Below are 144,179 nucleotides of genomic sequence, written 5' to 3' on the forward strand. Positions count from 1 at the left end.
TCCTTGAGGGTGTCAGCCTGTTTTTGACTGCTTGTTTTAAGATTTTCCATGTTCTCTTTAAAATCATCCATCTTCAAAGACAACTCCTGCAGGGTAGATGCCATCTGTTGTAGTTCCTTCTTTAAGGCAGCATCTTGGTGAGAATTCTTTGAGTTGATCATTTTAACAAGTGAATATATCTCCAAGATTTTTGACATGAAATTATTTGTAAAACTTCACCAAAGTTTCTAATTATGTAAATTAGTCCTTTATCTATAAGATTTTATACTTTGAAGAAAAAAAAATATTTTTTCCTGTCTTATTTAACTAGTTATATGGAGCTCTAAAATACTGCTGTTTTCAGTTAGCCATACAGGCTGCGCCCCTCACTTTTGTCAAAATCTGATGCTATATTAAGAACAGATTCAGTACTTACCATCTTTCCTGTACATTTCTGAACATTTTAGTTACATTAGGAACAAATGTCTATCTAGTGCTTTATATAAACATGTATTGACTCATACCAGTGCAAAGTTTCAGTTTAAAATTATTGATGCCATCAGGGGTGATAATATTAATAAATTTGGATGGCACGATATGCTGCTCAACAGCAAAGAAAAGGCTTGGATTATTAGACTAGGGGGGTTATTTAACCCAGGTCTTAATAGGTTCATAGGTTCATACTAGGCTATCTGCCCGAGGGCATTTATAAGCCTAGCCCATAGTTTTGTGGCTTACGCCACCCCTTTAGTTTGGAGAAACTATGCCCATTATTTTGCTGTGCCTCTGTTGAGCAGTGACACTGAGGTAACCCCTGGGGTGTATCTGCGATCTCCCATCCATTGGTCAAGATTCCTCTTGAACAAGGCCAGCGAGGTGCTCTGCCTCACATAAACCGGGATTTTGTTCCACAGCATAGGGAGTCTTTGGGTGATGAATCTATCCCTCCAGCACGTCCTATTAATAACAGTGTTGAGGTTTAAGTCTCCTGCCCTTGTGGCTCTGAGGGATCTAGATTTTTTGAGATGAAGCATGTTCATCAAATCTGGGTTTGACATGGCCTTGTATGTCAGGCATAGGTCACCTCTGAGCAAGCAGTAAGCAACTGAATATAACTGGAGTTCTTTCAGTCGGGCAGCATAAGACAGATTTTTGAGACCCTTTATCCTTTTGGTGAGGAACTTTTGTGGCCTCTCCAGCTGCTGCAAGTGTCGGGTCAGATACATTCGAATGGGGCATTGTACTCGATCATTGGTCTGATGAGTGATGAGTATAGGAGACTATGACTTCCCTTGATCTAGATGTGAATCCCTTCATGATAAGGTGGGCAATGTAGAAGGTCTTCCTAACTACTTTAGCAATATGAGTGTCGAATGAAAGGCTACTGTCAACCTGGGTTCCCAGGTCCCTAATAACTTCTTCTGTGTTCAGGGATTGCCACCTATATGGTAGCTAGGGGTAACCTTATTTTTCCCGAAGGGTATGACTATGCATTTCTTGGCATTTAACTTTAGGCCATGGCTCTGGCACCAGTTATCCGTTTCTGTGAGACCCTTCTGAAGGATATCTGTGTCGGATGTGTTTTCAACTACGGCGCCCAGTTTGCAGTCATCTGCAAACTTTGTCAGCCATAACCCTCCTGTGTTTGCTTGTACTTCAGAAAAGTAGATGCCAAACAAGAGTGGGCCCAGGACTGAGCCCTGTGGGACACCACTTGTGACAGGCTTTGAGTCTGACATGGCGCCAGCAACTCTGACCCTGTGGGTTCTGTCACTCAGCCAGTTAATGATCATTTATAAGATTATATATACATATAAGTTGTTCAATCAGGCTAGCTTGTTTTTGCAGTGTAAATATTAAGATATAGGGAGGGTGGCCTAATGGTTAAGGTGTTTGCCTTACAAACACAAGGTACGGGGTTTGAGTCTTACAAGGGATAACTGTCTAGGCTTAAAAATGGCTTGCAAGGGCAGTAAGTCTAGTACGAACCTATATTAAGATATGATACATTTTCTGCTTTCAGTATGTTTACATAAAACATTTTGATTTTTATGTTCATTTTTATTCTTTGGTATGATATCTTTAAATGTATAATTGCCCTTACTTATTTACTTATTAGCCAATTATCTTATGGCTATATTAAGTCAGTTGATGGAGTGTCATGCTATCATTGAAGAAGGCTTTGTGCCGAAACCGGTCTGTTTGTTTGGGTCAGAACAAATGAATATTGAAAACATTCATTCTGGGTGCTGGCTGCCTTTTTGACTTTGAGCTATCTATTTTGGCCATGCACCTGCCTATCGTACGAGTTCTTTTTTGGATTGCGCATGTAGACAACAACCCAAAAATTGATACTGAACAAATTAAGGTTTGCATTGTGTGCATTCGCATACACTCCATTGCACAATTTGTAAAAGTTTTAACATACATTGTGACATTTGCAACTAAATAAGTGGGCATATTATTAACTGAAGTACAATTCTATTTCATGGAAAATGGTGTGAGTTAAATACATTTTCTATTTCCAACACCAATTTTGAAGTGAATGGTAAAGCTTGTACTGTATCATCTAAGAAGTTGATTTGGTGTGTCAGATATTTAGTTTCCACTCAGCCATGACAAATAACTGCTTATAAAAATCAATGTTCAAAATACATTGTGCAACAAAACATAAATCATTTGTTTCATATATCATGCAATGTCTGCTGGTATGCGTTACTTTATACAGTAAAAATGGGTAATGGTATTTAGAGATATTGGTGTTTATTGTGTATTGGGTGAATACGACAAAAAATACAGTACATGACACTATGCAGGAAGTACTCAGAGGAAAGACTATGTTCTGGTACAAACCTAATAAAATAACCTGAGTTGCACTCTTTAAAAATTATGTCTGTTATAGTCAGCCCTACCACTCTAAGCAACAGTATATATCAAGTACTAGATGCATGTTGTGTTGTGCAATACATGACTTCAGTCATGTCCAGATGGTAATATATAATCTGTGGGACACCCTTTTTTACAATAATAGAATATGGATATTATTTTGTTACCTGGAATTAGTGGCAAACCATGCAGTGAATATAGAGTAAGTATTGTCATGTAACCCTACAGTTAAGTAGTGCCTGAGGTACATGAATGCCTACATCAAGAAACAAATGCAAAAACTGTAACTACAAGCCTGCAGGGAATCATTCACTTTAAACTATTAAGCAAATGTCATGATATAATATGTATTATGGTATATTTCTTAGACATAAATAACCATGCTACACATCTATTTTATGTAAGACGTATATTAATATAAAAATACGCACAAACCAAACATCATACAATTAAACTGCAAATGTGTGTAATGCAGGGTTTAACCGCAGCTTATATACGTTGAGCTTTGGTAAACCTGCACTGCCGTGCACAAACATGATATATTGCTACTACACATTGACATTATTTAAAAAAAATTAATTTCTTAGCTTTTTATATAATGTCATTGAATTACAGAATGTCATTTGTGTTCTGTCCCTTTTCACTGGCCTTACTTTGCCCATAAGTTTGTGATTGGACTAACATACAAGGTATATCAGAAGCAATACATACACTGCCAATTAGTTATTTTAAGGGAGTTGGCATTAGACATTCACCAAGCTGTTTATGGCAGGATGCTTGAGAAGTAAATAGTGTGGGAAGAAATAGCCAGGGAATTGTTATGGCTAGGCTTGCATAGGCCATAGGGCTGATAGCCTAGTACCAATCTATGAACCTATGAACTCTTAACAACCTGGGGTCTTTTTTCCCAGCATTTTTTAGAATAACTTTTCTTTCTCTTTTGAGGTCATTAATGAGTCAGGGAAAATGCAATTCCTTTAAAAGTTGTTGTTTGTTGATTTTTGTTTCTCTCTTAGTGGCACAAAGAAACTGTAGTACTTTTTTGGTATCTCAGTGTGTTTTGTTTTGGATATGGATTTCTTCCTGAAACAGTACATGATTTACCATGAACATATATGGATGAAAAAAACAATCATTTCACGTTTTGGATATAAATATTGTCACTGTAAAATAAAAATTATATATACACAAGGCAAAATATCCATTTCTTCCAAACAGCATGTAAAACATTTTATGATAAAACTGGTCTCTGTGGTGCAGTGTCCTCCTCATCTGAATGCTATTCAGAGGTTTCAGAAGGAGCATAGTATGCAGGGTTGGACAATGCCTTCACATACTATACAGCAGCTTCCAATATGAAAGTAGCACAAGTCTGAGTTATAATATATGAGAAGAATCGTGCATGTCAGAAGAGGCTCACACATACCCATTTACTTCTGACAGTCAACCACCTGCAAAAAAAAAAAAAACTCACTTGCTAAAATAAAGAGCATCCTGACGAAGGTGCAGCCTGACCATAGCACTTCCTAGCAAATCCTAACAGTACCTTAAGCTGTTTACCTACGCTCCACTTTTTAAAATTGGAGGGACTCCTTTTCCCTGCCATCCCACCTGTGCTCTAGCCAGTGAATCAGAGAGATTTTGAGGTTATATGATACATTGTGTAGATTATAAGTGAAATAGAAGAGATATGCTGGATACTGAATGGGCAGAAGGACAGTGCTTCACCTATAGGAAACTAAAACCGTGGCTGCTATGAACAGGGGCACCTCCGTAGCAGTCTTTTACATAAAATAAATAAATAAATAACTAAATAACTACTTTCAAATGGAGAGCCCTATCCTGAATAGTACCCTAGGTGCCTGCCTAGTTCTTTTATGCATAAAATTGCCATAGGTGCAATTCTTATCTGTCTGCTGAGGAGAACAGAAGCATCATCTTAAATTGTTTTCTCCTTAATTACTATGGCATCTTCAATTAGTTGTTTGCTCAAAAAAGAATCTACCCTTCCAAGAGATACCCTTTTAGCATTGTGGTGGCCATGTCAGTATAAGTACCACCTCAGGGCTCCCCTGAAAAGAGGCCACTATCCTACTGAGACTAAAATTGTCAACAAAAGCAAATAAAATAAAATAAATATAACTTTGTAAGAATATAGGTGATACTGAAAATGGCCTCTGATAATACTGTGACTAAAGAAAGAGCAATCATCTCCTAAATATAGCAATATACCTCTTATTTTATCACTCTTCAGAGGTTACCTCTATGACTTTCAGGGTTACTTGTACTCCATCAATAAAATGATTCCCTCTCAGCAGTAACAGATAAACTGGCAACAAAAAAGGCGTAGCCTTGAGCATCAGAAATACAAAAAGCTAATAGTGTTGACAATGATAGTCTGATAACATGAGAAAGCAGGTGAGGGATGAACTATCCTTCACAGGTCAAAATGGAAACAGGTATGATGCACATTAATGACCAAGTAGTGGCCATCTCTTTTTACAGCTATACCTAGTGGTGGATTATTGTCCACTAGTTACACCATTCAGTAATCAAACATGAAAGTACCTGAGATCCTCTGATCTCAAACCTTCCAGACCAAACCAGAACTGTGTTGTAATGTGTCAGTCTCCTGGCAGATATCACAATTGTAGGTAGGCATCTTTTACTTCAAACAGTTGCCACACCAACCTCAACCAGCAGTCCCACCTTTCAAGTTAAATCAAATAATGATTCCAGAAGAAAAAAAATGAAGCAAACAAAATTGGTCTACAACAATGTGAACTGCTCCACTCCCAATTCATGTTACATGATGACTATTCATCAAAATAATTGCTGTCTCTCTAAAAAAAAAAAAAAAAAAAAAATCCAAAATCAAAAATAGGCTGTGTGTAGTGAGGCCACCTGTAGTGTCTTACTATCATTCAGACCTCTCGGCTGTGTGTAGTGAGGCCACCTGTAGTGTCTTACTATCATTCAGACCTCTCATTCCAGTAGGAGCATTCCTTCTCTGTTCTGGCTCTTTAGAGTAATAGGCAAGTACTGCTGGGTCTATGTTTAACCGTCGAATGACATTTGCATTGAACGGCTAAAGATCAATCCTATCCATCAAATGTTCATTCAGTGAATGCTCATTTCAGTAAATGGGAAAGTAACTAGTTGGCCAACACTTCCCTGTCTGTCCTTTTTCGCAATGTAGTGCAGTCTCAGAGTTGGTTTTTACAGCTGGGGGTGTAGGTGGCAAAATCCCCCATCTAGGTAGGTTTTAAATACTGCTATGTGTTTGACAGGGAAATGATGGTTAACTAGTTACTTTCCCTGTCGAAAAAATGAATGTTCATTGAATGAATGTTCAATGGATAGGGTTCGATATTTAGCCATTCGATGCAATTGTCATTCGATGGTTAATCATAGACACAGTACTCTCATCTGGTGACAATGTTCTCATTCTGCTGCATAAAGTCCATCCTCTTTGTTCAATGCAAAGTTTCTTTCTCTCCCAAACAGATTATAGTTTCATCCAAATTATCAAAAGATGTACTGCCTTCCAAACAATAGACATTAAGATTGACTAAATGTAACATGTTGGCCTCATTTTTTTGTCTAAGGATGTTGAATAAGGTAATTACTTAATAAAGTAAAGTTGAAACAAAACAGTTTTATGCAATCTTTATGTAGTGTGATCAAATTAAATATCTCCATCTCGATATACCATGAGATGTTGGTACAAACCCTTTGCTTGAGCCTAATTTTTGATTTTGGGTTTTTTTTTCTTTATTTGGAAAATGAGACATTTCAGAGAGGGGCTTGATACCTCTGGTTTGTATTCTCTCACCTACTAGGTATTGCAACTTGAATCCTGCTGCCATGGTGGCTAAGTGGGTCTCAGTCTCTGGGAAGTTTTAAGATATTCCCAAAGATTTCTTTTTCTGAAATGGATTTTTTTTTATCAGATGATAACTTCATATACTAGTATACTCATGTTACATTATAATAACGTTTTTCACACTTTAATCTAGAGAACTTTTATTTGGTATTAATTTATTTACGGATTTTATGTTTCTGCACCTGTTTTACTGTTCTCTGCTTTGTTGCATTAAACATGTAATAAATATGAATTTGAATGCAATCACTTCAATTTTTTTTCAGATCGATTGCCCTCTAGATTACTCCTTACATGCAAAAGCTTACAGTTAGGTCTGATTAGCCCATTGTAATGTATAGCAACCGAATGATTAAACAAGATTCTATTTGTATATAACATGAATAGAAAGTGCTTTCTTGATGTTGATTTTATCTCTTATTTCACTTATTAAAAATTACATCAGAAAAAAAGAGTAATAACCATATATCTGTATGCTGTCCTTGTACATAAACCTTAAAATGCGCATATTGTTTTCATGGGCAAGCCTTCAGAGTCAGAGAGACCAAAACTGAATGGAAATTAGTAAAAAAGCAGTTAAAACTGAATGTAATATGATCAGACAATAAACAGCAATAGGAAACATATTGTTGTCCGGAACCTGTTTGAATTATTTCATAAGATCTATTATAGGGTTTTGTTTTTTGATCGTATGCTATAAATCTTTTTAAAGTGATATGAGAGTATGAATAAAACAGTTCAGACAATGATATTTTTTTGAAGAAATGTTTTTGTTTAACAAAAGGAAGCAGCATTTTTCTTTACTGTTTAATATCAAGGCATATTGTTTGCATTAGTGACAGAAATGGTGATGGTGAAATTAATCTTTACTGCCAAGAAAAGGCTAAAGTCCCTTATATTTTATATAGTAGTTGTACATTTGAATATGTTTTAGAAACTGTTTTTCTCTCTGATTTAGAATGTCTGAAATTTTTTCAGTCTGTGATAAGCCATTAATGCAGACTTTTCCTTAGTTTAAGGATACCATGTGTTTTTAGCACTGCCATTTGACCAATGTTATAATCAAAGTGTATCCTGTTTACTGCTTCTCCATATGGTTGCAATGGAAGTATGATCTCATCCAGGGAGCTGAAGATTACCGCATGACATATTGGTTGTTACATTGTCCTACTTACACATCTATTCAGATGGTCTTATGTCAACTAAAATTCACTTAAATGATTGCACACTGAACATTTACTGAATATTTAATGGCTTTAAAACTTCAGAATATATTTTAAATGAAACATTTATTACAATCTTAATTAAATAAAAGCATTATAAGCCTTTTAAATTGAGCAATTATGTTCATTTAAGTATTTTAAATGAAATATCATTTATATACTAATTGAAGTGCATAATGAAAAACACATGGAAAGAAAATTTTCCTCAAAACAAATCCAAAAAACAGTTTAAAAATGCTAACAACATCAGACTTTTTTATTTGTATGAAAGACATCATAAGTTACAAACTATGTTGAGAAATCATGACATTTAAGTAAGCATATTATTTTTGTGCTGATTGGCCACCCTCAAATACCAGATGCCTAACCCTTTAAACATCAAAGTCATTGCTTGGCTGAAAGTTCCAAACCATGACAAACTGGCTTCCAGCCAACATCTGACAGCATGGCCCGAGGCCTACACATTGGTTTAAAGCCTGTATTGTAAGGTCCTGATGAATGTGTTGTGGTCTTCCCGGGTATTCTAAGGGATACTTGATGTTCAGTTATGTGAAAATTCAGAGGAAACTCATAACAACATTAACACAAGGCAATGTGCCTATTTGTCTAAGAACATAACTGTTCACACCTAAAGGTCATACTGCCTGTAGTATAGTAGCTTTGCATAATCTTAGCAGCTTATGAATCTGTAAAATTATGTTATCACAGTGCAGTTACAGCAGCTTATTTGTCTTCTGATAGAATATATACATTATTGTAGTAAAAAGTGAGAAAGGGGCTTAAGAAATAGAAAAGCATGTGTCCTCTCCATATGGAATTGCTGAAATTTATTTTTGAGTATTGTATGCAGCTGTGGATATCTTAACTCTTGAAAGGTCTAGTTTCCATGCAGGAACCCCAGAAAAGTGAAATAAAATGGACTATAGTCTACATAAAATACTAAGTAAATAAATTTTACCCGAATGTGACTCCCCATATTTTAGACTATTATACCCTTAATAGTAATCATTGTTAGCAATTTGTTTTTTGACATTTATAAAGGACTTCATTTTCAAAACAATTTGCATATTTGGATTACATTTCCAGGGATTATTTCTCACAAAATCATCTTCGGCTGCCTTCTGAAAGAACAGACACATTTCTATCATAAAATTTAATGATAAAATTACAATCTATGTAATTTGTTAAACAACAAAATTTAAAAACAAGTTAGAAAGCACTATTGTGTAGAAATATAAAGTTTTTGTATTTGATTTTGACCAATAAATATATTTATGCTTTCGCAGTTTCTGATTTGTGCTCTGTCTAAGCTGAGAGCTTCAGAAATGCTTTAGTTTGGCAAATTTTAATAATATTTTGAATTAAATTTCACCATGCATATAAATAAATATGAAACATTTTGATGTTTTTGTATAAATGTTCATGCTACTATTCATAGTCAGCTTTAGACATTGTTCATAGTCAACTTTCATGGTATGTAGCTCACTGTTATGCAGGAAGTGGCCAAGCTTAGGCAGGTTGTGGTTCATAGTACCAGTTACCATTAAGCAGCAGTGAAGAAAACAGAGCAGCAGCTGGTATTTGCAAATGACTGTATAATGACATGCAAATGAATGATCTCAGTTTAATGAATGCACAACATACTAAAAATGAGTGTTCTTGAAAGCAGGCCATGATACTTTGTCATTAGGTGCACTAGATATTCAGCATGCTGCCATCAGAATCAGAGCAAAAAGCACACTGGAACTTTTGAAGTTGCAGGAATCAATGATGCTTGGATCAGCAGCAGCATTCATAAACCAGAACTTAAGTGCCCTCACCTTGTATTTGGTCGCAGAATACAATGACAAGTGGCATGAATGAAGATGGCAGTGCCAATAGATTACATATCACTAGCTAACTGACTAGTAACTGTTAGACCATTTCTATGGATCAGAAGTGTTATGTAGGGGTTGAATGATATGCATCAATGGCATGATATGTATCAATGGCATGATATGCATCAATGGTATGGTATGCATCAATGGCATGATATGCATCAATGGCATGATATGCATCAATGGTATGGTATGCATCAATGGCATGATATGCATCAATGGTATGATATGCATCAATGGCATGATATGCATCAATGGTATAATATGCATCAATGGCATGATATGCATCAATGGTATGATATGCATCAATGGCATGATATGCATCAATGGTATAATATGCATCAATGGCATGATATGCATCAATGGTATGATATGCATCAATGGTATGATATGCATCAATGGCATGATATGCATCAATTGTATGATATGCATCAATGGCATGGTACGCATCAATGGCATAATATGCATCAATGGTATGATGTGCATCAATGGCATGATATGTATCAATGGTATGGAAAAATATGCAGAAGCACTAAAGTCCAATAAACTCTTCTTGACTGGAACAAATTCGTCTCAGTTAAAGAACAAATTCTTTTATTACGTTACCACAGCAGTAAAAGTTGCACGAACAGACATACAAGTTGGAAACACAATATAAATCCAAGTAGAAACCAAAGTAAATCAAGCGCTTTCATCCATAGCTGTGACGGGCTTTTTCAAGATGAACCACCAGTGAAAGGCTATGTGCTTATAAGCAAGCATCAGTATCAATTATGCAATTAAAGTAATTAAAGAAATTAGATTAAAAACAATTCAAATGCAATATACTACATTTTGCAAATCTAATTTAAAGCAACATCCAATTACAAATGTTTTTCAGTGCACGGAATTAGTATGTGCAGTAGAATTTCTTTGAAAGATAAAACAACAAAACCATGTATTAAAATGTGTTGCGTTTTTTGTTGTTCGGTTGTTAAAATTGTGCTCTAAAATCTAAAACAAACCAATGGGTTCTGCATTCAAAAAATTCTTAATGTTAAATTATATGCATGAATAAGTTGTTTGAATATTGCGTGCATCGCAGTTTCCATGAATGTTAAACATTTACTTTGTGAAAATAACTGCTGAGGATTGGTACAACGTGCTGAATAAAACAATAAAAATATATGAATGTTAAAGTGCCGAGGTGCTTAAAAGAGCAATGTTAAGTACGTATTACATTGCATCACCAATTCCTACAGATTGCAGAGTGTTTTATGCATTTCCGTTGTTTCCACTTCGTTGAAAAAAGTGTATTCCAATACATTTACAGGACTGCTAAAATGATTCATGGTAGTACATAACCGAAATGTAATAAAAATATATATGAATATAAAATTAATTGTTAATGTACTTAACGTAAATATTGTGTGGTAATAATAATTGATAATAAATATTATAAATTGTTAACTTGTTAAATAAATAAATGAATTATATGTACAATTGAATTGAATAAAAATATATGAATATTAAAGTGCCAAGGTGCATAAAAGTGCAATGTTAAGTACGTATTACATTGCATCACCAAATCCTACAAATTGCAGAGTATTTTATACGTTTCTGTTATTTTCACTTCAGTAAAAGGAGTAATTCAATACACTTACAGGACTGCAAAATGGTTCATGGTGGTATATAACCAAAATATAATAAAATATATGGGAATTTAAAATTAATTATTATTGTACTTGATGTACATATTGTATAATAATAGTTGATAATAAATATTGTAAGTTGTTGACTTATTAAATAAGTAAATGAATTGTACGTACAATTGAATATAAAAAACTTTCAAATATGCTGAAATATATGGACATTAAATAATTAAAAATATATATTTAACAATTAAAAAAATACTTTCTATGTTATAAGTGAAAAAGTACATATACATTAAATGATATGAGTGAACAATAAACAACATCTGAGTGGACACCGTTTAAAATAATCTTGTGCAACCAAGTAACTTAACCAGTTAGCAATGAAAGGCCAAAGCTGAAAATTCACTGCTTCACTATAATTTAAACATACCACTTGAGAAATAACAAGATATTGTCACAATAAAAACCAACCTAACAAGATACTTACAGGTTCTTGTTAAACCTGTTAAATAGTATCAGTTGTTTTTGATGTTTAGATCATTGCCAAGTTAATGTGCACTAGTTATATGTTGAAATTCTTAATACATAATCTTATTCATAACTTTGCCCTTCTTAATTTGAGGAGACTGGTAATACTAATGGCTTCATTTAAACCCGGGGGCTTAGATGCGTTCAATCTTAACTGCCAGTTCAACTCCTTGAATTCTATAGAAGATGTATCAATGGTATGATATGCATCAATGGCATGATATGCATCAATGGCATGATATGCATCAATGGTATGATATGCATCAATGGCATGATATGTGTCAATTGTATGATATGCATCAATGGCATGATATGCATCAATGGTATGATATGCATCAATGGCATGATATGCATCAATTGTATGATATGCATCAATGGCATGATATGCATCAATGGTATGAACCATCAGCAAATAAGATGAGTAAGAAGCCAAAGACATCCTGTACTGATGAACAAAAACCACATGCACTCTTACAGTATTTGCAAAGGGGACTTTCCATAGACATATATGGGACATATTGGGCAGATTGCAAACATCAGACTTCATTATTGCTAGTTGCACAATAGGTACCACACTCACCTTTGGTGCAAAAGATCATAAGTTCTATTCCCACTCCATGCAGATTGAGTGCTGACACAGCTATGCAGCATAAGTTGCTGTTTCATTCTTGAGTATGCCATCCTTCAGGTTAAATATTAAACAGAGGCCCTTTCTGTTTGAGTTGGTGATACACCAAGTAGGTGTAAAAGATTCCATGGCAGCTATCAGAAAGAGCTGGAGTCCTTTATTTAATACAACATAAAAAACATTATTTGCATATTTACAAAATACATATATTTACAGGCACATATATATACAAATGTCTATTTTTTACTATTTATCATTTTCCTTACACCCTCATTTTTCTTATATTTTCATTTTACTCTTCCATAATTGAACCTCACCTCTTCTACAATCATAATCTATTTTTTGCTATATATCTGCCAAAGTCCATTTCCCTTTAAACAAAATTTCATTCAGGCTTTTATTACAAATAATCCATATTACATAAAATAAATTCTTATCTACCCCTCTCACATGTTCTTTCTTCTTGTTCTTATAATATCCATATACATTCATATTCATATTAATTTTGTTTATACCATTAATATTCTCAAAACATTTCTTCACACATTTCCAGAGTTTAACGATTCTTTTACATTTAAAAAAAAACATGCTTTGTTGTCTCTTCCTCACCACAAAATAAGCACACTCTTTCAACTTTCATTTTACATAGCATATTACCCTTTACTGATAACTTATTTATTATCATTCTCCATAGGAAGTCTTGAAATTCTATTCTCTTGACATGCCACCTTTTCCTTACTTTAATAACTGTAATCACTTCTTCTGGTAAAGTTTCCAATATTGTTTTATCACATTATTATAACACATCCTTCTATCTTTCTTTATATCATCAATTTTTTTTCCATGTTAGTATTTTTCCTTGATATTTTTTTAATTTCATGATTTACTTATTCTTTTTCTGTTTTTCTTATTCACATCATCTTCCAGAACTTTCCTACATATATTTAGACATTTTCACTATTAAACTCTAATTCTCATCCTTCATCCACTTTAATATTCTATACAAGTTTCAAGAAGCAAAATAAGTAAATGGATTTAGAGACCATAACCCCCCTTCATCTTCACTCATACATAACACACCTGTTTTCACTGGGCTTAATCTTGAACCCCATATGAAAGAAACACCATTTGCACAATTTTCTTTTTATATTTTTCTAGTATCATATAAAGATCTGACATGCATGCTGTTTTTCTCATTAGTACAGAATTCACCAGATAAACCTTTTTCCTGAATGTCAATCTATACGTCTTACACAGAAGACACATTTCTTCCACTTCTTTTATCATATCTATTCATTTCATCATAACAACATAGTTTTCCCAAATTTTATCCCAAACAAAGACACTTCTGTGATGTCCCCTCTCTGGGCCAGTAATCAAGGAGTCTGAATCCTCACCATTGACACTGGATAAGAACATTCACTTGGAAAAAAAAAACTATCTGTAGATATGTGGTTATATGTTTATACCAGAGTGAAGTAGAAATACCAGACAATATTGGCACTGTCAAAAGAAAAAGACCTTGGAGCATGGAGGAAGAGCAGTGACATTTATTAGTTTGTTTGGGAAAGAGATGATGAGGTCGAACATATATAACTGTACTCCAATCACTGCTGATATTGCTGTAGTGAAGGTTGTATATGAGCATACAGTCTGTCATGGCTGTCCTTGTCAAGTAGTTAAGAATGTCTTGAATCCACTGGATGAAGAGGTGGTATTTATACTGCCTTCTAGAAGTGCTTTGTGGCAGACAACGAAATGTGAGAGATAGAAGGACAGAGGTCACTGAATGCCATTTTTAAAATGATAAATGTTAATCTGTTGGACTGGACAGTAAAGGATGCACCTTTTCTGTTTAAGCTTGATGCTTATGCAGGTATTACTGCTTCTATATCAGTCAAACCAGATCACGCACTGAATAAAGTCTGCTAAAAACACTGCATGCATCACAACTACCATTTTGCTCCATACATATTATGGTCAATAATTGCTGACCAGATGCTGCTGCCTTGCCAATACTGCAGTTAATTGTATCCCTTTTTTGCTGCCTAAGGAATCTTGCTGACCATACCACACTTGCTGCTGCTGCTGGATGATGTAGCACAGCCATGATATTGATCCTGTATCTGTAATATCACATTTTGATACATGGTGAGGAATCCCCCATTCTGGAATTATAGCTAAACTCACTAAACTAGGTATAAATCCCTACGTCACAAGATAGGTTGCCAACTGGATCACTGACAGAACCCACACTGTAAACGCTGCAGACTCGAAATCTGACCTCAAGGCAGTGACAAGTGGAGTGCCACAGGGTTCCGTCCTGGGACCTCTCCTGTTTGCTATCTATTTCTCTGAAGTACAGGCTAACACAGAAGGCCTCTGGATGACAAAGTTCACAGATGACTGCAAACTAGGAGCCATAGTCAAGTTCCCAAATGATGTGGACATCCTACAGAAGGGCCTCACTGAGACAGATGCCTGGTGTCAGAGCCATGGCCTCAAGCTCAATGCCAAAAAGTGCAGTGTCATCCCCTTTGGTAAAAACTCTGTACCCATGAACTACCACATAGGCAGCAATCTACTTAACACCAAATGTGTGATAAGAGAGCTTGGGACCCAGGTGGACAGTAGTCTCTCCTTTGATAGTCACATCGCCACAGTAGTCAGGAAGTCCTTCTACATGGCACACCTCATCATAAAAGGGTTCTCATCCAGGAAAAAAGAGGTCATTGTTCCCCTCTACTCATCGCTCATTAGACCCATTATAGAGTACAACGCCCCTTTTGGAATGTACCTCTCAAGACATCTGCAGCAGGCTAGTTAGGCTGATGGGGCTATAATTTCCCAGATCGGTGGACGCTCCACCTTTGTGTAAAGGGATGACAATGGCTGTCCTCCATTCAGCTGGGACAAAGCTGGTACTCAGGATTTAGTTGAATAGTGTGCCTAATGGTGCTGCAAGTTCCTGCCTGAGTTAATGTAGGATGCAGCCTGAAATGTTATCGGGTCTCATGGATGCTATATTTTTTGCCTTTGAGAGAGCAGTGATGACCTGACCCTAGATATAAGGGGTAGGGGGTAGGTAATGAGAATGTCCTGATTTACTGATGGGGGGACAGAGGGGTGAAATTTTCACTGAATCTGTCAACCAGCAAGTTTGCTATATCTACGCATTTGTATATGTGGTGTCCTTGACCACCATTTCTGTACAGATCTGGATGCTACCTTTGAGATTACGGACATATGTGAAGAAGGCCTTATGATTGTCTTTATTAGATGGGGCCAATTTGGGCTCAAAGTTTATTTATTTATTTATTTATATTTGTTGACCGGGAGTGTCTGACTGGACGTAGGTCCATTTTCAGCGGAGGCCCACGGAGAAAAGCTCCACAGTTAAAATAAACAGACAGTAGTTACATTGGATTACATAGCGATTAACAATTTGCATAGCAATTACTTACAACATATTTACAGATGAAGAACATAGTACATCAGTAGACAACTAGAATCTTTATCTGTGAAGTACATAACAGACATTAACAAATGTTACAAGAAGAAGTTCCTGCTTTATAATAAGTACTGGCTTATAAGCATCTGAGTTTGCTATAATCAAGGTAGTTAGTGGAGTGGAAAGAAAGGTAGTGGTTGGATGGGGAGGGTGATATTAGAGTAGGAGTTGCAAGGGCATAGCCAGCATGTTTTTAGGCGTGCTTTTAGTAAAGTTTTGAAGTGGGTGCATGATGGTAAGGAGGTAATTGTGGGTGGGAGGGAGTTCCATAATTTGGCTATGGTGCAAGAGAATAGTGCTTCACCAGCAGAGTTATTGGCTTTAGTGATCTGCAAGTGATTTTTGTTGCTGGATCTTAGTGGTCTGGTGGTGCGATAGGGTTGGAGTAGATTCTGGAGGGTTGGGACATTTAGTGGATGATTTACTAGTTTGTGGGCAAGTGAGAGTTGATACCATTGAAGGAGATGAGGGAGTTCAAGCCAGCCCAGTTCAGCATGTGAGAGACAGTGGTTACTATGGTAGGATGCCCCTGTGGCGAATTTGGCGATTTTGTTGTAGCAGGTCTCTAGCTTGTTTAAATCGCATTGCCTTCGGTTGGTATATATTGGACAGGCATAAAGTAGGGTGGAGATAAGGTGGGAATTTGCTATTGAAATCTTTGCTGCTTTGATGAGAAGTTGCTTATTTCTGTATAGAGCTCCTAGTTTATTGTGGACTTTTTTCATGGTCAAGGATATGTGAATGTCAAATTTTAGTTTATTGTCTATTTCCACTCCTAGCAATTTGGTGTGTTCAGTTGGGTATATAGTGGTGTTGTCTTTTGCTGTGATGTTAAAGTGAGAGTTGTTTTGAGTATGTTTGGCGAGTTGAAGATGAGTAGTTTAGTTTTGTTTGGGTTGAGTATTAATTGGGCATCGGATAACCAAGTTTCAACAAAGGAAAAGGCTTCCTGTGTGACTTTTTGCAGTTTGGGTAGGGACTGGGCTGAGCAGATGATGGTTGAGTCATCTGCGTATTGTATGAGTGTGTCATGTTTGGTGGCAGAGGCTAGATTATTGGTGAAAACAGAGAAGAGTAGGGGTCCAAGGATGGATCCTTGGGGAACCCCTATGGAGACAGGTAGTTGGGGAGATATGTCATTCTGCCATACAATGGATTGTTGGCGGTCAGACAGGTAACTCTGAAACCAGTTGGTGACCGATTGTGAGAAGGATAGGTTATTGAGGACAGAGATAAGTTGTTTGTGTGGGACCATGTCAAATGCTTTAGATAGGTCTAGGAAAGTAGCAGAGGAGAGATAGCCATTGTTTTCATGCTGAAGGATAGTGTTAGTAAAGGAGAGTAAGGCAGTGGTGGTGCTATGGTTTGGTCGGAAACCATGCTGAGTATTGGAAAGGAGGTTGTTAGTAAGGAGGTAGTCTGAGACCTGAGAGTGTATGCATCTCTCTAGTATTTTGTAGAGTGGAGAGAGAATAGCTATGGAGCGGTAATTGGTTAGTTCTGTGGTGGGTCCGCCTTTGTGGAGGGGAATTATATGTGATACTTTCCACAGTGTGGGAACGTAACTTTCTGACAGAGATTGGTTAATCAAGATGGATACTGGGTAGGCCAGAGCATCAGCTGCAATTTGTAGGTATTCACTTGGGAGGTTGTCTGCTGCTAATCTGGTGGTCTTAAGTTTAGTTAAGAGTTTTTTTATGTTGGAGGTAGGTACAGGAGAAAAAGAGAAGGCAGTGGGGAGATTACTAGTTGAAGGTGTGGGTTGGAGGGGAGGGGGGTTGTGTTGTTTAGCTAGTGATAGTATGGTTTGTGTGAAGTGTATGTTGAATGAGGTAGCAATATTTTCTGAGGAGTGAGGGATGTTAGGAGGAAGGGTACTGACTTTACCTGGGTGGAGGATGGAGTTTATGGAGGACCAGAATTGTTTGGGGCTGGGTTGAGAGGAGTCTATGGCAGACTGGTAGTATTGGAATTTGTCCTGTTTTATTAGCTTTTTGACTCTACTGCATAGTTCTAGGAATTTCTGTCTAGTTGAGGGGGTTTTGGTTTTGCACCAGTGCTTTATCCCTGTTTTTCATTTCTGACTTAGTGGTTTTCTGTAGCCATGGGGAGGGTTGTGCTTTGATTCTGGAAAGTCTTATGGGGGCATGGTAATTAAGGATGCTCAGGAAGGTAGTATTAAAAAATTCAACTGCGTCATCAAGGCTGAGGTACTTTAGAGGATGCCAGTTACATTCTTTGAGGGATGAGATGAATGTGAGTGGGTTAAAGTTTAGTTTTTTACGTATTTGATGGTAGATGACAGGTTTAGTTTGGTATAGGTATTCTTTGAGTAGGAATGTTGGGGAGTGATCACTGAGGCTATCTGATAAGCAGCCTGTTATATATGACTGGGGGCTCTTACTGACTAGTATCCAGTCCAGGGTAGTGTGCTTGCTGGAGTTTTTATTTATCCTGGTTGGCGACAGGACTAGTTGGGTGAAGACATAAAGGTTTACATGATGGGTTGGATGGTTGCCAGAACAGGATTGCCAGTCAATATTGAAATCACCTAAAATGGGGGAGATGGTGTGTAGACCAGCTGAGGAGGTTTTCTAGTGGAGGGATGTTTTGGCCAGGTGGGAAGTAGCAGCCAATTATGTTGATGGTTTTGCTTTGGTTTATTTTGAGGTTGGTATATATTATTTCTTCGTTGTCTATTTGTGGAGCTGATGATTTTAAGATCTGGATGTGTAGATGCTGTTTAAATCTTATAGCTACACCGCCTCCTTTTTTGTTTAGCTGGTCTACTCTTAGTATGCCATAACCTGTGGGGAGTATTTGGGGAGTATTTTCTCACTGGTAATGTGAGGTTTTAGCCAGGTTTCTGTCAGGATGACTATATCTGGGGAGTACAAGTCTATGGTGGCATGGAGTTCATGGACTTTGTTGGATATAGTTCTAATATTTAGGCTTAGTAGAAGGAAGTCACTTGACTTTCTATTGGCTGTAATATGGGAGAAGTTGTGGTTTCTAGTCTGATTATGAGGATTGGGGTTGGAGATGGTAGGGCCAGGGTTGGGGTGGATATCTCCACTTAGGGCTAGTTTAGATATGCATGAGGTTATTAGTTTTCTCAGTTTTTGAATGTGTTTGTTTATAAGGGAAACTTTATGATTGTGCTCTTTGGGTAATAGGTATGGTGGGAGGGTTACTGTGTAAAGTTGTAGGGATGCTTTATGCTTGAGTAATATAGTTGGTAGAATATGTGGGGGTGCATAGGGATGTTTCTTGAGTTGGTGGGAGGGGAGCTGAGTGAGGGTGAGACATGAGTGGTGGTGTGAGTAGTAGTACAGTGGTAGTGGTTGAGTGGGGAATGATGGAGCTTTGGTAGGATGTAAGATATGCAAGGAGAGTGCATGCTGTGAGCATAGGTAAGGTATGCTTGTACATGTTAGTTGAGGAGGTGTGATAGTAGTGGGAAGATGGAGGAGGTAGTGTTGGGTTGGTGCTGTGGTTGGCTACTGGAAAGATGGGAGGGGTTTGTGAGTGTAATAAAGGTGGGACCATGGGGGGCATTTGCTTTGGAAGATTTCACTAGTGCTCTTATTTGCTTGTTTAGGCTATTGTTTAGGCTATGAAAAGATTGCTTCCAATTGGGCACCTGCTCCTTCTTGGTCCTGGACAGCATTTTTTTTTCTTTTGTTATAGAGTTTATTTATTGCAGATGCCCACCAGACAGGTTTACTCTTCCTTGCAGAGGATGATTTAGTCCTGTCAGGTATTCTTGATTCCATGCATCTATATAAATGTTTGTATAGTAAGTTGGTATAATTTTGGTTACTGGTGCCAGTTCCTAGAGAGGGGGACAGGACTGTGAAGCTGCTTATACCATCCCTCAGGAGGCTGTAATCAGCTTTGGAAATTTTTTTTTTGTTTGACCATAGCTAGAGGTGGGTAGGGGGAGATGGTGACTTCGAATGTAACCGCTTTATGGTCTGATCTTATAAGGGAGGATGATACTGCAGGTATGCTGCTGTGATTACTCATGTTGGTTAATACCAAGTCCAAGATATCATAACCTCTTGTGGGGCTATCGACTAGCTGTTTCAAAACATTTGCATTGACAAAATTGAGAAATCTCTGGGCATTTGTGTTTTGGATTGAGTAGTTCTTCCAGTCTGTGTTTGGGTAGTTAAAGTCACCCAGGATCAGGGTAAAGAGCTGAATCTTGATAGATTTGAAGAGGTCTAGATAGGCAATTGGAGCATCTTGGGTCAGATTTGGGGGCTAGCCATTATTTATACAGGGGGTTTGTCAATGGTTAACTGTACCTGGAGTGTCTCCTGTATGTCTTACTGTTTGATCAGCCTGGAGGTGTGTATATCTTTAATATATATTTAAACTCCACCTCCTTTGGCTTTACTAACCACAGTTTGAGGTCTGAATGTATGATAGGATGAGTAATCAGGTATGGCTGGGGTGCTTTCCACAGGTTTGAACCAGGTTTATGTGACTGCGCAGATGTCAGCATTTTCAAGGGTTAAGAATGCTTGCAATGAGTGTAGTTTCATGTTTAAACTCCTAGCATTTAGCAGCATGACCTTTAATTTGGATTTCATTGAAATTCTTATGTTGGTAATTTTAACCTCATCACTTTTTCTACAAAAGGCACTATGGGGGAAGCAAGTGCCTTTGCCAGAAGCCTGAAGCCCAAGTGAGACAGATGCAGGCCATCTCTGGCAAAGCATTGTGGTCTGTCGGTCATATCTTCCCAGGCTGTCAGGTACTAGATACCCCTGGAATGATTCCAGAATCTTAGCCAATTGTTAGTCAATCATTTTCTGTTTGTATTGAAGCATCATTCTGGGTGATAGTCTGGGACACATATTCAGTGAGTTCAATCTTGTCTCTCATATAGTCCAGGGTTGTACATCTCATGTCATACATTTATAGGCACTCAATTGCAATTTCTATCATCCAGTACCTCAGGGAAGTGTGAATGTTATAGATGCCATACACAGAGTTGGGTTTGTCCTCTGCAGAAAAATATGTTGGGTATCCATCAAGAATATCGAGAAATACCTAGTGGTTCCCCAAGATAATCACTGAAAGGTTCCTGTAGATAAGATGGTGAAAGCTACATATACCATAATATCCACAGATAAAGGAAGAAAATGCATTCCCTGTGATTCAACACATAAGCAAAATTTGTAGAACAAGCACTAGAAAATATTGCAATCCATTCAATAATGCTACACTAACTTGTAATGAAAGGTCAGTTGCTTACAAGTTCTAGTCATGTGATACTACAACCCAAACAGCATTGCAGTGCTGATCAACACATACTGCTACAAATGCAATCATAAAATCATGGGATCATAGGAGATTACAGGGCACTCGACCCGGAGGTCAATCTAAGCCAAGCTGTTTCAACCCAATGTCATACTGTAGCTGTACTAGTCAATACCCAAGATTGCTTTTAGTGATGACTGCCCATGTCCAGGAGGGATGGGGACACTATCTCTAGTAAGAATTTACGGTGCCCCATCCACTCATCCAGATTCATCTTGAACAGTGTCATACAGGTGCTCTGTTTCGCATGAATTACTAGCCTGTTCTAAAGATGTGGCACTCACTGAGAGACAAATCTGTCCTACAGGCCATATTTAAGTTCCTGGAATAGGTAGCCCTAGACCCATTTGATTTGCGGATATGCAGCAAGTTAATTAGGTTTGGGTCTTGGGATGCTCTGTAGGTCAGGCATAAGTCTCCTTTAAGAAGTCTATATGATATGGAGTATACTGACAGTGACTCTACTCAGTCCATGTAAGGCACATGCTGGAGGCCCTTGATCTTCTTTGGTTGAAACCTCTGAAGTCTATGTAATTGCTGTAGATGCTTAGTATGGCTCATACCAAATGGGGCATTATACTCAATTATGGGCCGGATAAGTACCGAGCATAGTGGAGGTTATAATATCTTTTGCTCTCGAGGTGATGCCTTTACTAATCAAGTGAGCTATGTGGAAAGCTTTACTTACAATGGTAGACAAGTGGTGGTCGAAGTTAAGGTTGTGGTCAACCTGTGATCTCGGGTCCCTTACCACTTCATGGGTACTTAGGGTATTATTATTGATCTGATAGTGTGAAAGGACATTGTTTGTGCTGAAGGGAATGATTATGCATTTATTTGCATTAAGTTTGAGATCATGACTAATACATCAGTTGTTGGTCAGTGTGAGAACTTCCTGGAGTATACTGACATCATTTGGGGATAAAATTTTTGCACCTAGTTTGCAGTCGTCTGCAAACTTGGTCAGCCACAACCATTTAGTTTTGACCTGAACTTCTGAGAATTATGTAGCAAACAGTAGGGGGTGCAGCTCTGCCCTCTGTGGCACCCCACTGGTAACAGATCTGCTGGTTGATGTAGAGTCGACCACTTTGATAGTGTGAATTCGGTTTGTGAGCCAGCTGGCAACCCATCTTACAACAAAGGGGTTTGCATTCAATTTGCTAAGTTTATCAGTAATGCTTGAATGTGTGATTGTGTTGAAAGCTTTTGCCAAGTAGCGGTATGCTGTGTGCACACATTTGCCCTCATCAGTGGCCTTGATCACACTTTCAAAGAAATCCACCAGATTTAACAGGCATGATCTGCCCTTCAAGTAGCAGAATTGGGTAATATCCAGGGTTTTGAGGTCACTTATGTCTTTATTTATAGGTCCATAATGAGGCGTTCCTTCGTTGAAGGTTGTGCGTTAGGCCTGGCAAGCCAGCACGTAAAAACCTACTGCCAATCATTAGCGGACCGGAGTCTATGCTTGAAAAGGGTAATTAGTGGTGATGCTAGTTCATGTTTTATCCTGTTTAGAAGACAGCCTGGGATGTCATCTGTTCCCATAGAGGCCATGCTCTTTGCCTTGGATGGGGCTTTGAGGACCTGCTCTTCAGATATGTAAGGTGGGGGGAGGAATTTGGGGAGTTTGTTATAAGTTAGGAGAGGATAAGGGAGTGAAATTTTCACCAAACCTATCCGCTAGCAGGTTTACTATCTCTGAAGGGTCAGTGTGTGTCCTACCCTTTAGGTTATGTACATAGCTGTAAAAGGCCTTCTGGTTATCCTTGGCAGTACATGCTAGGTTTCTCTCAAAGGAGCTCTTGGAGGATTTGATAAGTTGTCTTATTTGCCTGTTAAGGCTGAGCAGGGTGTTTTTCCATTGTTGTGTCCTTGTCTTTGTTTTCTTGGACAGCAAGTTTTTGCATTTATTGTAGAATTTGTTGATGTAGGAAGTCCACCATGGCAGCTTGATTTATTTGGGACTCTGGCTTCGATTATATCTCGTACAGCTGAGTTTATACACTTATGCAAGTGATTGTACAGGGCTTTAGTGTAAGCTTTGGCATAGTTACCAATTTCAGCTTTTGGGGTGAGGCTTGGAATGTGTTTATACCTTCACCCAGGAGGATATAGTTTGCCTTGGTAAAGTGTTTTTAGTCTACTTTCACCCTTTGTAAGTTCTGGTGTTAGTGTCAGTTTGAAGATGACTGATTTGTGGTTGATTCTAACTAATGAAGGTCTAACAGTTGCAGCAGTGCACCTGTTTAACATGTTGGTGAAGACCAGATCTAGAATGCTTGTTTGTCTTGCCAGGCTATGGGCAATTTGCTCCAGGGCATTTGAATTCACAAAATCAAGGAACCTGTCTGCTTGCTGTTACTCTAGTATCTTCAGCATGCATTCAATGGCATGCAATCAACTTACATAATGTCTGCATAACAATTACAAATTGTGCCTTTTTCATTCTGTTCATTTACCTCTTATGCACTTATATCCTCATGTGTTAATATTTTATTTCTATATATGCATCCATTTTGTAAGTGCTGCATGTCAGTCTGAGTGAGCTTTTGTGGAGCTGCCCAAATAAAATCTATAAAATGGAAATGCAATGTGTGCTGCAAAGAAACTTGCAAAAGTCCATTGCATACTATGCAGTATTTATAAATTCCAGCCATCTGAGTTGTACTAATGTAGAAGTTGTGCCCATGAGAATTTAGTATACATATGTAAGGGGCATACCTCTCAACCTCTTAGTGCAAGAAATCTGCACAAAGCCTGACAAAATGGGGGAAAAGGCCCAAAAATAGGGACACATTTTAAATATTGCTCTTATAAACTTAGGAAGTTAATAGAATAACAAGGTTTGTGTTAACATACATTTTTTCTGAAGGATATAAAGTCTGAAACTCAAATATATATCATTATTTAGTGACTTCAATCCTCATATCATACCAGTGACTTGGCAAAAGCACAAATTTTTACGAGGAATAAACCAAAAATATGAGACAAAAGTTTGGACATTCTGTCAAAATCTGGACAATTAAGACGTATGGCAAGGGGTGTAGGGGGTTGAAAACACATTATCTCCTGACATGGGAGTGAACACTTGTTTGTGTTCCTTTTCATTAGTGCTCTCTGACATCTTGTTGGCATTTTATCTAGACCCATAACAGTTAATGAGAAACTGTGTTATATATGGTCTGCTTATAGCTGAAAACAGTCCAGTCCCAATAAATATGTGGAGAGGCATTTACATGGTAATACTCTTACTAGGTATTCTTGTACAGTTTTGGAGTATCTTCTTTCTGTTTTGGTCATCATTATAGAACAGAAAACACTGGCTTGGATTTGCCCTCATTGTAGTACACACAGCATAGCTGCTAGTATGTTTTTGACATCAAAGTATGAAAAGTAAGCATTTACACTGAGGTCTGGGTCAGTGCTTGAGGGCTGACATAAAGGCTAACATGTTTACCTTTCAAGCACAATGTACTAGGTTTGATTCTCACCTTCGGGAAGCATGACTATGCTTAAAAAGCCCCCTGGAGTTACTAGCCTAGTAATCATCATGTTAGGGGTTGGTATAATGGTTAAAGTGTTTACCTGTGTATGTAATTAACCCTTATGAAGGGCTATTAGCAATCTCCACATGCCTAGCCAACTTTGTTTCCCAACAGGTCTGTCGTAGGATATAACACTGACATGCCTAGCAAATATCTGCCTAATAACTTTAATTGTTGGAGTTCCATCACGCTGGTAGGACTGCAATTCTTTAACGGTCTTAACATTGCTTGCATATAGTCTCATGCTGTCATCAATTATACAATATCCAAACTATGGTAGTTCATTTCTGCCAAAGCAACACTTCTCTTTCTTTATTTTGAGCCTTGATTTCTCGACAGTTGCTAGAATATTGACTAGACTCTTACCATAAATTTGCTTATTATACCAAAATACTTGAATATCACCCATTATGACCATGGCAACCTCTTCTTAAAAGGTTTGCCAGTTTGTATTACAAAATATCATCCAACACAAATGTGTTCCCAAAGAGTGTCTCTCTGAAATATTATATCTCCTTTTGAGTGATAAATGTTATCAGCTTCCTGTTTGCTTGGGCCTTAGGAGATTTAGCCAGGATCTAAATCAACTCATCAATAGACATTACCTCAAGAACTGATACTGTGAAGCATAAAACCTCAACTGCAAAGTGTTCATTAAACCTATCAAAACAATTACAACAAAGTGAAAATCACCAGAGAAAGAAGTGCTTTTGCATGGGGCAGTCCCCTCCTGTACCACCCACACCTCTTGAGACTTAGATATACCATCTCAGAGACTTCACAGCAGTGGGTAAAATGAAAAGATATCTTATTGCACTCACTGACAATCTCAGCAAAACCACACATTACATGCATGCAATCAGTGTAAGTGTTGGAATGCATCCATTCACTTACACTAATAACATATTTTAGCCTGCACCTAGCTGAACACGTTTCAGCATTCCACAAAATAATTTTCAATATAATACTGCAGAGTGACTTTCTATCAAAGCAGGATCAATTTAGTTAATAGAACTATTTGACAAAACCCATAGGATGCATTTAATACTGAAAACTCCTTTCCTCTAACTTCAGCATTATGTCTTCCAAAGAAGGCAAGATAAATTGTTCCATTTTAATGCATCATTTAGTTTGTTTAGATCAACATGGGTTCTGACTTTGCCAGCTTTATTCCTTACTGGCACCAGTGATACTCATCAATATGTAGGATCAGTAATCTTTTTATTTACAAACATATGCATGCTCTTTTGCTGACTTTTTACTTTGGAAAATAATATGGAATAGTATGGTCCAGCTATCGCAAGAGCATATGGGACAGCACCTAACTAACTTTTAACTTTATTTAATCTTGGTCATGATCAAGGAGTCCATCACCAAACACATCCACATTTAGTTCATCAGTTCTAACAATCAAACTCAGTTCACAGGCCACAGTTTTACTCAGTATTTATTTACCTATGGACCCATGACCACAGTCTCATAATTCATATCGGTGCCCTTTCCACACAGTTATTGCAAGGAATTTTCCCTTATATATCAGAGTTTCCTGTGTATGTATTTCCTTTTCTTCTTTAAGCAACTCTACACATTTGAAGATGATGCTATATGCACCATGTGATACTGACCAGGTGTCAGTTTTAAACTTCATTCTTCTATTGATAGGGAGTTTTACATGTCATTTTTCCCTTTCTCTTTAGATATGAACCTCCTCCAAAAAAAGCAAGTTGTCCAATTGTTTACACTTTTTGTGCCACTTATTTTGTGCTAAACTTCACTCAGGCACAGCATGCGGATTGTTGCATGTGTACATTTTTGCAGCTTGCATTCATTCTTTTCATTGCTCGCACTTTTGTTTCACCTCATGGTTTTTAACATGTTTACCAGTCACAAGAATATCAACACTCTGCATTTTAATAACCCCAAACTGTTGAACTATCTGTAGAGCCCTTAGGACTGCTACATTGGGCTCTAACTACAGTTTTGCAAAACTTCACTGTATGCAATGGCTTTAACACTCATTTGTCTGATTTGGTCATTCTTAGGATACTCAAATTTAAAATGCTCAGCAGTTCATAAAAATGTCTCATAAATGCTTCAAGAGCTACACTACCTTCTTCTACACACTTGTGAAAGCCTGCCCTTTAAAGAAAAAAATATATATTTGGCACAAAATGCTTATCCAATTTAGCTATAACAGGCTTGTCCCACAGTAAATTTAAATGCTTTACAAATTGTCTCATTCTCTTCGCTCATACCATACAATAAAAGGTTTACCTGGATTTCTTGTTTCTGTATACCTAGCTTAGATGCTGTTATAATGTGTGCCAACCTGTGCTTCCATATTATCAGGGCATATGGCTGCATAAAAGTGAGGGGTTCAAGTGGGTTAAATTTCATCGTTTTATCGATTGTTTGACTCTTTCGTTTGGTTGTCAGCTGGGCACATGAAAGGCTACTACCATGCTAAAATTATTTCTTGGTGGCATTTTCAGCTGTTTTGTGCAGTGTCTGCTTCTGTGAGGCATTTCCTGGGTGTTTTATGGTATTGGTGACATTCAGTTGGCCTGTTCCCATCCAAAAATCTGTCTGCTGATACTGTGTCACAATAGCCTGCATTCTTTAAGTGTATAACTAAGTGCTCAAAGCAGAAGATGCAGGAAAAAGTACATTGTACTTATTTAGTAGTCACAGGGAGAGCATGGCAGCACACTACACAAACATACTCACATAGCTTCTTCATGTTCAGACTCTGTAGCTCCACATGCTTTATGGGTAAAGGAGATTCTCCTTCTAGTTAGATAGACACGATTATTAGCCTTCCGCTGATCACACAGACCCATACCTCTCAACTGTACGGATTTTCACAGAATGTCCAGATTTTTTTGACTCATATTTTTGGTCCATTTTTCATAAAATTGTGGATTTCTGGCAAAATATTGGCAAGTCATTAAAGACTGAAGTCAGAAAATATGTCAGACATTTGAGTTTTAGACTTCATACCCTTCAGAAAATTCATGCTAATGTAAAACCTGTTATTCTATCAACTTTCTACATTTGTATGAGTAATATTTAAATATTATCCCTATTTTTGGGCCTTTGTCCCTCCATTATTTATGGCTTTGTCCAGATTTCTTGCTTTGAGAGGTTAAGAGGTATGCAGACCATTATGGTGATTTGGCATCATGACATTTAATTTAACCAAGTCTAAATCTATATTTGTGATCTTGAAAATTTTATGCATACATGCTCTATCAGCCTCCAAAAGCTTCTTTAAGTTCTTGCAAATTCATACTCATTGCTTCAATAAGGCATCTGAGCTGCTGACACATCCTTCTTTTTACCCTTGAGTTTCCTATCATAATTGCCTTCTCAAGTGAATCCTATATTCCCTTTTGCAGCTAAAGTATGTGAGCTTCAGTTTTACTATCAAACTTTCTACGCAACAGTCTGAAATTGATTCCTAATGCATTAGCTTTTTTTTTGTTTTGACATCTATGTAATTCTCAAAGGTTTTTCACCAGTACAACAAATAAAAATTGTTCATTTTACCAGTGTACAGCCTTACTTCTGGTGCAGCTCTTGCAGCCATGTGTTATTGCAGGGAAAGCATAGCTTTAATAACACATACCTTTATCTTTAAAATCTACAGAAGATTTGCCATAGTTTTCCTTCAAAGAAGTGTCTTCTTAACTCATTCCCGCCTGTGCAGCTGTTTTGAGTGTGTACTATTAACTCCCAGTGGTTGTGGCTTGAGCCTTTTAAAAAAAAATGAAGCTATCATCTTATAGTTAAAACAATTATTCATATCACTGGAACCATAAGTTTTACCAGAAAGCTGTACATGGCAAACTATTCAGGATAAATTAATCTTTATATAAGTGGCATTCATTCAGTTTGATCCTTTAAACTGGATCTTATAAGCAAAAAATAAAGGCAGTGAATATTAATTTTTAAATGTTGTATAAACAGCTTATGATATCTCAGTAAACATTCAAGCATGACACATACTGCCAGCAGGATTTTCTTTATACAGCTATGAGCCTTCATATGAGACTACACAGTTCTGTTTAATTTGCCTCACTGCTGAGATATTTAGAGAAATATTAACATTATTACAATACAAATAAACAGTATGGAAATAATATTTAATATCTCTTTAGCGGCATTAAACAGAGGTCAAGTATCAATGAAGTTGTGTTTGCCATAGTGTATACTTTAAGATGATGTCTTCTGATGCCTTGTATATAGCTTTGTTGATGTAAGTATGAACAAGCAATATTTGACATCTAGAGGCATTAGTAGGAGGTAATTGCAGAAATGCCAGGAGGTGGACTCAGCAGTAATGAGTTAAATTTATGACTGCAATTGCCATTTTGGGAGGGTGGCCTAATGGTTAAGGTGTTTGCCTTACAAACACAAGGTGCAGGGTTTGAGTCTCACAAAGGATAATTGGCCAGGCTTAAAATGGCCCACAAGGGCAGTTAGCCTAGTACTAATCTATGAACAGGAAAAAATCTATCTATGAACAAAGATCTTTGATCCTTGGAAAATTAAATATGTTACTGTCTCTACCTCTTCTTAATCTATTTGCATGGAATTGATAGGCAGTATGACATAATTTTATTTTATTTTTAATGTTGAGCAGCAAGCCAGCTTTTAGTGCTTTCTGCTTTCATCTTCATATATAGACTCTTCAACTCTTCCTCACTTTCAGCAATCAGAGTACTATAATCTGTAACACTGATACTGTTAATATTTCCCTAGAAAGTTTGATTTCAGCATTTGATTCATCTAACCCATCATTTTGCATGATGCAAAAAGACATATTGTATTAGGAGGACAGGAGGCTGGGTAACAACAAAATCTGTCTCTGATGCTGAATTTAAATTTTTTATTTTATTTATTTTTATTTTACATTTGTTGACCGGGATAGTCTGACTGGATGCATGTCCATTTTCAGCGGTGGCCCGGGGAGAAAAGCTCCAAGGGTAAGCAGATACAGCATTACATAATACCAGCATTACATATTACAAGCAGACTATTTACAGAGATTACATAAGTAAGCAAGTTAAACAAGTTCCACAGGTTACAGTTAGTTCTGAGCACAAGTCAGGATTAAATTAAATTACACAGTAAACTGGTTAACAGATTTTTACACATTTGAGTTAGCCTGGCTTGATACATTGACATAGCCAGTTAAGTGACAAATGTTGTTTGAGTCTAGTTTTAAATTGACCTAAGGTGGAAAGTAAGGTAATATCAGCTGGAAGAGAGTTCCAGGATCTACTTACAGAGTTTGCAAAGAGAGAATCACCGGCTGTGTTATTAATTTTGCTAGTCTGAATTAATAGTTTGTTAGAGGATCGAAGCGGTCTAGGATTGTTATAGGGGTGATAATATTTTTAAGTGCAGGAGTATTGTCCGGATTATAGAGGATTTTATAGGCCATAATCAGTTGGTTATACTGGATTAGGCTAGGTAGTTCAAGCCAACCAAGCTGATTTAGATTGATGCAATGATGTGTCCTAAAAGGCAGCCCAGTGGCAAACCTGGCAATGTGGTTGTAGCAAATTGAGAGTTTGTTAAGGACAGTCTTGTTCAAATTCGAGAGTAGAGGGGATGCATACAGAAGGGTTGAAAGAAGGTGAGAGCGAGCTATGGCAATTTTAGCTGGAGGGGTTAGGAAGGCTTTTATTCTGTAAAGTGACCCTAGTTTTTTATTGATGGTTTTGACAGTTTGGTTAACATGTAGGTCAAATTTGAAATTATTGTCTATGATGACACCTAATAGTTTTGTAGATGGGTCAGGGGAGATTATTGTGCCATCATTTGATTTTATGGTAAAGGTGAAAGTGGTAGACCTACGTGTTGGTGAAAATAACAGCATTTTAGTTTTTTTGGGATTTAGGATCAGACTATGTTCAGAAAGCCAGTTTTCTATTGTATTAAAGGTGGTCTGGGTAGCTGACCATAACTCTACTGAAGATGTGGCTGAGCAAATCAGAGTAGAGTCATCAGCATATTGGATACAGCTGACTTTTGGGATGACAGTATAAAGGTCGTTAATGAAGATGGAGAACAGCAAGGGCCCTAGTATAGAGCCTTGTGGTACTCTGAGGGTGTTAGGTAGAAGGTTAGAGAGTTTGTTCTGCCAGAGGACAGCCTGCTGTCGACCATTCAGGTAGGATTGAAACCATTGGAGGGCTCCAGTATCTAGACAGAATGTTTGCAGGGTGTGGATTAAAAGTTGGTGATCAACCATATCGAATGCCTTGGAAAGATCCAAAAAGAGGGCTGAGGATATATAATTATTGTTGCGATTATGGTTTATGGTGTTAGTAAAGACTAGGAGGGCTGAAGTAGTGCTGTGATGAGGACGGAAGCCATGCTGAGTGTCTGCCATAAGGCAATTTTGGATTAGGTGGTGCATGAGTTGTCTATGAATACATTTTTCCATAATCTTTGCAAGTGGAGAGAGTATAGCTATTAGCCTATAACTGGAGAATTCAGTAGAGCTGCCTCCTTTGTGAAGTGGGATTACATAGGATATTTTCCAGATGGTGGGAATTTTAGCTTCTACTATGGTTCGATTGATTAGTATTGAGACGGGGTAAGCAATAGCATCAGCTGATTTTTGTAGGTACTCGGCAGGGAGTTGATCAGCAGAAAGTGTAGTGGGTTTTAATTTTATGATCAAGGTACGGATAAGTGAAGTAGCGACTGGTTGGAAGCTGAACGCAAGTAGGTTTCTAGGGGTGCTACTTTCAGGACCAGGGGAGCTAGGAGGTAGTTGGCTAGCTACCTTCAAAGGTAGCTAAATCAATGTTTGTGAATGGAACAAAACTTTTATAAAGTCTAGGAAAGAATACTTCATTTCCAAGCAGGAGTAGTACTGAATGAACACAAAAGGGTTTAGTTGCTAAAGTTATTTTTCTAGGTTTTTTTTTTCAATCTATGGTGAAGGAATAACTAGGTTATCTGCTTTTTAAAAGTATGTTTAATGAAAGCTAACAGTACTTTCCTTGTCAAATAAGGTGAATGACCAGATAAGTTGAATTTCATGAACCTAAGGAAAAAAGCAGTCATTTGCAGCAGCTATACAATTTGTTGGAGATGGACATCTTGACATAACTCGTAAATAAGCAGTAAATCTAATGCTGCATTCTGTATAAAGTTTCTGTCCATTTTCAACATGTCAAAACTGATTAGTTATATGTACCTGGTGGGTCTATGTCATAAACCTTGGTCTTGGACAATATCTGCTTGACTCCAGAGCTATTAATGAATTGTTCAATGGAAATATGTACATAAAAACAGACAGACAAGCATATGGATACATTTTATTATTTATTTTAAAGTGGGGTTGCGCATTCAACCACACAGGGTGTATCATCAGCTGGTTAATACATACATCACATTATAGAATCAAGTCAGTGCTTAAAATGGCCACAGCAAAAAAGGAGACAATAAAATAACTGCAGAAGAAACATTTACTAGAGTACTGTATTTGCTAAATAACTCCTCTGCTGCTGATGGTTAATGGGTATTGACCTCTGACTTCAAAATATAGAGTACTTGACCTTTGACTCCAAGTATCATTTGATACAAACTGACTGGAGAAGTCTTGAAGAACAAATCGGATCTTTATAGACTAAGAAACAATTACTTTCCCAGCACATGAAAAATGCAATGCACATAAAACAAATAAGGAAAATGTGTGAGATAAGGTAACAAAATTAAAAAAAGTAAAGCAAACATAAATGAAATCAATATTTGAAGAGAGGCAAACACAAATTTAAAAAAAAAGTATGCAAATATGGAAAAAAGCAATGACTTCTTCCGTAGCATCAGAAGTTAATAGACAAATCTACAGAATGTAGAATGGGGTAGACAGGTGTTCAAGTCCAGCAATGTGACTATAGTATGTGCGTGTTCATAAAACAACTGATAACGGGCAGGACTGGCATATTCAGCAAATGTGATGTGTACAGATCAAATCAGTAGGAACATTTACAACTTCTCAGTTACTTCAGGAGCATTGTGTGTTAACAGTGCATGGTTCAAATCCCTTCTCTCTTTTGTACTTTCATTGAGATTGGGGATTTGCTTTGCAGAACAAGATACAGGGTTCACTGTCATCTTTGCTCATTGTCTGGTTGTTGGCTAGGTGTATAATAGCTCCCAGACTGAGTTTTTACCTAGTAATATATATTTTTTTACCTATAAAGGCAATAAATAGCAAAACTGAAGAGAGAAAATGTAAAGAAAATGCTGTATATTGATAACCTATGTCTTCAAATATGTCTAATAATTTAATAGTTTGTTCTTGTGTTAAATATTATTTAAACAGCAGAAAAGTATTATGCATGGAGAGTATAGTGTAATACAAAATGTAACAGGAAATCTCTTCAGGATGCCAGAGTAAACGTGTAGAATTAAAGTTAAAGCCTTTTTAAGTAAAGGTGGAGACAAAAGGGAAACTGAGGTCAAGTAACATGTATTTGCCCATGAGGACTGGCTTACACTTATCTCTCCATCATGCCCCACTCCAGTCTGGCTACAGTGATTATATGATCCTTGAAACATCTGACCATTTGAACCACTTCCAACAGCATTTTAACCACTAAATTGATACATATGTTTCATTTTTTACATGGAAGTAGATGACTATGTTCACAAAATTCATTTAATGGTCCTCAGAGGAAACAGTGTACAGGATGGTGGGGTTTCCTTTGACATTGCAGGCATACTTCCTATAGGGAATATCATTCACATTATAATTTATCTGGCAAATAGCTTTCTTCTCTAGTTGACTATCTTTTTACTTTTCTGTCCACCCTACACGTGCTTAATTCACATGGAATGTTTTGCTATAATGTAGCTGACCTTCCAAGCCATCTTCCTCCAAAGCCCAAATGTACTAATGGCTTAAGTACAGAAATAAAGTTCCTTAGTGTCTGCCAAGGACACAGTCATGGGGAATAGAATGCTAAGGACATAATCTGTGTGATAGAATAAAACTGCAAGGCTGTACTTTTACATCTGGTCTTACTTCCAAAAGGTCCGGCATTACAACTTTGAGAGCTTTACTTAAGTTATTTCATCATGTCTTGTTTTCTTCAGGATGGTTGAATGATTTAGCATACTCTGCTGGGGGTGGGTTGAGGGGTGCTGCACTGGATGGTCACGGAACATTTTAAGTGTCAGAACTACAGACAGATTACTTTATATGAAAACAGTGTACTTCCTTTAATATAATTCTTTCGATAGCATATGTTTTGCAAAGATACTCACAAGAAATAATAAAACTTATTTTTTCCATGCTACATTCGTTGTGTTCAATATATTAAATGCAAATGACATGAGAATTCAAGCTGCTTTGAAGAAACACAGGAGTTAAATTTTTATTCCACCCCACCCTACAGTTGTCCGTTGAAGAAATATTACTGTCAGAGGAATTTTTTTCCATTCCATGACTTCATTAATCATAATTAGACAGATATCTCTATATATAAATGAAGTAAAGAATTGGAATGGGAAAACACATCAAATAAATAAGCAGAGCAACAGTCACAGCCTTTCCATTCCCACAACAACAACAACAATACCCCTAATGGACACTGCAGAAACTGTCCTATGGGCAGCTAAGTGTTTCAAAGTGATAAAACTATGAGTTTAGAGCAGAGGCTATAAAGATGCTTAGACCATTACTCAGCTTCTCTAAAGAATAAAGAGTAGACCAGAAACTTTAGAAAAGTATAGACCCACAACAGGATGAGAATTATGATTACTCTGTGAAGAGTTAATAGCCTGGAAATTAATGAGCTGGTGAGCAATATGTGCCTATGAACTTATTGTATGCATGTGTGTCTGTGTTTGTGTCCGCATGTCTGTGTGGTGGTGAGTGGCATAGTTAATGGACAGCACAACCAGTGAAAATGGAATCTCCAAAAATTACCATAAAATACCTGAAGTCTGTAACCGAAGTCATTGGAGTTATTTCTTGAGAAACTGCTACTCATCCAAAGTATATATATTTGTTTTTCTTCAGCTGTAAGCAGCCACATTCATATAACTGTAAGAGATGAAATTATTGATTACCGCATCACTGCTTCTTGTGCTGACAGTAACTGGTAAGTACAATTTGTATTAATAAATAAAGAACATGATTGCTTAAAAATATAAAATATCTCTGTCTCCATTGCTCTACAAAGTGTCATATTAGTTATTTTTCTTACTGTTAGTATGGATCTGGATATACCATTCTATACCATTATATTTTCATGTTTTATTAGTATAGCCTCTGTTAGCAGTATAAGGGCAAGCAGACACAAAAACAAGTTTTTAGGATTGTGAGGAAGCCTATTCAGCCTAAACATGAATTGGGACCCACACAGTATAAAACGGTAGAGTGTCAAAATCAAATGCAAGTGTGTAGCACAAAGGATTGTTTACAATCTAGTATGTTAACCAATTATATTAAAGATTTAAATAGCAGAGAGGCTGGAGCTGTTTAATTGGGAAAGTACAGTTGCATGTTAGAATGATCACTGCTACAATAGCCTAAGTTATATGAGTTATACTCTGCATAGGATATAAGTATTAGCCAACTTTCAAATCTTCAGGGCACCTTCCACACGCCCAAACTGTTACTTAGCTTGAGATGAGTTGACTGAAAAGATAGGCTTGGGAACCATGTCCTTCAGAGCTTTCATGCCAAACGACACAGGAAGGTTGAACCTTGAGAGTACATTGCTAGAAACAACAAAAAACAAATGTCCACACTATGGACACACAAAAAGATAAGGAGGCGAAAGGAGGGAGGGAAGGAGGGTCTACTGCAGCAGTGATCATTCAAACATCTACTGTTATGGTAAGTTTACTTATACAGCTGTACTGTGTAGTTCAAATTGATCACTGTTGCAGTTACGTAAGCTATATGGTAGATTACCATAGGTTAGGTGAAAGGAGGAGCATCTAGAAGTCTCAATAGAATGGTCTTAACAAAGCCTGACCTAGACATGAAGAAAGAATCTAGCTTGTATTGCTTTGTAAAGGATGCACAGAGGACCAAGTTGCTGCTTCTAGAATATTTCTAGAGTCCAAAGTTTTCCAAAGTGTCACAGATGAATTATTGTAAGTCTTCCTCAAATTATTATAGGTCTTCCTCAAAAATCTGTACTTTCTGAAATATATACTAGTCTTGAATGTGTATAATACCGTATACTCTTTAATGTACAAATTTTGTAAAATTGCTAATGTGTCATCTTTTTTGGTTATTTTTGTTATGCAATATGTAGTTTCATTGATGACCTGTACTCTGTTATTTTTCTTGTTGTATAATGTTTATTTTTTATATTGTTGGAGCTTTTCTCCCCGGCCCTCTGCTGAAAATGGACCTGTGTCCAGTCAGACTTTCCTGGTAAACAAATGTTAAATAAATAAAATGAAGCCAAAACCCTGGTAGAATGCACCTTGACCATGTTTGGAATAGTTTTGTTGTGGTGTCAATAACAAAAGGTAATAGCCTAATACAACCATTTGGAAAAAGTCTGTTTGCACACAGGTTGTCCCTTTTCCTTGCCTTCACAAAAAAAGGACAACTGATCAAAAGTTCTTAAAGATTTTGTTCTGTCAAAATAGTACCAGAGTTGTCTATGGACATCCAAAGAATGAAGTATACTTTGTCTCTCATTTGGGGGTTCAGGGAAAACACAGGGAGATGGGTAGTTTGACTTAACGTAAACTTGGATACTACCTTAGGCATAAAAGGATTAGTTCTCAGGGAAATCTTGCTTCTGTGGAAAATAAGATAAGGTTGACAAACCATATCAGAACAGCTGAAGAAGCTAGAAGTGATGGAAATGAAGTGCCTGAGAAGGGTGGTAGGATGCACACTGTGGGACAGACAAAGAAATGAGGACATAAGAGCAGAAGCCAAAGTAGCTCCAATTGCAGAAAAGATCAAAGAGAACAGATTACAGTGGTTTGGACACATGTGCAGAAAAGCAGAAGACAATCTGGTGAGGAAGACTTGGGACAGAAAGGAAGAAGGTAAGAGGAAGTGAGGACATGCAGCAAAGAGGTGGCTGGATTGTGTCAAAGAAGATCTATGACAGCTGGACATGAGTGTTGAAGAAGGCAGGAGTGTGGCACTGAATCGAGAGAGTTGGCGACAGTTAACATGATACCCCAACCCCATGTAGACAAAATGGGAAAAAGGGGGCTGATGATGATGATGATGATGACAAACCATAAGAGCTTGCAACTCAGATACTCTTCTTGCCGAGGTCACAGAAACCATTAAAATTGCTTTCCATGTTAAGAACCTCAAGTCAGACAGATGAGCTGGTTCAAATGGAGCAAGTGTTAGCTTTTCTGATACAAAATTATGATCACAAGGAGGAGCCTCTGGTTTCGTTGGAAGTCTCTTTTGCAATACCCCTTTCACATACACTTTGACAAATGAATGCCTTGAAAAGAAAGAGAATCATTGACAAGGAAATTCATATAAAATACTGTCCTCTTTGTCTGAATCACAAATCTGGTGAGAAAAAAACATATCTGTACCACCACATTCCTCTCCAAATTCATTTTCTTGAATGTCTTTAAGTAAAGAATAATCCATTTTCCTTTTATCAAAAAAACACCTGGTAAGAATAGTCAATAGCTTGCACAAGACTCTGAGCCAGACTTAATAAATTACTCCAGTCCAGTGAAACTGGAGGAGAAGAAGATGCATATTTAGTTTTCTGTTACTTTTTGACAGGAGAGTTAGGATACACAAGGTTATTAATGGCAGCAACATTTCCCCAGAGATGGGCACAACATTCTGGCTAAGCAGTGGCACCTTCCCTTCCCCTTCTCCCAACACCAACAAAATTGGCTCTCCCTTGTCCACTAATGAGGGGGCCCCAACAACCACAGAGGACATGGATAACCCATATTCCAAAGTGGCTCTATGGGCAACACCAGAGGGATCCGGGGAAAAAAGATTATTGGTCTGAGGAGCCAGCTTTGCCACTGCAGACTCACCCATGTGTAGCTGAGGCAAATTGCTAGCCTGTTGTGGTAGCAAAGGATGTTCAGTTATGTTTATCTTTTTCCAGCTGGAAGAAGGGCCATCCATGGGACTAGTAGTATATTCCATGGTCAAGCCAAAAATGGTGTTTCTTTCCCTGGGTAAGTAGCATAATGCAGTAAAATGTTAAAAGTAGCATAAAGCCACTCCCCCAAAGAAAAACACAGTAAAAAGCACACATTTTCTGCATAAAGAAATTATTTTAGAATATTTAAATCTTCTGATCTGTCAAATACACAAGTGTGTTCCCATTTAAAAGTGCAGCAAAATCACATCTTAGTCAATAAAAAACACTTATTCCTAGCTTAAAACATTATTTCTTCAACAGGAAAGTAAATTTAAACATTAAAAATAACATCTGGAAAGTTTTGCTCCAAAGGGAACTTATCTGCCAGCAATAGAATAGCACAAGCCGACATTCAATCTTCAAAAGTCCACCGAAGAGCATTTTCTTTGGTGGCAGGAAAGCTCTGAAGGGCTTGGCACTCAAATGAGTCTTTTTATTCTACTCAGCTCAAGCAGACTAATGATTTGGGTGCATGGAAGGTGCCTTGAAGCATTGGAAGTTGACCTGCCAATACATTCTCGGCAGGGTTTAACCCATAATGCTTAGGCTACTGCAGCAGACATCAGCATGAAGAACATTTGGCAGATATCATTGCTTTAAGCAATGTAATCTGTATATGAAATGATGGATGACTTGGTACAGTAGGCCTGTTGTCAAGAATGTCTCAGGGTTATGGTGTCCGACTTCCTAGCTAGTTGTTGTTACCAAGAATTAAATATTTTATTTTCATTAGAAGAATAGTAACAAGTGGAACTTTAGTATCATTCATTACTTTGTTATACCTTTCTTCCTCTTCAGCTTTGTGCTTTTTTCTGCCCTTTACATACATGTAAAGTGTGTATTTATACCCTCATCAGCTTGCTAAATGGATTGATCCTATCTGACCCTTTGTTCAGACATGATCTGGGATGCAAATAAATAGTATTAAGATAAAACAATGCACATCCAGATTACTCAGAAAGTGTAAGCACATGGCTGATTGCAAGCCAAACTAAAGCAAATTAACATAATATGCATGATACTGACTGATTTTGTTACAACATAATAAGACTAAAACTCTCATTTTGGCAGTATTCTTTGATACTTGATCTTTTCCAGAAGGTTTAACCTTAATGCAATCACACCATAAATGAAATAGCCTATAAAACATAAGCATGTGGGTAAGAGTGTGAAACTAGATGTAGAAGAATGTACAAAATATGTTATGTGGCCTGAACCAGCTGCTTCACCGTAGCCATACACATCTATGTCACACAACTTTCAGATAACAGAAAAGCAGGCAAAGAAGAAAGAGAGGGAGGGAGAGAGACAGAGAGAAAATAATATGACAGAATAAAACAACGAGCAAAGGGGGCATGTGTTAAAGATGCAGGGGGGAATCCCATCAAGGATAAGATCAAAAGTATTGAAAGAAACTGGCTTGTTAGGAAAGTATTTAGCAAATTGTTATGATGACAAAAGAAAAAGATGAGTAAACTGAACAAAGGTTGGAAAATATGGTAAAAAATAGAAATTGTTAAGGATATGTGGCAACACAAATTAGGGAAACATTTTTGTTGAGGTGAATTTCTCACTCTATAAGGAGGGACTTCAGAGTTTAACACCAAGCAATAAAATGGTCCTTACACCAGAGGACATTTAATGAGAGGGATAGAGTGAGAACTCTTGAAAATTAAAGAAAATATTGGCATGAACAAGAACAAGAAAAGATAAATGATGATGGAGTTTAGCCTGGATTATAAAAGGGATCTATTTTGCTTTATTAATGGTAGAACAAAAAGATGATCGATCCAGGAAGGAAACTGAGCAGAATCTACAAAAGCATTTCAACAAAACATGTAGGATAGTGGCATTGTTTTCAGGAGTAAAGACAATGAGAAGACCCATGCTAAAGTTGAGGGGTAGAATTCTTTTTTCTCAACTGTCTTTGTCACTGGGAGACAGGAGGCTAATAATGGTCTGCCTTTATTTTACTTTGTGTGTAGGCTAGAACTATGATCTAATAAAATAAGTGTGATCTACTAAGAGATGAAGACACATAAAACATTATGTGGCATCAGTTCTAGTAGATGGGTAGCAATGGATGTGTCAGTAGATGGAGATCCATAGTAGTCTGGAAATGGTACCACAACACACACACACACACACACACGCACACACACACACACACACACACACACACACACGCACACACGCACATACATACACACACACACACACACACACACACACACACACACACACACACACACACACACACACACACACACAAACACACACACATACAAGTTGCAAGGTCAAATATCATGAGGCAAAACATTTTCTCATATTTACTGTCTATGTAAAATCATTTATTTGGAATTGAAAAACATTACCAAGTATTGTATTTCCAGAGAAATAAAAGGTGACAATTATGTGACTTTGTGCATTCCTTTGCTAGTTAAACAAAATTTAATAATATATGCAAACAGAATTCATTTAGTCTGCAAGAGATGGTGCACTGAAGTGATTTATATAACATGCACTACTTATTCTCAGCAAATAAGGAACACAATTAGGGGAAGGGGGGTGGCTTGGAAGGAAGACTTGACAAAGGCAGACAATTTCTGGTCTGCAGTAGTTTAACATTTCTGACAGGATTTATTCACAAAATACAGTGATATCCACCTGAAAACAATAAATCCAAAAACTGGAAAACCTAAGTTTTTTATTGGTATAACTTTCATCTTATAATTCTCATATTTTCCTGTCAACTTTTAAAGGAGAAAAAGTGAAGACACTTCAACTGAAGGAACATGAATTACTCTAAAACCACTCAACAGGACAACTCTATGAAAAAAGAGCTGCAGTCCTCCCTTACAAACATTCAAGTTTTAATGCTGAAATGGATAAACTTGATTTTAAAATGGACAAAATTAAAGAAGACACTACCAAGCAGACTGAATTATTGAACGATGTCTTGAAGCAACAGAAGGCTCAAATTACAGCACTAGAAGAATCAGTGTCTGACATTGACTGCAGACTTATACGTGTGGAAAAAAGTATTGACTTCCTTTTACAGCAAAATAAAAAGAAGTTATGTACTCGCCATAATGTTCCATGTTTGTTGTCCAGTATTGTTGTCCAGTATCTTGCCTTCATTCTTGCTGGTTGGGTTCGGAGCCGAATTCGGCTCCGACTTGGCCATATACTAAAGTTCGAGAGCTTCTACTGGCTGAAGGCTATAACCTATCCCATGGTGCTTAGAAGCTGTTTCCCAGATCTTGTTTGAGGGAAAGAGCTCCCTATGATATGTCTAATATCCAGAAAGTGAAAATATATGAAATATATTGGTCATAAAGGTAAAAAGGAAGGCAAAATGAGAATCAGACCGTATTTTCCAATTTGTAAAAAGGAGATTGCGGCACCAAATGAACAGGTTCCAAGGATGGTGAACGACTCCTTTTTTGGCTCCACAATGGTTACGAAGAGACAGATGGAACCGAGGGAGGACTAAATTTGTTGGAACCGATAACTTTCGAATCCGAGGATGCTGGATCTTTGAAACTGCTTGACAGCTCAAACACAGGAGCCACTGAAGCAGCCTTTTTACACTGATCCAGTTTTGATGTCTGAGTACCTTCTTCAACTTTCAACAAGCCCCTTAAAATGAGCTTATTTTTCCACTCCTGTAAGACCCTTGCACTGAAGCTATGACATATGGAGCAGGAGTCTTGGAAATTGACTGGTCCTAGACAGTAGACACAACTTGTGTGTTTATCTGTTATAGATATTTTCTAAGTGCATGAATTGCACTTTTTAAATCCAACAGTAAATTTTAACTACTGTAAAAAATAGATGAAAAAGGCTTTTGTTTTAACAAGAAAAAATGGAAATGATAGGGAGTGATAGGGAGGAGAAGTCTCTAAACTTAACGACAATCTCCTCCAACCCGAAGAGATGCCTCTAATTTAAACGGTGACTCCTTAAGGGAGAAAGAAAATGAAAGAATCCTCTAACTGAAATGGATTCTTTTAACTAGAGAAGGGGAAGAGAGAAAAATAAGGCCCAAAAGGACAGCCACAAGGAAAATATAGCCAAGAATGCTACAGAAATACAAAAAGGCACAATACTGTAACTGGGAAAGGTAATCTAAGAAGAAGAAGTAAGTTTTAGGAAAATTATCCAAAAAAAGAGAGTATAATTCTAAATTTTACTAGTCCGAGCCAGCAAAAACAATCCTGAAGCTTCAAGCAGCAAATGGGATTTGGGGAACAGACACTAAGCACCATGGGATAGGTTATACCCTTGAGCCAGTTGAAGCTCTCGAGCTTTAGTATATGGCTGAGTCAGAGCCGGTTTTGGCTCCGAACCCAAGCAGCAAGAATGAAGGCGAAAAAGGACAACATAAAATCAAACTTATTAACAAGATTGATGATCTGGAGAATAGGTCTAGATGGAACAACATAAGAATCTATGGTATACAGGAGAGAATGGAAGGAGACATTATGCGCAGATGTTTACCTAGATGGCTCCCAAAATCTTTAATTTACCTGAAGCGTTATCTTTCCGAATTAAGAAAGCCCATAGATCTTTATCTTCAAATACCTGGAATAGCAAAAATATGGATTCCAGATCCATCATTGTTAAATTTATGTCAAGTCAAGATAAAGACCTTATTTTAAAGACTGCTTGGGCTCTTTCTCCTTTGAAAAATATGGGATCAAATTGTTAGAGTGACTACTCTTCTCTTGTTATTTCAAAAATAAAGGCTTGCATTCCCTTTATTAAATCACTGAAAAAGGATGGTATTAAATCTCAACTAATCTTCCCTGCCAGAATAAAACTTTCTCTACTGGAAAGAACTAAAACATGTGAAACACTTGAAGATGCCAGCAACTTTATACAACAAAGAAACTTAATAAATTCAACAGAACATATGGACACCAGTAGTACATTAAAAAGACAAATAATAACAAATTATAAGTGGTCTGTGAAAGAAAAAAATAACCCAGAGACAAATAAATAATTCATAAGCTTATTTGTAATGTACTACAGTGCAGTTGGTTTTAAGTCATTTTGAAATCACACAAACAAGGTAATACATTTTGTTTTGCTTGTTTCCTTTTCCTTCCTCCTTCCCTTTCAAAACTTAAAAAAAATTAATAGTTATAATATATGTGACACAACAAGATTTATTAATGACTTTAGATCAGAAATAATATATATTTTTAAATGTTAAGTAAGTTTTTAATCTCTAGGGAAGAATATGCAGAGGTGATGTATTCATATACTGGTGCTTTTCTAAAGTGACTTTTACAATTATCTTTTACTTCTTTACTGCTTTGGGGGCCATGCTGGGTCTAATAATGTGTGTTTAAGATAATAACAGTTATAGGAAAAATAAGTTTACTATACACTCTCACTTAACTAAAAAATACCTTAGCTTGAAGTTTAGGATGTTAATGTATATCTACTTCACTCATTAATTGAACAGAAGTAGTTAATTTCTTCTTAATTGTATGCTTGCCAGTCAAAAATAAGCATTTAGAGCAAACATGAATGTTTTACATTGCTCGTGGCTTTTCCATGAGCATTTCTATTCTCAAAGCTTCACTCTACAAGCAACAAATTCCTGCCAACTTACTTTAGTTGCTATTTAGAAGGTTTCTGAAGCAGGCTTGAGCTCCTAAAGGGCTGTAAAGGATCCATTTTCATGCAGTCATATCTGAAATGATACACAGGAAGCAATAAACTGCCTTTGACCTTTTTACTTCAAGTTGAAAGTAATGGACCAATCAGATTACAAAACGGATGTTGCCTTGCTTCCTTTTGAATTATTTTTTAATGCTTTTACCTGAAAATGTAATGCAAGTAATTAATCTATTATTTAATAAGCTTAATTTATAAATTAAATAAGTGATATTAAGTTTTGACAGCTTACTGGCCATTTTTAAATAAACGTGGGCATGACTTAAATGATTGATAAGTCAAACAGCTGTGATCTAACAGTTAACTAGACCTGAAACATTCTACAATGCTGAGATGTTGGAAAACTTTTAATAAGTAACTGAAACTTTGGAAAACATCATGTTTCTGGTAAGGGACAGAAAACCTACAACAGAAAAGTATTATAGAAACAAAGTTAAATATAAATGAATGCAATATTAATATTGTTTTACTTAGTAAATATTAGTTAACATGTTTTGTATTTTAAAAAAGAAGTTTCTATTCAGATACTGTTTATAAATGTATTTATATATATAATAAATATGCAATATCAAAAAATGGGGGAATAAGACAGTAAAAAGCAGGAAGGATGGTAGTGAATACTGATTATTGATGATTGCTTATACTTTGTTTACTTGTTATCATCTGCCTGCTTTTTAAAATATTGTATCTTTTGGGATATAGAAAGGTAGACTGTATCATTATGCATCCAAAAGGTTGATATGACAGTGTTAAAAGGTATTATTCAATTTAATGATATATTACTTATAAAAAGTATAATCTGAAGTAAATGATTATCCCATACATTAATTTTCCATTCTGCTTTTTCTTCAGTTTACATGATAACCTAGATGTCATGGTTTGGCAAGATTGTGGCGTGTATGGTGCACATATTAAGCCAGGAATACTGTATTCCATAGAGAAGGTTTTTAATGTTTATATAGTTAAGATTTCTAATTTAGTTGTTTATAATTTGTCCATAACAAATGTTATTTTTACTGCTATAACAAATTTAGGGAATCAATACATATATCTGAATACTGCAAAACCTGTTAAACTATGCCAGCATATAATGTTCTCTCTTTAAATGTAAATGGGCTAAATAATCCCATAAAGAGAGCTAGTATGATCAAATATCTTTCTTTGTATAAAACAGACATTGTCTTTCTTCAAGAAACACATCTATTATCACAAGATTTGAACATATTTTTGTTAAAAGACTATGGTTCCTTCACAATATAAAGAAAAAAAGAAGAGTTTCAATTCTATGGAAGAAAAGCCTATGATTATCAGAGATCATAGACTATTATACAGATAAAAATGCTATGTTAGCTTTAGTAGTAATTAAGGTTGGGAAAAAGCGTTACACCCACATTAACTCATATTGGTTACCACGAATAGGCACAAAAACAGTAAAACAGCATCTTGACACCATAACTTTATATTCTCAGGGAGAGATAATTTTAGCAGGATATTTTAATTGTATTTTATCTTCAACAGACACCATAAATATTAAACCCTTTAAAATATCTCCTCTAGATTATCATTTAAATAACTATGTAAATTCAAGGAATTTAAAAGACATCTATTATATAAAATCACCTTCTTCCCTAAAATTTTCCCATTACTCGTATAGGTTTGGCACACAAACTAACATTGATAAAGTATTACTAATTGGCTCATTGTTATCTAAAATAGAAGAAGCCATGATTTTGTCCTGCCCTTTATCAGATTACAATGCCATCACCTTTAAATTAATGTTTCATACTGATTTTTTAATCTCTTGTCAGAGAATCCCCACCTACATTACAAAAATAAAAAGGCTTTCAAGACTGGTTTCTAACTGAAATAAAACAATTTATTGAAATAAACAATAATGGAGAGAGTCAGACATGAATCTGTGGGATACCTTAAAGGTGGTTCTTTATGGGAAAGTTAAAGGCTGGTACTTATCTAAAATAAAAGAGTGGGATAAAAGGATAGCGCATATACAGAATGAACTAGATAAGTTGAAAGGTAACGTCTAATGATAAAATAGTGTTAGATAATATAAATAAACTGAATAAGGAATATCAGGACATCTTACGCCACAAAAGTTCCATTAATTTAGAAAACATCAAGTTATACGCCTACGCAGTCAACCCTAAAATCTTACATAAAATTGTAGTTAGATCAAAATATCTATATGAAAAAAGTCATATAAAGGAAATCATATATAAAGAAGATAAGCAAATAATAAAAGCATCAGATATGAAGAACATACTAGAAGGCTTCAAAAACATTATGAGCATATAAATAACTCAAATACAACGATAAGAGATAATAGTATCCTAAATACCTTCCTAAAGAAGTACATTCAAAGGAAATTATTACATGAGAATACTACCAGAATTGATAAAGTCTTTACTATGAAAGAATTAAAAGATCAAACAAATAATCTAAACTCAATAAGGCACCAGGGTTGTATGGATTAATCCCTGAATTATATAACATTTTACCAGGCAATATATTAAAAATTCTGTTAAATACATTTCAAGAAGTTAAAAACACATCAAATGTCCCACCTTTGTGGAAATACTCATTAGTGTCACCAATTTTAAAACCAGATAAAGAACCCACTTCTTGTTCATCTTATAGGCCCATTTCTTTATTAAATATAGATTCTAAGACTTTTATGGCTATCTTAGCAAATAGGCTGAACACTATCTTTTCTGACTTAATAGACAATGACCAAACTGGGTTTATAAAAAACAGGAAACTTCAAGACACTATAGTAAGTCCATTGACTATTATAGATGTAGCAAACAAAAAGAAAAATGAATTGTCAATATTAAGCTTTGACACAGACAAAGCTTTTGACTCTCTTAGTTGGACTTACTTATTTAAAGTATTGCAAGTGTATAACTTTTCCTTAGAATTTATAAAGTTAATTAAAAAGCTCTATGTAAACTCTTTTTACTTTGTTAAAATTGACGCTTTCATATCTAGTCCTTTCAAAGTATTGAGAGGTAAAAAACAACATTGCTCTTTGTCCCCTTAAAAATGTTCCCTTACCATAGAGCCATTTGCAAATTATATATGAAATAATAAGAACATTATAGGTTATAAACTTGCAAGTGATATCTCCCCCAAGATCCAACTTTTTGCCAATGATTTGTTACAAACATGTGGAGATACTGAAACCTCACAAGACTAGTTAGTACCCTGGATTTATTTGAAAGCATATCTGGATAAAAAATTTAATCATAAAAAAAAACCAAAAGCTCTTAATAAACAAGGAAGTCACTTTCAAATTAAAAACCTATAAGCACTTCAATGGAGACAATTCACATATTAAGTATTAAGGCATTTCTATTGAATCTAACATTAAAAAAACAGTTTTAGCTAATTATCAGCTTGTAATTAATTCAATTATAAACCTAACAAACAACTGGAACAAAATATATATATTTTTTTCCTTTGAGGACAGACTAACCTTAATCAAATGATAATTTTACCTAAAATTATATTTGTTAGTCAGTCATTAATCATCTCCACATTAAAAAAAAAATGTTAAAAGTATAAACAATATCATCCATAAGTTTCTCTGGTTTCCTAAAAAACCTTGAATATCACTACAATGGCATACTCCAAGTTGGGATGAGGGAGGTATTGCATTTTTCAGCATAGAATTATATATAAATGCAGCTATTATTAACACTGTACTTTCATAGATCAATAATGCATGTATATCTTATTGGAAATCAATGCATACAATTATTTTACTAGACAACAATAAAACACTATTTGAACCTTTTATTTGTATATATAGGGATGTTTTTCTATGACTAATTAAAGCATATTTGCAAAATAATAAACAAAAATTAATAAGCTTTTTCTTATTAACCAAATATTATTGAGTTTTAAAAGATTTATGCATTCCAATCACCTAATCAAGAACTTAATCATATCCATATTTCCAACTGCCTTTACTAGTGAATGTAAAATTTCTTTTGATACTAAGAAAATGTTAGATTTCAAAAGGGTCATTTGTTATACTGGCATCAGTTCTTGTCAACAAATAAAATTCACATAGCTGATTACTTAATAGCTAGATATAGTCTACAGAATTATAAGTGGCTTGATATCCAGACCTGTTCTTTCAACACAGAACTATAATCTCATTAGAAACAATTGAAAAGAACATACCAAAATTCTAGACATAATTTCTACTATTAATAATGGCTCCCTAAAAGGTACTTCATTTATATTCATTATATATAAATCTATCAGAACAGGTTTTACCTTTACAGATGTCTCTTACTAGAACTATTCAACAAAAATAAACAACAGAGAATTTACATTAAGTAATAAAAGGCTTTCTTTGAAATCAGCAGGAAAAACACAGCCCCACAGGTTCTCAAAAGCTTGCACGGAGTGCAAGATGAGTGCAGGAGTCCACGCAGGCAATATGTCTGCTGTGCGATCCAGGAACAGCCTGCAGGGGCATGCACGAGAGCTCCAGCACTAATCCTGCATGGACTAAGCCCTGGTATGCAAATCACCTCATTTGCAGGCAAAATCCATGCAAATGAGGTGATTTTGCAATCCAAGAAGTTTGCAATAGTCTGTGCAAGACTAGTGCTATCTGCAGAAATGTACTCAGTAGCTGAGTACATTTCTACAAATTCCAAAACTGAGCTATGACAGCTCCAAATAAAGGCTGCATATTATTGAGGAAGCATGCCAATGGCCAAGTAGAAGGGCACTGGCATTGCAAACTGTTTAAAAAAAAAATAAAACATTTTTTTTGCTGATCTCGGCTGTTTAAGCATAGGGGCAGTGGCGTGCAAACGGGATCGGGGGGAAAATAATAAAATAAAATGAAAATGAGCATTCTAAAAAAAATCAGTATTCTGCCATGCAAGTCAATGGCAGGCAAAAGACAACTTGGCCAGTGAGTAGTGGTTGCTAAGGGGGGAGGCTCAGTGCGGGACATGTAACTATGCATTAGTAGGCAATCCTATGCAAATGAGAGAAAGGTTAGTGAATCCCAGATATTTACAGGGTGTGAGGCAGGTCCCAAGAGTGTAAGAGTATAAATGGCTGGGTGCAAGACTAGGATATAGGTGACATCATTGGGGGGGGGGGTGTCAGGCATACTGTAAGCAGATTGGAGACCTGTGGATCAGGACTGCTCCAAGCTTAGCACAGCTAAGCTAGAGATGTGTCCAAACTGCCTAGCACTCTTTACAAAGTGTAAGCGGATGTGCGCACCAGCTCTTACAGGAAGAAAAAGGAAGTTAAACCAGGAAATAGCAGCTCTGTTCACATTTGAGCACTCCGTGAGCACACAGGCTTAAACAAGGAGGCAATGGGAAGGGAAAACAGCAGTAGGAAGGTAATCAAGGAGAACTAGCTTAGCTGACAAGTGAAATGTATCAGAAATAGCCAATTACACAGGCAGCAGCCCAGCCCAGCACACCACTATAAACTATACAAACACCTGTCCCCCTTGTTTTTCCCAAAACCTCTGCACCACCGTTTTTTACAGATGGGGAACGAAAGCAAGGGAAAAAATGTTAGAGGCAGCATTTGCTATCATAAACCAGCATGTGCAAGAGGCTGAGGGTGGTGAGGATGTGAATGCTGCTGAGCAACCCACAGTGAGGAGACAGAGAAGAGTGTACAGACCCAGGGTAATCTACCAAGGGCTACATGAACTGGAGATAGTGGAGTACTATAGAGTGGACTGGGACCTCCTAGAGCAAATTGTTGAGCTGTGCCTTCCACGCCTCACACACAGAACTAACAGAGGGAACCCATCCCAGTGGATACCAAGGTATGTGTAGGCCTAAGAATACTAGCTACAGGTACCTTCCAAAGGTCAACTGGGGATATAATGGGGATTTCACATGCATCAGCGTCCAGGGTACTCCACCAGTTCCTGGATGCCATGTCAGCACATGTCGGTGAGCATGTATATATCCTCATCACCCATTAGGCGTTGGCCAGCAATATGCATCACTTCCACTGAATAGCAGAATAACCTGAGGTAGTGGGTGCAATAGACTGCAAGCACATATGCATTAAAGCACCACCAGGTGAGCGGGGTAGGGTCTACATCAACCGCAAGGGCTTCCCTTCCATCAACTGCCAGGTTGTGTGCAATGCCCAGGGCATAATAATGAATGTGTGTGCTGGCTGCCTTGGAAGCTACCAAGGTTCCCACATCTGGCATCTGATGCAGCTGTACCAGACATTTGCCAGTGGGGACATCCCACATGGTCACCTAGTGGGGGATGCTGGATACGCACTGGAGCCATGGCTGATGACACCCATCAGAAATGCACACACACCCGAACAAGAACTCCATAATGAGGCACACGCACAAACATGAATCATAACAGAGCGTGTGTTTGGGATGCTTAAGTCACAGTTCCAGTGCCTGGACACATCTGGTGGAGCCTTGCAGTACTCACCAACTACATGTACCCAAATTTTTATGGTATGTGCCATGCTACACAATATGATCCTGCGGAAACAGCTGCAGCAGGAACAGCATGGGGCAGGGCCACACAGCCCCCCATCAGTGTCAAGGCCTGCACAGGCACAGAGTGACTCAGAGGAGGAACAACCTGAGCCTGCCCCAGTAGGGCAGTTAGGCAGAAGGAGGTGTGCCCAGTATGCCCTGGCCTTGGCAAAGAGGCAATGCATAGCACATGGACTGACACAGTAGGGACCCAGGGAATGACACCTCTCTCTGACTTGCACATACAGTAAAAAGGATGCCAAACATGACACTACCTGTGCTCAACCATGTATAGGGAGTGTACTATGTGCATCCGACATAGGCAGCCTTTCAGCACCACCCTCAATACTGGGACACCCACAAGGCAAGTGACTCACACATGCCAGTTGGGGGGGCACATACCCAACAACAGTCACAGCCAGCAGGATAGGTGTAGACAAACACAAACAAATGCTGTACTATGGCCTCTGAATGAGCCCTCCTCCAGGCCTACACAGACAGACTACAGCAGGCCAGGCAGTTGGATGCAATTTGTGAAGTCTAGGAAGTCAGAAACTAATCTGTAGGTAGTGAAAGCTAAGATCTGTAATACACTGGTAAGCATCTAGCCAGCATGATAAGTAAGTCCACAAACTGAAATAGTGTACCCGACATACCAGTACAGTCCTAGCAAATGAGTAAACGTGTCAGGTGTGCCCCACCATCCTACTTACACTTATAGTAACAGTCAGGTGTGCCCTCCATCCCTGTGTAGAAATGTAGAAACAGTCAGGTGCCCCCCCGCTATGCAGAAATGTAGCAACAGTCAATGCCAAATGACCAATGTATATCCTGCAGACACAGCATGCTACCTGTCAGTGTACAACACAAAGGTCAGCACCACAGTACAAACCTCCTGGACTTGATCCACACATGCAATATAGATGGCCATACTGGGCATGCTCACACACTTAGATGAATGAAGGCAATGTCAGTCAACAACATACAGAAAGGTCATACTGGGCATGCCCACACACTTAAACACATGAAGGCCATGTCTGCAAACACCAGTGGACTAGACATATCTGGCAGTTGCAGTTCTTATTGCAAACACATGTCAGTATGCACCACACCTGCCTTGCACACACAGTGGATGGGAATACAGATATATATGTAAGGACAACAAACTATAATTAGCCAAAGGTAGATGGACATAGATGTGTGGAAGAGGATGACCATGACAAGGAGCCATATGGGCCTGTCCCACCCAGTACACAGCCAAAGGGCTCCAAACACATGAGGTGTAGGTGTCACTCGCTGCAGATACTAGCCACCAGTATCTGTCAGCATGACAGACTATATGGTGCACGTGCGAGCTGTACAACATGACTGTACAAGGAATAGTCACCTAGTAGCTGTATACACATACCTGTGGCATATGACCCTGTGTGTGCCTGCATGTGGCATGACAACCCCTACATGAATGGGTTATGGCCCATGCACACACCGCCTCCTCATAGCAGTATCATGACAAGCCTGCTGAGGTCATCCAATGTGAAATACACCTCTGGGAGAGCTGTAGCTCCATAATCCCCATGGCGTGTCCCATAACTGTGTACTGCTGTAGTGATAAACTAGTTAAGTAGTAGTTCTAACCACAGACTTGGCAACAGTGTGTGTTTGTGTTGGTGTGTGTCTCTCTGTCTCTGACTGTGTAGAGAGAATTGCTTTTTAGGCTACTCGCACTCCGTACAATTCATATACTCACCTTTGGCAAGGCTGCTGATGTCACTCACCTAGCAATACACCTCTGAGAATATCATAGCCCAGTAATCTCCAAGGCACGTCCTGTAACTGCATACTGCTGTAGTGTGATAAAGTAGTTAGGTAGGTGTTCTAACCCCAGACCTAGCAACTGTGTGTGTATGTTGGTATGTGAATCTGTGTGTATGTCTGACTGAGTAGAGAACAATGCTTTTTAGGCCACTCACACTCTGCACAATTCATACACTCAGTTTTGACAAGGCTGCTGATGTCACTCACCTGGAAATACAACTCCTGGAAAGTAATAGCCTAGTAATCCCTGTAGCGTGTCCTGTAACTGCATACAGCTGTCATGTGATAAAATAGGTAGATGTTCTAACCCCAGACTTGGCAACTATAAGTGTGTGTGTGTGTGTGGGGGTGTGTGTGTGTGTGTGTGTGTGTGTGTGTGTGTGTGTGTGTGTGTGTGTGTATATGTGTGTGTGTGTGTGTGTATATATGTGTGTGTGTGTGTGTGTGTGTGTGTGTGTGTGTGTGTGTGTGTGTGTGTGTGTGTGTGTGTGTGTGCGTGTGTGTGCGTGTGTGTGTGTGTGTGTGTGTGTGTGTGTGTGTAGCAATGCTTTTTAGGCTACTCCCACTCCATACAACTCATATACTATACTTTGGCAAGGCTGCTGATGTCACTCACCTAGAAATACACCTCTGTGTAAGTCATAACCCAGTAATCTTCATAGCGCGTCCTGTAACTGTGTACTGCTGTAGTATGATAAATTGATTAGATAGATGTTCCAACCCCAGACTTGGCAACTGTGTGTGTGAATCTGTGTGTGCATGTGTCTATGTCTGTCCTACACTGAGTAGAGTACAATGCTTTTTAGGGTACTCACACTCCTTAGAATTCATATACTCAACTTTGGGAAGACTGCTGATATCACCCACCTAAAAATACACCTCTGGGAAGGCTGTAGCTCAGTAATCTCTGTAGTGCGTCCTGTAACTGCATACAGCTGTAGTGTGATCTGGAACCGTGGTAGGGTTCCATCTCCACCCATGGCAGTTCTGGATGTTTTGTGTGTGTTCCAATGCCTGTGTATGGAGGAATGCATTATAGGCTACACACACTCACAGTACATTTCGAATGCCCTACTTTGGCAATCCTGCTGATGTCATTCATTTTGAAATCCACCTTTGGGGAAGGATTTCTCTAGTAATCCCTGTGGTGTGTCCTATAACAGCTCCATGCTGTAATGTGATATAGACCTTGGTCAGGGGTTCTATACCCACACGTCAGTTGTGGTTGTTTTGTGTGTGTCTCACTGTCTGTGTAGGGAGCAATGCATTTTAGGCTAGTCACTCACAGTACAGTTGAAATGGCCTTCTTTGGTAATCCTGCTGATGACATTCAATGTGAAATACACCTTTGGGGAAGAAGTACTTCAGTAATGTCCATGGTGTGTGCTATAACTGTATAGTGCTGTAGTGTAATAAACTATTTAGGTAGGGGTTCAACTCCCAGACATAACAGGTGTGTGTGTGTTTGTAACTCATATCCTGTGTCAAGATGGTTGTGAGTGTGTGACAGCTGTGGGCAATGTGGAGGGGATTTTGCTTATTTCTTTTATGGAGGCCCTACTATATATATCACGTCAACCATACAGGGATAACAGATGTAAATTAGTTGAGAGGCTGAGGTGCAAAGCCGTACCCATACATGTGACAACAAGGCCAGCCACTTGTTTGGCAGTGGGGGGGATGTCTATTCGTACAAGGCCTCTCAACCCCATTAACGGTGCATGTGGACATATGTGTGTTTGTTAATCTGCCATTGCTATCTACAAATGTATGGCCATATATACCTATATAGAGTTATACATCTGCTAATATATATATATATATATATATATATATATATATATATATATATATATATATATATATATATATAAAACTATGTCCGTATACACCTACATAGATATATATCTGCATACACATATGTAACGTGCTGTGTATATGTAGACATAACATATAGGTGTAGACACATATATGTGTCGATTTAGGTATATGCATGTATATATGTGCATAAATATTGATATATATATGTATATAGTTTTATAAATCAATATATATATATATATATATATATATATATATATATATATACATATATATATATATATATATATATATATATATATATATATATATATATATATATATACATATCTAGATATGTTGTATCTGTTTAGATACTAATGTAGGTACACACATACATCTAGATGTAGGTATACATTCTCTGTACTGTTGCATGACTGGAGTGGATGATATGTTTCTGCAAACATCATATCTCTTTGTATCTGTCATGGCTTAGTGGTAAATCACTTTGTCTGTGGTGTGCAGGGTCCTTGGTTTAAGCCTTCCAAGAGCTGTTTATCTTGTTGCTGGGCAGAACACGGCCCATTGGATACATAGTGATCATGGCACTTTAAAGCAGTTGTAAGCAGGTTTGCACAGGTTTGCGCATAGCTAAGCAATGCCTACACAGATTAAAGAATTCAGCAGCTGAGTATACAAAACTGTAACCAGACTTTAGCAGTGCTAACCTCCGTGCAAACATGCGTAAACCCACATACAACTGCTTTAAAGTGCCTTAATCACTCTGTATCCATCTGCCCTTGTTTTGCCTAGCAACAATATAAACAACATCTGCTAGGTTTAAACCCAGGACCATGCACACCATAGCCCAAGTAATTTACATTTAAGCCATCTCAGATATACATAACCCTGCTGTATTCACAAACATATCATCCAGCCCAGTTATACAACAGTACAGAGAATGTATTCCAACATGTAGATGCATGTGTGTGTGAAAATATATTAATGTCTAAACAGATACAACATATTGATATATGTAAATATATATATATATATATATATATATATATATATATATATATATATAGGTATATATGAACATACATCTGTAGATAAAGTGGGAACATAGCAGAAACATATATGTCTACATGCTCCATTAATGGAGTTGACAGGCACAAACAACATACACCATGCACGAATAGGTATTCCCCACCACAGCCAAACACGTCTGCCCTGCAATACACTACCAACTGTTGCAGATCCCATAACCAGGACCTTACACGGCAAGGGCACAAGATGTTAACAGTACTCCATCCCACCTGTATGATGTCAGGCTGGTATCAGTAACATTTCATGCACTACAGTCAGGCTCATAATGACTCCAATTTTGCAGTTACCTTTGGTAGAGTCCCATACTGTTGGTCTGTACTTCAGGGATGTAGATGCCAAACAACAGTGGTCCAGGACTGAACCCTGAGGTACTCCACTTGTCACTTGTCTGGGGATGGATTTGGAGTCAGTTACACCTACAGTTTGGGTTCTGTCAGTAAGCCATGTGGCAAACCAATGAGTGGCATAGGGATGTATGGCCGGATTAGTATGTCAATCTATGTTTCCAGACTAGGGAATGGTGTTGAAGGGCTTGGCAAGGTCCAAATAGGCTTTGTGGACTGCCTTACCCTCTTCAACAGCTATTCAGACTGAGTCAAAGCAGTCAATCATTTCAGGAGACAAGACTGGCCCTCCATGAGCCCAATCTGTGTGGGGTCCAGTGTTTGAGGGTTGCCAATGTCTGCATTCAAAACATCCCTGATAATGCATTCCATGGCCATGCAGATCAGGCTCATCAGACTGATGTGATGGTAAATCCAAGGATCACAGGTGGATCCCCTCTTGTGGATTGAGGTAACTGCAGCTGTGTGACACTCAGTGGGAGCCAAGCCTGATGTGAAGCTATGATTACACATGACAGTTAGGTGAGTTGCCGTTCCATTTTGTAGTTCATGTAGTACACAGTCCAGGATGTCATCTGATCCCATGGATGTTGTATTCTTAGTTGTGGGTAGTGCATTTCTTGCCTGGTGGCCATGATTACTGGGCAATGGAACCCTTTAAGTATTGACATGGTCATGGGCCCTTTTGGGGGTGTTTGAGGGTGAATGTGGCACTAAATGAATCTGCCAGAATATTGGCACATTCCGTGGGAGCTGTCTATGTAATGCCATTCTGTTGCAGCTCAGAGCACTTCTGAGCATTGCCATTTAGAATTTAGACAACACTATAGAATGCTGTGTGGTTGTCTGTGGAATCTGTGGCTATTTTAGTTACATAATCCGCTTTGGAGGATTCCATGAGGGATCTCAATGTCATACTAGGGCTGGTAAGGGAGTTGTTTGCATCCTTGGATTATCCTTTTTCCTTCAACAGTGTCTACCACCATCTGTTGTATACTCTGTTCATGGCAGAAGACCACCAGACTGGCTTGATTATTTGGGAGGTGAGCGTCGTGGTTCTATGTGGGATGTCAGGAATCATGCACAAGTGGCTGTGCTCATACAGTGCCTTACTGCAGGATTCATCAGTTGAACTGTCAGCTCCTGCCTCCATGGGTGTCATAAACATTGTCACTTCTGCCTTGCGTAGCATGGAGTTGGCCTTGGAGAGGTATTTTATGTTTTACGGACAACTGTATATACATTCCTTTCACGTGTTCAGTTTGATAAGCCTATGGTGGGATTACTTTGGTGGAACCACAGTCCCATGTACTTTTGTGATGGCTGACTGGTTAATTACTGTGACTATAGTGTACAGGGTCCTAGGTTCATGACCTGCAAAGGCAGATTATTTTTGTTCTAGCCAGAACAGCGGTTAATGCGTACAGACTAGTTAGGACAATTTAGGGTAGTCACACTCAATATAATTCAAATGCCCTACTTTGCCAATCCTGCTGATGTCAATCACCATGAAGTACACCTTTGGGGAAAGAGTACTCCAGCAATCTCTGTGGTGCATGCTATAACAGTGTGATGTTGTAGTGCAATATGGAACTCTGGTAGGGGTTCTGTTCTCAAACATGGGAGTTGTGGATGCTTTTGTGTTGTTCCTATGCCTGTGTAGAGGGCAATGCATGTTTGGCTAGTCACACTCAGTACAATTCATTCACTGATGTCAGTCACTGTGAAATAAACCTTTGGGGAAAAAGTATTCCAGTAATCTCTGTGGTGCATTCTGTAATGACAGTGCTGTAGTGTAATAACTAGTTAGGTAGGGGTTCTAATCCGGGATATGACAGGTGTGTGTGTCTTAATGTGCTGATGTATGTCATTTATGTCCTGTGTGGAGGTGGTTGTGAGTGTGTAACAACTGGCCCAATGTTGAGTGTGTTTGTAAATTTTCTTATATGGTGTCCCTAGCATAAATCACAATATCCACCATGCAGAGATAACAGATGTGATATCAGTACATAGTCACGGGTTTGAAACCTGGGACTGGTAGGTGTGTGACACAAGCAGACTCACCTTTTACTCTCCCAACCCACCCTGACTTATCTTTGCCTCTGTCTGCCTCTCTCACTCCCTCTCTGGTGGATGTGGAGACTTACACCTGCTTTGCTTAGGCAGCAGCATGTGTATTGTCAGTAATGCTCATGATCAGCTGATGGCCTCTGCACAGATTACAGCCCTCCTCTAGCTGATTGCATGTAGAACAGCTATGGTAACATTCCCATAGCCAACTGCATGGAAACAGACTCCAATATCTAGTAACATCTTGTTGGTGTTGGGCCTTATCATTCACTGTGAGCAGGAACTAGATCTGTTGTTTAGCAAACAGAATCACAGATGGATTGGGGACTTACCACTGATGACATACACTGTGGAAACAGGCCAACACACAGGAGGGGGATGTGCCTGTCCTGACTACAGACTGTAAGTACTGCTATACTGCTGTTGGGGTACTATTAGTTTAACAGGGAGTGTGTGGATATGGCTGTCCTACATGTTTTAATACTTGTCATGTCAGTGCTATGTTTATGAGGAATCCCCATCTGTAGGGTCATCTGCAGACTGGGCAGTGTGTGGTGCCTTGTATTCCTTGTGTTACCCACAGAGCACCTAACTCTCAACTACAGAAGGTAGTGTGAGGATTGCAGTCAGTAGATAGTGACAGCCGGGAGAGTTACTGATGTCATATGCCTCATAGGACATATGTTGCATCAAACTCTGCTATGACAGGAAATGTATGAGGTCATCACAGTGACATGTCAATATTGGACCTGTGTTTGTGCCTCCAGCCACAACCCTGTCAACCTTTGTACATATGTCATGCAGTAGGGCATGCATATGCACTGTGCACCATATTCAGTGACTGCATATCTGATAAGCCAGTGAGATATCAGTCTGCTACACATGTTATGTATAGTAAAGGTTATATTTGAGGACATAGCCTGGGAATTCTGTAATTGTGTGTACAGTACTGAGGTATGTATAAATCTGGTATATGTTGACAGTATGTTTATAGTGCATATGTACGTTGGCCTGTGTAGAAACTGTGGTAGATGTCATTGTTCTTGGTCCTGTTCTATCTGATGTTACATGCTGCTCCACTGTATGTCACCCTATCAGGTTACATGTTTGTAGGGACAAACACACACATGTCCCAAACTACAGACAGCTATCAGACCACACTGTGTAGCGGCCCAGTATATGTAGGGTTGTTGTGTGAGTGGCTCATATGAGGATGGTGTACATCAGATAGTCCATATACTGTGATAGTAAGCTAGTGTGGCTGTGGCTGTGGCTGTGTTCACATTGGTTGTGGTTATGCACTTTCACACAGGCATTTGTTACTCTGTGATGCAACATGCCTGTAGAGCCTGCTACCTATGCAGGTTCATGTGTATTCCCACATAGGAGATGTAGACCAGTGTTGAGTCACTCTGTCTATAGCCTGCACTGTGCTTTGTTACATGCCTAGCAGCTTAGTGTACTTCTCCAGTGATATGTCATGTCCAGATACTTGCCAAATGTACTGCTGCCTAGCCACCATGACAGTCATGTATGTCAGACAAAGCAGTGGGATGCTGTTCAAATGTATGTCAGTAACTAGTGGATAGTATGTGGCCATGGTATTATGTGTCAGGATAGACAGGGGTGTATGAATGCATAACCTATGGGGGCAAATGTATACCAGTATGTACATGTTATAACCATCTACATGGCTGGTAACATCCACATTGACAGGCCTGGTCCACATGTCTTGCATGAAGGGGTTCTGTGTATACCCCTGGACTGACCCAAGTGTGCCAGACTGTCCACATATATTGTCCATATCGCAGCTGTAGTCCACAGGGGCTTTAATGTGCTAGCAGTGGTACTGTATTATGATGACCGTAGGATGTCTGTAAGTAGCCAATGACACACATGTTAACAGCATATGTGGCCTCCCACACACACCATTTCTGTGAAGACAATCCCTATTACAGTAGCAATAGTCTACAAATATACTGAGAGGTTGGGACGATTGGGGCTGAGGTAGGGCTCCACTCCATGTGCAAGACATATGGTGAACATATATGTATAAATAAGTATACATATATCCATATAGATATGCACACATATACATATCTTGCTTACTGAATGACAACAGTTTTACACATATGTGCATGTGTTCCAGCCTCTGTCCTCCACCTACATACCAGGCTTTGCACAGATGACATGCTGTTAGGAGTTGCTATGTAGTGGGCTGTGTGTATGTCTTGCTGTCATTCCTGCCATCACTCCAATGCTGTTGTATCCCCCACACATACTGGGGGATTGGGGCCATATATGTGTGGGTTTCACCTACACAATACATGTGTGCCCTAATGCACTACAGAGGCCAGTGTATGTTACAGTGCTATATGGCCCAGTATTAGTGAGTGTAAGGGGGTGCACCATGATTAACCTAGGCTGTTACAACATGTGTGAGTATCTGGTATAGGTTGCTTTAAGGTATCTGGATGTACGTTACCATACAATCCACCTTGGTTAAATGCAGGCCTACTGCCTCCTGCCATAGGGGATGTTCTGTTTGTCAGTGTGATTGTGATGGTTTCAGGTATGCTTTGTTATGTAACAGATACATCTCATTGTGTCAACTGGGGTCTGTCCCCCTTATGGATTGTGTACAGAGTGTACCTAGAAGCTGCTGACCTATACATCTGCATTACGTACTGGTGATTGTCTGGTATGCTGTGGCCCAGTCTGTCATTACTAATGCACTGCTTGGAGGCCTCCATCTGGACAGCAACATATGTCAACCTTTCCAGACTACTGTCTTAGTATAAATGATTCACAGTTGTATTTCACTGCTCATATGGATGTCAGTGTCTAAACAGCTATATGACATGGCATATATAACTGTCATAGTACACAAATAAAGCTTTCACATTCATTTATGCACACCTGTATGTTGGTGTTATACCCTTTGATATCTGTATTACTGGGGGGGGGTCACGCTTGGCTGGGGAGTATACCTATATGTACCAGACGTATATTGTGTGGGGCCTCTCAACCCCATTAATGTTGCTAGAGGACATATATGTTTTGTTATTTCCCCATTATCTACAGATGTATGTCCGTATTTACCTATATTTGTATATCTATATATATATGACATAATTAAATAACCTGCCATATATATTTAGACATGTAGATGTGGACATATATATGTCTATAGATGTAGGCATTTGCATGTTTATATGTTCACAAATATTTAAATGTGTCTATATATATATATATATATATATATATATATATATATATATATATATATATATATATATATATATATATATATCAATATGTTGTAACCGTTTAGACATTAATATATTTACTCACACACATACATCTACATGATGGAATACATTCTCTGTACTGTTGAATGACTGGGCTGGATGATATGTTTGTGAATACATCAAAGATGTGCATATCTGAGATGGCTTAGTGGTAAATCATGTTTGCTATGGTGTGCAGAGTACTGGGTTTGATTCTGTCAAAGGCTGCTTATTTTGTTGCTAGCCAGAACAAGGGTCGTTGGATACAGCGTGATTAAGGCACTTTTGAGCAGTTGTAAGTGGGTTTGCAAAGGTAAGCACTACCAACCACTACTTATGTTTTCTTACAGTCAGTTTGCTTCAGATTTCTCAACCTGTGTAGGCATATCTTTCCCTTGGGCAAACCCATGCAAACCTGCTTATCGCTGCTCAACAGTGCTTACTGCTGCTTACCCCCGCGCTAATTCCTTTAAAAGAAAAGAAAACGGGGTTGATAGAAAAGTGGTTAAAAATGGGGCACGAAGAGGGTAAGACAGTAGAGAAAATAGCTAGGCATATGCAGGAAGGGTATAGGAAAGGTCGATAGCTGCCCATTTCTTCTACAGCAACAGCTGTGCATATACACTATATTTGCAGGTACTTTTGGACGCTCAAACCCCTGGGTGAGGGATGAGTACAACTTATATTCATTGTGATGCCAATTAGACCAGATTACATGTGTCTAGTGGACATGTGTGGAAAATGAATAGCTATGTATGGAGCGAGATTTATGTGTGGGAACAGGTTGCACTTTTTTTTTTCAGGTGACAATAGGATGTTGAGGAGGGGTGGTAGGTATATTTGGGGAGGGAGGTTGGGTAGGTTAACAGATAAGACACACAAGACGCATACAGAGCTGGGGTATGACACATGTGGGGGTAAAATCTTTGGACAGGGAGGGGTGTTTGGAAGTCTCAAGCCCATGAGCCCCCAACTGGAAGCAGTGGGACTGAGGTCCCCACCCATGGGCAGTCACCACTGCACCTTCACGGCCCTGAAGGTGGCTGTGCTGGGTGCTGTGTAGGAGGGGCAGGCTCACCCTCTAATAGCGCCACTCTGCCCTCAAGCTGGCATAGACGCTCTCAATACTCCAGATTGAGCTCCCTACGCACCACCTGTTGACAGGTGACAGGTTTCCCTCTGCGCCTGCTCCGAGGCAAGTCCCATCCCCTGCACCTCCTGAAGGTGGTGCAGGGCCCTTGGTGGAGGTGGTTCCAGGCTGGGCCCCAGATGTGCTGGTGCCCGGTGCCATGGCCAGCTGAGGTGGAACAGGTGGGTCCACTGGGACCGGCCTTCCCATACGAGCTGTGTTGTCGCACGTGTATGGCAGATATGGGTTAGTAACAGTCAACAGCATTCAGGATTAGTTATAACAGCATGCAAAGGTATTCCCATTAACCTGACACACCAGATTTAACACAGTTGCGGAGCAAGCAGAACACATGCATATATGGAACAACAGTGGCCATTACAGGAGGATGCGGGTTTCACTGATTGCAACAGGCCACCGATAATGATGTATTTTAACATGGCACATGCATTGAAACAAATGTGAATATTTATTAACCATTAGGACATATGTCTGATGTTACATGCTGCTCCACTGAATGTCACCCTATCAGGTTATATGCTTGTAAGGGCAAACACACACATGTCCCAAACCACAGACAGCCATCGGACCTCACTGTGTAGCGGCCCAGTATATGTAGGGTTGTTGTGTGAGTGGCACATATGAGGATGGTGTACATCAGATAGTCCATATACTGTGATAGGATGCTAGCTTACCATATGTGGCTGTGGCTGTGTTCACATTGGTTGTGGTTATGCACTTTCACACAGGCTTTTGTTACTCTGTGATGCGACATGCTTGTAGAGCCTGCTATCTATGCAGGTACATGTGTATTCCCACATAGGAGATGTAGCCCAATGTTGAGTCAGTCTGCCTGTAGCCTACACTATGCTTTGTTACATGCCTAGCAGCTTACTGTACTTCTCCAGTGAGATGTCATGTCCAGATACTTGCCAAATGTACTGCTGCCTGGCCACCATGACAGTCATGTATATCAAGCAAAGCAGTGGGATGCTGTTCAGATGTATGTCAGTAACTAGTGGGTAGTATGTGGCCATGGCACCTCTGTACCAGCAGTTATTATGTGTCAGGACAGACAGAGGTTATGAATGCATAACCTATGGGGGGAAATGTATACCAGTATGTATGTGCTATACCCATCTACATGACTGGTAACATTCACATTGACAGGCCTGGTTCACATGTCTTGCATGAAGGGGTTCTGTGTATACCCCTGGAATGACCCGAGTGTGTCAGATTGTCCACATATATTGGCCATATCACAGCTGTAGTCCACAGGGGCATTACTATGCTAGCAGTGGTACTGTACTATGATGACTGAAGTATGTCTGTCAGTAGCCAATGGCACAAATTTTAACAGCAGATGTGGCCTCCCACAGACACACCATTTCGGTGAAGACAATCCCTATTACAGTAGCAATAGTCTGCAGATATACTGAGAGGTTGGGACTACTGGGGCTGAGGTAGGGCTCCACTCCATGTGCAGGACATATGGTGAATATATATGTATAAATAAGTATACATATATCCATATAGATATGTACACATATACATATCTTGCTTATTGTATGACAACAGTTTTACACATATGTGCCTGTGTTCCAGCCTCTGACCTCCACCTACATACCAGGCTTTGCACAGATGACATGCTGTCAGGGTTTGATATGTAGTGGGCTGTGTATATGTCATGCTGTCATTCCTGCCATCACTCCACTGCTGTTGTGTCCCCCACACATACTGGGGGGTTGGGGCCATATATGTGTGGGTTTTAGCTACACAATACATGTGTGCCCTAATGCACTCCAGAGGCCAGTGTATGTTACAGTGGTATATGGCCCACTATTAGTGAGTGTAGGGGGGTGCACCATGATGAACCTAGGCTGTTACAACATGTGTGGGTATCTGGGATAGGCTGCCTTAAGGTATCTGGATGTACTTTACTATACAATCCACCTTGGTTAAATGCAGGCCTACTGCCTCCTGCCATGCGGGATGTTCTGTTTGTCAGTGTGATTGTGATGGTTTCAGGTATGCCTTGTTATGTAACATATACATCCCATTGTATCAACTAGAGTCTGTCTTCCCTAGGGATTTTGTACAGAGTATGGATAGAGGCTGCTGACCTATACATCTGCATTGCGTACTGGTGATTATCTGGTATGCTGTGGTCCAGTCTGTCATTACTAATGTACTACTTGGAGGCCTCGGCCTGGACAGCAACATATGTCGACCTTTCCAGACTACTGTCTTAGTATAACTGTTTCACAGTTGCATTACACTGCGCATATGGATGTCATTGTCTAAACAGCTGTATGACATGGCATATATAACTGTCATAGTACACAGCTAAAGCTTTCACATTCATTTATCACACCTGTGTGTGGTGTTGTACCCTTTGATATCTCTGTGGGTATATGTTGCAGGCTATGAATGTCATTCGTATGGGTGGCTCATACAGTTTCCAGTTGGTAAGGTGGTGACTGTAGGAATACTGGTTGCTCCATATTGTGTGCACATACTACATATGTATATTATTGTACAAATCTGTGTGTGTGTGTATGTGTAGTTACATATATGTATATATATATATATATATATATATATATATATATATATATATATATATATATATCTGTATCTGCATATATCTGTCTGTGTATATGTATCTTAGGGATGGCCATGTCATGTCTTGTCCTGGTTATGGGATCTGCAACACTTGGTACTGTATTACAGGGGGTCATACTTGATGGGGGTATACCTATACGTACCAGATGTATATTGTGTGGGGCCTCTCAACCCCAGTAACATTGCATGAGGACATATCTGTTTTGTTATTTCCCCATTATCTGCAGATGTATGTCCGTATATACCCATATATATATATATATATATATATATATATATATATATATATACATATGTATATATATATATATATATATCTGCTGTCATAATTAAATAACCTGCCATATATATTTAGACATGCAGATGTGGACATATATATCTATAGATGTAGGCATTTGCATGTTTATATGTTCAAAAATATTTTTATGGATATATATATATATATATATATATATATATATATATATATATATATATATATACCTATATACACATATATCAATATGCTGTAACAGTTTAGACATTAATATATTCACTCACACACATACATCTACATGTTGGAGTACATTCTCTGTACTGTTGAATGACTGGGCTGGATGATATGTTTGTGAATACATCAAAACGGTGTATATCTGAGATGGCTTAGTGGTAAATCACTTTGGCTGTGGTGTGCAGTGTCCTGGGTTTGATCCTAGAAGAGGCTGCTTATTTTGTTGCTAGGCAGAAGAAGGGCCATTTGATACAGTGTGATTAAGGCGCTTTGAGCAGTTGTAAGTGGATTTGCGCAAGGGTAAGCACTGCCAACCACCTCTTATGTTTTCTTACAGTCAGTTGGCTTCAGATTTCTCAACCTATGTAGGCATAGCTTTCCCTTGCACAACCCCATGCAAACCCACTTACCACTGCTCAACAGTGCTTACTGCCACTTACCACCGTGCTAATTCCTTTAAAAGGAAAGAAAAAGAGGTTGATAGGAAAGTGGCGAAAAATGGAGCATGAAGGGGAAAAGACAGTAGGGAAAATAGCTAGGCATGTGCAGGAAAGGTATAGGGAAGGTCCATAGCTGCCCATTTCTTCTACAGCAACAGCTGTGCATATACACTATATTTGCAGGTACTTTTGGACCCTCAAACCCCTGGGAGAGGGATGAGTACAACTTATATTCATTGTGATGCCAATTAGACCAGATTACATGTGTCCAGTGGACATGTGTGCAAAATGGACAGCTATGTATGGGGTGAGATTTTTTTGTGGGAACAGATTGCCCTTTTTTTTTCAGGTGACAGTGGGATGTTGGGGAGCGGTAGTAGGTATATTTGGGGAGGGAGGTTGAGTAGGTTAACAGTCAAGACACACAAGACGCATACAGGGCCGGTATATGACACATGTGGGGGGTTAACACCTTGGACAGGGAGGGGTGTTTGGAAGTCACAAGCCCATGAGCCCCCAACTGGAAACAGTGGGACTGAGGTCCCCACCCATGTGCAGTCACCACTGGACCTTCATGGCCCCAAAGATGGCTGTGCTGGGGGCTGTGTAGGGGAGGCAGGCTCACTCTCTAATAGCGCCACTCAGCACTCAAGATGGCGTAGATGCTCTCGATACTCCAGATCGAGTTCCCTATGCACCACGGCCTGGACCTGTTGACGGGTGACAGGTTCCCTCCACGCCCACTCCGAGGGGGAGTGAGCCCCATCACCTGCACCTTCCAAAGATGATGCAGGTTCCACAGAGGAGGAGGTCCCAGGCTGGGCCCCACATGTGCTGGTGCCTGGTGCCATGGCCAGCTGAGGTGGGACAGGTGGGTCCTCTGGTACCGGCCTTCCCATACGAGCTGTGTTGTCGCAGGTTTATGGCAGGTATGGGTTAGTAACAGTCAACAGCATTCAGAATTAGTTATAACAGCATGCATAGTATTTCTATTAACCTGACACACCAGATTTAACACAGTTGCAGAGCAAGGAGAACAAATGCATATATATGGAACAACAGTGGCCATTACAGGAGCATGCGGGTTTCATTGATGGCAACAGTCCACCAATATTGGTGTATTTTAACATGGCACATGCATAGAAACAAATGTGAATATTTATTAACCGTTAGGACTTATGTCCCAGAAATGTTTAGAGTGTACACATACCAATTGAGGAGTGTCATTGGGTTATTATGCACACATAGTAGGGGTGAGAGAGAGGATTCAATTAACAACTAATATATCCTTGTAGTTTTCACAACATTCTTAGTCACTGCAGTGATCTTTCCCTTACATGTATTATTACACTGCACAATGGCCTTATATTGTACAGTAGTATGTTTATAGATTATTATATACGTGACCTCTGTCTTAACTACAGGCATGACAGGCTGCAGGTGTTGATGCAACATATGTTGAGAATTACTGTCATACACATTGGGTGAGGTGCTAGAATGACAGGTTTGTTTTCACATACATTCTCTATGTACACTTTTGACTATCAGTTATATGTCATTGACAGCTGCCTACATTTCTTGGATCATCACACTGAATTTTCAGGGGAACAGGGTACCAAGCCGGTGATATGGGCCATTTATTTTAACTGGACATGCTGAACATATTGGAACAGTTGTGGGGTATAAATATGCATACAACTTACAATTTGAACATTCAAATTCAAATGCAAATTCTGTACAGCTGGGTGTAATTATGCATACAGCTTTCTATCTGAACATTGTATCACAGTCTGTACAGTTGTGGGGTATGATTATGCATACAACTTAGTAGCACTCCCAGGAGTCAAACCCCTGCTGTGTGTGACAAAAAATTATTGCTAACATCACAGTACACTGTGCTATCAGGGAATTGATGTACAGCTTTCGACTGTTTTCTAAGTCTCCCTAACTTGTACGATATGATGTGGTCCCTCTCCATAAAGGTGGTGCCTCAACGGATCCTGGAAACTATCGCCCCATAAGCCTGACTAGCTTGGTCTGCAAAGCTATGGAAAGGATCATCATGGACCTCATAAATAAAGATATTGGGGACCTACAAACACTGGATCCTACCCAGTTCGGCTTTGTTAAGGGCAGATCCTGCCTCTTAAACCTGGTTGATTTCTTTGAAACAGTCACCAAGGCCATTGACGAGGGGAAGGTGGTCCACACAGCCTACCTGGACCTCGCAAAAGCCTTCGATACAATACCCCACTTGGGCATTATAGATAAGCTCACCAGCTTAAATATAAACCCCTATGTCACCAGATGGATTGCAAACTGGCTCAAGGACAGAACCCACATGGTTAGAATTGCTGGAGCCATGTCAGACTCCAAACCAGTTACAAGTGGTGTCCCACAAGGCTCAGTCCTGGGACCTCTCTTGTTCGGTATATATTTCTCGGAGGTACAGGCAAACACGGAAGGACTGTGGCTGACCAAGTTCGCAGATGACTGCAAACTGGGCGCCATAATCGACTCTTCAGCCGACACAAGCATCCTCCAAAAGGGCCTCATAGAAACAGACAACTGGTGCCAGAGCCATGGCCTCAAGCTAAATGCCAAAAAGTGTATAGTCATCCCCTTTGGCAAAAACAAAGTGCCCACAAATTACCACATAGGTGGAAATCCATTAAGTACATAAGAAGTAATTAGGGACCTGGGGACCCAAGTTGATAGTAATCTCTCATTTGACAACCACGTGGCCAAAGTGGTTAGAAAAACATTTTATATAGCCCACCTAATCATGAAGGGATTCACATCTAGATCAGGGGAGGTCATCGTGCCTCTTTACTCATCCCTCATCAGGCCCATAATTGAGTACAATGCCCCTTTTGGGATGTACCTTACCAGACACCTGCAGCAACTGGAAAGACCCCAAAAGTACCTCACCAAGAGGATCAAAGGGCTCAAACAGATGCCATATGCTGCCCGAGCATGAAACTCCAGCTCTACTCAGTGGCATACCACCTGTTCAGAGGCGATCTGTGCCTGACGTATAAAGCCACGTCCAACCCGGAATTAATGGACATGCTGCACCTCAGAAAATCCAAATCCCATCGAGCTACGCGCTCGAGAGACTTGAACCTCAGCACTGAAATAAATAGGACATGCTGGAGGGACAGATTCATAACCCAGAGGCTCCCTTCACTCTGGAATAAAATCCCAGTCTAGGTTAGGCAGAGTCCCTCATTGACTCTCTTCAAGAGGAATCTTGATGAGTGGATGGGAGATCGTAGGTTTACCCCGGGTATCACTTCTGTGTCACTGTTAGACAGAGGCACAGTATACTAACCTCGAAAAAGGGCATAGCAAAATAAATTTAAAATGGGTGGCGAAAGCCAAACACATTCTGGCTAGGCTTATAAATGCCCTAGGGCAGATAGCCTAGTATGAACCTATGAACCTATGAACCTATGACTGACCTCTTGGCACTTCCAACATTGTTATGCAGAACTTCATACCCATTTTATCTGCATACCACAGTGTGGGTGACATTGCTTAAGATACAACAGTACTATTTATAGTATGGAAAAGATCGCAATCATATGAGAGAAGAGTAAACAGAAGCACTCCAGGGGTTATACCTTTATTCACAGACTATTAACACATCTATTTCTACTGGTACAGCACTTTCTAAGGCTCTTATAATCTTTATGACAGTACATGCAGACTGATTACTAACTTGCCTCATGACTCAGCCTTTGCAGCCTAGCATCATGGGCTTGCTGGTTCGCAGCCCGCTCATCTGCAGCTGTCAGAGAAATGCATTGATATTTAGCCATACCTACCAATAGTATACAGAAGCTAGGCAATTATTTACTACTTAGTAGAATATGTACTTACTCAGTACTGGGGAATTGGCCATCTGCCGACACTCCTGGATCCACTTTTCTAGGACATCCCCCCACGCTGCTTCAGGTCAGCATGGTGGTGCCTGACCTGCTCACCAGTCCGGGGAATACCTGTGGCACTGGTGAGGTCATAGATGAGACTGTCCCAGGCCTCCATTTTGTACTGCAAACCCTGGTACTGGCCCTGCAGTAGTCTCTGATCATGGTGTGTTACCAGGAGCCATATCATGAATTTTGACTCCTGGATGCCCCAGCGCTGGGCTCTGAATTGAATGCCTTCACCCACACCAACCATTCTGCCTGCAGTGGGAAGCTGCAACCAGTTATGAGATGTATTCCTGCCTGTGGGGTTTAAAAACGGCCATTTTCCCACACTTTGCTGTGATTGGCCAGTTTTGAAAAGGCTAAGCTATGGGCACACCTGCTTACATAAGGTTGGCACTGTTTAAAGAGGTATACCACTATGGAGATTGAATTGGCTCCCCTAGCCACTGCTTACACTTACTAACATGAGCTGTGCTGCGATTAGCATTGCTTCATAGTTGATTATCACTATATTTGCCATTTGGCAATGATTTATTCTTCATTACAGATTATATATGTGTCTGGTATCCGTGATTCATGTGTACATACTCTGTATGGGGTCCTGGGAACTTCAATACTTTATTACCATAACACCTCAAATCTGTGCTTACTGCAGTACTCCAGTTCACATATTTATGTTCTGTGGCAGGTTATCCAACATCACACTGTACATAGATTCAGTTCACATGTTTGGCTTGATTTTCCTGTGGTGAGGATTAGTTTACTGATACCTCATGCATGTATATTGCTATGATGGCTTAGTGGTTAACTACTGTGACTATAGTGTACAGGGTCCTGCATTTCAGCCTTGCAGAGACAGTTTATTTTGTTCCTGGGCAAAACATGGGTCGTTGGATCCAGAGTGATTAAGGCACTTTAAAGCAGTTGTAAGCGGGTATGCGTGGGTTTGCATGACAGTAAGCACTGCTAACCAGCAGTTACAGTTTCTTACACTCAGTTAGCTTCTACTTTCCTTAATCTGTATAGGCAATGCTTACCCCCATGTAAACACACTTAAATACGCTTACTAGTGTTTATTTATGCTTACTACTGCTTATTTGTTCTTAAACTTGCTTACTAGTGCCTTATTCATTATGACACTGACACTTCACATGTACATTTCATGCAGTACTCCAGTTCACATTTAAATGTTATTATGTAGGTTATATGGAAAAAAGATGTAAAATTATGTTCATATATAGATTTCACATGGAAAATGATATGTGCTGCAGTGGGACCTGAACTGGGAATGCCTGTTCATTAGTTGGATGCTCTAACCACTACACTATTGCTGTGCTGCTTCACTTGCATATATATTCCTTGTTATCCTCTTCAGCCTTTTCAGCTGCTTTAACCATAGCTAAGCGATGGGCACACTCGCGCACCTACGATTAGCTGTACTGGGGGTTTTAAAAAAATAAATAAAAGGGTCTCTTCATTTTATTTAAATGTACTGTTGCTGTTGAACACATGGAGACTGTTGGTGTGGATATGCGGACACCCATGAGTGGTCTTGCTCATTTATTTACACTTTCTTCTGTTCTACTTTGCAGGGGCGTGTTTATTCTGAGAGCTCTGCTCTCAGACACGCCCCTTGCACTTGTCCATGCTCCGTGTAGCATTAGGAGTTCAGGAAGCACACCTTCATTAATATGCATTATGCTGCCGTCCTCCTCTTAAACTGCCACTTCTATGCAGGACTAGATTAGTCCTGAACGGAAGTTTAGTATATCTGGGGGAGTGTTTCCCTATTGGGAAATCTATACTTGGAAGTTCCTGCATAGGGACTTTTTAACTCCCAATAAAATTGCCAAAATATATAAAAAGGAAGACATGAAATGTTGGAGATGTAATCAATCTGATGATGACTGGTTGCATATGATTGTAAATTGTAGAACGGTATCTGCTTTTTGGAATGATTTTAGATATTTCTGTAAAGCTACGTGAAATGACGCTTCTAAAATTTCTGACTCTTTCTTATTGTTTAATGGACCTGTTCCAGAAATTATACTCAGAAATCAAATGCATATATTATGGTCAAAACTAGCGATAGTAAGGAAAGTGGTTACAAAAAATTGGAAATCAGAACACACTCTCACGTTTAACAATGAATTTGTTTATTTAGCCAAACTTGTTTGTGATATAGAAATTTCCACTATAAAACTGAGAACAAAAAATCTGACTATAAGCTAATTGCTTGGGAGAAATTGAAATCCTTATTAGAGGAATATTGAATGATTTTCCCTTTACATGTATGCATTGTTATGGACATTGTATATAGTTTATCATATTTGTTTGTACACAGTTTGTATGATCTTTGACTTAAAAAAATAAAAAAACATATCTGAGGCATAGAGATTGCTGAAGAGAATATTGCAAGATCTCACATTTTTTACATGAAGATATTCATCCAGTTTACAGTTTATACACATTCCTCTAACTTGAAAGATTAGTTTATTAGCAGCATAGTACTGACCATTTGTAAGAATGATAAAATTACTAGTTCATAGAAGTGTGTTCTCTGAGTGCAGTACTTGTATATCAGCAAGGAATAAAACAGTAGTGAATAACACACAAAAAAAGAAATCTAGCATAACACTATCCTTTTCTATATGTATCGCAAAACATAATATACATGCAAGTTTGCATCTTCAGTCAATATATTTAAGCTTGCCAAACCAAAAGAGACTTAATGACTTAGTGACATGAATATATCAAGGTGTGTTCCATTAACAAAGCTGGCAAGAGGTGTTTTTTTCTGTGCTTCAATATTTTGAGCTTATTCCTAAATTTTTACTTAACACTTTTACATCCTTTCCCTGTATTCCTGCTTCCTTCCTTTAGGCTTTCTGTTATATGCCAACTCAGTTCCTTGGAGACCTGTGCCTCCTCTGTTGGGTTATTCCCTGACCTATGTCATTCTCATTTTGTTACTTATTTTACTGGAGACTAATCACCTACTCTTGCTCTGCAATTATAAATGTTAACTGACCTGTACTTACCTACCTAGAGATAAACCATACAGACTGTTCAAACATTTATTTTTCATTGCCTTGACTTCTAGTTATGCATGAGTTTGTGCAATTTGTGCAAGAGTGGGATGGTCATTAGAGGCAGGCTATAGTGGCACCTCTCAGTACATACTTGTGGATAGTTTTCAATAAAATACCTCCTGTTCTGAGGGTAAACTATCATAATAAGCAACATTCATCCTTCTCTCACATAATATCTAGGCTCCACTTTCTCAAGGGTAACAGTTAACTGTGTCCTATCCTCCAGTGGCCCTTCTACAGGTCACTGTATGCATTCAGAGGTCCGTCCACAGCAAAATGAGAATTTCCTCACACCTGCAGCACAACATCAATCTCACCTCTAACATGAAAATCTGGCTTGAAGAGATCTCATTTCAAAGTGACAAGTGATATTTTGATAGCCAGAGAACAGAGTTCTTACATTGCTCTCATCTATACACACACACACACACACACTCACACACACACACACACACACACACACACACACACACACACACACACACACACACACAAACACACACACACAAACATGCATGGACGCACGCACGCATGCGGGCACGCGCGTGTGCACACACACACACACACACACACACACACACACACATAATGTGTCATGTATTAGTTCGTTGTTCTGAACATAAAGAGTCATTTACTTGGTTTTCACTAGCTGAGATCTGTATGAATAGGCTTTGTAACTAAATGTTGAAAATAGGTTTTGTTTCCCAACATTAAGATCCTAAAAGAGACTGAGACTGAAGTTAGTACCAGCTTAGACATATACCCATTTGTTGAGGTTTTATGGTTATTCCTGCTTAACAGTACCATTGGGTGTCATAAGCAGGTAGGGGTGTACAAGAGTTAACTGAAATGGACTACTTAGTGTGTCATTTATTAAGCCATGACATAGGATGATAAGGTGTTAAGGTGTGGAGCATCTCACTTACTATAGGGTTTCAGGCCAGCATTGTGGTCCTTGATGAACCAGTGCCATAGCTGATATGGTGTCCTTTTGGACAGGTCATCATATCACCATTGGACCCATATGTCTTCCATTTAAGTCCCTGTGTGTCTCTGTAGCACCCAGGTTATGGAGTTCCACACATTATCATGTAGGACATCTGCTGGTGGGTATGCATCCTACCTTTGTGCTCAAAATACAAATGAAAAACATGTGGAGTCTCCTGGTCTGTCCTATTGGAAGCTCAGATGAACTACAGCCATCTTTCCTCTGACATTTTCTTACTAACTGCCTGATGAAAATGCTGTGATCAAAAGTTTCTTCACTAAGGTGCTTCTTGGTTAGCAGACAGAGGTGGAATAAAGTGGATGACTCAAGGTGTTAGTGTTAAATTTGAAATAAGAAAACACCACACCTTCCATCTAGTAGACAGATTGTGAAATCTAAGCTATCCCATTAGACCTTCCAGAATATAATAGCAATTCCGCCATTTATTTAGGGCTTTCTTCTCCAAATCAAATAAAAATTCATCAGAATACTGTGACTACTATTCCAATTTAATTTAAATAGTAACACAATCATGTGACTGTATATTCTTACAATATTTAAAGCAACAGCACACTAACATACCACAAGATACCAAATTCAACAGTGCTTAAATTAAAAACAATTAATTACACTATAAATTAGAGTTGATGTAAATGATCAAAGATACTAAATAACTAGCAGACAATAACAACCTCTTAAATCTTAAATGCTTACCATTGTAGAAAACACAGTGTAAATGCTTTCATTTAAACATGAATGTGTGCATGCGTCTGTTCTCACCTGCCAAATTAATTCCTTTGCTTACAATTTGTTTTTCCAATCTTCTCTGAATTTATTTGTTTGGATTTTTATCAAATACTAAAAAAATACAAACTTTTTAAAATTAATACATTTTTCTGGATGTTTACTTAATGTATTTCTATCATCATGTTCTTAATACAATGCATGTATATATAAGTGTGTGTGTGTGTGTGTGTGTGTGTGTGTGTGTGTGTGTGTGTGTGTGTGTAAATACATATTTATATATCTGTATATATATATATATATATATATATATATATATATATAGATAGATATATATATATATATATATATATATATATACATATAGATATATATATATATATATATATATATATATATATATATATATATATATATATATATATATATATATATATATATATATATACAGAGGGGGAGAGAGAGAGAGAGAGATTTATAAAGGTCAGAATTAAAAGTCTAGTTTTGGAAAAAAATAAAACAGTTAAGTTTAGTGGGTCCAAGCAAATAAGATCATTTCAATGTAGTAGCTGCCAGGTGTATGGACATAATGATGTGACCCCAGATCAAAATATTACTACATTGTTTGAATGCAAGGGTCTATATTATTTCCTTGAAGAGGCGTTCCATTGAATGCCTCTTCATCGCCTCCTAAACCGTGAACTTTTAAAACACAGAACATCCACATCAGTGATTTCTTTCAATGCCCTACAAATACCAACACATCACCACAAACATTACAAAGTGGGGGTCTTTGCCCCCCACAGCCCCAAACATGGGGGGCTGTGCCTCCCACACACCAACTAAATAAATATACCAACTCAGAGTTCGCATTACAGCGGGGAAAACAGCAAACTGTCGAGGATGGCCAAGCGATTTAAATTGCTGATGTGGCCGTTTACTGTTTTCACAGTTCGCAGTTTAAGGGTCAATGAAGAGGCATTCGATGGAACACCTCTTCAAGGATATATAATAGACCCTGAATACAATATTCCTAAGCAAATTGAAATACTAAGGCAATGGTGTTCATTGCAACATGTACAAGACATTTTTTTTGTATATTGGCAAAACATAAAGTGCATTCAAGGAAAGGATTTCTGAGAATATATGTTGTATTAAAAACATGGTGCTAGAAATGCATTAAGTAAACATGAATTAAAAATGCATTAACTTTAAGAAGTTATTTTTGTGCTGGATAAACTCCAAACAAATAATTTCAGAGGAAGTTGGATAAAGACTATGAAAGTAAAGTTTTTATATGAGAACAGATGTATGCTCACCACTGGAGTTGAACAAAATCATTAACATTAGTTGTTGTTTGCAATGGCAAGCAGATGCAGTTTAAGAGGTTGTTATTGTCTGCTAGTTATTTAGTATCTATGCCCATTTACATCAACTATAATTTATTATGTAATGAAGTTTTTTCAATTAAGTACTTTTAAATGAAGTATTTTCAAATGAAATATTTTGCAATGTGCTAGTATGTTGTTTTAAATATTGTGGGAGTATACCATCACATGATTACTTTACTACTGAAATTAAATCTAACAGTATTTAAAGTTTCCTGTTGAAGTTTGCTTTTATTTGGAGGGTCTGGTGTTTTGTTGGTTCATAGTTTGTGGACTGTACACCAATGGTTTTCTTGGTTTTGTTGGTTATCAGTTTTTAAATTATATTAAGGATGGGTGATGTTTATGGCACTTAACATGTGCGTCCTGTGTAGCTTGATTAACATTGGTAGCTATCCCTGGTATATATTCACCCGGCTGTAGGCAGTTTTATTGAAGTCTTCAAGTTTTTGCCAGCACATGCCAATATGATTTAGAAACATTATGTGCTAATGAGCCTTATTAATTATGTTTTTGCTAAATGTACTTAAACCAGCTGTTAAAAGCGTTTCTTTCCAGGCCACCTTTAGGAGAAGTGAGTTTTCCAGAGGTATGTCTCTTAACTGTGTTTTACATGCTGGTATATTGTTCATATTCATATTGCTCATTAATGTATGCAGAGTGCTTTGAATTATGATAGAAAGCATAGATATGTCAGAATTTAATATAGTTTACAGCGTCTGTAGACATATGCCTTAAATAAAAGTTGTGACATATACCTGTGTGCATGACACTGTATTATGGCTAGTGTTTGAGTAGTCTTCATAAATAATTGCTAAGAAGTTTATTATAGAATAATACTGTTCTTTATTTCTATTCTGATGGTCTGATACAGCTGAGTAAAGTTGCAGATATCTGCAATTAGTCTGCAAAATTTAAAAAGGCATCCTCACATTAAACATATATTCACAGCATATGCAGACAGTATATGAAGTTTGGAACAGACAAAGTTGTCATGGGACATCTTTAATGGAGAGGGGAGGGTGAAGCAGGGAGATTAAGTATAGGAAGCAGGTAGGGCGGTAGTTTAAAGAGTTTGAAAGGGAGTGGGCATGCAAGGGTTAAGCAGGTTGGAGGCTAACAGAGGAAGTGAGGTAAGGTGGCAGGAGGGTCTTGAAGGCTTTTGAGGTGGGATTTGGCTGTTGAGAGTCACATTTGGTGTGATCTTGTTGCCCTCCCATCCCATCCTGTTTAGTTGTTGGATGTTGGAGTTTGGGACGTGGAACTTTTTGATTTGGAGACAGCAGAGAAGACGGGCAGGCTTGCCCCTCTTCTGTTTCCCCTCTGGTGGATAACTGATGGAAGGAGTTTGAAGTGGTGAAAGATTGTTGGTGGAGGTTGTTTGGACTTGGTGTTTTTGGTTTGGAAAGAAGGTATTGAAGGTGAGTGTTGAAACGCTGCCTTGTAAGTGTGAGGATAAGCGAGCAAATGGAGGATGCTGCTTATTCCAATGGTGAGTGGTTACGCTGTTTTTATGGATAGTTATTTTATGCTTTCTCATCCAAGGAATTGAAGTTGTGCTTAAGCTTAATAAAGTTTCATGCATTTTCATTATTATGTTAAACAATAAAGGTTGTCAAAGGTCTTTGGTGTATGAGTGGTTTATTAAAGTGGAATGTGACAAGTGGGTATGCAAACTTTATTTTTAAAGAAGTTGGCTATCATTCCATGTGTGTGTGTGTGTGTGTGTGTGTGTGTGTGTGTGTGTGTGTGTGTGTGTGTGTGTGTGTGTGTGTGTGTGTGCGCGCGCGCGCGCGCGCACACACGCGTGTGCATATTTTCTTTTCTTGCTTTAATTCTAGATTGTGTATTGCCTGAGACTTCTTTCCCTGATGTATGGCATGTGATGGTTGTCTGAGCTGATTCACTTACTTCTGCACAGATTAAAGGTTTGAACCCCCTCATCTGTTACTTGTATGTGAGTGTGTTAGACATATACGGCTGTGAATTTTTGCATGTCCCCATCTTTGAATAGTATTTTATAACGTCATGTGTTTCACTGTACTGGTAAATATCACTAAAGTGAGAGTGCCCTTTCCTTTGAGTACAGTACACAAGCAATGTTGCCTTGAAGTGTCATAAGAATGCATACACCATGCATGCATATTTGACCTATATTAAGCACTGCATAGGTGTACCACAAATGTTCTTCCTATTCATGGCATGCACACTTTTGTGTGTTCTAGATGAGTCTATAGGTTCATAGGTGTTTACTAGGCTAATGACCGCAAGAGCCTTTTTAAGCCTAGCCATGCATCCCAAATCTCTGACAATTATGATACCCTTGATAAATATAAGCATGGGCCTGGGATATGAACCATTTACAGGTTACCTGTTTGCATTAGAGACATAGGTGCCAAACCAGGGATGAATTTCTGGCTTCCCATACAATTGTCCAGATTGCACTTGAATTGCGTTAGGGAGGAACTTATCTTCACATGGATGGGGAACCTTCCATACACAGGGTAGTCACTGGGGTACATACCTATCAATCCAGAAGGTCCTATTTATATCACAGGCAAGGTTTAAGTCTTTAGAATGGGTAATTCTGCTACTGTTTGTTTTGTGGATATGCAGGAGGTCCATCAGAGTGGGGTCTGACAATGCCCTGCATGCCAGGCATAGATCTCCCCTCAAAAGCCTATAGAAGGCAGAATACAGGGATAGGGCCTTGAGGTGGTCTGCATAGGACATATTACTTACACCCTGTATTCTTTTAGTGAGGAACCTCTGTGGACATTCCAGTTGTTGGATATGCCTGGTTAAGTACATACCAAAGGGTGCCTTGTATTCAATGATAGGTGTGATGAATGCCAAATACAGTTGAGCAATTACTTCCTTGGACTTAGATGCCATACTTTTTTTTATAAGTGGTGCAACATAGAATGATTTCCTCACCACTGTAGACACATGATGATCAAAGGCTAGATTACTATCTATGTGTGTTCCTAAGTCTCTGACTACTGGGTTAACTCTAAAGGGTGTGTTGTCAATATGATAGTTACCAGGGATGGATGACTTCCCAAAGGATACTATTATGCATTTCTTGGCATTTGGTTTTAGTCCATGGCTCTGACACCAGTTATTTGTCTGTCTCAGCCACTCGTGGAGAACATTTGTTTCAGTGTGAGATTCAATGACAGCTCCTAATTTGCAATCATCTGCAAATTTAGTCAGCCACAGACCACTGACATTGGTCTTGATTTCTGAGAAGTAAATGCCAAAAAGGAGCAATCCAAGCACTAATACCTGCAGGACTCCACTTGTGAATGGCCGCTTTGTACAGGTGGTCTCCCCAATTCTAACTCCCTGGGTTCTATCTGTGAGCCAGTTGGCTATCCACCGGGTGATATATGGGTTTGTGCCTAACCTCTTGAGTTTGTCAATAATGCGCAAATGGGGTATTGTGTCAAATGCCTTGGCCAGGTCAAGTTAGACAGTGTGAATGATTTGCCCTCCTGCATTGCTTTGGTGACCTTCTCAAAGAAGTCCACAAGGCTGAGTAGGCATGATCTGTCCTTGACTAAACCACACTGGGGTGGGTCCAGCATCTGGAGGTTTACTATATCTCTACTGATCATCTCCATGATAATTCTTTCCATGGCTTTGCATATAAGACTAGTGAGACTTATGGGTCTGTAGTTTCCAGGGTCTGTAGATGGCCCACCTTTGTGCAGAGGGATGACTGTTGCCTTTCTCCATTCATGAGCCACAAAGCCTGTTTGGAGGCTACAGTTAAATAATTATTCCAGAGGCCCTGATATGTCATGTTTTGTGCTATTTAGAAGGCATCCTGGGATATTGTTTGGGCCCATTGATGCAGTGTTCTTGGTCTTAGACAGAGCATTAAGGACCTGTTTCCTGTGATAGTAGGGGTGTTCTATTTGATGATATTTCCTGAAGAAAGGTTGAGGGGGGAGAGAGGAGTAAAGTTGGAGCTGAATTTTTCAGCCAGGAGGTTTGCTATATCTTCTGTCTCAGTATAGGTGGCTCCATTTACAATGAGCTCTGCACATAATTGTATATTGCCTTTGAGGTTGCAGACAGCTAAATAATGCTTTGTGGTTGTCCTTGGCCTGGGAGGCCAAACTTACCTCAAATTTGGCTTTGCTAGACATTATTTGTCCTCACTGTTGTTTGTTTAGTTTGATGAGAATGCTTTTTATCCTTCTTGGTGCTACATCTCTTAATTTTTGCCATGATTTTCTTCCTCCTGTTATACATCCGATTGATTTTGTGAGTCTACCAGAGTAGCTTGTTTTTTTAGTAAGTTCTGTACTTCTTCCTGGTGGGTACAGCTGCATCTATGCAGCTATTAACATGCTTGTACAGGGGTCCGGTGAACAGTTCTGCATAGGCAGAAGTGTTCTCAGGGTTTAAAGGGTCCTGATATGTTGCCAGGTTCTCACCTGATAGCAGGAGATTAGCCTTATAATAGTTTCTGAATATTCCCAGTTGAGCTGGGGGTCCAGGTTTTATCTTTACTTCAAAGAAGACCATTTTGTTGTCTGACCTTACCAGGGAAAGCATTACAGTAGAGGGGTGTGCAGCACTCTCCCTTATTAGTGAGGATCAGATCAAGTATGGTTACACCCCTGGTTGGTGTATTGACTATCTGTTCCAGGGCGTTTGTGTTTACAAAATCCAGGAATCTCTGTCCTTGTACATTTGATGTCATATAGGATTCCCAATTAATAGTGGGGTAATTAAATTGAATATGGTACTGGGTCAGATGGTTAGTGTCTCTAATAAGTTTAAATACATGGTATGGGTTTCCTGGGTCATAGATGGGGACCTATAGCTTGTGAGGAAGTGTTATTGGATTTTACCTGTGGTGGTTTGAACATGGAGCAACTCAAGTGCATTGTCCTGTTTGAACAGCCTTGAAGTATATTTATTTTTTATATAGATAGAGACACTTCCATCTTTAGTCACTGCCTGAAAAGTAGCTGGTCTAAATGTGTAGAAGGCAAATTTAACCTTGCACCTTTGGTGTGCTCTCAAAGACTGCATAGACATCAGCATTCTCTAGGGTAAAGACCTTCCAGGGAGTGGAGTTTTTTGTTTAGACTCCTAGCACTGAGCAGTAATACCTTTAGATTTTTTTGGTTTTGATTTGCTATGTCGGAAGTACTTCCAGCCTGGCATTGCCTTAAAAGGCACTATGGGGGAAGACAATGTTTTAGCTAATATTTGAAAACCTAGAAGGGAGAGATGCAGACCATCCCTAGCAGAGCAGCATGGTATATATATATATATATATATATATATGCCCCAATATATGCAGATCTATTTATGGCTTATGTTGAGAAATACATCATTTATGACTGCAACAATAACACATTCATGGAATATATTGACATTTGGAGACGTTACTTGGACGATGTTTGGCTGGTATGGAAGGGTGATGAAAGCTTATTAATGGATTTTGTTGCATATTTAAATCATAACCCATGGGGGTTACATTTCATGGTACATTATGATTTGAACACAATCACCTTTTTGGATGTACTTATTAATAGATTACCTGATCACACACTAGGTACTGAGGTTTATAGAAAATACCCCCAATACAACACCATTTTACATGCTTCCAGTTTTCACCCACCTCATATTGCTCGGAACATTCCAAAATCACAATTCATACGTACCAAACGTATTTGTTCCGAGGATCATTCCTTTCAAAAACACAAGGGTGATCTAACCATGAGATTCAAATCCAGGGGCTATAAGATGGGCAATGTTATACAGGCTAGTCATCAGGTCAATTCTATGAACAGATCAGATCTCCTTACGTACAGAGACCATTCAGGAACATCGCCACAACCGATTAGGTTCCTGACGACCTATGCCAGAAACTCAGACAGTCTTATATCTAGTGTACACAAACATTGGAACATTTTGCAATGTGACAATGAGCTCACAAACATTATTCCAGATAGATGTTTATTTTCATTTAGGAAAGGGAAAAACCTTAGTTCATTTTTTAATCATTACAAGCATGGGAACAGTGATAGGAACTCACAATTTTTACAAACTACCCTTACGGGTGAACCACTGCATGGTTGTTACCCTTGTGGTCATTGTATCAATTGTCAACATGTCAACAAATCCAAACAATTTTCTAGCAGAAATTGTTCTTCCGTTTATGATCTGCATTTCTTTGCAAATTGCAGTAGTGATTGGTTAATATACTTGGCAACATGCATTTGTGGCTCTTTTTATGTGAGACAAACTTCCCGACCATTAAGATTACGCATATCTGAACACATTAGCAATATCAAAACAAAAAAAGCCCAAAATGCACTATATAAACATCATTTGCTACATTCTACTGCTAAATTTACCTTTACAGTCATTGACATTATACAAGGGAATCGTTTGCAGAAATCAGGTTGGCATTCTATTCTCAATGCCAAAGAAAAGAAATGGATCATCAGATTAGGTGGTTTATTTCCACCAGGACTTAATGAACAATTTTAGTCATCCACCAATGAGCATTGAGTACTATCTATTTAAACAGCAATGTATGTATTTTATGTTTCACACTGAAGAAGGCTGTGACATTGTCTGGCCGAAACCGGTCTGTTTTGCTGTTTATTTTGTTTAAATAAATCCAATATCAGGTCACTGTATGCTGGCTCTATCCTTTTTTGCATCCTTGTACATTTGATGTTATATAGGATTCCCAATTAATAGTGGGGTAATTAAATTGAATATGGTACTGGGTCAGATGGTTAGTGTCTCTAATAAGTTTAAATACATGGTATGGGTTTCCTGGGTCATAGATGGGGACCTATAGCTTGTGAGGAAGTGTTATTGGATTTTACCTGTGGTGGTTTGAACATGGAGCAACTCAAGTGCATTGTCCTGTTTGAACAGCCTTGAAGTATATTTATTTTTTATATAGATAGAGACACTTCCATCTTTAGTCACTGCCTGAAAAGTAGCTGGTCTAAATGTGTAGAAGGCAAATTTAACCTTGCACCTTTGGTGTGCTCTCAAAGACTGCATAGACATCAGCATTCTCTAGGGTAAAGACCTTCCAGGGAGTGGAGTTTTTTGTTTAGACTCCTAGCACTGAGCAGTAATACCTTTAGATTTTTTTGGTTTTGATTTGCTATGTCGGAAGTACTTCCAGCCTGGCATTGCCTTAAAAGGCACTATGGGGGAAGACAATGTTTTAGCTAATATTTGAAAACCTAGAAGGGAGAGATGCAGACCATCCCTAGCAGAGCAGCATGGTATATATATATATATATATATATATGCCCCAATATATGCAGATCTATTTATGGCTTATGTTGAGAAATACATCATTTATGACTGCAACAATAACACATTCATGGAATATATTGACATTTGGAGACGTTACTTGGACGATGTTTGGCTGGTATGGAAGGGTGATGAAAGCTTATTAATGGATTTTGTTGCATATTTAAATCATAACCCATGGGGGTTACATTTCACGGTACATTATGATTTGAACACAATCACCTTTTTGGATGTACTTATTAATAGATTACCTGATCACACACTAGGTACTGAGGTTTATAGAAAATACCCCCAATACAACACCATTTTACATGCTTCCAGTTTTCACCCACCTCATATTGCTCGGAACATTCCAAAATCACAATTCATACGTACCAAACGTATTTGTTCCGAGGATCATTCCTTTCAAAAACACAAGGGTGATCTAACCATGAGATTCAAATCCAGGGGCTATAAGATGGGCAATGTTATACAGGCTAGTCATCAGGTCAATTCTATGAACAGATCAGATCTCCTTACGTACAGAGACCATTCAGGAATATCGCCACAACCGATTAGGTTCCTGACGACCTATGCCAGAAACTCAGACAATCTTATATCTAGTGTACACAAACATTGGAACATTTTGCAATGGGACAATGAGCTCATAAACATTATTCCAGATAGATGTTTATTTTCATTTAGGAAAGGGAAAAACCTTAGTTCATTTTTTAATCATTATAAGCATGGGAACAGTGATAGGAACTCACAATTTTTACAAACTACCCTTACGGGCGAACCACTGCATGGTTGTTACCCTTGTGGTCATTGTATCAATTGTCAACATGTCAACAAATCCAAACAATTTTCTAGCAGAAATTGTTCTTCCGTTTATGATCTGCATTTCTTTGCAAATTGCAGTAGTGATTGGTTAATATACTTGGCAACATGCATTTGTGGCTCTTTTTATGTGAGACAAACTTCCCGACCATTAAGATTATGCATATCTGAACACATTAGCAATATCAAAACAAAAAAAGCCCAAAATGCACTATATAAACATCATTTGCTACATTCTACTGCTAAATTTACCTTTACAGTCATTGACATTATACAAGGGAATCGTTTGCAGAAATCAGGTTGGCATTCTATTCTCAATGCCAAAGAAAAGAAATGGATCATCAGATTAGGTGGTTTATTTCCACCAGGACTTAATGAACAATTTTAGTCATCCACCAATGAGCATTGAGTACTATCTATTTAAACAGCAATGTATGTATTTTATGTTTCACACTGAAGAAGGCTGTGACATTGTCCGGCCGAAACCGGTCTGTTTTGCTGTTTATTTTGTTTAAATAAATCCAATATCAGGTCACTGTATGCTGGCTCTATCCTTTTTTGCATCCTTGTACATTTGATGTCATATAGGATTCCCAATTAATAGTGGGGTAATTAAATTGAATATGGTACTGGGTCAGATGGTTAGTGTCTCTAATAAGTTTAAATACATGGTATGGGTTTCCTGGGTCATAGATGGGGACCTATAGCTTGTGAGGAAGTGTTATTGGATTTTACCTGTGGTGGTTTGAACATGGAGCAACTCAAGTGCATTGTCCTGTTTGAACAGCCTTGAAGTATATTTATTTTTATATAGATAGAGACACTTCCACCTTTAGTCACTGCCTGTAAAGTAGCTGGTCTAAATGTGTAGAAGGCAAATTTAACCTTGCACCTTTGGTGTGCTCTCAAAGACTGCATAGACATCAGCATTCTCTAGGGTAAAGACCTTCCAGGGAGTGGAGTTTTTTGTTTAGACTCCTAGCACTGAGCAGTAATACCTTTAGATTTTTTTGGTTTTGATTTGCTATGTCGGAAGTACTTCCAGCCTGGCATTGCCTTAAAAGGCGCTATGGGGGAAGACAATGTTTTAGCTAATATTTCAAAACCTAGAAGGGAGAGATGCAGACCATCCCTAGCAGAGCAGCATGGTCTGTTTTCCATCTTCTTCCATGCTGACAAATATTGGACGCCCTTAAAATGACACCGGAAACTATCCTAATTAAAATCAATCATCTTTTGTTTGTATCGTGGCATCATCCTTGGAGAAGGTAAAATGCTGCTCAATGCTAGGCTCGTACTAGCCTGAGATACATATTCCTAGAGCTCTAGGATGTCTTTCTTCATATTGTCTAGGGAGGTATGCCTCAGGTCATTCACTCCTACTTGGACTATGACTGAGTTATATTGGTAACTGTGATCCAATGACCTGAGTGCATGCATAATATGGCAGATCCTAGCCCCAGATAAGCAACTTACCATAACTTTCTCCTTACTCAGCCTGGTGAGTGGGTCATCAGTGTGTCTCACGATGGAGTCTCCAATGACTTGAATGTTGGATTGTGTGCTAACTTGCCTTATAGGCTTAGAGGTAGAGGCTCCATGAGATGTAGCTCTATGTGAGGATGTGAGTGTTGTTTTGAAAGAGTGTGTTTGGGGCTGCTGAGGTTATTTCTTATGCGTACTTTGTCTAGAAGGTATTTGTGGTTTAAGAATGTTATATGTTTTACATTACAGTCCAAAAAGAGAATTTCTTCTCCCATGAGAATGAGATCATAATTGATGCCTTAGAGGTGCATGATGGAAATTTGATGGGAAGTGTGGGTGATAGAGCATGGCGGAGCGATGTGTCGGGTGATATTGTGGGTCTATATTACGTGATCGAATGATTAGGTAATAGAACACCTAAACATTGACCAGGTAATATCAAAAGCAAAAAACAGCGAATGGCCAATTTAACGCAGGAAAAGATTTCCCTTGGCCGTTTGCTGGATTTTGCCATTTTCTCCTCTGTGGACTGATCTTGGAGTTGGTATATTTATTTAGAGAGGGTGTGTTGGGCAAAACATCCCACTTAGTTTGGCTGTAAAGTTAATTTTTTTGTTTTTATGGCCGACGGTAACGATTCCTGGTGGCGTTCACTATTTTGCAGTTCGATATTATGTGGTCGATGTTTAGGTGTTCGATCACCTAATCATTCGATCATGTAATATAGTCTCAATATTGCCAGTACTGTCAATCCTATGGTTTACCAGAGCAAGACTCTTGAGATAATATCTTTGCTGATGCAGCAGCATGGTCCTTTCTACTACTGTATGTGCCAGCCAATCCAGGCAATAGTGTGATGCCATGAGGGGCCTACAATTCCATTACTGTCAGACATGCAGTTTTTTCTATCATCCAACCACAATGTCTGTAGGACTCAGCAGATACCAGGTGATAGCACTGACATTGTTCTACTTAGACCTCATAATATTTCATTTATAACACTATCTAACATTTCACTCTACAGAGGTCATATGTCTCACACATTCACATGAGTTTCATGTTTATGCCTTCCACATCTACACACTTCAGTAGGAGTTGACATGTTTACAGTGATGACAACATGTCAGGTAAGTGTTCTATGTTTTCCTATCTGTCATATCAGTCTACCTTTATGTTTCCTGTGCTGCCTTCATGTGCACATGTCCTATGTTATAGATGAGTCCTATACTGTGAGGTCACAGACAAGACTATCAAGTATATATTGCATTATGTTACTGTAAACTAGAAGGGTGTACCTGCCAATTTTTTCACTAAGTGACATTTTACCATTTTAGATATAAGTTTCACACATTCACAGCTAAGCACAACAATAGGAGTTGTCATGTTTCCAGAGATGAGAACATGGCAGGCAAGTGATCCCCTATTTGTCATATCAGTATACCAATATATTTCCTGTGCTGCCTTCACACCTATCTATCCTATGTTACAGAGCCATCATATGCTGTTAGGACTCAAGAACAATTAGTAGGTTTACAGAGGATTACATTTTTGTGGGACAGAGCGCTATATCTTGTTTAAAATATTGTGTGTGTGTGTGTGTGTGTGTGTGTGTGTGTGTGTGTGTGTGTGTGTGTGTGTGTGTGTGTGTGTGTGTGTGTGTGTGTGTGTGTGTGTGTGTGTGTGTCTGTGTGCTTTCTCACTCTGTACCTGTGACGGTGATGACTGTTGTGATGACATGACTCAATGTGCATATTTTTGGTGTTTGACAAGTGTTGTGTCATGGGAATACTATTTTCATATTATTTTACAATAAGCATGTCACTGCTCCTACATTTGTCATGATAATCTGTCATGGCAATATAAGACATTTACATTGGGGTATACATGGTTTTATGACTACCATTTTTAACAATTCGCTACCATTGCAATTCTGTACATAACACATGCAATCACATTAGTGATATACCTGTACCTATTGTTTGCCATAACTGTTTGCACTGGTATACATGAAACAGCATAGCTGTGTTTACCATAGTATGTTTTTCTCTAGTACTGCCAATAAATGAATGTCACATCAACACTTGCATTTCATAGTATAATAGTATATGTTTATGCACATATATTTTCCACTTACGTATGAAACAGCATACATACATCCAATTATTTTATTTTATTTTATTTGACATTTGTTTACCGGGGTGGTCTGACTGGGTCTACAGAACCCGTTTTCAGCAGAGGCTAGGGGAGAAAAGCTCCACATACAGTACAATACAAATACAGTATAATCCAATACAATAAAGATTACATTAGAAATGCTATACAAAAAATAAGTTGAAAGAACAAACTGCTACAAGATGTTTGTAATATATTACTACACATCTAAACAGTTCTATACAGTTAAAACATTACAGACTATAATAGTCACTCTCATCATACATGATGTAGAAACAGCAGCCAGAAAGTTAGTGATGCAGACATATAGCAAGAGAGAGTTATGAAGAATAGAAGCAATAAAGCCTGAGCAGCAGCTTAACAATATGGTATAGAAGCAGAGAAGGAGTTAGAAGAGCTTTACAATCTTGCAGTCTGTGAAGGACTGAAATGTGAGAGAAGAGGAAGATCTGAGCATTAGGCAGGCTTTATGCAGTAGCAGAGCCATTTATTTTTCAGATGATTTTTTAAAGGGGCTTTGAAATGGGTTAGGCCAGGAATAAACCTGGTAGCTAGAGGTAGTGAATTCCAATGTATAGAGACAGCGTATGAATACAGAGAGTGAACAGGTTTTCTTGTGGGTTTTGAGATAGCTAGAGATTTTTGCCTTCTGATCATAGGGATCAATTTGATGTGTAAGGTGCGACTAGATTGGTTAGTGCAGGGCAGGCCTGAAAATAAGGTTGTGCAAGGTGGAAAGCTGAGTTAAGGCAAGTTGGTTGGGTAGTTCAAGCCAGTTTAATTCTAGGAGTGGTTTATCGTGGTGTGTCTGATATTTACAGTTTGTGGGAAACTTTGCAACTTTGTAGTAGCACTGTTCCAACTTGCATAGGGTAGAATTTTGTAAGTTAGTTAAGATAAGGGCACCATACCGAAGAGAGGGAAGTAAAAATGTTTCTGCAAGGGTAGTTTTGGTTGCTGCAGAAAAAAAATGTTTGTTTCTATATGAGTCCCAGTTTTTGAACTTTTACAAGTTTTTGAGTATTTACAAGATCCATTTGTTCTTTCTTTCCTTTCACAAAAAGCATATTATCCTGATAATCCTAGCTTGTGTGATTTTCCATACAAATTGAGTTTGCCTTGTTTTTTGAAACTGCAGTCATGTCTACAAGTGCAACATCAGCTGTTGTTCAGGTGTCTTAGTGGCAGTCAATTATGCACTGGTTTTAGAGGCCATGGAATTCCTAGCTGTAATGTTGTTTGCATCCTCTGTCACTACAGTACCCTGCATGGCACATAATTTGCCTAATTTGTACACATTTTTGATGTTGTTCTTGCACAGTGTATGACCTATGACCTATGCTATGGCATCACATTAGACAAACCAAGCTGATATGTCATGTGAGTTTTATCTTTCTATCACACTTCATTTCTCCACTCTTATCCCACTACTGTGGTATGCAACTTCTTCCTTACCCACACCCAGACAGCTGACGTCTTACCCCCACTGTACCATACACGCACACACACACACACACACACACACACACACACACACACACACACACACACGCAAACACACTGCAGTCCATATATTCAGTGAGTATATCTTACCATTATGTGTCACAATGGCATTGACCACATGGGGGGCAGAAAAACACAAGTGTGTCCACAATATTTGCTGTTCCTGTGACCATTCCTCGTTCTATAACAATTGTGCAAAATCCTGCAGGCATCCTCATCATTTTTCTAGTTTTTCCACATGGTATGTAAATTCAGCAGCAAGACACATTTAGATACTTGCATGTTTTGTAATGCTATGTATAATGTTCCCCTTGTATGAGTCACAGATGGATTACTGTAGCTGTGATGTTTGGTGTTGGTATACCATCACCAAAAAGTACATATCACGTGTTGATTTTTATACGTGTACAACTGAAGTGCCTTCATGATCATCATGAGAAACATGTAATACCTCCTCTTCATACACCTTGCATTCTCGGGGTAAATCACCCACAACTAGGGCTGGCAGGCCTCTGTGTATGGATGTAATCTTATTGTATAACATATTGCAGCCATGGTGACCATTTGTGCAGCCTTTTGTGGTGTGTACTAAAGTATGCACCTAGTTGTGTCCAGACATCTGAATTCATTGCTCAGTGGTATTCTGTGTCATGGTGTGTGCTTTTTTTGATGTGTCCATAGGATGCATGGATGAGGTTCTGAATGGAATCATGATCCAGGGCTTCAGCAGATAACCAAAATCACCTACTGGTATAAATGGACAGAACATCATCATGGTTACAGTACACAATAGTATAGGAGCATAGACTTCATCAGTCATATACAGATATACTTACCACGTAGTAGCTCCTTAGGGATCTCATCCTCTTGAAGTAATGCCCTTAATGTACTCTCCTCCATACAGCTACATTGTGCTCACTACTGAGGTGAATTGCCATCAGGTTAACAATGAGGCCAGCTGATAAGCTCACTAACAGAGAACTGAATGTTAGCCACTTTCTTTTGAAGTACAGTGCTGCAGCCATTTCAGAAGGGGTTTTGATTGGCACATGGGTACAATCAATTTCCCCAAGGACCATGGACACAAGAAACTGACTATGACACAGAAGCATTCTGTAGCAGCCTGCCACTCACAGGGTGTTGATGGAAAGCAGGTGAACTCATCCCATACACAACTTTCAGGAAGTGACCTAATATAAAAATAGCAGCTATCTGAGACACTCCTATTGTATCAGCTATCAGATCAGTATCTGCCTATTTTATCTTGAACAGAGAGGTAGTTTAACTGCTGCCTTGCTTGCAGCCATCTGGTTTGTCTGTCTGTGGGTATTAGGACACATTTGCAGTTTGTCTTTCGACATCACTTGTAACACCCCAGCCTGCTGTAGTATATTTTCATCATCATTCATTATTGCCCTTGTTTTTGTGAAACCTGCAATTAAATATTACAATATCATAAGATTTTTTTTTATGTTTATTGAAAGCAAATGTGTCCTGCACTAAATGCTTCAGTAATGCATTGGCATAATCTTCCAAAATAAGTTTATTGGTTCATAGGTTGTATTCTAGGCTGGTCTACCACCACAGCCTCTATAAGCTTATCTATGTATTCCAACCAAATTGTGTCCCTTTGGTTCATGGGCATTTATTAGGAGGGGTACATTAGTTAGGAAGTTTCTCAAGGGTATGTTGAGGGTATGTTAGTTTGGGCATAGTTAATGTCTTCCTTTATTTATCAGAGACATGGGGGCCAGACCCTGGGTGAATTTCTAATTTCCCATCCATTGGTCAAGGTTATGCTTAAATAGGTTTAGGCATGGATACTGCTTCAAATGGATGTTAAGCCTGTTCCACAGCATGGGGATCCTCTAAGCCACATATCTGTCTCATCAACATGTTATATTTATTTCCCAATCAAAATTTAAAATCCTTGGATCTAGTGGTTCTGATGTTGTTTATTTTGTGGATGTGCAAAAGGTCCATCTGAGGATGCCTTGTATGCAAGGAATAGATTGCCTCTTAGTAGCCTTAGGAAACCTAGAACAGAGATATGACTTTATGGCTATTCATACAGGACAATGTGTTTATATTCTGGATTCTTTTGTTAAAGAACATTTGTGGGCATTCCAGCTGCTGTAAATATCTGGCCAAGTACATGTCAAAGGGGCTATTATACTCAATGAAGGGTTTGATAAGGATAAGTTGTTAAGGGCCTGAAAAGGATAGTTTGTTACCCTGATAAGAACAGTTTGTTACTTTTTATTGTCATCTGGTGCACACATTGTGTTGTGGAATCAGCCACAACTGTCCAGAATCCATAATTATCCTATGCCATACTTATTAGCATATGCACCTGACTTTCAGATGGTATTGGAATCGCATCTTACTTTAGCTCACTAAAGTCCTATTTTGGTGCATTTCACTGAGCGGACATTTCTTTTGGAATCCGGTGATATTACTAAATGGCAAATGTAATGTGAGACCACATTTAAGGTATAAGAATATGCATACAAAATGGTTTTCTTTAGCTGACTCAAGTATGTTGATTGACAACAGTTGCATTATGTCATTAAATACGATGGAAACACTGTGATTTTCAGGTGTCCTGAAGAAGCCTATCTGCGGAAATAGCTTGACTCTTTTAATAAGGTTTCATGTAGGGATGAGGTTTAGCTACTCTTTATGCTCCATTTATCCCTCTTTTTAATTTCTTCAAATGTTTTGGGTTTCTAATACTGTAACAAGAAGGGACAGAATTTCTGAGTCAAGATATGATACGAGTTCAAGAATTTAATATTACTTCAGTGTTTGATGTTTGCCATGTACACCTACAAATTTGTTTTATTAGTCATGTTGCTCCTACTACTCCTGGAAAAATCTGAATGCCTTTATCCCACATTCCTTTAATTTCTGCTTGCATATCCTGGTATTTTATGACTTTGTGCATTTCACTACGTAAACCATTATAATCAATGAGTGTAGCGATTTCATGGATTAATAATACTTCTGACCCTTTTCTTTGAAAACTATATTTCATTTTCTTGCTTCTACTTTTTTAACTATTGGCACACTGGATGTTATCGGAACATCTTCATTTTACATAGTAATTTCTAAGGTTTTCCCATAGATTTTAGAATCGTAGAAAATGCAATTTAAAAGTAAGCAATAATATATCCCATACATATATTAGTGCAAGTTCTAATGTCTTATTATTTTAATTAATGAATTAATGAAGTAATTATCAGAGAATAATTTTAACAAATAACTTAAAGATGCCATGATTCTTATTAACATGTAATCTTCCTTCCTTTCTTACAAAACAGTAAAAGTTATTTGATAGCCAATTTCATGCTCATCAATGTGTACCATAAGTTTTGACACCATATGTCTAAGTCAGGGTTCTCAATTATAATGATCGTGAAGAAAACATGAGGAGAAGTATAATCAGCCAAAGGTCAGGGGTCAGGCAAACATTTATGGCAGTAATACGAGACATTGAAAAGGGTCATTATAAAACTGCTAGCAAAGGAATATGTATACTAAACTTGAAATTGTAGTATCATGGAGGATCCTCCTTATTCTGTGGTTCAGCAGTCTTATAACTGGAAGGTAGCAAAGAAGTATGTGGGTAGTTGCAGGATGCACCCTGGTGCAAATATATTTTTAAGCATTATGGTCAGTTTCACTTTTGATGCTTAGTTGGAGTAACTACAGTTTTGTCGTTATACTTTCACCCCCGGATTTACTAATCTTCTGTGTAAGACTAGATTAGTCTTACATGGAAGCGCCAGTCTAAGAGTATGATGGCAGTGTGCCATGCATATTAATGAGGGCACTCTGCCTCAACTCTAAAGCTTACATGGAGCATGGACGAGTGTAGGGGGCGTGTCGGACTGCCGAGCAGTCCAAAAATCTACGCCCCTGCAATGAAGAAACACCGCAATTTTGAGTTACATGAGTGAGTCCGCTCACATGTGCACAATGTAACATTACACTCCCTCATATGTTAAACAACTGACAAAATTAAAAATAAAAAGAGTTTTTTTATTTTTTTTTATTTCATCCGATATAGCTACCCACATTTGCACGTGTTTGCGCAGGTTTGCCCATTGCTTAGCTACAGTTAGCAGCTTAGACACCAGAAGAGGATAATAAGAAATATATATGCAAATTAAGCAAAATAGCAATAGCGTAGTGGTTAGAGACTTCGTACAAACAGTAGGCATTCCCAGTTCGAGTCCCACTACTGCACATTCCATTTTCTGTTGGAAATCTGTATACAAAAATATTTCCTGACATTTTTTATGTATAAGTTTTGTAAAAAGCATTGAAATGTTAAATGTAGTAGTGAACGAATTATACATATATGAAGGTGAAATGGTTATGCATTCTGAGGCATGAGTACCCTATTTTAAGCAATATAAAGTACTGCTAAGCACATTTTACCAGTATTGAGCATATTTAAATCCAATTGCGTGTAGCTGCGCTCCACATTAACCAGTGCAATGTCTTTGCATGTAGCTGCACACCGCGCTAACCAGCTCAATCACAACGTATTTGCGTGTAGCTGTGCACTGCGCTAACCAGCGCAATGTCGGGCAACGTCGAGCAACATTGAGCAATGTTGGGCAAAGTCGGTTAAACACAGCCACACCTCCTTTACTGTACCTTAACCAGTCAGGTCTGCCCAGTAGGGCTCGAACTCAGGATACTGTGCACTATAGTCACAGTACTTAACCACTAAGCCATGACAGCATTTCATAAACATGCACTTTCAACAGACATACATCTATAAAAGGAATTTTAAACATTGCCAACATCAGCTAAGCAGGCGTGCCTACAGCTGAGTTTTTCCAAAAGTGGCCAATCACAAATAAGTGCGGGAAATGAGGCAGATTTAAGCTCCACAGGCAGGAATACTTGCTATAACTGGTTGTAGCTTCCTTCTGCAGTCAGCATGGCCAGTGTTGGAGAAGACACTCGATTTAGAGTGCAACACTGGGGCATTGAGGAGTCTAAAGTAATGGTTTGGCTCCTTGTCCACAATCATGAGGAAAGACTCCTGTGGGGCCAGTACCAGGGTACCCGATATAAAACAGAGGCCTGGAACAGTCTTGCCCATGATCTCACCAGTGCCACTGGTGTTCCTCAGACTGGTGAGCAGGTCAGGACAGGCACCATTATTCTGACCTGAAGCGACGTAGGGAGGATACTCTGGACCAGTGTCTCCAGGAATCCCGTGCGATGCCTAATGCACCAGTACTGAGTAAGTAGCCATTGTATTAAGTAGTTAAGAATTGCTATGCTTGTCTATACTATGGACAGGTATGTCTCAATATCACTGCATTTACTTCACAGCTGCAGGTGCCCGGGCTATGAACCAGCAAGTCCATGAAGATAGGATGCATAAGCTGTGTCATCGGGCAGGTTAGTAATTATTCTGCATGTACCATTATATAAAATAAATGAGAGAGCCTTCAAAAAGTGTTTTAACCCAATAAATAAAGGTGTGATAATCCTTTAATAAATGTATAATTCCTGGAGTGCGTCTGTGTCATTTTCTTTGATATGTTGTTGTACTGTTGCATTCTACAAATAGTAGTGTTGTATTAAGCAGTGTCAACCCACACTTGGGTAGGCCCATATAACATGGATGAAGGGAGTGCCAGTAGCTTTTATGCATATTTACAGCCCTCAACTCTTGGTTCATGTCCAGCATGTACAGGTTAATCTCGCACATGAGTAGCTTGGTACTGTGTTCCCCAGAAATGTCAGTGTGCTGTCAGAAATATAGGGAGCTGTTAACATATAACTGATACCTTCACCTGAACATATCTAGATAATTATATGAAAGTAGAGCTGTCAGTGTACCATATTAGCAGTAGTGTGTGTGAGCAACTCTCAAAATAAGTTGTAGTAACATCTGCATCTTGGACAGTTTGTATGTAAGCTACAGCTCATGTGTATAATGATCTAGCAAAATCCAATTGCACAATATAAGGACATTGGGTAGTGTAATAATACATGTAAGGGACATATAACTGCAGTTAATAGGAATGCAGTGAAAACTAGAAGGATATATAAGTTGTTAATTGAGCCATCTTTTTCCACCCTACTGTATGTCCATAAAGATGCAATTCCACACCTCAAACGGTATGTCTAATCTCAAAACATTTGTTAGGACATATGTCCTATTGGTTTATAAATATTTGCATTTATTTCTATGCATGTGCCCTGTTGAAATACCACAATATTGGTGGCCTGTTGCCATCAATTAAACCTGCATGCTGTTGTAATGTCCACTATTGTTCTATATATGCATGTGTTGTGCTTGCTTTTCAACTGTTGAAAATCTGGTGTGTTGGGTTAATGGGAATACTTCTGCATGCTGTTATAACTAATTGGGAATGCTGTTGACTGTTACTAACCCATATCTTTATTAAACTCTCCAAAACATAGTTAGTATGGGAAGGCCGGTCCCAGCGGACCCACCTGTCCCACCTCAGCTGGCCATGGCACCTGGCACCAGCAGATCTGGTGCCCAGCCTGGGACCTCCTCCTCTGTTGGCCCTGTGCCACCTTCGGGTGGAAGCGCTGCAGGGGATGAGTCTCGGCTCCCTGTGGAAATGTGGGTGGAGGAGGGGCACCTATCACCCTTCGAATGGTCCGGGCTGTGATGCGTAGAGAGATTGAATGTTCTGTTGCAGAACCTCTACGCCAGCTTGAGGCCCAAGTGGTGCAACCCCCGGTCAGCCTGCCCCTCCTACACAGCCCCCAGCACAGCCACCCTCTGGGCCATGAAGGTGCAGTGGTGACTGCCCATGGTTGGGGACCTCAGTCCCACTGTTCCATCTGGGGGCTCATGGGCTTGCGATTTCCAAACATCCCTCCCCGTCAAAGGTGTTCACCCACCACGTGTCATATACCGCCCCTGTATGTGTCTTGTTTGTCTTGTCTGTTTACCTCCCCAACCTACCTTCCCAAATATACCTACTTCCCCTACCCCACATTCCACTCTCACCTGAAAAAAAAAAGGCAATCTTCTCCCAAAAAAAATTACACCCCATACATAGCTGCCTATTTTGCACACATGTCCACTGGACACATGAAATGTTATTTAATTGGCATTACAACATACTTTCTTGTCTTCACCCCTATCTCAGGGGTTGAAGGTTTCATATCTACCTCCAAATTTATTGCATATGCACAGCTGTTGCTGTTGAAGAAATGGGCCGCTATGGACCTTCCCTACACCCGTCCTGCACATCCCGAGCTATTTTCCATACTGTCTTTCCCTCTTTGTGCCCCTTTTTCACCACTTTCCTATCTCCCCATTTTTCTTTTCTTTCAAAGAAATGAACATGGGGGTTAGCGGGAGAAAGCACTATTAAGCAGTAGTTAGCAGGTTTGCGAGAGTTTGCTCTTGTTTGTGCTTGGCTAAGCAATGCGCAGCAGTACGCAAACCCACACAAACCCACTTACAACTGCTTAAAACTGCCTTAGTCACTCTATATGTGAGGGCCCTTGTTCTGCTCAGGAGAAAAATAAAACACCTCTGTAAGTCTCGAACCCCGGACCTTGCACACAATACCACTAAGCCACGGTAGATATACATCTAGTTGGTGCTTAAATAAATATATCATGAATCAGAATGAGTGAATGCAAAGGAAAAATAGGAATACCATACAACACAACTTGTTCTGTGGCTGATGACCAACAGTTGTTGTGGGATTACATTACATGACTGTGATAAGAGAAGCAGCCATTCTAGCAGGAAATAATGTTACACCATCACTTTACAATCCCGCACAGTATCACAGCAGGACAAACACTGGCATATCTGTGTAGGGCAGAGGCCATACCTCCCAACTGTCCCTAATTTTCAGGGATGTCCCTGATTTTGACACAAATTTTAGCTCTGTCCCTCTAAATCCTCCGAAAACTACTGACTTTGGCCAGAAAGGTAGTGAATTACACTTAATGAATAATGACAAAAATTAAGAGTTAGATACTTCTTTTACTTCAGAAAAGGTGTATTAATTCATATGCTCTGATTCTATCAATGTCTCAACTTAATGGCACTAATATTTTAAAGGTGTCCCTGATTGTCCCTGACTTTTTCTTGACTTTTCCCTGAGTCTGGTCAATTATGTACCTGATTGGTTAAGAGGTCTGGCAGAGGTAGAAACACAGAGGCATATCAGCCTTTCTGCTGTTACACACTGTGCAAATAGATTTGGAAGGAGTTTTGGAAGCATACCCTTATGGAGGAATACAACACTGAAATACAAATGGATGTAGCCATGTACTGGTAGCAACCAACTATAAGAATGCCATTGCTCTATTGCTGAAAAGACCTGTGTGGTGCACAGACAAAAAATAACAGGCTATTCTCTGGCTATCATGTGGATAGGTCCACAGTCGGGAGTTACGCAGACAGACTACTTGCCTTGATAAACTAACATGTACACAGCAACCCTGTAAGTCCAGCAAGATAAAATCCACACAATAGTACTTACACTCTCTGTACTTCTGCAACCCTACCCAAATGTAGAATATACCTGTGTGTGCAGGGTCTACCAAGGATGTAGGTAAGCATACTCACAGTACGGAAATGTGTCCAGTTTTTCTGAGCAGCTTCTGTTAATGTCAACACTAAAAAAGCACAAACTGTTTAGAACTGAGTAAATGAATATTCAGAGTATAGCAGTTCACAAACAATTATTGTGCCATAGGAATACATCTCAATAACTAGCTTAGTATGGCAGTTAACTGTAACAGGTGAAAATAAAGTACATCTTTCCATGTATCCTGGGGTAGCATTTTGAGGGGTGAGAACATTTCTACACTGACAAGTGGGTACTGGAAGCAGCAACATTAGGTTTGAGTACAAAATGTAAATCTCTGGTTACACCCCTGGCTTCTGATATAATAACTATACCAACCTTCTGTCTTAAACAATGATGTCCACAGCAAACAAGGATGATCTCCATCTTGGAAAGCTGAAAGGGCCAAGCCTACATGAGTCAGCAATTTATAGTACTGTGTTGCTATGACAGTGATTACTGCAATTACTACACAGCAGGCTGCATGCAATTAGCAAATGGTGGCCAACAATTGGTGCAGAGGCCATCACATGCTCATATGCAAATTCCTACAAAAGCAGGCTGCAATATCTGCCAACAAACTCGATCACTCTATTGCAGAGACTGACAGAGAGAGAGAGAGAGACAGAGAGAGAGACAGAGAAAAGGAAAAAGAAATATTACCAAATCTTACAAAGGAAAGGTATGTGACACATGTATATTTACTGGCATGTAGTAGATGTTATTGAAGAATAGTCTACATAATGTGAACCAATCATATGTGGCAGCAGTACTTCTTTATGCACAGATGTTCTGCTTAACTACTGCTATGGACAATACTGTGTGTACCTGTGGGCAGTGGGACATACCTGTGAAATGGGTAGCTCAGCATTAAATGTCAAAGATCTGATCCATGTTATCTGTGTTCTGTACAGTAGAGTGGCCAGTGGCTGTTGGGGTGATTAGCGCTAACATTATATAAACATGGGTGTGACAGAACAACACATGCATCATAGTCATATTAAAGTGTAGCTTAGCATTGGCAACTGCTGTAGCAGTCTAGTATGCTTATATAGCATCTGTTGCCATATATACCCCCCTAATGTTAGTGTGTGTTCATATGTGACACCTGTTTGTGTTGCAGCAAGGCCCAACAGTTCAGCTGTGAGGTCCAGGAACTTACAACAGTGTGGACCTTGTGTGTGTATGCCACACACATACGGAGAAATATATATGTGTCATATATTCACATCTGTATATGTGCATAGAGCAGGGGACATATTGCAAATGTTTGTGAAGGAGGGAGATATATATGTTGGCGAAGGTTAGTATGCACATATTTGTATGTAGGTTTTAGTGTGTGACAAACAAGACAGCATACAGTGCTGGTATATGACATGTGGTGGTTAAACACTGTGGGTGGTTTGTTCAGTTTGCAATGCTGAAGCCAGTAAGGCCTACTAAAGCTACCTGGGCTGTGAACACCTTCAATGCATTTATCCCAAGACTGTGCAATTTGATTACATTACTGTACACCTTACATCCTCTGTATAATTGATATTCTCACTATGAAAGGTGAAATGTATATGTGCCTACATATATATCAGTATATGTAGACCAATGGATGTGTATATGTATATATATATATATATATATATATATATATATATATATATAGTTATAGATACGCATACACACCTACATCTACTTGTTGCAATAGATTCTCTGTACTGTTGACTGACTGTGATGGTCAATATGTTTATGAATACATCAAAGATATGTATCTGTAGGATAGCTTAGTGGGAAACTGTTTATGTCATGGTATTATGGGTCCTTGCTTTGATCCTAGCAAAAGCTGTATATTCTGTTGCTAGGCAGAACAAGTGCTATTGCATACAGTGTGATTAAGTCCCTTGGTTTTAACTAGGGTGTGTCATTAGAGGCTAAAGCACTACATCTATGATTATTGATTGGTACCGATGTTGATTGCAAATCCTGTGTGTACTGTAGTACTACTTGAAGCTCTGGGCCTGTACAGCAAAGTATGGTGTATGTCCACATTGCTTGCATCCACTGTTTTGTGTGGTCCCTGTATTCATCACAGATTACATTTCTCAAGATTAAGGTTGTGTAAGTACTGACACACAGTACCGTATAGTACACACTGAAAGCTTATCTGGGTTGTCATATCTTTGTGTCCTGTAATTATGTCTGATGTGTGTGTGGGTATGTCTGTAACATGTCCTTTGACATATGTGTGGTAAAACATATAACTGCGTATCTAGCAACATTCATAGTGTACTACAGCAGTATGCAACCTCTATTCCCAATTGTGCACATATTTTGGCCATGGGCTTGGCATTAACAAGTTGTGTGGTATAATAGTAATACATTTACTGGACCTTACACTGATTGTGATGGATGATATATTTCTTCACACATCAGCTTGATGTATATCTGCTGTTGCTAGGTGGTGCATTGTGTTGCATACAGTGTGCCAGGTACTCTTGTATAGTCTTATATAGTGATTTTATTTTGTTGCTGTGCAGAACATGGTTCATTAGATAGAAAGTGAGCAAGGCACTTTCAAGCAGTTGTGGGGTGAGCAGTGATAAGTGGCAGTTACAGTGTTTCACTCTCGGTTAGCTTATAGGTTGCTATATATGGCAGTTCAGTGATATCTGTACTGTATAATGTTAAATGTGCCATATGACTTGCTCAGACATATTTTTGTATTTATGTCTTCCAGGGATCATGGCCCATCACAGGAACCCCAGTAACAGTAGTGCTGAAGATGATATCATTACTAGCAGTATGATTCAGCACTACCGTCTCATGTTCTCACAAACCAGCCAGGACCAGCAAAAGCGTACTGCAATGTGGCAAGATGTTGTCTGCAGGGTCAATGAGGTAGGCCTGCATAACCGGACATATGAGCAGGTACGCCACCACTGCAGTGATCTTCTCAGACATGTCCGTCAGTGTGCTGCTGATGTGCATAGACAACAGCTTGCAACAGGAGGTGGTGTTAATATCCATTCCCCCCTCACCAGAGTGGAGGAGCTGCTCCTGAGCCTGGTGGCACCTGTCCAGCAACAAAAGCAGCAGACATACACCATGATGGAGGTGGGAGCAACCCAGCAAGCACACATGGAGCATGCAGGTAACATGGCATATCTGTAGACTACTGTTATCTGTATTGGTAGAGCATGCATATGTGAGATGTGGAGTGTGTCATTCAAATATGTGGAGCCTGTTGTTGTGCAATACTGATCATTTGGAACATAATCTGTAGCCCTGTGAATGTAAACTGTTGTTGTACTGTAAGATTGCAAACACACAGTAGCAATGCCACAGTTGTGGCCACTGACAAACTGTCTCATCTCTATGTAGGTCCCTCTGGGGTGACATCAATGCAGCGGACAGATGTTGGTGAGTGTGTTCTACATTTATTATTGTAAATAAAAAGTGCATGCCATAGTTAAGGTGTAGGCCATGTACACATGTAACACACCTACCCATAATGCATGCTGTGCATGTTTGGTGTAAGAGCACGTACATCTCACTAATGTGATTAGCTGCCTCAAATACATGCACTACCCAGACCATCTCAAACAAATGTGGCTAGACTGTAATGACCATTGGATAGGCACAGTTGATACTCAACATGCACATAACATACACATCTATGCCATACACAGAGCATTTTAACATGTTACACATAAATGATTCCCAAACCCTCTGTAAAGACACCCTCCAGTATCCAAAATCTCATCCACACATTACACATAATATACCTTGGGGTAGAGGCCTATCATGGGGCATTTAAACACTCTGCAACACACTACACATTCATGTCAGAGAATGCTCCTTATTGGCCTCCTTACAAACTCACGTAACAACTGGTTGTGAAATGGCGAACTTAGCCAAGGTAGTACAGTTCCAGCACAGCATGATTAGTGCTGGTTTGTGAAACATTTGTAGTCTTGAGTGACCACCTGATGCTTCATGATGATGGCCTATGGTACTATACCCCCATCCAGTTATTGGAGCCACAGTACTACATATAGCTTTCATTGCTATACACCTTAATGTTGCGTGTGTGCACACATATGCACCTCTAAACAGTATGCATATCAATCACCATTTGCACAACTGACACATATATGTCTTGTGATGCTATTGAGTGGCTAGGTCATATGACACATATTGGGTATGTGCAGTGTTTAAATATGCAGTAGTGTTTTAGCATGCCATGTCATGGATGAGACTGGCATGACCACAATATGATCTACACTCACCATAAGTACCGTACATTGTGTATGTGGCCAAATGGTATTCCATCAATTATCCATGCACCACTGATGATGTTGTCTGAATACTCATCATGCATGTGCTAAAATGTGTCCACAATTATTTGCTAAAGACACAGAGGCTGTAATAAGCATTGGATACCTATCTGACACACATCCAGCAATGGTATGTACACGTGTGAGTTATGGTGCACAGCACATTGCAGGGTTATGAATACCTGCACAGCAATGTTGTATCCATGTATGCATTGTGTTCCAGGAGGGGGAGGGCTATCACCTAATAACAAAACACATGCATCAAAGCCATGTATACTGGTAGTAACAAGGACTGACTACACTTGCACTGCATGCTGTTGAGCAACACATGTCCTGCATGCTGACATGTGTGATATGACTGTTTTGCTTGTGATACTATACCCCACCATCACCTGCTATTGTGTATGTTCTGTGATTGCTGGTGTTGTGTGTGTCTGTTTTAGGGAGGAGTGTAGTTTTGTGTGTGTGCACGTGTGCATGTGTGCATGTGTGCATGTGTGCATGTGTGCATGTGTATGTGTGTGCATGTGTGCATGTGCACATGTGTGCATGTGCGCATGTGTGCATGTGGTCTGAAGTCATGTTCAGGTCTTAAAGTGTGTTTCCTGTTTTCCTCTCACAGGTGTCGAGGTGGGGCTTGTTCAGTACAGCAGGGAACCTGATGTCACTGAGACAGACAGTGATGATGAGGATAGGTGTGTTGAGGCACAGGCAATTTTGTCAGAGTCTGTTGTTGGACCACCAATTGACAGTACACAAGTCTCCACCCCATCCATGCACACAGTCATACTGCCTGTACATCCATCATCACCATTGCCCTTAGCTGAGGGACAGTGCATGGTTGGCACTGTCCCGGACAGTGTGGTATCTATGGCACATGTATCAGGACACAGCAGCCATAGCAAGATGTCTGCAATGGTACCACATAGGCAGATGTCCAGGGGTTCTCATCAGAGCACTGCTTGTCATCATGCCCCTGGCAGATGTTCCACACCTCTTTCTACCACACGCATGTTCCAGGCTTTCATGGAGGCACAGACACGAATGGAGTGGTACACCAGACAGGGGCTAAGGGCACAGAAGGCTCATTATACCTCTGTAAATGACAGTATCCGTGACCTAGCAGGTTCCATAATGTAACTACACTGAGGTCATTGATAGACATTGGGGTGAGACATTGGATGTCCTCCACAATGTCATGTCCATGTGTCAGGACAGTGCAGGCTGGTTGAGATGTCGAAGTGGATGTATGCCAGCAACATTAGCAGCTGTAAGTTGCCGTGGACATCCAGCAAGTCACAGCCACTCCTGTAGTGCCAGTACCAGCCCCAGCAATGTTGGGGGGCTGTCCATAGACTGTCCTAGTAGACCACGTGCACGTGGCTCTGGCCAGTCCCAGCAGGGACCTGGATCCAGTGGACATATGTCAACCTCTTCTGATAGTACCCAATCTGGATTAGTACCTGATACTGTCTGTAGCACCCCTGCCAGGCACAGGTTCCATATCTGTAAAGCCTGCCAGGTAGAGTCTGTAGCTGTCTCACAAATCCCTGTATATGGCAGCCACATGGTGGAACTGTGTGCATGCAGACACACACACATAAACCAGAAACCTAGGGCAAACTCATACCCGCACACATTACATCAACATTGGCCCATAACAGTACTCATGGCCCTCACACACACACTCACACACACATGTCGATTGTATGGCTCAGTGTAGGCCTCTGGCAAACCAACAACACACCCTGTGCATATGATGAAACCTGTGCCACTTCCTGTCATCTGTAACATTGATGCAGGAACAGGCTAACATGGTGCTGATGCACAGGCTGATTTTATTAAAGTATAGCAATGGTTGGATGTGTAGTATGTTGTCAGCAGTAAAGTGTAATGATATCCTTGAAGGTGTAGCTGATCAGGCATGATACATTAAAACTGTAGTTAGCAATGTTGTATTGTTTTCACCAGTGTTTATTCCAATTGTGTTTTGTTTGCCCATGTGCCACTTGGCTGATGTGTGTAGTTGTGTCAGCATGCATTATACAGTGGACAGTAAGTGCGGGGTGTGTGCAACACAGGTTTGCAGGTGTCCATTTGTGAACATGGTGGACATGCACTGTCTACATGTACATGCATATTGGACACATGGGCAGGGTGACATGCCCTGTATTGGCCAGTGTTAACACTCCATATTTTCTATTGGTGGCCAGTATGCATTGTACTACGCACATTTTGGAACTTGAGTACGTGTATGACACGGGTTGACACTGTGCTGTGGGTGATGCTGTTGTTGATATCTGTCATTGGTTTGCATTACTAAGGTTAACACTGTTCCAGCTGCATAATCCTTTAGTAATGCACACTGTTCAGCTACAGGGTTGCATGGACCGTGCTATCACAAACACAAGAAATTCTCACTTATACAGTAAAAGTGCATTAGTCTCATGGACCCCTGCCATAAACTAAATATATAATAGAAGGTGTGAAGTTGTACCAAAAAAGAGTTACATACCAAGAAGGGATAACCTCTCTGGTCAGTATCATTGGGAAAATACAATCCCTCAATAAACATACAAGGCAAGCTTCAAAATACAAAATTGCAAGGATTCCAAAGACAACACTAAAGCTTTCTTTAGTGTTGTGTATAATCTACAGGGGAAATCTCAGATCAGGTCACAGTTAATGTAAAGGGTCACAAAGTACACTTATCTGACTGACACTACCTGTTTCTTATCAGGCAGTTTGAATGCGGATTTCACCATCCTGTAGTTACACAAGGGCCACATTTCCAGACATGAAGAATGTAAAACCTGATAATTCACAGACACTCTAGTTAAAACATCTCTTTACCAAAGTCCAAACCAAAGTGGCAATTTTACTGGACAGTGTCCCTGGCTGTGTCATATACAAGCTGATATATGAAGTCACAACTGACCTAAACACTCTGTCCAGATGCAGCCTCTATACAGGTTACATACATGTGAAATGATGCACAGTAATGGTGTTCACATTCCACAAGGGTTGAGCTACAACATCTTCTTCTTCTTCTCCTTTTGGATGCTCCCATTAGGGGATGCTACGGTAGATCATCTGTTTCCATTTCTTCCTGCCCTCTGCATCTTGCACTGTCACACCATCCACCTGCATGCCCTCTCTCACCACAGCCATAAACCTCATCTTAGGCATTCCTCTTTTCCTGTTACCTGGCGGCTTCATCCTTAGCATCTATTTCACAATATACTCTGCATCCCTCCTCAGCACATGTACAAACCAACTTAATCCTGCCTATCTGGCTTGGTCTACTAACCTTCAAACCTGGCCTGACCCTCTAATATACTTATTCATAAACCTGTCCACCCTCATCACATCCAGTGCAAATGTTAACATAAATTGATTAGGGGTAGAACTACAACAGATCCTAGAAACTCTCACCATATAAGCCAGATAAATGTTATCAGGAAGGCTATGGAGCACAGCATTATGGAACTCATTAACAGAGACATTATGAACCTGCAAACACTGCACCATACCCACTTAGGTTCTCTAAAGGCCAGATCATGGCTCCTACACCTAGTAGACTTCAAGCCAGTTAACAAGGCTATAGGTGAGGGAGGGGAGGTCCACACAGCCAAGCTACAGCTCACCAGTAATTCATACCCATCCCACATTCTGGTATTATACATAACCTCAACAGACAGGCCACAAACAATTGTTAGATGATGGATTGACAACTGACGCACAGATGTAAGACACACAGTAACATTTGCAGCCTCCATATACAATTCTATGCCAGTAACAAGTGGCATTCACCTGCACTCAGTCCTGGGACCACTCCTGTTTGGCAAATAGCTTTCTTAGGTACAGGCAAACACAGTAGGGATATGGCTGCCCATGTTTGATGAAAATGCATACTGCGGGCTATACTTTATTCTCCAGATGACACACACATCCTTCAAAAGGGTATCATAGAGACAGATACCTGGTTTCAAACTCATGCTGTAAAGCTATAAGCCAAAGAAAGTATAGTTATCCACTTTTAGAAAACAAAGTATCCCCAGAGTACAACATAGATAGTAGCCCCCAAAATGTGGAACAGGTACTAATGTATACATAGAGCCATGTGTTTAGTCATCTCTCTTTTGATAATCATATTATCAAAGGGTTTTGGAAATCCCTCCGTGGAGCACATAAGCAATAAAGAGTTTGCATGCAGAACCACAGAGGTTGTTGCACACCTATAATGAGTAGTCATCCTTGCTAGACTTTGCTTGCTTTGGAACAGGATTCAAATATACCTCAAGCATAAACCCTCACTCACACTCTTCAATAGAAACTGTGATTAGTGGATGTGAAACAGAAGACGTAGCCCAGGGATCACTGCAGTGGCTAAGCTTGTCACTAGCATACAGAAGTGACCTAAGGTCTGGAAAGCGCCAGTATGCTCTGGCAAGGATAACAGATGCATTCATGGAGAAAACAGAGTACCCACCTATGAAATAACTGAGGTCACATGTATGTATATGGCTTTGCCCTACAGCTACCTTACATGTGTAATGCACATACAGTTATCATTGTGATATGTCATACACTAGAAAAATCAAAACCCACTCCACATTGACCAATGGTGTTACACACTCGCACACAGTCAGCAAGTGCGAGATTCAAACTCCTTTCTAACTACATTATGATACTACAGCAGTATGCATTTACACAACGCGCTATACACATTACTGGGATTTCATCTTTCCACAGGTATATTTGTAGGATGGTGACATCATCAGACTTGACAAAGATGAGTATACCACTTTTAAGGGGTGTGAGTATTCTCCAAAAAAGTTGCTCCTCCACAGGGAGACCCACACAGTTGGCAAGTGCAGGATTCAAACCCCTGCATAACTACATTATGATATTACAGCAGTACACATTTACACAAGAAGTATACACATTACTGGGATTTCTCCTTTCCACAGGTATATTTGTAGGATGGTGACATCATCAGACTTGACAAAAATGAGTATACCACTTTTAAGGGATGTGAGTATTTTCCAACAAGGTCGTGCATCCGCAGGGAGATACACACACACAGTTGGCAAGTGCAGGATTCAAACCCCTACCTAATTACATTATGATACTACAGCATTACGCATTTACACAACATGCTATACATATCACTGGAATTTTTTGCTTTCCACAGGTATATTTGTAGGACGGTGACATCATCAGACTTGACAAAGATGAGTATACCACTTTTAAGGGGTGTGTGTATTCTCCAAAAAGGTTGTTCCTCCCCAGGAGACACATACACACAGTTGGCAAGTGCAGGATTCAAATCTCCACCTAACTACATTATGATACTACAGCAGTAGGCATTTACAAGATGTGCTATACACATTATTGGGATTTCTCTTTTCCACAGGTATATTTGTAGGATGGTGACATCATCACACTTGACAGAGATGAGTATACCACTTTTAAGGGGTGTGAGTATTCTCCAGAAAGGGTGCTTCTCCCAGGTAGGTGCACACACACAGTTGACAAGTGCAGGATTCAAGCCCCTACCTAACTACATTATGATACTACAGCAGCAAGCATTTACATGACACGCTATACACATTACTTGAATTTCTCCTTTCCACAGGTATATTTATAGGATGGTGACATCATCAGACTTGACAAAGATGAGTATACCACTTTTAAGGGATGTGAGTAATCTCCAAAAAGGTTGCTCTTTCCCAGGGAGAGACAGACACACACCACACACAGTTGGCAAGTGCGGGGTTCTTAATCCAAACTAAGTACGACTTTACACTTCAGCAAGCAATATGGAGTTACAGGGTGCAATACAGATATTACTTGCTGACAGTTTTCCCAAAGGTTTTTTCACATTTGCTAACCTCAGCAGGCTTATCATACTAGATGTATTGTGAGTGTATTACATGCATGGGCTATGACCATATCATATATGGGTTGATGCACCACATGCTGGCACACAGAGGGTCAAACCAGTGGCTATGCTCTGTCAACCCAATACTGGACAATACAGTCAAGAGGAGTAGGGTCATACAACCACAACACCAACAGTTTCACATAGACCTACAATATACGCACCAGCAAAACACACACATAAATACACATTACCATACTCGGAGAATACAAATATTAATCTGAAAAAGAGAGAGTGTCCTCCTGAGCAGACAAGCAAGCAACATGCACCTCCAAGAACACACCAGAAAACACAAAATACACCAAAGCAGTGTGCCTCACAACAGGCCCTAAGGCAAAACAACATACCCAACACACTAGTAATAGGTGACTTCATAGTCAGGCACACAGATGTTCCACTCACTCGGCTGGACAAGGGGAAGGTTACTGTCAGTTGTCTGTCAAGTGCTATGATCTGCCACATAACACAAGCACTTACATCACTCCAGAGCAGGTACATATATGACGTGTTCTTCGTACATGTCAGTGTGAATGATCTAAGACATACCTCCCAGGACAACATGACAAGAGATATATAGTAGCTTTATGATCATGTAGCCCAGGCTGATATGACCCTGACCTTGAGTAGCGTCTTACCTTCACCTACATAGGTTCATAGTTCATAGTTCATAGTTCAGTACTAAGCTAACTGCCCTTGCGAGCCATTTTAAGCCTAGCCAATTACCCCTTGTGAGACTCAAACCCTGCACCTTGTGTTTGTAAGGCAAACACCTTAGCCATTAAGCCACCCTCCCAACCCTGCAATATAACAGAAAGATGATAAACTTCAACAATTGGCTGAGCTTCTGGTGTCATTCAAAGGGGATCCAGTCTCTGTCTGCCTGTGATGACATTTTAGACAAGCATCATTGCTTCGCTACAGATGGTTTGCACCTGTCGCCCCTATGCTTCTGAATACTGGCCAAGGCTCTTGCTGTCCCCATATTACCTAAAAGGCAAGTCTCAAAGGTTCATAGGTTTATAGGAAGGTACTAGGCTATCAGCCCTGGGGCCTATACAAGCCCAGCCAAAAAGATACCCTGGCTTTTGCCACCCAAGAAATGTATTTTCCTGTGCCACTGTCGAGCAGAGACACAGAAGTGATCTCCGGGGTGAATTTCCTATTTCCCATCCAATCATCAAGATTTTCTTGAAGAGTGCTAATGAGGAGCTTTGTTTGATATAGATAGGTAGTTTATTCCAGAGTATGGGAAGTCTCTGGGACAGGAATCTATCCCTCCGGCATGTTCTGTTTATTGTGGTGAGAAGGTTTAGGTCCCTAGAGTGTGTAGCTCAGAGGGATTGGGATTTCTTCAAGTGGAGCATGTCCAACAGCTCTGGGTTTGACATAGATTTGTATGTTAGGCAGAGATCACCTCTGAGTAGGCGATATGCGACAGAGTAAAGCTGGAGTTTTTTGAGACGGTCTGTGTAGGGCATGTGTTTGAGGCCGATAATCCTCTTTGTGAGGTATTTCTGCGGCCTTTCCAGTTGCTGTAGATGTCGTTTGAGGTACATACCAAAAGGGGCGTTGTACTCTATAATGGATCTAATGAGTGATGTGTTGAGGGGAACAATGACCTCTTTTTTTCTGCATGAGAAACCTTTTGTGATGAGGTGTGCCACATAGAAGGATTTCCTGACTACTGTGGCGATGTGATTATCAAAGGAGAGAATACTGTCCACTTGTGTCCCAAGGTCTCTTATCACACTTTCGGTGTTAAGTATACTACCGCCTTTGTTGTAGTTCATGGGTACAGAGTTTTTACCAAAGGGGATGACAATGCACTTTTTGGCATTGAGCTTGAGGCCATGGTTTTGACACCAGGCATCTTTCTCAGTGAGGCTCTTTTGTAGGATGTCCACATCATTAGTAGTTTCGATTATGGCTCATAGTTTGTAGTCATCTGCGAACTTCATTAGCCAAAGACCTTCTGTGTTAGCCTGTACTTCAGAGAAGTAGATACCAAACAGGAGAGGACACAAGACTGAACCCTGTGGTACTCCACATGTCACTGGTCTGAAGTCGGATTTGGAGTCTGCTACTTTCACAGTGTGGGTTCTGTCAGTGAGCCAGTTGGCAACCCATCTTGTGACATAGGGATTTATACCTAGTTTAGTGAGTTTATCTATAATTCCAGAGTGGGGGATGGTGTTGAAAGCCTTGGCGAAATCTAGATAAGCTGTGTGAACCATTTTACCCTCATCTATGGCTTTGGTGACTGCTTCAAAGAAGTCTATCAGATTTAGGAGACATGATCTGCCTTTTACAAAACCAAACTGGTTGGGGTCCAGAGTATGGAGATTACCAATGTCTTTGTTTATAAGTTCCATGAAGATATGTTCCATGGTCTTGCAGATCAGGCTTGTCAGGCTAATGGAGTGCTAGTTCCCGGGGTCTGTGGTGGCTCCCCCCTTGTGTAGTGGGATAACCGTCGCTGTACGCCATTCAGCAGGCACAAAGCCTGAGGTGAGGTTATGACTGAACATGGTACTTAGGTGTGGTGCCAGTTCATTCTGTAGTTCATGTAGAACGCAGCCTGGGATATTGTCTGGTCCCATGGATGCTGTGTTCTTGGCTTTGGAGAGTGTGGTTTTTACCTGTGCAGCCGTGATGACAGGAACTTTGTATTCTTCTAGTATAGAGATGGGCTCTTTCATGGGTGAGAGGGGGGTAAAGTTAGCACTGAACCTATCTGTCAGGATGTTGGCAATATCAGTTGGGTCTGTATATTTAGTGCCATTGTGCTGTAATTCAAAGCAGATCTGAGTGTTGCCATTGAGATTCTTGACATAGCTATAGAATGCTTTGTGGCTGTCTTTAGAATCAGTAGTGATTCTTTTTTCGTAACTAGCTTTGGAGGGTTTTATCAGGGATCACAGCTTCTTACTGAGGCTGACCAGGGAGCTCCTCCACTCATGGGATTTTACCCTCTTTTGCAATAGCTTCTTCCTTCTGTTGTACAGTTTGTTTATGGCAGGGGACCACCAGATTGGCTTCCTTTTCTTGGAGGATAGCATCTTGGTTCTGTTTAGGATAGCATGATTCATGCACTCATGTAAGTGCTTATAAAGTGCAATTGTGTAGGATTCAGTAGTCAGAACTGTATTGTCCATCTGCATGGGTGTCATAAAGTTCAACACTTTTTTCTTAAGAAGCATGAAGTTGGCTTTGGAGAAATTTTTTAACATGATTTCCTTAATGGGGGGTGGAGGCAGAATGTGGATATGTAGGATAATTAGCTTATGGTCAGATCGGACCAATGAGGCATTGACTTCAGGTGTGGAACACCGGTCACTCAGGACAAACCAGACCCCGTAACCAACAGAAATAACCACAAAGTGAGCTAAATGCTACTCATTGCCAGAAGTCTCAGCCTCCAAATGCACACACTTGAGGCACTTCTCAGTATGGAGAATATTGATATCTGTGCAGTAACAGAAACCTAGTTCAAGGCTCCAGAGAGCACACCAGCACTACCAGGATACTACTCATTCCATACCTTCCAGCATCAGAACCTGGATCATAGCACATAGGGTGGGGATGTATCCATATTCATCAAGGATACCTGCACCTCTCTCTACATCCTCTCTACAGGATATGTACCCATAGAATGTTGCACAGCAACATTCTTCTCACTCCACAGGGGTGGGGCCACAAAAGACCCTTGGCATTCATGATCTATGAGCCTGACAAGTCTGATCTGCAAGGCAATGGAGCCAATCATAATGGAAGTCAACAATAAAGTCATTGGGGACCTTCACACAGTTGAGCACACCCAGTTTGGCTTCGTCAAATGCAGATCACGCCTCCTGAACTGGGTGGATTTCCTTGAGACAATTATCCAACCTACAGATGACTGAAAGGAGCTCCACACAGCCTACCTATACCTCGCTAAGGCCTTTGACACCATTCCCCAGTCAGGTATCAAAGATGAACTCACCAACCCGGGCATGAATCCATACATCACAAGATGGATTGCAAACTGGCTCACAGATAGATCCCACAAATTAAGAGTTGCTGGCTACATGTCAGATTATACACCAGTAACAACTGGTGTCCCCCAGGGTCAAGTCCTGGGGTCCCTCCTCTTTGGTATAGATTTCTCAAAAGTACATGCCAACACAGGAGGGTTGTGGTTGACTAATTTTGCTGGGAACTGTAAAGTGTTTGCCATAATAGATTCCCCGGATGACACAAATATTCTCCAGAAGGGACTATATGAGACAGATGTGTGGTGACAGAATCATGGCCTCAAGCTCAATGTGAAAGAATGCATAGTAATCCCCTTTGGGGAAAACAAAGTCCAGAATCCATAATTATCCTATGCCATACTTATTAGCATATGCACCTGACTTTCAGATGGTATTGGAATCGCATCTTACTTTAGCTCACTAAAGTCCTATTTTGGTGCATTTCACTGAGCGGACATTTCTTTTGGAATCCGGTGATATTACTAAATGGCAAATGTAATGTGAGACCACATTTAAGGTATAAGAATATGCATACAAAATGGTTTTCTTTAGCTGACTCAAGTATGTTGATTGACAACAGTTGCATTATGTCATTAAATACGATGGAAACACTGTGATTTTCAGGTGTCCTGAAGAAGCCTATCTGCGGAAATAGCTTGACTCTTTTAATAAGGTTTCATGTAGGGATGAGGTTTAGCTACTCTTTATGCTCCATTTATCCCTCTTTTTAATTTCTTCAAATGTTTTGGGTTTCTAATACTGTAACAAGAAGGGACAGAATTTCTGAGTCAAGATACGATGCGAGTTCAAGAATTTAATATTACTTCAGTGTTTGATGTTTGCCATGTACACCTACAAATTTGTTTTATTAGTCATGTTGCTCCTACTACTCCTGGAAAAATCTGAATGCCTTTATCCCACATTCCTTTAATTTCTGCTTGCATATCCTGGTATTTTATGACTTTGTGCATTTCACTACGTAAACCATTATAATCAATGAGTGTAGCGATTTCATGGATTAATAATACTTCTGACCCTTTTCTTTGAAAACTATATTTCATTTTCTTGCTTCTACTTTTTTAACTATTGGCACACTGGATGTTATCGGAACATCTTCATTTTACATAGTAATTTCTAAGGTTTTCCCATAGATTTTAGAATCGTAGAAAATGCAATTTAAAAGTAAGCAATAATATATCCCATACATATATTAGTGCAAGTTCTAATGTCTTATTATTTTAATTAATGAATTAATGAAGTAATTATCAGAGAATAATTTTAACAAATAACTTAAAGATGCCATGATTCTTATTAACATGTAATCTTCCTTCCTTTCTTACAAAACAGTAAAAGTTATTTGATAGCCAATTTCATGCTCATCAATGTGTACCATAAGTTTTGACACCATATGTCTAAGTCAGGGTTCTCAATTATAATGATCGTGAAGAAAACATGAGGAGAAGTATAATCAGCCAAAGGTCAGGGGTCAGGCAAACATTTATGGCAGTAATACGAGACATTGAAAGGGTCATTATAAAACTGCTAGCAAAGGAATATGTATACTAAACTTGAAATTGTAGTATCATGGAGGATCCTCCTTATTCTGTGGTTCAGCAGTCTTATAACTGGAAGGTAGCAAAGAAGTATGTGGGTAGTTGCAGGATGCACCCTGGTGCAAATATATTTTTAAGCATTATGGTCAGTTTCACTTTTGATGCTTAGTTGGAGTAACTACAGTTTTGTCGTTATACTTTCACCCCCGGATTTACTAATCTTCTGTGTAAGACTAGATTAGTCTTACATGGAAGCGCCAGTCTAAGAGTATGATGGCAGTGTGCCATGCATATTAATGAGGGCACTCTGCCTCAACTCTAAAGCTTACATGGAGCATGGACGAGTGTAGGGGGCGTGTCGGACTGCCGAGCAGTCCAAAAATCTACGCCCTGCAATGAAGAAACACCGCAATTTTGAGTTACATGAGTGAGTCCGCTCACATGTGCACAATGTAACATTACACTCCCTCATATGTTAAACAACTGACAAAATTAAAAATAAAAAGAGTTTTTATTTTTTTTTATTTCATCCGATATAGCTACCCACATTTGCACGTGTTTGCGCAGGTTTGCCCATTGCTTAGCTACAGTTAGCAGCTTAGACACCAGAAGAGGATAATAAGAAATATATATGCAAATTAAGCAAAATAGCAATAGCGTAGTGGTTAGAGACTTCGTACAAACAGGAGGCATTCCCAGTTCGAGTCCCACTACTGCACATTCCATTTTCTGTTGGAAATCTGTATACAAAAATATTTCCTGACATTTTTTATGTATAAGTTTTGTAAAAAGCATTGAAATGTTAAATGTAGTAGTGAACGAATTATACATATATGAAGGTGAAATGGTTATGCATTCTGAGGCATGAGTACCCTATTTTAAGCAATATAAAGTACTGCTAAGCACATTTTACCAGTATTGAGCATATTTAAATCCAATTGCGTGTAGCTGCGCTCCACATTAACCAGTGCAATGTCTTTGCATGTAGCTGCACACCGCGCTAACCAGCTCAATCACAACGTATTTGCGTAGCTGTGCACCGCGCTAACCAGCGCAATGTCGGGCAACGTCGAGCAACATTGAGCAATGTTGGGCAAAGTCGGTTAAACACAGCCACACCTCCTTTACTGTACCTTAACCAGTCAGGTCTGCCCAGTAGGGCTCGAACTCAGGATACTGTGCACTATAGTCACAGTACTTAACCACTAAGCCATGACAGCATTTCATAAACATGCACTTTCAACAGACATACATCTATAAAAGGAATTTTAAACATTGCCAACATCAGCTAAGCAGGCGTGCCTACAGCTGAGTTTTTCCAAAAGTGGCCAATCACAAATAAGTGCGGAAATGAGGCAGATTTAAGCTCCACAGGCAGGAATACTTGCTATAACTGGTTGTAGCTTCCTTCTGCAGTCAGCATGGCCAGTGTTGGAGAAGACACTCGATTTAGAGTGCAACACTGGGGCATTGAGGAGTCTAAAGTAATGGTTTGGCTCCTTGTCCACAATCATGAGGAAAGACTCCTGTGGGGCCAGTACCAGGGTACCCGATATAAAACAGAGGCCTGGAACAGTCTTGCCCATGATCTCACCAGTGCCACTGGTGTTCCTCAGACTGGTGAGCAGGTCAGGACAGGCACCATTATTCTGACCTGAAGCGACGTAGGGAGGATACTCTGGACCAGTGTCTCCAGGAATCCCGTGCGATGCCTAATGCACCAGTACTGAGTAAGTAGCCATTGTATTAAGTAGTTAAGAATTGCTATGCTTGTCTATACTATGGACAGGTATGTCTCAATATCACTGCATTTACTTCACAGCTGCAGGTGCCCGGGCTATGAACCAGCAAGTCCATGAAGATAGGATGCATAAGCTGTGTCATCGGGCAGGTTAGTAATTATTCTGCATGTACCATTATATAAAATAAATGAGAGAGCCTTCAAAAGTGTTTTAACCCAATAAATAAAGGTGTGATAATCCTTTAATAAATGTATAATTCCTGGAGTGCGTCTGTGTCATTTTCTTTGATATGTTGTTGTACTGTTGCATTCTACAAATAGTAGTGTTGTATTAAGCAGTGTCAACCCACACTTGGGTAGGCCCATATAACATGGATGAAGGGAGTGCCAGTAGCTTTTATGCATATTTACAGCCCTCAACTCTTGGTTCATGTCCAGCATGTACAGGTTAATCTGGCACATGAGTAGCTTGGTACTGTGTTCCCCAGAAATGTCAGTGTGCTGTCAGAAATATAGGGAGCTGTTAACATATAACTGATACCTTCACCTGAACATATCTAGATAATTATATGAAAGTAGAGCTGTCAGTGTACCATATTAGCAGTAGTGTGTGTGAGCAACTCTCAAAATAAGTTGTAGTAACATCTGCATCTTGGACAGTTTGTATGTAAGCTACAGCTCATGTGTATAATGATCTAGCAAAATCCAATTGCACAATATAAGGACATTAGGTAGTGTAATAATACATGTAAGGGACATATAACTGCAGTTAATAGGAATGTAGTGAAAACTAGAAGGATATATAAGTTGTTAATTGAGCCATCTTTTTCCACCCTACTGTATGTCCATAAAGATGCAATTCCACACCTCAAACGGTATGTCTAATCTCAAAACATTTGTTAGGACATATGTCCTATTGGTTTATAAATATTTGCATTTATTTCTATGCATGTGCCCTGTTGAAATACCACAATATTGGTGGCCTGTTGCCATCAATTAAACCTGCATGCTGTTGTAATGTCCACTATTGTTCTATATATGCATGTGTTGTGCTTGCTTTTCAACTGTTGAAAATCTGGTGTGTTGGGTTAATGGGAATACTTCTGCATGCTGTTATAACTAATTGGGAATGCTGTTGACTGTTACTAACCCATATCTTTATTAAACTCTCCAAAACATAGTTAGTATGGGAAGGCCGGTCCCAGCGGACCCACCTGTCCCACCTCAGCTGGCCATGGCACCTGGCACCAGCAGATCTGGTGCCCAGCCTGGGACCTCCTCCTCTGTTGGCCCTGTGCCACCTTCGGGTGGAAGCGCTGCAGGGGATGAGTCTCGGCCCCCCTGTGGAAGTGTGGGTGGAGGAGGGGCACCTATCACCCTTCGAATGGTCCGGGCTGTGGTGCGTAGAGAGATTGAATGTTCTGTTGCAGAACCTCTACGCCAGCTTGAGGCCCAAGTGGTGCAACCCCCGGTCAGCCTGCCCCTCCTACACAGCCCCCAGCACAGCCACCCTCTGGGCCATGAAGGTGCAGTGGTGACTGCCCATGGTTGGGGACCTCAGTCCCACTGTTCCATCTGGGGGCTCATGGGCTTGCGATTTCCAAACATCCCTCCCCGTCAAAGGTGTTCACCCACCACGTGTCATATACCGCCCCTGTATGTGTCTTGTTTGTCTTGTCTGTTTACCTCCACAACCTACCTTCCCAAATATACCTACTTCCCCTACCCCACATTCCACTCTCACCTGAAAAAAAAAGGCAATCTTCTCCCAAAAAAAATTACACCCCATACATAGCTGCCTATTTTGCACACATGTCCACTGGACACATGAAATGTTATTTAATTGGCATTACAACATACTTTCTTGTCTTCACCCCTATCTCAGGGGTTGAAGGTTTCATATCTACCTCCAAATTTATTGCATATGCACAGCTGTTGCTGTTGAAGAAATGGGCCGCTGTGGACCTTCCCTACACCCGTCCTGCACATCCCGAGCTATTTTCCATACTGTCTTTCCCTCTTTGTGCCCTTTTTCACCACTTTCCTATCTCCCCATTTTCTTTTCTTTCAAAGAAATGAACATGGGGTTAGCGGAGAAAGCACTATTAAGCAGTAGTTAGCAGGTTTGCGAGAGTTTGCTCTTGTTTGTGCTTGGCTAAGCAATGCGCAGCAGTACGCAAACCCACACAAACCCACTTACAACTGCTTAAAACTGCCTTAGTCACTCTATATGTGAGGGCCCTTGTTCTGCTCAGGAGAAAAATAAAACACCTCTGTAAGTCTCGAACCCGGACCTTGCACACAATACCACTAAGCCACGGTAGATATACATCTAGTTGGTGCTTAAATAAATATATCATGAATCAGAATGAGTGAATGCAAAGGAAAAATAGGAATACCATACAACACAACTTGTTCTGTGGCTGATGACCAACAGTTGTTGTGGGATTACATTACATGACTGTGATAAGAGAAGCAGCCATTCTAGCAGGAAATAATGTTACACCATCACTTTACAATCCCGCACAGTATCACAGCAGGACAAACACTGGCATATCTGTGTAGGGCAGAGGCCATACCTCCCAACTGTCCCTAATTTTCAGGGATGTCCCTGATTTTGACACAAATTTTAGCTCTGTCCCTCTAAATCCCTCCGAAAACTACTGACTTTGGCCAGAAAGGTAGTGAATTACACTTAATGAATAATGACAAAAATTAAGAGTTAGATACTTCTTTTACTTCAGAAAAGGTGTATTAATTCATATGCTCTGATTCTGTCAATGTCTCAACTTAATGGCACTAATATTTTAAAGGTGTCCCTGATTGTCCCTGACTTTTTCTTGACTTTTCCCTGAGTCTGGTCAATTATGTACCTGATTGGTTAAGAGGTCTGGCAGAGGTAGAAACACAGAGGCATATCAGCCTTTCTGCTGTTACACACTGTGCAAATAGATTTGGAAGGAGTTTTGGAAGCATACCCTTATGGAGGAATACAACACTGAAATACAAATGGATGTAGCCATGTACTGGTAGCAACCAACTATAAGAATGCCATTGCTCTATTGCTGAAAAGACCTGTGTGGTGCACAGACAAAAAATAACAGGCTATTCTCTGGCTATCATGTGGATAGGTCCACAGTCGGGAGTTATGCAGACAGACTACATGCCTTGATAAACTAACATGTACACAGCAACCCTGTAAGTCCAGCAAGATAAAATCCACACAATAGTACTTACACTCTCTGTACTTCTGCAACCCTACCCAAATGTAGAATATACCTGTGTGTGCAGGGTCTACCAAGGATGTAGGTAAGCATACTCACAGTACGGAAATGTGTCCAGTTTTTCTGAGCAGCTTGTGCTAATGTCAACACTAAAAAAGCACAAACTGTTTAGAACTGAGTAAATGAATATTCAGAGTATAGCAGTTCACAAACAATTATTGTGCCATAGGAATACATCTCAATAACTAGCTTAGTATGGCAGTTAACTGTAACAGGTGAAAATAAAGTACATCTTTCCATGTATCCTGGGGTAGCATTTTGAGGGGTGAGAACATTTCTACACTGACAAGTGGGTACTGGAAGCAGCAACATTAGGTCTGAGTACAAAATGTAAATCTCTGGTTACACCCCTGGCTTCTGATATAATAACTATACCAACCTTCTGTCTTAAACAATGATGTCCACAGCAAACAAGGATGATCTCCATCTTGGAAAGCTGAAAGGGCCAAGCCTACATGAGTCAGCAATTTATAGTACTGTGTTGCTATGACAGTGATTACTGCAATTACTACACAGCAGGCTGCATGCAATTAGCAAATGGTGGCCAACAATTGGTGCAGAGGCCATCACATGCTCATATGCAAATTCCTACAAAAGCAGGCTGCAATATCTGCCAACAAACTCGATCACTCTATTGCAGAAACTGACAGAGAGAGAGAGAGAGAGAGAGAGAGACAGAGAAAAGGAAAAAGAAATATTACCAAATCTTACAAAGGAAAGGTATGTATATTTACTGGCATGTAGTAGATGTTATTGAAGAATAGTCTACATAATGTGAACCAATCATATGTGGCAGCAGTACTTCTTTATGCACAGATGTTCTGCTTAACTACTGCTATGGACAATACTGTGTGTACCTGTGGGCAGTGGGACATACCTGTGAAATGTGTAGCTCAGCATTAAATGTCAAAGATCTGATCCATGTTATCTGTGTTCTGTACAGTAGAGTGGCCAGTGGCTGTTGGGGTGATTAGCGCTAACATTATATAAACATGGGTGTGACAGAACAACACATGCATGATAGTCATATTAAAGTGTAGCTTAGCATTGGCAACTGCTGTAGCAGTCTAGTATGCTTATATAGCATCTGTTGCCATATATACCCCCCTAATGTTAGTGTGTGTTCATATGTGACACCTGTTTGTGTTGCAGCAAGGCCCAACAGTTCAGCTGTGAGGTCCAGGAACTTACAACAGTGTGGACCTTGTGTGTGTATGCCACACACATACGGAGAAATATATATGTGTCATATATTCACATCTGTATATGTGCATAGAGCAGGGGACATATTGCAAATGTTTGTGAAGGAGGGAGATATATATGTTGGCGAAGGTTAGTATGCACATATTTGTATGTAGGTTTTAGTGTGTGACAAACAAGACAGCATACAGTGCTGGTATATGACATGTGGTGGTTAAACACTGTGGGTGGTTTGTTCAGTTTGCAATGTTGAAGCCAGTAAGGCCTACTAAAGCTACCTGGGCTGTGAACACCTTCAATGCATTTATCCCAAGACTGTGCAATTTTATTACATTACTGTACACCTTACATCCTCTGTATAATTGATATTCTCACTATGAAAGGTGAAATGTATATGTGCCTACATATATATCAGTATATGTAGACCAATGGATGTGTATATGTATATATATATATATATATATATATATATATATATATATATATATATATATATATATATATATATATATATATATATATATATAGTTATAGATACGCATACACACCTACATCTACTTGTTGCAATAGATTCTCTGTACTGTTGACTGACTGTGATGGTCAATATGTTTATGAATACATCAAAGATATGTATCTGTGGGATAGCTTAGTGGGAAACTGTTTATGTCATGGTATTATGGGTCCTTGCTTTGATCCTAGCAAAAGCTGTATATTCTGTTGCTAGGCAGAACAAGTGCTATTGCATACAGTGTGATTAAGTCCCTTGGTTTTAACTAGGGTGTGTCATTAGAGGCTAAAGCACTACATCTATGATTATTGATTGGTACCGATGTTGATTGCAAATCCTGTGTGTACTGTAGTACTACTTGAAGCTCTGGGCCTGTACAGCAAAGTATGGTGTATGTCCACATTGCTTGCATCCACTGTTTTGTGTGGTCCCTGTATTCATCACAGATTACATTTCTCAAGATTAAGGTTGTGTAAGTACTGACACACAGTACCGTATAGTACACACTGAAAGCTTATCTGGGTTGTCATATCTTTGTGTCCTGTAATTATGTCTGATGTGTGTGTGGGTATGTCTGTAACATGTCCTTTGACATATGTGTGGTAAAACATATAACTGCGTATCTAGCAACATTCATAGTGTACTACAGCAGTATGCAACCTCTATTCCCAATTGTGCACATATTTTGGCCACGGGCTTGGCATTAACAAGTTGTGTGGTATAATAGTAATACATTTACTGGACCTTACACTGATTGTGATGGATGATATATTTCTTCACACATCAGCTTGATGTATATCTGCTGTTGCTAGGTGGTGCATTGTGTTGCATACAGTGTGCCAGGTACTCTTGTATAGTCTTATATAGTGATTTTATTTTGTTGCTGTGCAGAACATGGTTCATTAGATAGAAAGTGAGCAAGGCACTTTCAAGCAGTTGTGGGGTGAGCAGTGATAAGTGGCAGTTACAGTGTTTCACTCTCGGTTAGCTTATAGGTTGCTATATATGGCAGTTCAGTGATATCTGTACTGTATAATGTTAAATGTGCCATATGACTTGCTCAGACATATTTTTGTATTTATGTCTTCCAGGGATCATGGCCCATCACAGGAACCCCAGTAACAGTAGTGCTGAAGATGATATCATTACTAGCAGTATGATTCAGCACTACCGTCTCATGTTCTCACAAACCAGCCAGGACCAGCAAAAGCGTACTGCAATGTGGCAAGATGTTGTCTGCAGGGTCAATGAGGTAGGCCTGCATAACCGGACATATGAGCAGGTACGCCACCACTGCAGTGATCTTCTCAGACATGTCCGTCAGTGTGCTGCTGATGTGCATAGACAACAGCTTGCAACAGGAGGTGGTGTTAATATCCATTCCCCCCTCACCAGAGTGGAGGAGCTGCTCCTGAGCCTGGTGGCACCTGTCCAGCAACAAAAGCAGCAGACATACACCATGATGGAGGTGGGAGCAACCCAGCAAGCACACATGGAGCATGCAGGTAACATGGCATATCTGTAGACTACTGTTATCTGTATTGGTAGATCATGCATATGTGAGATGTGGAGTGTGTCATTCAAATATGTGGAGCCTGTTGTTGTGCAATACTGATCATTTGGAACATAATATGTAGCCCTGTGAATGTAAACTGTTGTTGTACTGTAAGATTGCAAACACACAGTAGCAATGCCACAGTTGTGGCCACTGACAAACTGTCTCATCTCTATGTAGGTCCCTCTGGGGTGACATCAATGCAGCGGACAGATGTTGGTGAGTGTGTTCTACATTTATTATTGTAAATAAAAAGTGCATGCCATAGTTAAGGTGTAGGCCATGTACACATGTAACACACCTACCCATAATGCATGCTGTGCATGTTTGGTGTAAGAGCACATACATCTCACTAATGTGATTAGCTGCCTCAAATACATGCACTACCCAGACCATCTCAAACAAATGTGGCTAGACTGTAGTGACCATTGGATAGGCACAGTTGATACTCAACATGCACATAACATACACATCTATGCCATACACAGAGCATTTTAACATGTTACACATAAATGATTCCCAAACCCTCTGTAAAGACACTCTCCAGTATCCAAAATCTCATCCACACATTACACATAATATACCTTGGGGTAGAGGCCTATCATGGGGCATTTAAACACTCTGCAACACACTACACATTCATGTCAGAGAATGCTCCTTATTGGCCTCCTTACAAACTCACGTAACAACTGGTTGTGAAATGGCGAACTTAGCCAAGGTAGTACAGTTCCAGCACAGCATGATTAGTGCTGGTTTGTGAAACATTTGTAGTCTTGAGTGACCACCTGATGCTTCATGATGATGGCCTATGGTACTATACCCCCATCCAGTTATTGGAGCCACAGTACTACATATAGCTTTCATTGCTATACACCTTAATGTTGGCTGTGCACACATATGCACCTCTAAACAGTATGCATATCAATCACCATTTGCACAACTGACACATATATGTCTTGTGATGCTATTGAGTGGCTAGGTCATATGACACATATTGGGTATGTGCAGTGTTTAAATATGCAGTAGTGTTTTAGCATGCCATGTCATGGATGAGACTGGCATGACCACAATATGATCTACACTCACCATAAGTACCGTACATTGTGTATGTGGCCAAATGGTATTCCATCAATTATCCATGCACCACTGATGATGTTGTCTGAATACTCATCATGCATGTGCTAAAATGTGTCCACAATTATTTGCTAAAGACACAGAGGCTGTAATAAGCATTGGATACCTATCTGACACACATCCAGCAATGGTATGTACACGTGTGAGTTATGGTGCACAGCACATTTCAGGGTTATGAATACCTGCACAGCAATGTTGTATCCATGTATGCATTGTGTTCCAGGGGGAGGGCTATCACCTAATAACAAAACACATGCATCAAAGCCATGTATACTGGTAGTAACAAGGACTGACTACACTTGCACTGCATGCTGTTGAGCAACACATGTCCTGCATGCTGACATGTGTGATATGACTGTTTTGCTTGTGATACTATACCCCACCATCACCTGCTATTGTGTATGTTCTGTGATTGCTGGTGTTGTGTGTGTCTGTTTTAGGGAGGAGTGTAGTTTTGTGTGTGTGCACGTGTGCATGTGTGCACGTGTGCATGTGTGCATGTGTGCATGTGTGCATGTGTGCATGTGTGCATGTGCACATGTGTGCATGTGCGCATGTGTGCATGTGGTCTGAAGTCATGTTCAGGTCTTAAAGTGTGTTTCCTGTTTTCCTCTCACAGGTGTCGAGGTGGGGCTTGTTCAGTACAGCAGGGAACCTGATGTCACTGAGACAGACAGTGATGATGAGGATAGGTGTGTTGAGGCACAGGCAATTTTGTCAGAGTCTGTTGTTGGACCACCAATTGACAGTACACAAGTCTCCACCCCATCCATGCACACAGTCATACTGCCTGTACATCCATCATCACCATTGCCCTTAGCTGAGGGACAGTGCATGGTTGGCACTGTCCCGGACAGTGTGGTATCTATGGCACATGTATCAGGACACAGCAGCCATAGCAAGATGTCTGCAATGGTACCACATAGGCAGATGTCCAGGGGTTCTCATCAGAGCACTGCTTGTCATCATGCCCCTGGCAGATGTTCCACACCTCTTTCTACCACACGCATGTTCCAGGCTTTCATGGAGTCACAGACACGAATGGAGTGGTACACCAGACAGGGGCTAAGGGCACAGAAGGCTCATTATACCTCTGTAAATGACAGTATCCGTGACCTAGCAGGTTCCATAATGTAACTACACTGAGGTCATTGATAGACATTGGGGTGAGACATTGGATGTCCTCCACAATGTCATGTCCATGTGTCAGGACAGTGCAGGCTGGTTGAGATGTCGAAGTGGATGTATGCCAGCAACATTAGCAGCTGTAAGTTGCCGTGGACATCCAGCAAGTCACAGCCACTCCTGTAGTGCCAGTACCAGCCCCAGCAATGTTGGGGGGCTGTCCATAGACTGTCCTAGTAGACCACGTGCACGTGGCTCTGGCCAGTCCCAGCAGGGACCTGGATCCAGTGGACATATGTCAACCTCTTCTGATAGTACCCAATCTGGATTAGTACCTGATACTGTCTGTAGCACCCCTGCCAGGCACAGGTTCCATATCTGTAAAGCCTGCCAGGTAGAGTCTGTAGCTGTCTCACAAATCCCTGTATATGGCAGCCACATGGTGGAACTGTGTGCATGCAGACACACACACATAAACCAGAAACCTAGGGCAAACTCATACCCGCACACATTACATCAACATTGGCCCATAACAGTACTCATGGCCCTCACACACACACTCACACACACATGTCGATTGTATGGCTCAGTGTAGGCCTCTGGCAAACCAACAACACACCCTGTGCATATGATGAAACCTGTGCCACTTCCTGTCATCTGTAACATTGATGCAGGAACAGGCTAACATGGTGCTGATGCACAGGCTGATTTTATTAAAGTATAGCAATGGTTGGATGTGTAGTATGTTGTCAGCAGTAAAGTGTAATGATATCCTTGAAGGTGTAGCTGATCAGGCATGATACATTAAAACTGTAGTTAGCAATGTTGTATTGTTTTCACCAGTGTTTATTCCAATTGTGTTTTGTTTGCCCATGTGCCACTTGGCTGATGTGTGTAGTTGTGTCAGCATGCATTATACAGTGGACAGTAAGTGCGGGTGTGTGCAACACAGGTTTGCAGGTGTCCATTTGTGAACATGGTGGACATGCACTGTCTACATGTACATGCATATTGGACACATGGGCAGGGTGACATGCCCTGTATTGGCCAGTGTTAACACTCCATATTTTCTATTGGTGGCCAGTATGCATTGTACTACGCACATTTTGGAACTTGAGTACGTGTATGACACGGGTTGACACTGTGCTGTGGGTGATGCTGTTGTTGATATCTGTCATTGGTTTGCATTACTAAGGTTAACACTGTTCCAGCTGCATAATCCTTTAGTAATGCACACTGTTCAGCTACAGGGTTGCATGGACCGTGCTATCACAAACACAAGAAATTCTCACTTATACAGTAAAAGTGCATTAGTCTCATGGACCCCTGCCATAAACTAAATATATAATAGAAGGTGTGAAGTTGTACCAAAAAAGAGTTACATACCAAGAAGGGATAACCTCTCTGGTCAGTATCATTGGGAAAATACAATCCCTCAATAAACATACAAGGCAAGCTTCAAAATACAAAATTGCAAGGATTCCAAAGACAACACTAAAGCTTTCTTTAGTGTTGTGTATAATCTACAGGGGAAATCTCAGATCAGGTCACAGTTAATGTAAAGGGTCACAAAGTACACTTATCTGACTGACACTACCTGTTTCTTATCAGGCAGTTTGAATGCGGATTTCACCATCCTGTAGTTACACAAGGGCCACATTTCCAGACATGAAGAATGTAAAACCTGATAATTCACAGACACTCTAGTTAAAACATCTCTTTACCAAAGTCCAAACCAAAGTGGCAATTTTACTGGACAGTGTCCCTGGTTGTGTCATATACAAGCTGACATATGAAGTCACAACTGACCTAAACACTCTGTCCAGATGCAGCCTCTATACAGGTTACATACATGTGAAATGATGCACAGTAATGGTGTTCACATTCCACAAGGGTTGAGCTACAACATCTTCTTCTTCTTCTCCTTTTGGATGCTCCCATTAGGGGATGCTACGGTAGATCATCTGTTTCCATTTCTTCCTGCCCTCTGCATCTTGCACTGTCACACCATCCACCTGCATGCCCTCTCTCACCACAGCCATAAACCTCATCTTAGGCATTCCTCTTTTCCTGTTACCTGGCGGCTTCATCCTTAGCATCTATTTCACAATATACTCTGCATCCCTCCTCAGCACATGTACAAACCAACTTAATCCTGCCTATCTGGCTTGGTCTACTAACCTTCAAACCTGGCCTGACCCTCTAATATACTTATTCATAAACCTGTCCACCCTCATCACATCCAGTGCAAATGTTAACATAAATTGATTAAGGGTAGAACTACAACAGATCCTAGAAACTCTCACCATATAAGCCAGATAAATGTTATCAGGAAGGCTATGGAGCACAGCATTATGGAACTCATTAACAGAGACATTATGAACCTGCAAACACTGCACCATACCCACTTAGGTTCTCTAAAGGCCAGATCATGGCTCCTACACCTAGTAGACTTCAAGCCAGTTAACAAGGCTATAGGTGAGGGAGGGGAGGTCCACACAGCCAAGCTACAGCTCACCAGTAATTCATACCCATCCCACATTCTGGTATTATACATAACCTCAACAGACAGGCCACAAACAATTGTTAGATGATGGATTGACAACTGACGACAGATGTAAGACACACAGTAACATTTGCAGCCTCCATATACAATTCTATGCCAGTAACAAGTGGCATTCACCTGCACTCAGTCCTGGGACCACTCCTGTTTGGCAAATAGCTTTCTTAGGTACAGGCAAACACAGTAGGGATATGGCTGCCCATGTTTGATGAAAATGCATACTGCGGGCTATACTTTATTCTCCAGATGACACACACATCCTTCAAAAGGGTATCATAGAGACAGATACCTGGTTTCAAACTCATGCTGTAAAGCTATAAGCCAAAGAAAGTATAGTTATCCACTTTTAGAAAACAAAGTATCCCCAGAGTACAACATAGATAGTAGCCCCCAAAATGTGGAACAGGTACTAATGTATACATAGAGCCATGTGTTTAGTCATCTCTTTGATAATCATATTATCAAAGGGTTTTGGAAATCCTCCGTGGAGCACATAAGCAATAAAGAGTTTGCATGCAGAACCACAGAGGTTGTTGCACACCTATAATGAGTAGTCATCCTTGCTAGACTTTGCTTGCTTTGGAACAGGATTCAAATATACCTCAAGCATAAACCCTCACTCACACTCTTCAATAGAAACTGTGATTAGTGGATGTGAAACAGAAGACGTAGCCCAGGGATCACTGCAGTGGCTAAGCTTGTCACTAGCATACAGAAGTGACCTAAGGTCTGGAAAGCCAGTATGCTCTGGCAAGGATAACAGATGCATTCATGGAGAAAACAGAGTACCCACCTATGAAATAACTGAGGTCACATGTATGTATATGGCTTTGCCCTACAGCTACCTTACATGTGTAATGCACATACAGTTATCATTGTGATATGTCATACACTAGAAAATCAAAACCCACTCCACATTGACCAATGGTGTTACACACTCGCACACAGTCAGCAAGTGCAAGATTCAAACTCCTTCCTAACTACATCATGATACTACAGCAGCATGCATTTACACAATACACATTACTGTAATTTCACCTTTCCGCAGGTATATTTGTAGGACGGTGACATCATCAGACTTATCAAAGATGAGTATACCACTTTTAAGGGGTGTGAGTATTCTCCAAAAAAGTTGCTCCTCCACAGGGAGGCCCACACAGTTGGCAAGTGCAGGGATCAAACCCCTGCATAACTACATTATGATATTACAGCAGTACACATTTACACAAGAAGTATACACATTACTGGGATTTCTCCTTTCCACAGGTATATTTGTAGGATGGTGACATCATCAGACTTGACAAAAATGAGTATACCACTTTTAAGGGATGTGAGTATTTTCCAACAAGGTCGTGCATCCGCAGGGAGATACACACACACAGTTGGCAAGTGCAGGATTCAAACCCCTACCTAATTACATTATGATACTACAGCAGTACGCATTTACACAACATGCTATACATATCACTGGAATTTTTTGCTTTCCACAGGTATATTTGTAGGACGGTGACATCATCAGACTTGACAAAGATGAGTATACCACTTTTAAGGGGTGTGTGTATTCTCCAAAAAGGTTGTTCCTCCCCAGGGAGACACATACACACAGTTGGCAAGTGCAGGATTCAAATCTCCACCTAACTACATTATGATACTACAGCAGTAGGCATTTACAAGATGTGCTATACACATTATTGGGATTTCTCTTTTCCACAGGTATATTTGTAGGATGGTGACATCATCACACTTGACAGAGATGAGTATACCACTTTTAAGGGGTGTGAGTATTCTCCAGAAAGGGTGCTTCTCCCAGGTAGGTGCACACACACAGTTGACAAGTGCAGGATTCAAGCCCCTACCTAACTACATTATGATACTACAGCAGCACGCATTTACATGACACGCTATACACATTACTTGAATTTCTCCTTTCCACAGGTATATTTATAGGATGGTGACATCATCAGACTTGACAAAGATGAGTATACCACTTTTAAGGGATGTGAGTAATCTCCAAAAAGGTTGCTCTTTCCCAGGGAGAGACAGACACACACCACACACAGTTGGCAAGTGCGGGGTTCTTAATCCAAACTAAGTACGACTTTACACTTCAGCAAGCAATATGGAGTTACAGGGTGCAATACAGATATTACTTGCTGACAGTTTTCCCAAAGGTTTTTTCACATTTGCTAACCTCAGCAGGCTTATCATACTAGATGTATTGTGAGTGTATTACATGCATGGGCTATGACCATATATGGGTTGATGCACCACATGCTGGCACACAGAGGGTCAAACCAGTGGCTATGCTCTGTCAACCCAATACTGGACAATACAGTCAAGAGGAGTAGGGTCATACAACCACAACACCAACAGTTTCACATAGACCTACAATATACGCACCAGCAAAACACACACATAAATACACATTACCATACTCGGAGAATACAAATATTAATCTGAAAAAGAGAGAGTGTCCTCCTGAGCAGACAAGCAAGCAACATGCACCTCCAAGCACACACCAGAAAACACAAAATACACCAAAGCAGTGTGCCTCACAACAGGCCCTAAGGCAAAACAACATACCCAACACACTAGTAATAGGTGACTTCATAGTCAGGCACACAGATGTTCCACTCACTCGGCTGGACAAGGGGAAGGTTACTGTCAGTTGTCTGTCAAGTGCTATGATCTGCCACATAACACAAGCACTTACATCACTCCAGAGCAGGTACATATATGACGTGTTCTTCGTACATGTCAGTGTGAATGATCTAAGACATACCTCCCAGGACAACATGACAAGAGATATATAGTAGCTTTATGATCATGTAGCCCAGGCTGATATGACCCTGACCTTGAGTAGCGTCTTACCTTCACCTACATAGGTTCATAGTTCATAGTTCATAGTTCAGTACTAAGCTAACTGCCCTTGCGAGCCATTTTAAGCCTAGCCAATTACCCTTTGTGAGACTCAAACCCTGCACCTTGTGTTTGTAAGGCAAACACCTTAGCCATTAAGCCACCCTCCCAACCCTGCAATATAACAGAAAGATGATAAACTTCAACAATTGGCTGAGCTTCTGGTGTCATTCAAAGGGGATCCAGTCTCTGTCTGCCTGTGATGACATTTTAGACAAGCATCATTGCTTCGCTACAGATGGTTTGCACCTGTCGCCCCTATGCTTCTGAATACTGGCCAAGGCTCTTGCTGTCCCCATATTACCTAAAAGGCAAGTCTCAAAGGTTCATAGGTTTATAGGAAGGTACTAGGCTATCAGCCCTGGGGCCTATACAAGCCCAGCCAAAAAGATACCCTGGCTTTTGCCACCCAAGAAATGTATTTTCCTGTGCCACTGTCGAGCAGAGACACAGAAGTGATCTCCGGGGTGAATTTCCTATTTCTCATCCAATCATCAAGATTTTTCTTGAAGAGTGCTAATGAGGAGCTTTGTTTGATATAGATAGGTAGTTTATTCCAGAGTATGGGAAGTCTCTGGGACAGGAATCTATCCCTCCGGCATGTTCTGTTTATTGTGGTGAGAAGGTTTAGGTCCCTAGAGTGTGTAGCTCAGAGGGATTGGGATTTCTTCAAGTGGAGCATGTCCAACAGCTCTGGGTTTGACATAGATTTGTATGTTAGGCAGAGATCACCTCTGAGTAGGCGATATGCGACAGAGTAAAGCTGGAGTTTTTTGAGACGGTCTGTGTAGGGCATGTGTTTGAGGCCGATAATCCTCTTTGTGAGGTATTTCTGCGGCCTTTCCAGTTGTTGTAGATGTCTTTTGAGGTACATACCAAAAGGGGCGTTGTACTCTATAATGGATCTAATGAGTGATGTGTTGAGGGGAACAATGACCTCTTTTTTTCTGCATGAGAAACCTTTTGTGATGAGGTGTGCCACATAGAAGGATTTCCTGACTACTGTGGCGATGTGATTATCAAAGGAGAGAATACTGTCCACTTGTGTCCCAAGGTCTCTTATCACACTTTCGGTGTTAAGTATACTACCGCCTATGTTGTAGTTCATGGGTACAGAGTTTTTACCAAAGGGGATGACAATGCACTTTTTGGCATTGAGCTTGAGGCCATGGTTTTGACACCAGGCATCTTTCTCAGTGAGGCTCTTTTGTAGGATGTCCACATCATTAGTAGTTTCGATTATGGCTCATAGTTTGTAGTCATCTGCGAACTTCATTAGCCAAAGACCTTCTGTGTTAGCCTGTACTTCAGAGAAGTAGATACCAAACAGGAGAGGACACAAGACTGAACCCTGTGGTACTCCACATGTCACTGGTCTGAAGTCGGATTTGGAGTCTGCTACTTTCACAGTGTGGGTTCTGTCAGTGAGCCAGTTGGCAACCCATCTTGTGACATAGGGATTTATACCTAGTTTAGTGAGTTTATCTATAATTCCAGAGTGGGGGATGGTGTTGAAAGCCTTGGCGAAATCTAGATAAGCTGTGTGAACCATTTTACCCTCATCTATGGCTTTGGTGACTGCTTCAAAGAAGTCTATCAGATTTAGGAGACATGATCTGCCTTTTACAAAACCAAACTGGTTGGGGTCCAGAGTATGGAGATTACCAATGTCTTTGTTTATAAGTTCCATGAAGATATGTTCCATGGTCTTGCAGATCAGGCTTGTCAGGCTAATGGAGTGCTAGTTCCCGGGGTCTGTGGTGGCTCCCCTTGTGTAGTGGGATAACCGCCGCTGTACGCCATTCAGCAGGCACAAAGCCTGAGGTGAGGTTATGACTGAACATGGTACTTAGGTGTGGTGCCAGTTCATTCTGTAGTTCATGTAGAACGCAGCCTGGGATATTGTCTGGTCCCATGGATGCTGTGTTCTTGGCTTTGGAGAGTGTGGTTTTTACCTGTGCAGCCGTGATGACAGGAACTTTGTATTCTTCTAGTATAGAGATGGGCTCTTTCATGGGTGAGAGGGGGGTAAAGTTAGCACTGAACCTATCTGTCAGGATGTTGGCAATATCAGTTGGGTCTGTATATTTAGTGCCATTGTGCTGTAATTCAAAGCAGATCTGAGTGTTGCCATTGAGATTCTTGACATAGCTATAGAATGCTTTGTGGCTGTCTTTAGAATCAGTAGTGATTCTGTTTTCATAACTAGCTTTGGAGGGTTTTATCAGGGATCACAGCTTCTTACTGAGGCTGACCAGGGAGCTCCTCCACTCATGGGATTTTACCCTCTTTTGCAATAGCTTCTTCCTTCTGTTGTACAGTTTGTTTATGGCAGGGGACCACCAGATTGGCTTCCTTTTCTTGGAGGATAGCATCTTGGTTCTGTTTAGGATAGCATGATTCATGCACTCATGTAAGTGCTTATAAAGTGCAATTGTGTAGGATTCAGTAGTCAGAACTGTATTGTCCATCTGCATGGGTGTCATAAAGTTCAACACTTTTTTCTTAAGAAGCATGAAGTTGGCTTTGGAGAAATTTTTTAACATGATTTCCTTAATGGGGGGTGGAGGCAGAATGTGGATATGTAGGATAATTAGTTTATGGTCAGATCGGACCAATGAGGCATTGACTTCAGGTGTGGAACACCGGTCACTCAGGACAAACCAGACCCCGTAACCAACAGAAATAACCACAAAGTGAGCTAAATGCTACTCATTGCCAGAAGTCTCAGCCTCCAAATGCACACACTTGAGGCACTTCTCAGTATGGAGAATATTGATATCTGTGCAGTAACAGAAACCTAGTTCAAGGCTCCAGAGAGCACACCAGCACTACCAGGATACTACTCATTCCATACCTTCCAGCATCAGAACCTGGATCATAGCACATAGGGTGGGGATGTATCCATATTCATCAAGGATACCTGCACCTCTCTCTACATCCTCTCTACAGGATATGTACCCATAGAATGTTGCACAGCAACATTCTTCTCACTCCACAGGGGTGGGGCCACAAAAGACCCTTGGCATTCATGATCTATGAGCCTGACAAGTCTGATCTGCAAGGCAATGGAGCCAATCATAATGGAAGTCAACAATAAAGTCATTGGGGACCTTCACACAGTTGAGCACACCCAGTTTGGCTTCGTCAAATGCAGATCACGCCTCCTGAACTGGGTGGATTTCCTTGAGACAATTATCCAACCTACAGATGACTGAAAGGAGCTCCACACAGCCTACCTATACCTCGCTAAGGCCTTTGACACCATTCCCCAGTCAGGTATCAAAGATGAACTCACCAACCCGGGCATGAATCCATACATCACAAGATGGATTGCAAACTGGCTCACAGATAGATCCCACAAATTAAGAGTTGCTGGCTACATGTCAGATTCTACACCAGTAACAACTGGTGTCCCCCAGGGTCAAGTCCTGGGGTCCCTCCTCTTTGGTATAGATTTCTCAAAAGTACATGCCAACACAGGAGGGTTGTGGTTGACTAATTTTGCTGGGAACTGTAAAGTGTTTGCCATAATAGATTCCCCGGATGACACAAATATTCTCCAGAAGGGACTATATGAGACAGATGTGTGGTGACAGAATCATGGCCTCAAGCTCAATGTGAAAGAATGCATAGTAATCCCCTTTGGGGAAAACAAAGTACCCACAAACTATCACATAGGTGTTATCCGCTAAAAACTGACAGGGTAATAACGGATATAGGGACACATGTAGATAGTCATCTTTCCCTTGACAACCATGTTGCCAAAGTCATTAGGAAATCCTATGTGGCCCAACTAATCAACAAAGGGTTTGCATCAGGATCAGAAGAGGTAGTAGTGGCCCTCTACTATTAAGTCATCAGACCCATCATTGAGTACAATGCACCATTTTGGATTTACTCGACTAAGTATATCCAGCAGCTGGAGAGACCACAGAGGTACCTCACCAAGAGGATTACTGGCCTCAAACAGTTGTGTTATGCAACACAACTGGTAAAACTAAATCTGTTCTCCATTGCATACCGCCTACTCAGAGGCACACTCTGTCTAACATACAGAGCCATGTCCAACACATAACTGTTGAACATGCTCCATCTACGAATAACAAAATTGAATTGCACTACACACTCCAGGGATATGAACCTCATCACAACAATGAATACAACATGCTGGTGGGATAGAGTACCATCCCAGACACTTGCCTTACTGTGGAACAGAGTCCCAATGTACATCAGACAGAGCCCTTCGCTGACTCTCTTCAATAGAAACCTTGATGAGTGGATGGGAAACAGACAATTTACGCCAGGCATCACATCAGCAGCCCCACTAGAAAGGGGCTTAGGGTACTAACTATTAGAACTAGGGCTTAGGAGACTACCCAATGGGGTGGTGAAAGCTGCACAACTTGCCTAGTCTAATATATGCCTTCATGAAGAAAGTCTACTACATACCTATGAACCTATGTGACAGGTACATGTCTACAGAAGGTAGATGTGTACTTCATTGTACAGTCATGTTGTACAGCAGGTACATACACTACATACACTATAATTCTTACAGATACTGTTGGCTATTATGTACAGTGGGTGAGATGTGCACCTCATGTCTTTTGTGCCATTGGGATGTGTGCTGGGTGGGACTGTCCTGGATGGCTCCCTGTCATGGTCACCCTCTTACACAAATCTCTTCCCATCCATCTTTAACTTATTACACTGTGTTCCCCCTACATATGTATAGGTACATAGGTAGGTAATAAGCTATCTGCCTGAAGGCATATATTAGTATGGCCAGAGTGTGGAGCTATCACCACACATGGGGTTAGTTCCCTAGGCCTCTGTGTAGTAGAGCTGATGAAGTGATCCATGATGTGACAGTTCAGTTTCACACACACTCATCAAAGCTCCTCTGGAAGAATGTCAGTAAGGGACTCAGCTTAATGTAGGTTGGAAGCCTGTTCCAAAGCAAGGGAAGTCTGTGAGTTAGTAATGTATCCCTCAAACATGTTCTATTTATTGTTGTGATGATGATATCCCTAGAGCATGTGGCACAGTGAGCTTGGGTTTACTTCAGATAGAGCATGTACATCAGTTCTGCATTGGACATGGACTTGTCTGTTGGGCAGAGATCGCCTGAGTAGACAGTATGAAACAGAGTACAGATTGAGTTAACTTCAGTCATGTTGCATGGGGCAACTGTTTGAGGCCAGTAATTCTCTTGTTGAGATACTTCAGTGGTCTTTCCAGCTGCTGAAGATGCCTAGTCAGATTCATCGCAAATGTGCCGTGATACTCTCTGATGGGTCTGATGACTGATGAGTAGAGGGAACCTCCTTTGACCTACATGCAAAGACCTTGGCAATTTGTGGGAACACGTAGCATGATTTTCTAACCACTTTGTGAATGTGTTTCTGGAAGCAGAGATGACTATCCACATGTGTCCATAGATCCCTTATTATTACCTCCATATTTAGGGTGTTGGCACCTATGTGGTATATGTATAACTGTAGCTCGAGGCCATAATTTTGACACCACATCTGTCTGACTGAGACCCTTTTTAAGGATGTCTCTGTTGTCCCAAACATCGATTATGACAACCTTTTTGCAGTCATCCACAAACTTTGCTAACCATAGCCCTCATGTGTTTGACTGTATTTCTGAAAAGTATACATCAGACAGGAGGGGTCCCAGGACTGAGCCATGGGGGACAGCAGTTGTTACTAGCTTAGACTCCAACAGGGAGACCACAATTCTTACCTTGTGGGATCTATCTGTGCCCCAGTTGGCAATCCATCAGATGACATACATGTTTATGCACAGGTTGTTGATTTTGTGGATATGACAAGTATGTAGGATGTTGGAAAAGAGCTTTTTAAGGTCTATATAGGCCATGTGGAGCTCATTTCATTGCTGTATGTCCCGGGTGACTGCCTTGAAAACTGTCTAGCAGGTTTAGGGACCATGATCTGCCCCTGACCAAACCAAAATGGGTAGGGGTGGGTGTTTGCAGGCTCCCAATAGCTCTGTTTATGAGTTCCATAATGATGGACTCCATGGTGTTGCAGATCAGGCTTATTAGGCTTATAAGACAATAGTTCCCATGGTCTGTTGTGCACCTATACTTGTGGAGTGTGCCAAACGTTGCTGTAACCCATTTGACAGTTTCATATCCTGTACAGAGAGTGAGTCTCAACAGACTTTTCAGGTGCAGGGTCTGTTTGTTTTGGAATTCACATATGACACAGCCAGGGACACCATGTCATTCCATAGACACCGTGTTTTTAGGTTTGGATAGAGCTGTTTAACCATTGTATATGTGATTTCTAGCTTTTCACAATCTCCAGGTATGGCAATGGGCCCTTTTGTCATGGGGGGGGGGTAAATATGTATGAACCTGTCTGATAAGATGTTGGCAATGTCAGTCATGTACATGTATTCATTTACACTTTGCACTGACTCAGAACATATATGAGTTTACATTGATATTTATGACATAGCTAAAGAAAGCTTCATGGTTCTCTATGGACTCTTTGGCAATATTTTTGCCAGAACATGGCTTGTATAATGTTAGGAGTGCTCTTTGTTTCTTGATGATACTGATTGGAGATTTATTGATCTTCTTTGGATTTTCACTTTCTTTGAACAACTTAAGTACTTGCATTACATAGTTTGATTATGACAGGGGTCCAATATATTATATGGGTCTGTTTTCATATCACTGTGTGTGCAAGGCAGGATTAGTGAATAGTGACATGCGTCTGGAGTAAGAACTGCAACTGCCAGATATGTGTGGCCCACTGCTGTACTCAGACATGGCCTAAGTGTGAGCCTGCTCAGTATGACCTTTCAGTATGTTGTTGACTGAAATTTGCTAAGTTTAAGTGTGTGAGCATGCCTACTATAGGCATATATATACTATATATGTGTGAAAATTCAAGTTGTTTTTTACTTCAGGGCTCACCTTTGTATTGTACATTGACAGGAAGCACGCTGTGCCTGCAGGGCTTCCATAAGTCAATTTGCATAGACTTATCAACATTTCTACATACACTGGGGACAGCTATTATTTGTTCATTTCTACCTGGGGGGACACACCTGATTGTTACTGTGGGTGTACACAGGATGAGGGGTACACCTGACACTTATACACATTTGCTAGGCCTGCACTGCTATGTCAGGTACTCCATTTCAGTCTGTTCTGTTGTCTATCAGACTGGCTTGAGGCATACCACTGTACTACAGACCTTAGCTTCCAATTACACACATATTAGTTTGTGACTTGATAGCCTACCCAACCCACATCACAGTGCCTGGCCTGCTGTTATCTGTCTGCATAAGCCTGGGGGGAGGTTACTCATATGCCTCTTCAGTGGGCATGATACAGCATTTGTTTGTGTTTGAGTTTGTCTACAATTGTCCTGCTGGCTGTGACTGTTAGGTATGTGACCCTCCTAATTGGTATGTGTGAGTGACTTAAGTTGATGCTGTGCCAGTGCAATGCTGTCATGGCTTAGTGGTTCAGTACTGTGACTATAGTGCACAGTATCCTGAGTTTGAGCCCTGTCACTGCTTTTTATTTTCCTGCTGGGCAGACCTGATGGGCAGCCCTGACTGGTTAAGGAACAGTAAAGCAGGTGTGAGCGTGTTTATCCGACTTTGGTCAACTTTGCCAGACTTTGCCCAACATTGCCCGACATTGCCCAATGTTGCGCTGGTTAGCGCGGTGCACAGCTACACACAATTGTATTTAAATATGCTCAATACTGGTAAAATGTGCTTAGCAGTGCTTTATATTGCATAATATAGGGCACTCATGCCTCAGGTGGTGCTGCAGGGCTACCTATGTCGGATGCACATAGTACACTCCCTATACATGTTTGAAAACAGGTAGTGTCAAGTTAGGCATCCGTTTTACTGTATGTGCGAGTCAGAGAGAGATGTCATTTCCAGGGTTACTACTGAGTCAGTGTATGTGCTATGCGTTGCCTCTTTGCCAAGGCCAGGGCATACTGGGCACACCTCCTTCTGACTACTGGGGCAGGCTCAGGTTGTTCCTCCTCTGAGTCATGCTGTGCCTGTGCAGGCCTTGGCAATGGTGGGGGGCTGTTTGGCTCTGCCCCATTCTGTTCCTGCTGCAGCTGTTTCCACAGGATCATATTGTGTAGCATGACACATACCATACCATAACAATTTGGGTATATGTAGTTGGTGAGTACTGCAAGGCTCCACCAGATGTGTCCAGGTACTGGAACCGTGACTTGAGCATCCCAAACACACGCTCAATTATGTTTCTTGTTTGTGCGTGTGCCTCATTATGGAGTTCTTGTTCAGGTGTGTGTGCATTTTTGATGGGTGTCATCAGCCACGGCTCCAATGTGTATCCAGCATCCCCCACTAGGTGACCATCAGGGATGTCCCCATTGGCAAATCTCTGGTACAGCTGCATCAGATGCCAGATGTGGGAATCGTGATAGCTTCCAGGGCAGCCAGCACACACTTCCATTATTATGCCCTGGGCATCTCACATGACCTGGCAGTTGATGGAGGTGAAGCCCTTGCAGTTGATGTAGACCCCACCACGCTCACCGGGTGGTGCTTTGATGCATATGTGCATGCAGTCTATTGCACCCACTACTTCAGGGTATTCTGCTATTTGGTGGAAAAGACACATATTGTTGGCCAATGCCTCATGGGAATTGGGGAAATATACATGCTCACCGGCATGTGCTGACATGGCATCCAGGAACTGGTGGAGTACCCTGGATGCTGATGCCTGTGAAATCCCCATCATATCACCAGTTGGTCTTTGGAAGGTACCTGTAGCTAGTAATCTTATGCCAACACATACCTTGGTATCCACTGCGATGGGTTCCCCTCTGTTGGTTCTGTGTGTGAGGCGTGGCCGGCACAGCTCAACAATTTGCTCTAGGAGGTCTCTGTCCACCCTATAGCGCTCCACTATCTCCAGCTCATGTAGCCCCTGGTAGGTTACCCTGGGTCTGTACACTCATCTCTGTCTCATCACTGTGGTTTGCTCAGCAGCATTCACAACATCACCACCCTCAGCACCTTGCACATGTTGGTTTATGATAGCAAGAGCAGCCCATAACATTTTGTTTGACTTAAGCTTTTTAAGCTTTCCCTGTTTGTATACTGCAGTGTTGCAGAGTTTTTGGGGAAAAAACATGGAGGAATTCTGTTTGCAGAGTTTAAAGTGCTGGGCTGGGCTGGGCTAGTCTGCTGCCTGTGTAATTGGTTGATTCTGATATATTTCACCTGGCAGCTCAGCTAGTTCTCCTTGGTTAACTTCCTACTACTTCTTTTCCTTCCTTTTGCCTTTCTGTTTCCACCTGGGGGGAAGCACCACGCAAACAAGCACAAACGTGTGCACACGTTGTGTGCATGTTTGCAAGGAGTTTCCTATCTTTTAACATTGTGCACCTTTGGTTTGAGGTTTTCAAATAGGACAACTGTAGGCACGCCTCTTGCAATCCTGAGCAACTCAAAGCAAACATAAGCCACTGTGCTCCAATTAGCTTACAGCCTGTCTGACACACCCCCTCATGATGTCACCTATATTCTACTCTACTACTCACCTACTCCTACTCTTACACTCTTGGGATATGGCTCACATGCTGGAGAAAATAGGGATTCCCTGTTCTTATCCTCATTTGCATAGGATTGCCTACTAATGCATGGTTACATCTCTGACACTGAGCTTCCCCACCTTAAAAACCACTACTCAGTGGCCATGTTGTTTTCAGCCTGCCATTCACCTGCATGGCAGAATAAGCTTTTAGTGAAAATGACTATTTTTGGCTTTTTTTTAAATCATGTTCTTGTTTTTATAAGCGCTGCATGTTTGCACGGTGCAACGCTATGCTTAAACATCAGAGATCAGGGGAAAAAGTTAGATTTTCATATTTTTAAACATTTATAAATGCCAATGGCCTTATATTTGGCCATTGGCATGCTTCCTCAACTGTATGCATCCTTTATTTGGAGCTGTCATAGCTCCGTTTAACTATTTGCAGAATGGTACTCCATTACCAATGGAGTACATTTCTGCAGATAACACTAATCTTCCACGGACAGGTTAGTGTTTCCTGGATCGCAAATTTACCTCATTTGCATAGCTTTCACCAGCGAATGAGGTAATTTGCATACCATGACGCTGTCTGTGCAAGAGTAGTTGTAGCAGCTCTCGTGCACGACCCTGCTGGCTGTTCCTGGATCATATGGCAAACATATTGCCTGTTTGATGTCTTACACTACTGTACAATTCCGTGCAAGCTTTCGTACATCCGGCCCTCAGTGTCATAAACATCTGCCTTGGCCCCTAGACATTGCAAGACAATTTTAATAACTAGTATTTACTGAACTATTAAAAAATGAAAAACACTGTTTATAGGGAAATATACATTGTCCCCGGGATTCATGAACCTTGCGCCAGGCGCACGCATAGCATAGGCGTTATAATGCCAAATATGGCCGCCAAGCGATTCAGGTATGACTCAATACCACGTACACTACCAGCGTACGCCAGATCTGCGCAGCCCCTGGCGTAGGTATGCTAAACACCCTATGCGCAGTGTGTCACCATGCAAATGAAGGCATATAGCGATTCACGAAGTGGTGCAGGCGTAGCATAAGCCCACGGCAATGTAAACCAAAAAAAACGGTTTACATTTCCACAAACATAACATCGGAGTAATGGAAGAGTGTCAGACCCAGTTATCACACAGTTAACATATGCCAATGGCGAAATACACAGACAATGTCAAAAAAAACATGCACAACACGTAAATAACAACTTAAATGGCATGTCCACAGCAACTCATGTCAGAACCCTAGGACATGTATGCAGAAGGTGCAACACAATGAAATAATATAACAATGTTATAAAACAGCAGCGTAATACACAGCAGGTTCACAGCATAATACACCATGGTATGCATGGAACGCCACAACCACGGTGCAAGGGTTGCCAAGGACTCGCGGCAGTGTTCGGCGTGGTAACTATGAATTAGTAGTCAATGCCATGCAAATGAGGCAGATAATACTGAATCGCAAATCCCCCGCCGGCGTAAGGCTGTACCAAACAGCGCAGCGGTAATACACCGAGGAGTGGCTCAGAGGGAATACATGTCATCTGCAGAGGGGTGTGCCACCATAGCAGGAAGCACATTGGAGCACAGCAAACCTGGGCTGTACATCGCAAATCACAGCTGCAGGACCGGGGTGTGGGGTAATAGTTCAGCTGAGAGCACACAATGCGCGCAGAAGTGCATGTGTACGAGGATGACTACGTTCCCTTAACCTAGTCATGTGACGCTCGCCCCGCAAACAACATCGGAAACAGGAAGGTGATGTTAAGAATATGTGGAAATGCGGAAGAAGTATAATTGGAGTACTAATGAGCAATCAACACTAATCAACCCACGAAGGCCAATTGGCAGCAGCTGACAACTCTGCATGCAGAAACCTGCAAAACAGGATAGGGGAGGCACATGAATGCAAAGAAAGTAGGGGAGGTAGCAGATTGCAAAGATAGAAGACCTGACACAGCAGAGCAAAGCAGACAGGCAGCACAACGGTGGCAGCACACAAAACACATGATATGCCATGTCCCAGAAAGTACAAATGACAGTGCTCTGCAGGATGCATGCCAGAAAATAGTAGGTGCAACGTGCAGAAATAGTAAGGGAAGGTCGAAAGGTAATCCATGGCAGGCAAGAGTAATGCAACACCAAAGGCAACAGCCTTGTAGTGCCATTGGTAAAACACGGAAGATAACCCCCAGATACGGCCGTACAAACACACCCTATGACATCATTGGTGTGCACAGCACAATAGTATAAAGTGTGAATGCACACAACACACAGCCGTGTATTCCCAAACGCCGCACCATAAGTGTAAACACACGGGGAACTTTTCAAATGTACATGTTCGGTGCTGCCGTGGCTGTGATCCATCAGCATGTGTTAGAGACAGATGGTGTTGTGGAGGAGGATGCCGACAACCACCGTAGGCCTCAGAGGAGAAGGAGAGTGTTCAGACCAAGGGTAACCTACCAGGGGCTACAAGACCTGGAGATAGTAGAGCGTTACAGGGTGGACAGGGACACGTTACAGCAAATAGTGGAGCTGTGCCGGCCACGCCTGAGAACAAGAAACAACAGAGGGGAACCCACCCCAGTGGACACAAAGGTATGTGTAAGCTTGCGAATACTGGCCACAGGTACCTTTCAAAGGCCAACTGGAGATATAATGGGCATCTCACAGGCATCAGCATCCAGGGTACTACACCAGTTCCTGGATGCCATGTTATCACATGCCAATGAGCATATATACTTCCCCAGATCTCAGGAGGATTTGGCTAGCAATATGCACCACTTCCACCGTGTGGCACAATACCCGGAGGTACTGGGTGCGATAGACTGTACGCATATACAAATCAAGTCACCACCTGGTGAGCAGGGTAGACGCTACATAAACCGCAAGGGATTCCCCTCCATCAATTGTCAGGTCGTGTGCAATGCTCAGGGCATTATCATGGATGTGTGTGCTGGCAGCCCTGGAAGCTACCACGACTCCCATATCTGGCATGCCTCACAGCTGTATCAGGTATTTGCCAGGGGGGACATCCCACAAGGCCATCTCGTGGGGGATGCTGGCTATGCACTGGAGCCGTGGATGATGACTCCCATCAGAAATGCACACACACACATGCAAGAATGCCATAATGAGGCACACGCACAAACCAGAATAATCATAGAGCATGTGTTCGGGATGCTGAAATCATGGTTCAGGTGCTTGGATACATCTGGTGGAGCCTTGCAGTACTCTCCAGGCACATGTGCCCACATATTCATAGTATGTGCCATGCTACATAATATGATCCTGCGGAAGCAGCTGCTGCAGGGACATAATGGTGAAGGGCCACAAAGCCCACCACAACTGCCAAGGCCAGTCCAGGCACAGAGGGTTCCAGACCAGGAACACACTGTGCCAGCCCCAGTAGGCAGACGGAGGCATACCCAATATGCCTACGCCTTGGCAAAGAGGGAACGTATAGCACATACTCTGACAGCGTAGGCCCCATGGACTGACACCTCCCTACCTGCACACACAGTGAAATGGACGGCACACAAACATGACCACCTGTAAACTGTACTGTATGGGTGGCCTCATGTGTGACTCCAACATAGGCAGCCCCCAAACAGTGTACACCCAACAGCCAGTGGAGCATGTAACGCCAACACCTGAACAGTACGTGGGTCCTACAGCATACGGCGTTGCTGTATGCCTGCCACGTTTGCCGCAAGATGTATACATATAAATATATATATATATATATATATATATATATATATATATATATATATATATATATATATATATATATATATATATATATATATATATATATATGTAGATAGATATATATTATATATATATATATATATAGAAATATATGTACACATATACATATATATATACTACAGTTAAGACAGGGAATTAGAGGGATATAAGGTGACCGAGATGTTACCCGCGATATCTGTACATAGTATACATAATGAAACGACAACCTGAACATCCGGGAGGTTCAACATAAGAGGATACCGCCAACCATGGAATGGGTAACATACCGGTATGCATAACAGCGAGGCGGAAAGATCGCCAGACCACAGTACTGTAACAGTACATGCGCGTGTAATAGTATGATGATATGAAGGGAGAGGTAGACACCGCTGCCGGTGTTGCGGTCCACGTAGGTACTGTGTGCAACCGTCCCCGTGAGTGCCGTAGTATGTGTACGTGTGTGCTGAGGGTGCTGTGTGCATCGCTGTGTGAGTGTAATGTGTGTGTGTCTGCAACATGTGTATGTTGGTGCCACGTTAGAGGCAGAGTGGAATATTAGGTGTAGGCATACGGTAAACTAGCCTCAGGCATATGTACACTACTAGTCCCAAAATAGTAGTGACAGCCCCACCCTGGCTAGGTGTGTCGTGACATAGAACGATACAAAGTGAATATGTCCCAGATGGTAGCACAGGAATATACCCCATATGAAATGGAAAGGACGTATGTAATAGTCATGCCTGTATGTACGACACTGATATGTTAATTGCAATAAGAGACGTCGGCAAAGTCACACAGCAATAGGTATGTATTGCGGAAATACGTATGTGCTACCCCAGTACTGACCGTGGCCACGTGTCGGCCCGTAAACACCGCTGTGTGTTCTACAAGTGTCAAACAATCAATTCCCATCTGAATATGTGGCAACCACTGGCAAACAGGCTATCCCAACAACAGGACCACAATGACTGCAAATATCTGGGACAGAATGACAAGGGATAGTTGTCACGTACACACAACCGCTGATATACCACAGATGTTATGGAGGTATACATGCATCAAGCTCACCCGCAGGCGATACCGACACCAAATGACAAAAGCCCAACCTACAATCCCATAACAAAAGACAATTAACTGTCAACTCTCCAAGTAGGGATGGAGCACACAGACTACTATACTGGTTATGTAGAGATGCAAGGCCCACAAACCGTATCCGTGACGTACAACCACCGACATCCCCCACTGTACATAATAAAGGAATACAAACCGTAACAGCAGCACAAACATACAGTCGGTCAATGACATCTGCATAACCACAACATATCGCATGGGGGACACAATTAAAGACGGCTGCATAATTGCATGCATTGTAGAAATGCAAACA

Source organism: Protopterus annectens, chromosome 7.part1 (genome assembly GCF_019279795.1).
Source record: "Protopterus annectens isolate FY-2018-M chromosome 7.part1, PAN1.0, whole genome shotgun sequence".
Taxonomy (NCBI): Eukaryota; Metazoa; Chordata; order Ceratodontiformes; family Protopteridae; genus Protopterus; species Protopterus annectens.